The following is a 139,841-nucleotide window of genomic DNA, read 5'->3' on the forward strand; positions in this document are numbered from 1 at the left end:
CTCCGGGAAGGGAGTAGCCCTGGGCCCTCTCCCAGCCTCCGTCTCTCATTTCCCACTTGGACGGATCCTCGTGGTGGTCCTGAGGGGGAAGGCAGATGAAATGTGTGTGGTAAACTGTGAAGTGTCCTGGCGTATGAGGTTTCCCCCATGCAGTGGGTCATTTGGTGGCCTGATGGGAGCTTCTGCTTGGGCCTCTGAAGGCCCCAGCCAACCAGCTGGTGGAGGCCACCTCCTGTTACAGGGGCCCCAGGCCCAGGGGGTGATAAATGATCATTTCCTTCTTCTGGTTTACTTTTGGGGAAACTGAGGTTTAGAAAGGAGAGAATCACCTATGGACACAGGCAGAACCAGGTCGCTGCCGGACTCCCAGCCAGTGATGCCTGCTCTGTTTTCTCCACCCTCTTCCTGCCACCTGCCTCTCCCCCCGCCCCCCCACCCCACACCTGTGACTCCTGAGCAAAGGCATCTTGGCGCAGTATTTCTCTGAGCAGCTTGGAGCCCTCAGGACACTCACTCAGAATCTGCCCCTTCTCCTCAGAGGCCACCGGCACCTGGAAAGCCTCAGGAGGGCAAATCACTGAGGGGCTTCAGAGGGAGAGAAACCCAGTGCCTGCCTTGAGGAGCCTACATCATGTCCCTAACCACAACATACTCACTGCCAGTGTTCAGCTGTAAACAGTACGTGCTCGTTATGGGAAACTAGGAAAAGAGAAAAGCTGAAGAGTTCCTTTATAGATTTATCTAATATGTTACAGTATCAAGTATAGTTGACCCCTGAACAACTGGGAGGTGAGGGGTGTCGACTTCCCACATGGCCGAAAATTCTTGTCCCTCTGCACACTCAGATTCTGCAGAGTTGAACCTCGAACAACTTGAGATTGAACTACGCAGGTCAATTGAAAAAAAATTTGTGTATAGTGGACCCATGCAATTTAAACCCGTGTTGTTCATTGGTCAACTGTAATTCAAATCATCATCCCATGTGCGTTCCCCCCCACCCCAGGCCACTGAGGCAGCTACCCATGCTGTCGTCTGAGAACTGAGGAGGTACGGGGGACTGTCCACAGTCAGAAGTGTCTGGCCCAGTCCAGACCCGGGCTTACACCCTCACCTGCATCTATTGTTGGGGAAATATGATTAAAATAAGTCTGCCCACCCAGAAACCTGTCCACAAGGGTAGAAGAGAGAGAGGATGGTCTCACTACCGGATAAGCATGACCCCAGAATGTCATGCGTGTCACATCTGCTAGGGAATGGGAGATAGGAGAGCCCACCCTTTCGTTTAGCAGAGATGCAGCCCCTGACATATGTGTTATCAAAATAGACGTAGTTTACTCTGAGTCCACCTGGTAATGGGAGGGCCATCTGTGCCAGCTAATTGCCTTTATCTAAAGAAATAGAAACACTTCTGTCTCTGACAGGGTCCAGGCTTGCAGCTGGGAGCTGGGCACCTGCTTAGATAGTATCCTGTCCTCCACGGAAACTGGGAGGTAGGGGGCCTTTTTCTTAATGATCACATTCAACGAGGCGGCTCCCAGGTCCTCAGGAGAGACAGTCCTGGGTTATAAAACATATATGTTTTAATATTTATATTTATTTATATATTTTAAATTATATACATTTCAAAAGAGGCAGAGCAAGAATTTACAAGTTTTTTAGATTAAATAATCTAAGAAAGGAGAGGTGGTGGTTCTATTCCCTTTTTGCACCCAGTTAGTGAAATTGCCCCCCTATGTTGATGTGGACTTGCTCTTGCCCAGCCCATCAAGGTGTCCTGAAGGGGATTGGAGGGAACTGGCCAGCTTGCACCTGGAGCAGGGAGAAGCTGCACAGAGAAGCAGGCTGATGAGAGGTTAGTTCAAGTTCAGGAGCATTACATCTGTGAGGAACTGGCAGGGTGTCATCGAGTTCCAGAGGTGCTGGCTCCTTTTGACTGGGGAGTTGGGAGCCTGGAGCCACAGGCCACCAGAGCACTGATTGTCCCCTGGAGAAGCCCAAGCCGACCGAATCCTTTTGAAACATAGATTCCAGGACCCGCTTGATTAGGTTTCTGGTCAATTGCTTTCTGTGTCGTTGGTAAATTAGAGTCTTGGAACGGGAATACAATCCAGCTAATGTTCGCACAGAGCCTGGGCTGGATGTGCCTCTGCTCCTGCCGTGATTTTGGAGCAGCAAAAAAAAAAAAAAAATGAAGCTGGTGAGTTTCCATGCCTGGCTCAGCATCACGCCACTAGGACACAGAGGAGGCAGGACTTACCCTCACTTTTAACTACAAACCTTTGTCCTCTCCAGCCTGCTCCACTGCCCCCTTGCTTTTTCTTGACCTTCTCAACTTAAGATTTAAAATTTTTAAAAAGTCTAACGTGAGAGCCCCCCACCCCAGAAAGTTGAACTGAAGTGTCTGTCGAATAAGAACATCTGTGATGAGGAAGGAGAGTTGCTCTGACAATTAATGCAGGTCTCCTGTAAGCAGGTCAGGTGCAGGTGCAGATGTAAGAGAAATGGGGTTGGCCACAGTGCAGATATGATTGATGGCCATAAACACAGGCCCCAGGAGTCCAGGCCCACAGGTTGAGAGCCACTTAAGCCAGAACAGAGCTCTCAGTTTCTGGGGAAATTGAGGCCCTAAGAGGAGAAGGGACTTGCCCAAGGTCACTCAACGACTGCAGTTCTGGGCCCCAGTTATCCTGATGCTTGTGGGCCTGGAGTCCTTCACAACAAGGTCTCTCCCAAGCCCAGGCTTCCCTGCTTGGCTTGCTTGCATTGTTCTGTCTCCTTAGCAACCAAGAGGCATCTGTGGTGGGTTTTGTTTTCTTGAATATAATCAGGGCTCCTTGTCCTCTCACAGCAGGCAAAGGATAGCTCAGATCCTGCTTCACACCCTTGCGCATCCTGCAGGTGCCCCTAGAGCCTGACTCTAAGGCCAGGGTTGGGAAGGGACCCGAGGGCTCAGCCACAGCACCCCGTCACAGTGGGAAATTTCTGGCTCACTCCCATGATTTTACAATAAATCACTCCCATGATTTTAGAGAGTTTACAATGAAATGACAATTCAAACAGGCTTTGCTGGGCAGCTGTCCTTCCTGTTCTCTTGATTCAATGCTGCTAAAACTAGAGGGTTTATTTTGAGGTAAGACAGTGTGTGAGTGTCTTTGTGTCCCAGGGCTGCTGTGACAAAGAACTACAAACCAGGGGGCTTAAAACAACAGAAATTTATAATCTCACAGTTCTGGAGGCCAGTGTCTGAAATCAGTAGCACTAGGTCAGACTCCTGGTGTCTGCAGGGCTGCGCTCCCTCCGGAGGCTTTAGGGGAGGATTCTCCCTACCTCTATCATGACCTGGGGGCCCTAGGCATCCTTGGCTTGTGGCCACATCACTCCAGTCTCTGCCTTCATGGTCCCATGGCCGTCTCTGCTTCTGAGTGTGTCCCACCTCCCTCTTGTAAGGATCTGCAAGATGACACTGGGTCCACCCAGATGATTCAAGATAATTGCCCCATCGCAAGATTCTTAATTTAATCACATCTGCGATGACCCTTTCTCCAAGTAAGGTCACATTTATAGGTTCTGGGGCTGAAGACCTGACCTATTTTAGGGACTGTAGGTGGCCAACCATGGTGAGTATGAACCACTGGACTAAGTTCTTGGAAGTCATGAGGTTACAGGAAGGACAAGAAGTAGTGGCTCCTTAGCATGTGCTCAGGTGGCTAAGTGTGTCTCTTTGCTCTAATTTCCCACTTTAATGGAGGTTAGCTCAGGCTTTGAGTTGGATGGACCTGAATTGATGCCTTTGCTCTCTACTCACGAGCCCAGTGGCAAGTTCACTGAGCCATCCGAGCTTTACTGTCCATACCTGTAAGCAGGGCTGGAAGCAGAATGTCACCCAAGGTGCTCTTAAGTAGTACGCTAAATGCCTGATAGTGGCCTGGCCTCATGGGAAGATCCTAAAAACGGGGAGCTTTTAGTATAAAACAGTTTTTACTGAAACAATCATTGCCCTATCACTTTACTGAGACCAATAGTAAGAAAGAGTGGGGGAGACAGCGCTGGAAAGCCAGCGGATGCCCTGGAGCCCCCCTTCCCAGGGTGGGCCATCCCTCCCAGCTCTGCAAGCTGGGTCCTTCCAGATGGGACCCCGCTTCATGGAACCCTGACCAGACTGACTCCTTCCTCCCCAGATCTCCCTAAACAGGGTTGGCTCTCTGTTTAGCACATTTCATTCTCATACATTATCTTTTACTTGAAAGTTTATAAAGCTCTTTAATCTTGCACATTGTAGCTGGAATAATGTACACTTTTGTAGCTTTATTGAATAATGAATCTGTCACCTCCCAGAAGACCACTGAACTTGCCTTTTGTGGCAGGTTTGAAAGAGAAAGATAAAAGCATTTCACTTGCAATGCTGACAAAATGTGGCTTTAAGAAAAAGCATAGATGCCCTGGCCAGTGTGGCCAAGTTGGTTGGGCATCGTCCCAGGCACCAAGAGGTTGTCAGTTGGATTCCTGGTCTGGGCACATGCCTGGATTGTGGGTTCGATCCCTGGTGGGGGTTGTGCAGGAGGCAGCCAATCAGTGTTCAGCTCTCACATCGATGTTTCTCTCTCCCTCTCCCATCCCCTCTCTCTTAAAATCAATAAAAATATTTGAAAAAGAAAAAGCATAGAAGAAATAATGAGGACTCTGAGGAACATTAGCCTTTGAAGGCCTTGGCAAAGTATTTCCTTGTTGGTCCTCATCTGTGGTACAAGGTCCATAGGCACTTCACTGACTGTCTTCCCACTGTCCCCAGCCATTGTTAAGTGCCAGGCGTAACAATAATAAATGCAGGCTTTGTCTTTAAGGAACCTTTTGTTTGGTACAGGAGGTAAAACCTGCACACAAATCACAATAATTCATGAGATGAAGTTATAAGGCCCCTGGGTGAGTGTCCTGGGGCTGCCGTAACGAAGTACCTCACAGGTGGGTAGCTTAACATAACGGAAATCTATTCTCTTAGTGTTCTGGAGGCCAGAAGTCTGAGATCAACGGGTGGGCAGGGCCAGGCTCTCTGTAAGCTCCAGGGGAGGTTCCTTCTGCCTCTTTCAGTTTCTGTGGTTACCGACAATCATTGGTGTTCCTTGGCTTGTGCCTGCATGATTCCACTCTCTGCCTCTGTCATCACACGGAGTCCTCCCTGTGTGTGCCTGTGTCCTCTCCTCTTCTTATGACACCAGCGATTGGATCAGGGCCCACCCAAATCCAGTGTGATCTCATCTTAACCTGGTTATCTGCAAAGACGCTGTTTCCAAATAAGGCGTCCATGGGAAACAGACACAGGCAGGTGCTCAGGAAGAAAGAAAAAACATATGATGTGGCCGCTGCTCAGGAGACCCTTGCAGGGCTCAGACCCCCCAAGGGGCGTTTTGGGTCCCATCGGCCTGTGGCACCCCAGGCCTTGTCCCTCACATTCAGTGGTGTCCTGCTGTGGGCTTATTTGCTCTTTACATTGAGGTAATTTGTGCACAGTGAAACACACAATTACACCTCTACATAAGTTATAAACCTAAGACAGCACTTTCACTTTTATTTTGGTATTTGACTTTTAAAAAGTTTAAAGCCAGAAAGAGACATGTTGTTTTTTTCTCTTTTTGTTAATCCTCACCAGAGAACATTTTTCCATTGCTTTTCAGAGAGAGTGGAAGGGAGGGGGAGACGGGGAGAAAAACATCAATGTGAGAGAGACACATCAATTGGTTGCCTCCCACACACACTCCGACTAGGGCTGGGGATGGAGCCTGCAACCCACGTGCCCTTCACCGGGAATAAAACCCGAGATCCTTTGCTGCACTGGTTCTCTAACCACTGAGCAACGCTGGCCAGGGTGAGAAATGGTTTTTTATGTTCCCGTCTTCCTTTCATTATGTGGACCCCGGTTCCCACTCGTGTCATTTCCTTTCATCCTGAAGCACTTCTTTTAACCTGGCGACAAATTTGCTTGCTACTCTTGTTTATCTTGAAATGACTATTTTGCTCCTATTCTTGAAGGATATTTTTGCTGAATGTAGAATTCTGGGTTGACTGTTACTTCTTTTAGTTCTTTAAAATTTTTATTTTGTTGTCTTCTGGACTCCATTATTTTCTGATGATAACTCAGCTGTCATTCTCATTGTTTCCTGTATTTTAGTGTCTTTTTTCTCTGGGTGAGTGAATCTTACCCATTTATGATTTTGTGACATCCTGCATTGTCATTTGAAAGATATTGGCTCATTGAGTCATGCAGAGCTTCCAGAGTGACATCATTCATCTCACAACATAGAGACATTGACACTCATTATTGCCACTGATCTCACCTGAAGAGTCTTTAAGGAGCATCTGTTGAGCAGACAGTGGTGAATACAAGATTCCCCAAGTTCTAATTTTCACTTGAAAGCTCCAGTTTTTATCGTGGCAACAAATACTGTCACCTGTGTCCCTCTAAGGGACAGACTGTTTATTTTCTAGAAAGGGTCTACCCAATACACAAGTCTGAATATGCGCAGCCTTTTTATTATTCATTTTTCAAATCAGACAAAGATGTTCCGTGAAAATATCAGGGAGTTCAAATTGCAACTCAGTCCCCCAGGGCTGTCCTCAAAGGCAGCCAGCACACACTTCCCTGTCCTCACAGGTATTCAAAGACTGTGCTCACCCTGGCCGGGCGCTCAGTTGGTTGGAGCATGGTCCCGTACTCAAGGTTGTGGGTTTGATTCCGGTCACTACACATACAGGGGGCCACCGATCAATGTTTCTCTCACATCGGTATTTCTCTCTCTTTTTCTTCCTTCCTCTGTCTCAAAAAATAAAAAATAAAATAAAATCAATAAACATATCTTCGGGTAAGGATTAAAAAAAAGACTGTGGTCAACTGTGGAAATTTATTAGAATTAAAAATTTTAACATTTCATCAAGGACATTCTTAATCAACATGTGGGCAGAGGGGCACTGCCACATCTGGTACAGCTGCCTTATTTGTGCTAAGGTTCACTTGTCATACCCACTGTGGCTTCTGTGCCATTCGTGCAAAGAAGGCTCAAAACAGGATCTTGCAGACCCTCTGAAAGGATCTTAGGGCTGCCTAGGGTTCCTTGAAGCCCACTCTGAGAACTGCTGATATGAAAGCACATAGAGGGGTGTGTGTGTGTCCCCTTTTCCTTTCCACCCTGTCCTCCTTGGGCAGCTGGAGGTTAGCGAGGCCCCGTGGGTGTGGCACTGCTTTGGGGCGGCTGCAGCTCTAAGCCTCCAGCCGGGCTCTGGGTTCAAGCACAGAGCATCCTGGGGAGCTTCTCTCTGCTTCTCAGCGCCCCTCACCCCCGACCCCATCCATCTGCCTTGCGTCTGCGGGGCTGTTCCCTTTGAAATGACCAGGAATTGAGTTGGATGAGGGTTGGATGCAGCTCTAGTTACACCCCATTGACTTGGGTCTCCAAGGTCTGGAAGGTGAGCTCAGGCCACTCTCCTCAGGGGGTGCTAGGACTGAACTCTGTCCACCCAGGATTTGAGACATCTTTCTTCCAATTGCTCTCCCTCAGGGAGCCCGTAGGGGAGCGGATTGGGCCTGGCTTTCAGGTTCAGATATGCACGCCACCCATGGATGTGGGAAGTACACCTGGCTTCTTCTCATGCCCCGGAGCTGGCCAGCCAGCCTGCCAGGGTGCTGCTGGGCTTTGCATGGCTTGTCCATCTGGAGTCGTCTCTCCATCTCAAGGTCATCTGGTTAGCACCCTCAACTCCCCTGTGCCGTGTAAGAAAACAGATTCATACGTTCTGGGGCTTAGGACATGGTCAGCTTTGGGGCCGTCATTCCGCCAGTCACACCATCCCTTGAAGCTTTTTATATCCTTGCTACCTGTGTTTGAATCCACAGTTAGGTCTGTACCTTCGTGCACTTGCATTTTCCACTCAGCGTCATTAGGTCAGTGCGTGGTCAGGAACACACCCTAACACTGCAGGGGGATTCCCCTGGGGGGCATTAATGGGCGGAAACAAATTTGTGGCTCCTCAAACCAGCTTCTAGGAGAGGTGCTCCGTGGCTGGGAGGACTGTGGTTGTTTCCTTTGGAGTTTGTGTTCTGGGATGGGAAGGGCGGCAACACTCTATACACACAGGGTGTCTTTCCATGTTTGGGGCTGGTTACCCCTGGCTATTCTGGGCACTGGTGTCATCCAGGCTTAGCAGGGCCAGGGCTCAAAGGCTTTCTGTGTCATGGATGAAGGACAGAAAGCTATCAGGACGAGTGTCCAGGACACTGGGGTGGTCAACCACAGACTCTGTGAAGGGGAAACAGTGGTCTAGTCATCCCTGCCAGGTTGCAAGATCCAGTCCCCTTCCTACTTGTCCCTGCCCCAGCTGACAAGCATTCCTCAGCAGGGGAACCTCCTATCCCTCCATCTGTACTCGGTAGAAAGGTGCTAAGAGTCTGTGCTCCTGTTGTGTGGGTATTTCTCAAACTTGTTGGTGAAGAATCTGCTGGGAGCTGATTAAACGCAGGTTCTCAGGCCCGACCTGTTTCAGCCGCTAGGGGAGGTGCTGGAATGTGGACTCCTCACTAGTTCAGGGGATGCATATGCAGCCATGGGGAGAAGAGGGCTCTTGGGACCTGGGACCAACTGTATTCAGAGAACCTTTCTTCTAAGTTGTCCCTGTCGGTGAGGTGGCTGTTAGGCAAAGGGAGACAGGCCTGCTTTGCCAAGGCAGGAAGGACATGCAGGCAAACCCTGCTATTCTAAGCTATCACCATTGAGAGTCCTGGTGAGGGCAGGTCTCTGAGCCAGGCTGGGGCCCTGGCACAGAGGGGACCCCAGTTGCAGCCAGGGGGTGGCCATGTGCAGGGCAGTCTGGGCCAGGTGTGCACTTTGTTTCAGTGCTCCCAGCAGTCCTCATGGGGCGGGGGCTGTGGCAGCAAGTTGCATCCCCCTGAGCCGGCTGTCCCTTCCATTAAGAACAGTGACAGGACAGGCCTTACCTCGGGTGTGTGGAAGCAGTTTGATTACCACCAGGCACCTGCTGGGACTCTGCCTGGGAGCCCCCTGGCTTCTCTATGTTCCCTTCATCCAAGGCTGACCCCAGTCTGGGCCCCTCTTGCCCTGGCTGGTGATTTTTGCTGCTCCTTCCCTTTCTGTGGAAATTGACTCACTTCCAAGCTCTGTAAGGTCGTCCATCTCCATGTCCTCCTGAGGCCCCTTCCTGGGTGTGATGGGCCACCTTCCATCCCTCCTTGCCCCCTCCCATCCCCTCCTTCTGTGTCCTCAGGAGACAAAGGACCTGAAGGCTTGGCCAGTCTGCAGCGTGCTAGGAAAGCAGGCTTTGATCCTGGCTTGCTGGCCCACATAAATGAGTTGCTGCTGACCCCTGGTGCCAGGAATGTTCACCGGCAGCGATTCCTGGAGCTAGGCTGTCCCGGGGGCGTGTGGGTGAGCAGCGCTGTGGATGGCAATGATCTGGGTGTGGACTGGTCATTTAGTACCATCACAGGACTCTGGGACAGTGGCCGCAGCAGGTGGTGGTGGCAGCTTCTGGTGTAGGTGGTGGAGTTGCTGGGTGGGGGGCTTGAGGAGGCAGTGTCTGCTGATGGAGTCTGGTGTGGGAAACCCAGGGTCTCAGAAGGAAGGGGGCAGGAGGGTATTTAGCCCTACCCTGGGGGCGGGGCAGGGCGGGGGGGGGGGGGGCGGACGGTGAATAGTGAAGGGGCAAGGGACCCAGTTGTAGGGCCCTTAATGAGTTGTGTGGTGCTGCCCTAGAACATCCAAGCTGAGCCACCTCTCCAGGCCTGGGTGAGGGCAGTAGGCTACAGAGCCCAGGACTCCCCTGGTGACAAGGCCAGCAGTTCAGGTTGGCTCTGACTACTGAACTCTCTCAGAAGGGGCTGCACAACCATTGAGCACACCCCCACGTACATTTACAGGTATGGAAACAGGCTATTTTCTGTATGGCACTGTCTTCCATTCACATCTGCCCTCCTGTGGTCACTTTGTGTAGGGATGGGGGTGTGGCTCTTGAGGAGGGGTAAATATGCTGGACAATGGTCCCCCCCATCTGATGAGTCTGTGTTGCATTTCTTTCTCCTGTTGAGCATCTATTGCTTGTAAGAAGCCATATCCCTGATGTTCTCCAGCATCTTTTTAAAATTTTTATTTTAAAATTTATGCACAGTAAAATCCACTGCTAGGTTTAATTTTTTGAGAACAGTGTGAGGATATCAGAGGGTCTCCCTTCATTCGGTGATCTAGCTCAGAGACAGAGCTTCCTGAACTTTCCTTGCAAATTAATGCAGAACAATGCAAAGGAGGAGCAGGGCCAAGGGTCTGTGTGCCTCTTCCACCCCACCCCAGGAGGGCTGAGGCCAGGTTGATCTTTTAGAGGACAGGCCTCTATAAGAAAGACAGCTTGGCTCCCATGGGACACTCCCCCAACCCTTTCCTGGAGCCCAGGCCCCTAACGGTATGGGAATCCTGACTGTCCGGTGGCCCTGGCCAAGTGATCCTGTCTGGTCAAGCCCTGGTACTCAGGACCAGCTTGGAGCAAGCAGGAGGTGTGTGTTTGGTTCTTGCCTGCGGATGATGCCATGGAGACTGTTCTTGTCCAAACACAAGCTTGTTATGTTAGCCTGTCACTTCTGTGGGGCTGGGTGGGAGGGAAATTTGCCTTGGGCCTGGAGAGTGAGTCTGGGTGGGTGTTAGGAAGATGGAGAAAGGTCCAAGGTCAGAGTTTACATTTATCCACTGTAGGCTGCTGAGTGAAACTGTGTTTGCTACTTCAAGCAATGGTGTGTTTTCTAGCAGGGACACCAGGCTGGAGGGTGGCCCAGTTACCCTGTTGCCAAACGGCAAGGGCATGACTACACTCTACTGGGGTTGGCCTAATATCGTCCAGTCCAGCCATGGCACAAGCAACCCCCACCGAACCAGAACAGACTGAGGGTGGGGTACCCCTGTTCCTCACCCCCACTGCAGCTGCCACAGGTGCTGTGCTACACCTAGTTCAGGATTTGGTCCCCCTGATCCAGGGGTCATGGTGTCCTCTCCCCTGTCCACCTTCTTCTTTGGTGCCTATTGACTGCCCCTTCTCTCCCACCAGCGTTGGTAACAACAGGGCCTCATCCTCCCCAAGATGCCCATCCCTCGAACCTTGGTGGCCTGTGACCAGATGGGTGACATCCAGGTCCCTGGAACCAAGCGGGGTGGGAAGACTATCAGCTGGGTAGGATTAAGCCCTTTATTTTTGGTGTCTGGTGGCCAAAGCAGAGCTTCTGGTTGGATCCTGTGGGGAAGGGGATGGGGCAGCAGTGGGCCTAGAAGTTCCAGTTCTCCCTGTGCCCCAAGTGGGTACAGAACTGGCAGGGCAGCAATTCTGTGTGTGTGGTTGCATCAGACTGACCTGGAGCTCGGTCCAGCTCTCAGGACCACTAGCGTGTGACTCTGGCAGGGGGCCTGGTCACGCCAGACTGCAGAGGCCTGTGTGAATGCCGGGCGTGGTGTGGTGGGCCTCTGGGTGCTTGGTTCACAGAGTGCCTAAGGTGCTGGCCAGCGTGCGCCCCACCCTGCGGGGCCCTCTGCGCAGAGAACTAGGCTGCTTCATCACTCCACTCATCAAACTGAACTTCTTTATTAAGTGCCAAGGATCCAGGCGGGTGCTGCCACCTGCAGTCCCCTCTGCTGAGGCCTGTGCTTGGTGCGTTCCCCAGGAGCCAGAGGCTCCAACACCTGGGACCTGCGGGTGATTCCGTCTCTATGAGCGGCAGGCCCGCAGGCCCTGGCTCCCGGAGAGCAGCGGGCGTGTGAAGCGGTTTCCAGCTTGTAGTGTGGCCGCCGGTCACTTCACGTGCTCGGCGGCGTGCGAGGAACAGTAATACTTCTTGTGGGCGATGAAGGTGGACAGGCTGCTGAACTTGATGTTGCACAGGCGGCAGTACCTGTGGTTGCCGTTGGGCAGGGAGGCCGGCGTCCCCTTACTGGGGGTCTGGACGCCCTTGTCCGAGTGGGAAGGAGGCGTCGGCGGGGCTGAGGGCGGGCCGGGCCGGGGACTGTCGTCTGGAGGGCCGGTGGGTGGCTCCTGACCGTTCAGGCCATCGCGGGGGGCAGCGGGGGAGGGCGTCCGGGCCTCTGTGCCGGGGCCCGGGCCAGTCAGGGGCTTGCCCAGCAGCAGGCCGTGCGCCAGGCGCAAGTGCTCGACGAGGTCCCCGTGAACCAGGCCGTTCGGGGGGCAGTAGGGGCACACGACGGCGGGGTCCTCGGGGGCGCGCGGGCGCCGCGGCGCGGCGGGACACGAGAACTTCTTGTGCGCCAGGTAGGCCTCGAGGCTGTGGAAGCTCACGCGGCAGGCCGTGCACTCGTGGTAGTCGGCCAGCGCGGGCAGCACGGACGTGGGGCCGGGCACGGGAGCGGCGGCCGCCTGGCGCCGCGGCTTTTTGCTCAGGTCGATGGGGCCCTCCGCTGGGTCCGGCCCGTTTCCGCTTCCGGGCCGCGGCGAGGGCGAAGCGGAAGGCTCGGGAGCCGGGGCTGGCGCGGGCGGGGCGGGGCCTGGGGCTGCCGGGGCGGGGCTGGCCGCCTGCCGCTCGTAGAGCTTCCGGCGCCTGCGCGTGCGCATGGGCGGCAGCGCGGGTGCGGGGATGCCAGGGGTTCCCGGGGGCGCGGCGGGCGCGGGCCGTCGCGGTGGCGGGTCGTGGCGCGAGGCGCAGTAGTAGCGCTTGTGCACCATGTAGGTCTCATGGCGGCTGAAGCGGATGTTGCAGGCCTCGCACAGCGTCCGTCGGGGGTCGTCGTCCTCGTCCGCCCCGCTGCCTGGGCTCGGGCTGCCCTCACTGCCCCGGCCGCCGCCGCCGGTCTCTGCGTCGGGCGTGGTCGCGCCCCCTGCCGGGTCCTCGCGCGCCCCCGGGCCTGGCGACGAACTTGGCGTGTCGGGTTCAGCGGGCGGCGGGGCAGGGAGCGCGCGCACAGGGGTGGGGGGCGCCTTGGGCCTGCGGGCGGGGGCCACCTCGTCGGGCGCGCGGCGGCCAGAGCAGTAGAGGCGCTTGTGCACGTAGAAGTTGCTGACGTTGTTGAAGGTGATATCGCACTCAAAGCACGTAGCGCCTTTGGGGGCCCCCGCGAGTAGGCCGGCCGGCGCCCCCGCGCCCACCCCCACCTGCAGCCTGCTGTGCACCAGCTCGGACATCTTGGCCAGGATCTCTGAGGCTGGGGGCGCGGCGGGGAATTGTGGCAGGAAGAGCGCACCGGGGCCTGGGCTGGAGCCGGGTGTGGGGCTGGGCAGCTCAGCCTTGACCCGGGCGGGAGCGGAGCTGGATGGTGAGGGCGTCCTCGACGAAGGGGCTGGGGGCCCTGGCTCCGCCTCGGGCTCCTCGGCTGCCTCCACCTTGATGCTCCTGGGCGCTGCTGGGGGCTCGCTGCTGCCCCCGTTCTGGGGGGCCGTTCTGGCCTCTCCATTGGTGGCCTCGCCCAGGGCTTTCCTGTCCAGTCCTGGTGATGAGGTGGACCCCAGGCCCAGGTCGGAGGAGGCCAGGGGCCCGTGCAGGGCAGTGAGCTGCTGGAAGCCGGGTAGACTGTCTGCAGGGAGACCCCAAGGGCCACACTTCAGGGCTGGAGCAGGACCTGCCTGGGCCAGACCTGAGGAAGGGGCAGGGTGGGAAGGGAGAGCTGGGCTGGGCTGGGCAGAGGTGGTCGAGGGCCAAGACCGAATTGACCCTCTCATGTCTCATGGACTAGCCCCCTCCCAGCCCTCAGAGGGGGCCCCTGGGGCTCACCTGGGGGGAGCTTGGCCGAGGGGTGCCCAACCCCTGGCGAGTAGATCTCAGCCTTGGAGCCTGGCTGGCAGACCATGTGGTTGGTTACCAGGTGGCTGTAGAGGATGTCCCTTGTGGTGGAGATGAAGCCACAGCTGTGGCAGACACCTGCAGATGGTCTGTGGTGTCAGGGCCCTGGAGCCAGTGGGCTCCACAGACACCCCCTGACCCGCCTCCTGACCCCTTCCCAGCCTGCTTACCGCTCTGTGTGTCTGTGTGCACCTTGAGGTGCCGCTCGCAGTTGGCCTTGGTGGTGAAGGCCGACAGGCAGATGAGACACACGAAGGGGCGCTCGCCTGGAACACAGGGCCCAGTGAGGGGCCGTGACATGGGCTGTGTGTGGAGGGCTCTTCAAGCCTCCCAGGACCCCGGCCCGGGCCCAGCCCCGCGCTGACCATCCAGACAGCCACAGATGGGCCTCATGCCCTGGGAGCTGTGGGAGGCTGTGTGGTATGGTGGGAGGACCACACAGGCGCATCTGTCGCCTGGGCGCAGTGGGCACGCTATCAGCAAGCAGGCGGGGGTCCTGAGGGGGTGTGGAGCCTCACCGCTGTGGCTGCGCATGTGGATCTCCAGGGAGCTGGCACTGGGGCAGCTTTTGCGGCACTGAGGGAAGGGGCAGACACGCTCGTTGGGGTATGGCTCCTTGGGCTTCTCGTCAGCGGCGGCTGTGGCAGGGGAGCCGGCACTCTGGCGGCTGGCACAGTAGTACAGGAGGTGAGCTTGCAGGTTCCGCTCACTGCGGTACCAGATGCCACAGTCCTTGCAGGGGAAGACATCTTCTGTGGGGCAAGAGGTGGGTGAAGCCTGAGGGGACATTCCGGAAGCTACCCAGGGCCAGGCAGTGGACTCTGCAACGTGAGGGCTCTGCCCTGGCTGCCTCTGGCGTCTTCCTGCTTTAAGCAGTAGGTTTGTGACCTGGTCTTCCTCCTCCCATCACAGCTGCCCTTTCTTATCTGTCCTTTTATAACCCGGGGTGCCCTCTCTATGGGTTTCCAGGATGCCCTCCAGGCTGCCTTCCAACAGTGAGCCCCATAAGGAGATGCTGTGGCCTCATGGGGTGTTCATGGGAGGAGCATGAGCATGCTAGTGGACACCTGCAGGAGTGAGACGGGTCCAGGACGTGGTTGTGTCAGTTATTCAGTGGGGGTGACCATGTACAGGTGAGGAAGGTGGGCAAGCGTGTGCCGGTGCATTTGTGCTGGTAAGGGGGCTGTGAGGGATGGTGTGGACCCTGGTGCTTGTGGAGGATGAAACAGGTGTGTGCATGTGAACAGGTGTGTGAGTGGCCAGGCACACAGGGACCAGGTGCACGAATCCCCTGCACTCAGGCACCAGGATGAGAGTTGAACATGGCTCTGGGTGGCTTCTGGGGTAGGGGTGGGCAGGAGGTGAAGCCAGGAGCTGCAAGGAAGAAGAGCCCTTTCTGTCCCTGTGTTACCCCCCATACAGGTGGATGGTTCCACATCAGGTACTGACTGAATGGTCACAGTTGAATCCACCAAATTTACGACAAATAAGCTGCCTTTAATTTTTCAGTTTATAGGAGTTTGGATCGCAGGGCTGATTTTTCCAGCAGGTGAAGATTTTTCTGATGGCTGCTTCACCCGTTCTCTGGTTCTCAGTGTGTTTTTATAGCAGAATTTAAAGGAATGTTCTGTTTGTCTGCCCCTGCTCTGTGGCCAGCTGCCTCTTGGCTGAAGATGGTCAGGGGAGGGCTTGTTCTGCACCTTGATTTAGAGGAGGGATGAAGGGCCCTGGGGTTCCTTATCATCTGGTTTCTACTTCTGCAGGTTAGGATGTGTTTCTCAGCCTGGCTTCTCCGATGTCTGTCCTGGGTCCATAACTATTGCACAGGGGCTCCTCCTCCACCCAGGAGGCTGCCAGGTTTCCCATTTTCTCCACTTCTCTTCAGGAATTTAGTACCTGTCTGGGCGAGGTGGCCACCCTCGTGCCCCCTACTTGTAGTTTTTCTGGTTCTGTTCCCTTCCTACTGTGTTTACTCTGCTTTTCAAGTTCCCTTTTATTTGGGGGCTCAAGGCAGCTCTGTTCTGTATCAGCTGAGGCCTTGACCTGAAATGGGAACCTGAGGCCACCAATGTTTTTTAAAAAATGTATTTGCAAGGTCAATGCTGGGGACTGTGCTGCAGGCCTCAGAGTCAAGAGAGGGGTCAGAGCGTTGGAGGCCAGCTCAAGCCACAGCGACCCAGGACTGACCACAGGTGGGCTGACCAATGGTCAAGTCCTGGGTGGGCACAGCCCAAGTCACTTGCACAAACACCTCGAGCTGGTATTGCCATTATCCCCACTTAACAGGTGAGAAACTTCCCAGAGTGGTGGAGTCTCAAGAATTAAACTGGGGCCCTGGCCAGCTCTGTTGGTTAGAGCCATAAGCCAGTGTTGTGGGTTCAATCCCTGGTCAGGGCACATACAAAAATCAACCAATGAGTGCATAAATAAGTGGAACAATAAATCGATTCTCCCCCTTCCTCTCTCTTAAAATCAATAATTAAAAAAACAACAAAAACAATTGGACACAGCAGATACCACCTCCCTCGGCAGACGCCGCCCCCCCCCCCCCAACTCTAGTGTCCACAGGCCCTGTCTCTCCCTGGGAGTCTCATCCTGCCCCAGGGCTCCGCAGGGAGCTTGTGGAGCTCTGACTGTGCCCTGAGCCCCAGCACACGTTTCCCAGCCACCTAGAGGTCAGGGTACTCAGCAGAGCTCTCCTCACTGACTCTCCCGCCAGCAACGGTGCAGACCAACATCCACCGAGCCAGCCACACAGAAGTTCCTGGCCTCCTGATTGCTGCCGCCTCCTCACCCACCCAACTGTAGCTGGCTGGTCCCTGTGGGCTCCGGTGTCCCATCAGGCTATGCCTTAGCTGCATCCACTTGCATCAAATGACCTTTGACTTGCTCAAAAAGCTTCCTCTTACAATTTTGCAACCCCACAGTTACCACCCAGCAGCCAGGGTGATTTTAAAACCAGATTGGATCACACCCTTTGCTGTTTAAAGCCTCTAGGGCGGTCTCCTTGCTCTGAGAAGAAATCCCATTCTTGCCTAGAACCACCCTCAGATTTGACCAGTTTGCGCTTGCTGCACTGCCTGGCTCCAACCACAGTGACCACCTCCTGGGCCTTGGTGGGTGACCACTCAGCTGCTCTTTCCCGGTATGCAGGTCCAAACCTGACTGCTCTCATGTCTGAGCAACTTTCCCAGGCACCCAACAAAGTAGCCCTGCTACTGTCTGACCATGTCATTGCTTTCTTTCCTGGGACGTACCCTCCACTGCTGCCACCACCTCCAAGTAAGGTCACCTCTCTGGTGTATTGGTCCTTTCAGGCTTGGCCAGCGCCCTGCCTCGGCGATCCTGGTGCCTCCACTGCTTGGTTCAGTGTGGATATTAAACAAGTATTTGTGGAATGTGTGAATCCCACTTAACTCTCACAACAACTCTCGGAGGCTTAGTGTGTGCTGAGAAGGGGGCAGTACCAGTGTTTAGTGGGCAGGGCCAGGGGTGGCCCACATGCCAGCAGAGGCTGAGAAACAGAAACCTGCTGTGCTCCAAAGAGGGAGGCATGGGCTCAGGTTTGTGCTTGTTTACTGGATCTTTCCAGTGTATGACCCGGGCCCTGGGGACCCTGCTGCCTCTGTGCCCTAGCTAGTTGCACGCTGCTGCCCTGCCTCCCTGCAGCCTGCTCAGGGCTGCCCCATCACTATTCATGAGCCAACCTTGTTGCTCTCATGAGCTGGCTGCAGCCTGGAGCCCCTCCCGCTCCTGGAACCCCTCTTTCAAGTTCCCCGTGCGTGTCTCCTGCAGCACACTTCTTCCTCTGCTCCGATCCAGCGGTCACAGATCTTGTAGATCTTGAGCTCCTCAGTACCACCTGCAGCCCTGCGCCTGGGGACTGTGCTGGTCCTCACACTGCACCTGGGTGGCCCGAGGGTGGTACTCACTGTTGATGACTGCTGTGGCCAGGATGGATGCCATGCCGGCTTGCTGGGGCAGGAGCTGGATGTCAGTGTGTGAGGGAGCCAGGCATTCGGGCTCTGCAGGCTCCTTCTTCACAGGGTGGTTGGGGGTGCTGTGGGGCTCGGCTGCGAGGAGCACGCTCAGCAGTCCCCCTGCTGGCACTGGCTTGGTGAGCCTGCACCAGAGGGCTCCATCTGCAGGGGTAAGGGCACGGTGATGGGAGGACCAGCAGCTCCAGGCCCACCACAGCAGCTCTGCAAAGACTCCCCTCTTATCTTCTCGAGCACCTCATCTTAGAGACCAGAGTTTTGAAGCCCAGGATGGGGGATGGAGCCAAGGCCACAGTTAGAGAGTGACCAGGCCTGGTGCACAGCTGTGGCTGGTTGGTTTCCACAAGTCGTCCTGCATCTGTGGGGCAGCTGGGTGGTCCCTGAGGCCTACCCTAGCCCTCCTTGGGCTTTCTTGCCCTGAGCTGAACCCATTGAGTGAAATTGAGGGTTCCAGCAGAGCTTCTCTGTTTTCCAGGAGAGGGGTGGCATGGAGGACAGGTGGCAGAGTGCCTGGTAGCCACTGGGCCAGGCCCTGGACTGGCAAGCCTGCTCCATTCAACTCTGCTGGTGCACTGTTCTCAAGGTGGCCTGCAGGGGGCAGCCTTATCCAACAGGACCCTGGCGAGCTGCCCAATAATCCACCTCCAGTGTCCAGCACAAGGCTACTAGCTGCAAGGACCCTTGTCCTGCCTGGACAGACACAGGTGGCCAGAGCCCTGCTGACCAGGCTAGGAAGAAGGGTGGGCCAAGTAGTGCTAACTGACCCACGTCTTGGCTGGGTGTATAATCTCATGGCTGAGTACTCACTGCCAAGACCCAGCCCTCTCTAGCTGCTTTCTGGGACCTTAGAGTACCCCTTGGTGGGGAGGAGGGGCCAGGGTTCCCTCCCCGCTGTGGATGGGGAAACTGAGGTACAGAGGGTGAAGTGTTGGGACCAGGTGCATGGTTGACTGCAGGGCAGGATGGAAAGCCCAGGTCCCCAGATGCTGAGCCCAGCATCCGTTCTGTACCCCTGCCAGGCCCTGGCAGCCCCCAGGTGGGTAGGGGCTGGGCCGAGGAGCTGGTCATAGGACTGTTGCTTATCTCCAGTGGCCTTTGGCTCTGTCTGGAAATCAAATAAAAGCCACCCTCAGGATGGAGCTCTGCCTCCACTGGGTGTTCAGCCAAATGTGTTGTGTGCTCAGGACGTGGTGGTGAGGGTGACACCCCCCAGAACATTTTAGCAAAATGGGGAATGAGGTATGTTTCCTGTGGTCAGTAGGTGCACAGCCCTCCTGGCTGGTCACATGGCAAACAGCCCTCCTGTCTGTAGAAATCACGAAGATGTCTCCACATCCTCCCCTGGGGCCTGAGCCTCATCTGTAATGGGGGGGGGGGGGGGCAGGGTCCACACCACCTTGACCCTCACACACTGGAAGCCATGCCACACCTTCCTCAGGAATAAGACCACTCAGGGCAGCAGGGCTGTGGTGATGGAGATGGTAGCCCCTGCATCTGCCTGGCCTGGACTCTGAATTGAGAAGGTGAGGGGGGCAAGGACCCCCATCTTGTTCCCCCTCCTCACCCAGGCTCTGCCTCCAGGGACCCTCCCTCCAGAAGGTGCAGGGAGGCAGGAGTGGCCAAAATGCACAGGCAGGTCCGGTTGGCACCTGTTGCTGGGTCCCTGGCCTCCCTGGCCTGGGCTCTTCTGCTGCCCTGGAGGTTTCCCCGAGGCCCTGAGAGCGGTCCTGGCTTCCTGACCCTGCTCCCCCATTCCAGGGCAGACATCTGTGCGACCCCAGGTGGGCATTAATCGGGTGCTAGGGGTGTGTTGGCCAGTCCCTTGGCCCGGCCCAGAGCAGGCTGGTTTCCCTTTAAGAGCCGGCCCTGGGAGAGGACCTCCACCTTCCGGAAGGCAGAGAGGGAAGCGCCAGATACCAACCCTTCCTGTGGATCTCCACATTGGCCTCAGCCTCCGTCAGGGCCCGGGGCAGTGTCCTCAGCCAGCAGGCTTCGTCCTCCAGCAGCAGGGTCAGGGCCGGGCTCTGGGGGGCAGAAAGGAGGGGGTCAGCAAGGACAGAGAATGGGAAGAGCCCAGCTAGGGGTTCTCCACGGGGCACATGCGGGGAAGCCCAAGAGACCACCTGGTAGGATGGCTGGACAAGGCTGTGGGCCTGTTCCCTGTCAAATGCTGTGCTAGTGGCACCTTTCAGAGCTCAGGAGCTGGGTTCTCTTGGAAACTGAGGTCCAGAGAGATCAAGCAACATATCCAAGGTCACACAGCCAGCCAGTGACAGAGGGAATTCACACACAGACCTGTGTTCTCTCCTTACCACCCCCACCCCCACCTTAGCAGGCTGCTGGGTTTTCATGAAATCCACGGGGTGCATGGGGTTGCACCAGGCATAGGCTCCTCCCACATGGGCCCCAGGGCCTCGATGGGGAGAGGCAGAGATTGGTCCTGAGGAGATGGCAGGCCCCCAGGAAAGGGGCTTCCGTATCCTCCCAGACAGTGGGGCTCCCTACCCATTGCAGGGCAGGGTAGGCCCACTTTTGTTCAGACCATCCTGGGGCCAGAACATGGCAGACACTCAAAGAACACCTTCCTGGGCCCAGCCACTCACTGAGGTCCCCAAGTAGTACAATGTCCCTATGCTGAGCCTGGCTCAGTCCCTGGCCCCCTCCACATGGCTCCCGAGAACAGCCCCTTGCCCACCCAGCCTTGGGCCAGCCTGGAGAGCAGGCCGTGTCCTCCCGTCTCACAGGGAGGAAAGTGAGGCTTAAGGAAGGGGGAGGGGAGGGACAGGTCACGCCAGCCTCTTGCCCAGCAGTGTTCTCCCTCCCGGCAGGGTCTGCAAGCTGGCTTTTGCAGTATCCGGAAGGAAAGAGTTCTGGATTAGGCTCTCAAGGCTGCTGTCCGCGGGGCTTCGGAGGGGGTGGCCTGATTTCCGGAGCCCAGCTAAGCAGAGGAAACACGTGTCCCCTGTCCCAATGCAGCCTGTGCCTGGAAACGGCTGGCCGGGGATCGGCCGCCTGCAGCCCCACTCTGTGGCCCAGCTCTTGGTTACACATGGGGTTGGGGTGCAGACCCATGGCTGGCTGGTGGGCAGGGCAGAACCGTGGCCCTTTTTGCCTGAAGAAGTGGGGGTGAGCTCTAACCGGTTTGGCTCAGTGGATAGAGTGTCAGCCAGCGGACTGAAAGGTCCCAGGTTTGATTCCGGTCAAGGGCATGTACCTTGGTTGCGGCACATCCCCAGTAGGAGATGTGCAGGAGGCAGCTGATCGATGTTTCTCTCTCATCGATGTTTCAAATTCTCCCTCTCCCTTCCTCTCTGTAAAAAATCAATAGAATATATGTTTTAAAAAAAAAAGAAGTGGGTGTGACCGCTGCTGTCTCTTGGGCCTCAGCCCCAGCACTGGACCCCGGTTCTGGGATCCTCTTCCTGGAGGTCCCTAAGCTTAGCAACTGAGTCCCATATGGAAAGTTATGTCACACGTCAACATTTGGGCACTTTTTGTTTTATGCAAATAAATGCCTTTTACTTAGAAAGGTCTGAGCATCAGGACCTTTAAAGAATCAGTGTCACTTGCTGTCACCTGAAAATGCTACCACCTAAATGATGGGGTGCAGACCCATGGCAGTTGGTGGGGATGCTGCCATGGTTGGATGCCCAGGGCAGGACATGGTGTGTGGGATGTCCTCTGATGGATTCCAGACACCTCCACGCCAGGTCTGAGCCCACGCCACTCTCCTGGGCTTTGGCTGTGGGGACCACAGGGACTCCAGAGCTGGGCATTGGGATCCAGTCCAGGCTTGACCTTCCCACTGTGACCTTGGGCAGGGCATCGCCCCTTTGACTGCCTCTGCATCTTGTCCCCACCCTGTGGCAGACTCAGGGACCCTGTGAGATCAGGCCGGTGTGCCGGGCACTCCCGGTAAGAACTCCCAGCCAGGTCGGAGCACCCTGGTCATGGAACAGGTGAGCAGAGAACAGGTCAGGGAGAGCTCCACCTGTCCCAGTACCTCGAAGCCTGCCCTGGGTCTTGGCATCTCTCTGCAAATGGGTGATGCTCCTCCTGATCGGAACTGTGGCCTGAGTCTGCTTGCTCACTCTGGACCCATCCTTGCCCTGCCACCTGCCTGCAGAGCATGCCTCATTCATGACTCTGTGACTCAGTTTCCCCTACGGCCATGGTCGGCAAACTGCGGCTCTCGAGCCACATGCGGCTCTTTGGCCCCTTGAGTGTGGCTCTTCCTAGCCTTAGCAGTACCCTAATTAAGTTAATAACAATGTACCTACCTATATAGTTTAAGTTTAAAAAATGTGGCTCTCAAAAGAAATTTCAATCATTGTACTGTTGATATTTGGCTCTGTTGACTAATGAGTTTGCCCACCACGGCCCTAGGGCATTGGGAAGAAGCAATCTGTGTGAAGCCCTCCTTTGGAACAGTACCTGTCTGGTATGTGACCAGCACATGGCAAACAAGCCCCTACCACCAACACCCTTGCTTTTGCATTCCTTTTGGCCAATAGGACACACCAAGTAGGAGCTGTGCCTCTGGGGCCAGGAGCCTGGTGTCCACTGGGGCACCGGGCCAGCAATTGCTAAATGTCAACTTGGGGTGGGCATCTCCACCAACGAGCCTGCTTTCAGGCAGGCTGGTGGCAGGCAGCTCCCGCCTTTTGACACCTGGTGATTCTGACACTGCAGAGCAGGGGTGGGAGCTGGGTGCCAGCTAGGGGTCCCTGCTGGCTGGGACGGCTACTGGGGCTAGAGCAGGGGGTCAGGCCTAGGGCAAAGTAGAATGAATGGGGGGTGCTGGCACAGCGGTGGGTGAACCAGCAGCAAGGCAGAGGCTGGGTCTCCTTGAGTCTCTAATGAATATTAATGAGTAGAGGAGGGTGAAAAAAAATTAATCTGCCTGATCCTCTGATGGGTGCTGCGGTAACGATATGAAATCTAATTATTCGTCCCAATATTTCTAAACCCTCACACTGAGACTGACAGCCTCCCGGTCGGTTTAATGCTTATCACTCTCAGGAGCGCGTGTTCGCAGCATGATAAAAACCCCCGCGCTCAGCTTTGCTGACGCTGCAGAACCCCTAATTTTCCATGTACGTTCTAAGCTGACGGACGGACGGCAGTGGCGCCATGTCCCCGGCCAGCTTTGTGCCTTCTGCCCAGAGCAGCCCATCTCTGTGTCCCAGTGGGTACTGAGCACCTGCGCTTGGTGGCTGCCCTGGCTGGGCTGGGTGACAGCCCCTATCTGTGAGGGCAAGTGAGGAGGGAGGGAATGCAGGGGCCTAACGGGGGCTCTGTCCCAGACCCTACACCTGATTCCCAGGAGGAGATGGGTCAGGAGATCCAGAACTTTATGACTGACTTTCACCCCTACATTCCCTCAGCCCTTAACACCAAGGTGGGCTGGTCCCCCACTTAAATGGGGAAGGCTGGAAAAGGGTGGGGCACAACCACCTGAGTGGCACTTGGCTCCGAGGGGTGCAGGGACCCCTGGCTCTTGGAGAGTGTAGCATGGCCTTGCCCAACCTGCCCTTATCCCATCCCCCATCCAGCCCTGAGCCAGTCCCTAGCCCTGTGCCAGGCAACTGGACCCCCATGTCTGCTGGCTGCAGCCTGAAGGCCACCTCCCTGCCCCCAGGAGCACGCTGAGCCCCGGGTGAGGGGCAAATTTCAGTCCACTCCCCCTGTGGAGGGGCTGACATAACATGGGGCTGCCCCTTTATTTTCTTTCCTTTTTCCCTACTATATTCTCCCCAATTCGAGCAGCCTCGGAACAGAAGCCCTTTTCTCTGGTGATGAAGGCGCTGGGCAGAGACAGGCCTCCTTCCTAGCCTGCCTTGCCTTGTGGGCAGGGGGAGCAAGCTTGGAGGGGACTATTCACAACTTCCCCTGGCCCTCCAGCCAAAACTAACAGAGTCGTGTGTACCACCAGCTGTTTTTCCTCCATGGGTGCCCCAGGCTGGGTGCCCAGTGTGGGTCTAGCTCGCTCTCAGCCCCGTCAGGAGCCAGCGAGAAGCCCTGCCTGCCCTGCCTACAGCCCCACAGGGTTGCCCCTGTTCCTCCCTCCTGGCTCCAGGGCGGCCCCACCCAGCCCCAGGATAACGGGCGGCCACTTTAAATTCTCTGGGTGCATCTGAGAACACTCCTTGTTTCCCCAACAAAGAGGTCAGTGTCTGGATTCTGTGCCCACCGATAACCATCAGAAACCCTATCTCCGCCGCATCCGCTGTGACAACTTTATCTGAGGCTGTTCCCAAACCTCGCAGTGCTTCTCATGAAGCCGCATGGAGGGTGAGGTGGGGGCCCTGTTCTGGGGGAGGGTGGCCTGGCACAGGGAGCAGACAGCCCTGCAGAAGGTCAGCGGGGCCACTGGCCCTCCCCCAGGTTACCACAGGCAGGTTCCTGAGAGGGCAGAACTGGGGCAGGCCAGGGTGGGCTCTGACTGGGCCCCCCCAACTTCAGTCCTCAGTCCTTCAGCCCATTCTGAGAAGCCCCGCCCACGTCCCCAGCTCACCTTGCCAGAGGCAATGGCCTTTCAGTCCTCAGGCCCCTTTGTCTCCCCAGACCCTGTGAAGAACCCATTTCACAGGAGAGGAGACTAAGGCCCACAGAGGTTAATGGCGCCCAAGGCCATGGGAGGGGTGGTGGTGGTGGTGGTGGCTTCTGCACATAGGATTATAACCCAGTTATGCATGATCTCCATTGAATCACTGCAGCTTTTTCATTCATTCATTCATTCATTCGGCAAATAGTCCCGAATGAATGAGGGCATGCGTTGTGCCAGGTGCAGGGGCACCATGAACAGAACATGCAGTCCCTGATGTCTTGGCAGGATGCTGGAGTGGAAAGGCCAGCAAGAAAGAAGCTGTGGAGGCTGGAAGGGAAAGTGCTGGAGAAATAGGACAAGGCTGAGAAGGGCTGAGGCCTGGTGGGGCAGGAGCTGGGTATGGGCAGCTGTAGCCAGGACAGGGGGGTGAGGCCTGGAGGGGTGAGGAGGAGCACTGTGTGGGCATCAGTGGGAATGGGACTTGGAGGAGGCAGACGATAGGGGAGGGGACAATAGTCTTTCTGCTGTGGTGGGAGGGGTCCCGGGTCTTTGACACCAGCTGAGTCCTCCTCCTGGATCCCCTGCAGGCCAGTCTGGGTTGACTCTGTAGCTGGAGCCCCTTCTTGCCGACAGCACCTCCCAGACCCTGTGGCACTTTCCCAGCTCCCATAACTGCAGGTAGGGAAGCTGAGGCATGGAGAGGAAGGGTGCCAGGGACCTAGGAAAGCCAGCAGCAGGTCTCCTGTCTGGAGCTTGTCTCCAGGACACCTTACAATGCCCTCTTCCCTACCCTGGTGTTCCAGCCAAGCCCAGGCCTGAGCATCCCCTCGGGGCTGTCCTATGCAGAGCCAGGGGCCAACCTGGCTGGGCCCTCGCTCTGCTGACTGCTGGCTCTGTGAAGCCGGCTGGATGTGGCCCCCAAAGATATGTCCACCCAGAGCCCAAATGTGACCTTGTTTGGAAAAAGGGTCTTGGCAGATGTGATTAAATTAAGGAAAGCCAGGTGAAATCATCCTGGATTATCCACGTGGGTCTTAAATCCAATGACAGGGAGAGAAGAAGAGGCAGAGGTGGGACTGACACATCTCCAAGCCAAGGAACCCCAAGGACCACCAGCAGCCACCAGAAGCTGAGGAGAGGCCTGGAATGCATCCTTCCTCCGAGACCCCAGAAGAAACCAGCCCTGCCACCCCCTGGCCTCAGAACTAGGAGAGAATATAATTCTGCTTAAGACACCAGGTTGTGGCACTTTGTTCAGCAGCCACGGGAAACTCTTACATTCTGGGGTCCTCTCTGAACTCCCTCATGGCCAAGGTGAGTTAACAGTGCCAGGGTAAAGCTCTCGTCCAGGGCCTGACCATCATAGTCCTAGTGACCTGTTGGCACCCCGGGTCTGGCGAGGCTACCCTTCAGTAATGTGGGAAGGGGAAGGGAGCAGCAGAGCCACAGGGCATTTCCTGTGAGGTCCCCTGGGCTGCTGGGTATACTGAGCAGAGGACAATGGGCTGCGATGGCTGGAAGAGGTCCCTGGGAGCAACGGGAGCATGGACAGACCCACGGGCTGGCAAGTAAGGAGGCAGTGGTGGGGCTGGGACGTGGGCAGGCATAGCTGGCAGGCCAGCTCCGGTGCTGCCTTGCTGTGCCCAGATCTTAGTGGGTCGGAACCGCCTGCTGTCAGGGTGTGTCACAACATGTCCAGGTGGGAACATGGAGGCTGGACAGCTGCAGCCAGCAGCACCTGGCGCGTGGGGAAGAAGCCGCCCTGACGTGGAATGCTGGGAAACATTTCAGCAGGTGCACTAAGCAGGATGCAGGGCAGCTTGCAGTGCCTTCCCTCCTGGGTAAAGAACTCACAGCACCCCACACCCAGGTTGGGTGTCCCAGACGTCAGGGGAAAGCAGTGCAGTGATGGGCAGGGGGCATTCTTCCCTATTACAAACAAATGTAAATGGGAACCAAAGAGGGAGAGAGGGGCATCACCAGGAGTGTACCCAGGCACCCTGCCTCAGCACCACCCGCCCTTCCCCGAGGCTTCTGGCCAGAGCTTGCCCTGTCGTGAGGTTTGGCTCTGCCATGGCAGTGACCCCTGATGCCAGCCTTCGAGGCTTCCTGCATGGAAAGCTGCTCAGAGCCAAGGGCCCCAGCCCCACCTCCACCTCCATCTCCAGGTGAAGGACCAAGGAGGCCCACCCTCTACACTGATCCGGGGCAAAGACACCTGGGGCCACATGGTAGGTCAGGGCCCAGGGGGTCCCACTTCAACCTCTCAGGCAGGGTCTTTCCCCAGTGAACCTGTTGCCCTGCTTGGCCGCCATGGGGTCCCTCCCCGGTCTCACTGCTGTTGTGATGGTCTTATGGCTAAAGTGGGTGAGCCCTGGACACAGAGGGGCCAAGCAAGTGTGGACCAAGCTGGGGGTGAAAGTTTGTTCATTCATTTGCCCATTCATTCATTTATCCACCCATCCATCTATCTGTCATGCATTTATCTACCCATCCACCATCCACTCATCCACCCATCCATCCACCATCCATCCTGAACATTTCTCTTGTACTGACTGCAAATTTTAGAGCTGGCTGGGCCTCCAAGCCCTGGTTTTCAACAGTGGAAACTGCTGCTGGATCAGGGAAGGACCTGCCTGAGTTAACACAGCAGGTTGGTGCCAGAACCAACTCTTAATCCGCCGCCAGGCTCTGTGCCCTCGGTGTCCTTCCTAAAGCTCCCACTCCCAGAGTCCGGCCACCCTGTCCCCTCTCCAGCCTGCACCCCCAGCAGGAAAGGGCCAATACACCCCTTCGGCGCCCCTCCCCCTCCTCCCTCTTGAAAGAGTGAATACCGCCAGGCGGCTGATAGGATGATTTGGGGCAGGAGGTGCTTGGAGGAGAGAACTGGGACCCATCAGCTGAGCTCGATAAGGGGCCCACTGAAACGTTAGCAAAAATATTTAGACAATAAATGAAGTATCAGAAAGGCTCGCGTATCTTTAAGAAATCAATCATCTTGTACGTTGCGTCTGGACACTCGGCGCCAAGGCAGAGATAGCGCCTCCTGGGGAGATAAGGGTTAATCAGGGATTTAATTCTGCGGGAGATAAAGCTGCAGGGAAGAGCAGGCGAGGCTCCTTCCTCCCTGGGCTCCTCCGCAAGAGCCTCAAAGGTTGCTGGCTTCGCCCGGTGCTCGCACCCTCACTCCCCTCGGACATTATCTCTGCCTGGAGAGCGCTTCCAGCCTCGTGCCAAGTCTCCCCAGGCTGACCTGTGCCCCAGGCCCCAGGAGGACAAAACTTCCAGAGAGGAGCTGCAGGTGGGAGGGGAGGGCCGTGTCTCCGGACTCCTCAGCCCTGTCCTTATGGAGCCTGCAGGGGTCCCTGGGGTTGGGCAGACACTGGTTCCAATTCTCCCTCTGCTGTTTGATCTGGATAGCTTCGGCAAGTCACTTCACCTGTTTCCTCATCTGTAGAACAGGGGCAGCAGTCCTGCCTCACAGGGTGGGAGGGGGAGGAAAGGAGGTGTTGTGTGTAAGCATGGGCACACAGCACTGTGTGGGCAGAGAGTTTGGAACACACACCTGTCCACCTTGGAAGGGGCTGATAATCCCCAGGAGAGAGCACAGGAGATGGGTGCAGACTCCACTCAGAACATGCTGAGACCCCAAGCCCTCAGCCATCCTGCCTTAGTCCTGTCACTGCTCATAGGTATTCTTTACACTTTCAGAGTTCAGAGACCAGAGCCACAGAGCTCCCAGCCCACCTCCTCCTCCTTCCAACTATTAACTGCCTCCCAGCAGTCTAACCTCTGAAGAGTCAACTGCTGCTTGAATGCCTCCAGTGACAGGAAGCTCATTGCCTCCAGAGACTGCTCAAAACACCATAGGCCCCATCCCACTGTGGAGCCGAATCAGGCCCCTTCCACAAAGCCGAAATCCATCCTGGAGTTTCCGCCCTTTCCTCCTTGCTTGGGGCCAGAGAACAAGAGGATCATCCCTGCTGCAGGGCTGCTGGCTCTAGTGCCCTGAGGTAGGCACTTGTGGATCACTTCTCCTTTGCCCTGCCCAGCTATCCTGGTGCTTTTCTCATCTAGGGGGAGGGTGCTGCCCAGGCGGGGATTCTTAGTTAAAGAGGGAGATTAGCAAGAGCTGAAGAGGTGCTGTGACACTCAGGCACCACAGGTGCCCTCTCCTTGTCCTCAGAAGGACCCACAGGGACAAAACCAGAATGAATCTCTTGCTTCCTGCTGCAGTTGTCCCCAAGTGCCCAGAAGACCACTTGGCTTACCACCAGGAGGGCCCCTGCCCATAAAGTCCTGGGCAGGGGGTGAGGTCCCTGACTTCCTCCCAGCCACACGGCCACACACAGGGTCCAGCCCTACCACTTGGCTCCTTGTTGCTTCCTCCTCTTGAAAGCCCTTCTCCTTCTCTGCCTCACCACCTTCTACTCATCCATGAAGGGACCCTTAAAAACCCTTCCTTCAGGAAGCCCTCCCTGTATCACCCAAGGTTCCTTGGGGGCTCTGGTCTCTGAACTCTCCAGGAAGCCCTCCTGGCCCCAACACCCACATCTTCTGATGTATTTCACATGAAGTGGTGGGAGCTCCCGGACTGGCTCAGGGGGTCTAAGGGGCCTGTGCTCTGAGTGGGATGGTTCCCTGGCTGCTGCCCTGTGGCCAGAGGGTGGGCTAACCGTGGTTGGGGCTCCTTACCGGTTCTGCCTGCCTGGGGGATGAGGCTCTGCTCTGGATGCTCCCGTGGAATGGGCCCCAGGATAGGCCCTCAGCAAGGCTGCGTCGAGCCCGCACACACCTCTGCCCATCTTGCAGGACCTGCTCCAGCTCGTCTGTGGGGAGAGACATCAGAGGTGTGAGGAGCGCCAGCCATGGTGACCGCCCAGCCCTGCTGCCTGCCCAGGTCCAGCCTACCTCTGCGGCCTCAGCCCCCCAGAAGCAGTCAGGGGGCTGCAGGGCAGAGGAGGGAGTACTGCCCTGTGGGCTAGGCCTGAGTTACAGGGATGTTGGCTGGTGCCTGCTTCAGGGGCCCGGCCAGCCCCTGTGGCAAGACCTTTCCTGGAGACAATGGGCTGCAGAGAGAGGACAATGAGGGGTGCCTTCAGCTGGATTTGAGCAGGCAGGTGCATTGCTTGGGGTGTACGGCTGCTCTGTCAGGGACATGTGTGGCCTTGGAACTAGAGCCACTGTATCAGGAACATCTGTGACCCTCATGCAGCCCAGGGTGGCATGGGCAATGCACCCAGGATGCATGCATGGAGCCAAGCCACCCCTGCTGTCTACACCGGGATTGGGCACAGAGCAGAGGATGATGATGATGAGACCCACTGCCATCCCATCGCACTGTCCTCCCAGCCCCTTCCCATGGGCTGAATCCCCGAATCTGCACAGCTGGCTTGTGAGGGCAGCTGTGGAAATGCTGGGTCTTGGTTTCTTCATCTATAAGATGGGATCCCAATACTTCCTACCTCCTTGGGTGGTACGAGGATTGAATGAGTTAATCCACCTAGCATGTTTAGCACAGTGCCTGGTCGGGCATCGGAGGCACACAGCCAGGGCCTCAGCAAAGCCAGAATCTGCACCTGGGTGGTGCTGAGATCAGTTCCATTTACTCCCTGATGATGAGAGGTGACCCCAGAATGTGCTGCTCCCACACCATCGTGCACTCTCTGGAAAATCTGGACCCTGACTCTTGCTGAGGTCCTTGGCTAGCCATGGCCTCTCTCATGGCCTGTCTCCTAGCTGAGGCTGTAAGGCTCCCAGGGGCCTGAGGTTCCCTGTGCCATGAGAAGGGCCACCCTCTCTGGGCTCTGCCAGCTTGTGTGGTGTTGGCCATGACTCCATAGCATGGCTAGAGGAGTGGCATCCACTGTAGAGCCAGGATTCCATTACGTTTCCACAGACAGATGGACCTCAGCTGTGAGGCCCTACAGTGGTCATTAACACGGGGTGGGAACTTGGATTTGGACAGGGTCTACACTCAGGCTCCCAGGTTCAGCCCAGGCTTGCCACACGTTCCATATGCCCTGTGTGGTAGAATGAATGGTGGCCCCCAAGAGATATTTCCACCGGAACCTGTGATTGTGCCCTACTTAGAAAAAGGGTCTTTGTAGATATAATCAAGTTAGGATCTCAAGATGAGACTATTATGGATCATCCAATGGGCCCTAAATCAATGAAGAATCTATAATAATCAAAGCATAATATGCTACTTAGACTGGACGTCCTTCCAGACAAAGGCGGGGCTGCGAGGGTGGGACCCGGGTGCCTGCCAGTGGCTGGAGGGAAGGCTGGGTCCCCGGTGGCGGAGTGAAGCCGGTGCCGGCAGCTGGGGGAAGGAAGGTCTACTCTTGCATGAATTTTGTGCATCAGGTCTCTAGTGTTCTTATAAGAGACACAGGAAAAAGACACAGAAGAGAGACTCGAGGAAAAAGACAGTGTGAAGACAGGCAGAGATGGAGTGATGTGGCCAGGAGGAAGCTGCGCCTGGGCCCCAGGAGCTGGGAGAAGCAAGAAGGACCCTCTCCTGGAGCCTCTATAGCAGTGGTTCTCAACCTTCTGGCCCTTTAAATACAGTTCCTCATGTTGTGACCCCCAACCATAAAATTATTTTCGTTGCTACTTCATAACTGTAATTTTGCTACTGTTATGAATCGTAATGTAAATATCTGATATGCAGGATGGTCTTAGGCGACCCCTGTGAAAGGGTCGTTTGACCCCCAAAGGGGTCGCGACCCACAGGTTGAGAACCGCTGCTCTAGAGGGAGCGAGGCCCTGTTAACACGTGGATTTGGGATTTCTGGCTCCAGAACTGTGAGAGAATAAATTTCTGATGTTTTAAGCCACCAAGGTTGTACAAATTTATCAGCTGTACAAATTCTGCCCTGGGAGAATCACACCTGCATTTACCCCTGTCCCTGCCTCAGTGTCCTCATCGGACAAGGGGATGGTGGTGGCCATGCCCTCAGATGGCAGCCTCGCCTCCCTAGGCTGCACAACCTCTGCTCAGAAGGCCAGGCCACCTTAGGCCTCAGGTGCCATACAGGCTGCCTGGGTCCACGAAGGCCTCACGTGGCCTGGCCTGGTCCCCGAGCAAGCGCTGCTGTGGCGGCCCCACTTCCTGGAGCCCCGATTGGGCAGGCTGTGGCCTTAATGGGCCCGATTATCAGATAACTGCCGGCCTAATGGCAGAGATAACGTGTAAATATGCCAGGAGGCCTGGCTAAAACGTTCTAACTGGGTCCTTGTCTTCCCCAGGGCAGATAAGGTGGCAGGAGACCAGGGCGAGGCCGAGGAGGCCGGCGCCCCTTTATCTGCCCCGCAATGAGGGGGGGCAGTGGGTGGCTCTGTCACTTTGTGGCCTTCCCACAAGGGTCTGAGCCTTCTGCCAACCCACCTAGGATGCCTGGGTGGGTGAGTGAGGGAGAGATGGGGGAATGAAGAGGCGGTCTAGAGATGAGCTCACTGGGCACTCATTTGTCCATCCATGCGTTTGTCCGTAGGGAGCCAACCATGGGCTGAGTCTGTGCACTGCCCACTTAGGGCAGTGGGATCCAGAGAGAAGCATCCAGAATCCTAGTGCAATGGCTTACCCCTATCCTGACAACCAGATACGCAATAAGCCCCACAGGGGTTGGCCCACACTTGGACCTCTTAACAGGGTTGCCCACTTGCTCCTCTGGGCACTAGTTCTCCTGCTGGGGCCATAGACAGGACAGGCACAGTGGCCATGACTCCCTGTTTTCACATATTTTCTTTTCTGTGTGCAGAATGTTGGTAGGAGTCATTCCTGGCCTTGTTGGAACCCCATGAGGAGACAACACCTTCCAATCTGGGGCTGGTGCCCACCTTCCCGTGGGAGGAGGAATCAGAATTCAACTCAGTCTTCCCATGTGTGGGCCAAGACATGGGGACACGGAGTGGGAGGAAGGCAGCTGGCTCAGGTCACTCCCTGAGCAACAGAAAGAGTGGGGCAGCCCCAGACCTCCCAGTCTGCCCCTGCTTGTCCTACCTGTGGGGACCCATGATCCCTTTCTGGAGCCTTGGCTCTGGCTTGCCCCCCACCTGCCCACACAGGCACCCACAGGCAAACGGCCATGCTCCCTAATCGGAGCCCCACGGCTGGCGGGCCGAGTCTCCCAGATAAGAGCGGCTCTCCACGGCAGCGGTTCCATCTCCTGGGTATCATGCATTGCCAGAGAGGGCTGGCTCCTGATAAAGGCGGCTGTTCTGCAGGCCTGGGGACAGAACCCACCAGCCAGGGCTTGCTGGGGGCTGGTCAAGGCCTGGGAAAGGTGGAGAGGCCGGGGGACGAAGGGACTTGGGCTGGGGATTGGCAATGGTCATATGACAACCCACCTCCCTGGTCCAGGGGAAGCCATTTCAGGCGCCCCCCTGTGGGTGGATGCAGGGCCTTGGCAGGTGCCCGGCTTGGTGAGGGGAACATGGCTGGATTTAAGCCCCAGCTTACCCAGGACTCTTGTGCAGAGTACAGCCTGTGCAGCTGTCCATGGTGACCCTAGTGATGTTCATCACCTGTCTGATCAGATAACCTATTTCCAGCTTCCAGTTCCTGCCCAAACACTCCCATGGCAAACGGGGTCAAGCAAGTGTCAAAGCCCAGCTAGCACCTAGCAGAGACCCTTTCCCAACCAGAACTAAAATTGCATCAGAGAAGTGGGGGTGGGTAGGACCACTTACTCCTGGCAGACTGGGTATCTCATGAGGGCTCAGTTCAAGGCTGAGAATGAGTGGAAGCAGAAATTAGCGAGGGCGAGGGGCTCAGGGGTGGGGATGCGGAGCTAGGGGTGACAGCTGACAGGGAGAGTGACAGGCAGGAAGATGCAGTTATTTTTAAACAGCCTCGGTAAGAGCTGGAGGACCCAGACAGCGGTAGCCGTGCAGATGGCCAGTTCTCAACCGCACTGATAGGAAACCCAGGGCCCAGGGAGGCCCAGGAGCACCCAAGCCACACTGCGAGCTCAGGCTAAAGGGGGGGACGAACCCAGGTCTCTGGACTCATGGCTTAGTGCTTACTCAGTCACAGAACCCCAGGTGGGCACGTGGGACAAGGGCAAAGAAGGTACACAGTAAATAGGTGGGATTTGAATTAGATACCAGCCATGGTCATGGCGAGGCCTCAATACCCTTTTCTGGGCCGAAGCAGGGGATAGAGAAAACAGGATAGGGAGGCTGTTGGAGAGGAGGTGGGGGGTACAGTGGGCCAGCTCTGAGCTCTCCTGTCCAGTGGCTGACTTCCTGCTCTGTCCTCAGTTTTTTTCCATTTGCAGATGGCCTCCTCAGGGCGGTGGGGCAGGCCCTGCTGCCTGGGTGGCTCCCCCACCCCCATGGGGTCAGGCCATCACTATAGGCACAGCATCAGGACAAAGACTAATTTATTCTGGCAAACAACCCCACACATGTTATTTCCAGAACAAACATGCAGCACAGGATTCAATTTCACCCCCAAGCATCTGTGAGGAACCAGAAGAGAAAATTCAGTTTTTGCATATTTATATGATTTACACGTCTATTTAGGTCTCAAAACCCTCCAATGGCATCCCAAGGGGATAGTGAAGGGAGCAGGGCTGAGTGTTGCCACCCAGGCCAGGTGAGGACCCACTCTTGGGAGCCTGGTGGAGGGAGTGGCTGAGTGAGAGACTTGGGGCTGGAATCAACAGGCTGGGGCCAGGGCCTGCCTCTGCTCACCCCTTGCTGAGCCTCAGTTTACCTACTGGGTTGGTGGCTGTGTAAGTAGACGGCACTGCTTTCCTCCCCTGGGATCCCAGGCGCCCTGAGGCCCAGCCCAGGACTGCCGCTGAGTTGCTGCTCTCAGCCTTGCCCCCAGCTCTGCCCACCCTGGAGCCGGTGGTGACCTCCCTCAATACCGTGAACAACAAGCCAGTGAGAAGGTTCCACTCTTCCCACTTCATCCTGCCAAGGAGGCCCAGAGAACCTGAGCAACTCCCTCAGAGTTGCACAGCAGGTGCCCACCCAGACCAGCCTGAGCTCCTTTCTGTCAGAAGATCCAGGGCTCCAACTTGGAACTTCTGGCTCCAGAGCCCACTGTGCCCAGCCTCCCAGGCCTCAGTTTCCCTGAGCAAAGGCTTTGGCAGGCTGGTTTGCAGCTCTGACTTGGGGCGGCTCTGTAGGCTTGCTGGAGTGTCCACGAGCTTGGGGGCTGCTGCCTCGTGTACCTGCCGGCTGGCTCCTCCTTTATGCTAATGGCTGGTGGACTCCAGAGCACAGAGTCCAACCATTGGGCATTCTCTGCCCTGAATGGTGGGCTGTGGGATCAGCATGTGAGTGCTCACTTTGGGGTCACTGCCAGCACCCACTTATCTAATCAGCCCCATCACTCCCACCCGGCCTCGCCCTGTGTGGCTCCTGTGGGCCAGCTGGCCCTGGCTTTGCTGGGGAGTGGCCCTATCTCAGGGATCATGCTGTTTGCCTTTGATAAAAGTCATAGAAAAGAGAGAGAAAAAGGAGCAAGAGGGAGAGAGGGAGGGAGAGGGCCAGAGGGGGGAAATTCCAGGGTAAGCAGGCCCCCTGCCTTCCTTGGGGTTCTAAAAGTTTTCCTGGGTGTGGGCCCAGAGTGGGGCTGGCTTGGAGATTGTGTGGGCCCTGAAAGTGTATGTTTCCAACACATCCTGTACCAACATGGAAACCAGACCCAGACAGGGCAAGAGACTCTTTAAGGTCACACAGCAGATTATGGCTGTCTCCTCTGTTGGCTGGCACAAGCTCTCTGGCAATGTTATGTCCTGCAGACCTGTTCACTCACACACCTGCTCAGCACCTCCCACTACAGACACACCTCAATGCCCCCGCCCCCCATGATCTGGGACACTGGGGACTGTGTCCATTTTACTGAGGGTGATGTGACTTGTCCAAGGTCACCAGCTCTAAAATCCAGCCCCTTTTCTGTCCTCAATTCAACCCTCCTGGCCGGGAAAGCCATGAGCTGGATGGTAGTTGAAGCTCTAGAAGGACAGAAAGAAGGACAAAGAGTGGAGGCTGAGTGGCTCCTCCTCTAGCCCCATGTGGCCATCACCATCTAGTGTCTGTCTTCTCTGCAGCGTTAGCAATTGACCTTGGTTCTAGAACAGCGGTTCTCAACCTGTGGGTCGCGACCCCTTTGGGGGTCGAACGACTCTTTCACAGGGGTCGCCTAAGACCATCGGAAAACACATATATAATTACATATTGTTTACAGTAGCAAAATTACAGTTATGAAGTAGCAACGAAAATAATTTTATGGTTGGGGGTCACCACAACATGAGGAACTGTATTAAAGGGTCGCGGCATTAGGAAGGTTGAGAACCACTGTTCTAGAACCTGTGCTTGTATCCTGCTACTGCCATCTCCCAGCGGACAGGTCACGCCCCTCCCGGCACCGTTTCCTCTTGTGTGAGATGGGTATAAGAGCACCTTAATTGCAGGGTGAAATGACATAATGAATATGGTACATGAGTGACGGGGTCTGCACCGTCAGTGCTCGATGAGCATTCACAGAAGCGCGGCCTGCAAGCAGGCAGTGGGGTCCAGCTGGGCCAAGCTGCAGTCCCTGCATATTCTTGGCCAGGCTCTCTTCCCTTCTGCTCTGTGCCCACTGGGAGGGGAAGGTTTGTTCTGCATGGATGCTGTGGCCCTGCTCCTCCTGTATGACCTGGCTGGAAGGGGGCAAATCTGGGCCTGGGCAGAAATGGCAGGGGAAGGCTAATCCCCATCAGCTTCTTGGAATATCCCACCAGCTGGGCCTTATCCTGTTGGCCCCTGTTCTTGCTTCCCATTTAAAGATGGGGCAACAAGGCCCAGAGGAGGCGGAGCCTGGCTCAGGGTTCCCATGTGGAACTGGGAACAGGCTGAGACAGATCCTTGCCCTGGGGCATGAGGAGGGCTGTGGGGTGAGGTCACAGTGCACTATGGACGGCCAGCTGTTCCCAGGAGGCCCACCCTTGCTGCCAGTTCTCCCCTAGGCCTGCACATCTGCAGGAGCTATGCAGCATTTCCCATTTGGGCTGGTTTCTCCAGGCTTGGGGCAGTAGCAAGACTCCCAGCTGGGACTGCTGACAGGCTTGCTGCTAACCTTTTCATACCTTCCAGGGCACAAAAAAGGCTGTTATGCCCACCCAGCCTGGGCCTCAGGACCTGCAGACCCAGAGCTATAGGTCGACAGCCAGCCCACCTGAATGTCACATCAGGAAACAAAAAGGAGCAGAGCTTGATTCAGCCCTGGCTCTGTCACCAGTGGCCACAGCACCTATGGATAGATCCTGCCCCATCTGAAGACCTCCAGGTCCCATCTATGAATTATGGGGACACAGTGTTGAGAGGACATAGCTAAAAGAGCCTTTGGGGAAAAGCAGTGGGGTCTCTTTCTCCTGCTCTCTGCCAGCCCAAGGAAGTGAGGCTTGGGGAGGTTGAGGGATTGTCCAAGCTCATATGGCCAGCAAGTAGCACAGACAGTCAATCAAGCCCAGATCCTTCTGACCCCAAATACATGACCCTAACCCAGGCAGTGTGCCCTCATGCCAGTGAATCTGGCACATCACATGGCTGGCACCATGTAGGCCTGCAGCACACGCCCACCCCCATTTCACAGGTGGCAGCAACTGAGCTGAGAGGGGAGTAAACGATACTGATGCGCAGGCCGTGTGCACAGGCCACACCCCCAGTATTGAGGCTCTGTCCCAGGCTATCCCAGGACCCCAGCCCCATGGCAGCTGGCACGGCCAAGATGGAGGGAATAATCTGACATGTGTTGCTGCAGAGGGAGGCAATGGTGACGGGAGTGAGGAAGCTTTGGAAGCAAAGCCACCTGGAGCCTCAGTAGATCAGTGGCTCATGGCCCAGATGAGGGTTTCCATCCTGCCTCTGGCCTGGGCATCCCCACAGAGCTCCTCAGAGGGCCTGGACCACCACAGGAAGGCCAGGGTCTGGGAGATGGTGCCAGAGGAGCCGGGGACTGTGAGCTGAGGACGTGAATATAAACAGAGGCCCCTCCCCACAAAACAACAAAAACGGGGGCCTGTTGCCATCATTTAAAAATAAAAGCACATACAATCTAGGACCTCTGGCCTCATAGGGGATATAGGATGCCCTGGCAGAGCCAGGAGCCATTTGAGCTCAATGCCGGCTGTTGCCCCTCAGACAGTGACCGGCTCCCCTGAGATGATGCCTCAACCCCTACCCTTACCCCTATTCTGGCCACAGACCACAGGGCCACACTTCCATCAGATCATTTCTGTGCTATTTAACGCTATGGAGTGCCCAGCACTGGAGATGTGGATGAGACTATGACCAAGACCAATGCCCACTTCACTGATAGAGAACATTCCTGGGAACCGCCCAACTCCCCCGCACAGGGCCTCCTGGGTGTCCCCCACCTGGTCCCACCATCACCTGGGGAAGTCTCCTGCTTCTCTGCCCACTGTGGCCCCTGCTGGCCTTTGGGCATGGTTATGGGTGCCCAGCCTCTGCTAGCACCCAGCCACCCTAGTGCTCAGGCTAGTACAGTGTGCAGAGCCCGAGTCCTCCCTGGAGGGGGTTTCCCTCTCATCCCAGGTCAGAGCTTTTCAAAAGGCTTCAAGCCCAGAACCTTCCTTCTTAAGCAGTTTCCCACAGATCCTATGCTCACAGTAGCTGGTTGCAGGGGCAAGATGGACCCTGAGGCCTCATCTTGACCTTCTCCTGGGGGGACACACCTGCCAGGAGAACCACGGCATTCTGCCCAGGCCACTGCACCTGCCCGAGACTCTCTTTCCACGGGACCTGGGCTGAATGCCCGCCCACTGGGCAAAGCGTCATCTCTAGAATAGCCCTCTCTTGAACCGCCCTCTCCTGTCAAGCTCTGCACAGCGGCTGGACAAGGTGAGGTGGGTTGAGACGAGGCAGAGCCGGCAGGTGACGTTACTGGGAACTAACGGCAGAGGGGGCTGGCAGGACGACACTGGCCGGCTCAATGTGGGCCAGTGGGTGCAGGCACAGTGACTGGGGGAGGGGAGCGCTCCAGGGCCTCGGTGCCCAATTACCTTGTGCACGAGCAGGGGTGATGCCCTAGGTCACCAACCCCAGCACTGCAGAGTTGACCCTTATATTTTATTAACTCTGTCTCTCCACTAGAAAGCTAGCCCCTTGGGCTGGGGTTGCCAACAGCTCTGTCCTGATGGCCCCAATACTGCTGGGGACCTAGGGAGTGTCCATGTCTAGAGGACAGTGGAAGGAGGCGGAACTGGAGCTGGACCTTCCAGTCTAATCAACAAGCATAGGCCTGGGAGATGGGGCAGCTGGTCCTGCTGAGCATGAGAGGGGCCCCGTGCTGGCCTGTCCTCTGCTTCTGTTCTCATCTCCCAGCATTTCACCGCCTGACCCTGGGGAGGGCCTAGCTGCTCTGGGCTTCCTCAGAGGGATGGCCTCCGGCTGCCCACCCACAAAGAGGTGGTGGGGCAAGGAGGGGGACTGCTGAGACCGGAGTCCACCATGGAGCAGCCTGCCAGCCAGCCAGGTGAGGGACAAGCAGGGAGAGCAGCCTCAGGTGCTGGAGCCCCTGGCCCTGCCCCCACCCTGCCGCCAGCTGGTGCCTGTGAACTTCTCTTCCTATCACTGGAACATCACTGGGGATTATTGATTTTTTGATACAGAACAACAGCCCATCTTTATCGGGCTGAACCCTGGCCCCGGCTAATGGTGGAGCTGGGACCGCCTGGAAACAGCCAGAGAGCAGGGTGGGGCCCCATCGCTCACCTGGAACCTGTAGGGGCCCTTCACCACTATCAGGCCCAGAGACCTATCCTGGTGAGGGGGTGGCCCTAGGGAAAGGGGTGTCTGTGGGGCCGCGATTTGGCAAGGCCTTGGCTGTCATCTTGACTGGGCCCCAGGTGGGTAGGAAGGGCTGCAGGGGGGCCACACTCGGAAAGAAGTGCCCTTTCCGAGGCCCTGTCGGCAGCTCAGAGTCTTAGGGGAGGGTGTGGTGGGTAACTGCCCAGAGATCTGGCTCCTTGGAGTGGGATGTGTCTCAGATACTCTGCCCCCTCCAGGCACAGCCAAGAGGATCAGCCTGACTGGCAGGAGCAGCCATGGGGTAGGCAGCGGCCTGAGACTCCTTAGGGGCCGTGTGCCGGACCCAGGGCGCTGCCCTGCCTTCGCTGTTTTCCTTTCTGCTCCTCACTTTGGATGGAGCCTCCCCTCAGCCCCATGGAGCCTAAGAACCACAGCTTCCTGGGTGCCTCCAAGCTCCAGGACTCATGGCCTCTCCCGCCTCCTTAAAAACCTAACCGTCCTGGTCCTTGGGCCTCAGTCTTCTCACCGGCGAAGTGGGCAGAGGAAGCCCCTCTGGCCCCTGGCCCTGGTACTTGGTCTTAGGAGACCCTGAGGCCTGAGCACTGGGGTCGGGGTCCCTGGCTTTCCGGGCCCTGCCTCGTCCTGTAGGCAGGCTGGAAGCAGGATGTGTGATAAGGTAAAGAAAATACCTCCTGTGCAAATAGCTTATCTGGCCCCTATCAGCCTGGGCGTCCTGGCCCCTGGCCCCTGTTTTTCCAGAGGCCGACACCACAGAGAGGGCCCTTCCTTCTTTCCAGCCTCCGGCTCACCGCCTCTCAGCCCCCAGCCTGGCCAGTCCACTCTGCTCCCTGAGCTAGGCTGGCACATGGTCCTCACAGGACCCCCTGTCTCTTCCGTAAATGTGTAGGGGGTGGGGTGGGCGTGAGGGTGAGTGAGAGTCTGGGCAGAGGCTGGTGGTCACAAGGGTGAAGGGAAGGCCCGCTGCCACTGCTGAGCCCCTCGCCTTGTCCTGCCGGGGGTGGGGGTGGGGCAGCAGTGGGCACCGAGCCAACACACTGGAGAATATCATGACACGACCACTGCCTATGTAGGGTGAGCCCTGCAGGGACTACAAAGGCCCTTCCAGAAAAGGCAGCAGTCCCTGAGCACCAAGCACCTCCCATCTGCTCTGCCCACAAAGGAGGTGCTTACACATGGGGAGGGAGGCTGAGGTCTATAGGGAGGGCTCTGGCTTGCCCACACCCCACGGCTCTAACTGGGGCACTGGCCCCCTGCCCCAGGGTCCCCTAGGGACACCCCAGCACGAGGCCGAGTCCCGGGAATTGTTAAAGCCCCATCTTGTGAAAGCTGTGGTGTTTACTGCACTATGTAAAGCCAGCAGACACCTGCTTTCCTGGTACTGATCAACTCGGTCCTCAGACTCCCCCCCCCCCCCCCCCCCCCCTCCCAGTGCCATAGGGACTGGTATTATCCCCTGTATAGACCAGGAGACTGGGGATCAGAGAGGACCTGGCCATAGAGTGAGGCAGGTGACTGAGTTCACACCAAGGCCCCAGACCCTGTCCAATGCTATGTCCTTCTTCATGCCCTTGGCGGCGGGGGGGGGGGGGGGGGGGGGGGGGGGGCGGGGAGAACAATAGAACAATGACTAGCACAAGGCAGGGCTGGGGTAGAGAGGCAAGGAGGTTTGGAGTACAGAGAGCCTTGCCCTGTACACAGCAGGCACAAGTTGGTCCCCACCCCAGACATAGCTGAGCCTCTGCTCAGGAACTCTTGGGGCTCCCCACTGGGCCCATCCAGCTGAGCCCATAGCCAGGCTCCACCAGGGTTCCCTGTCTGGGGGCACGGTGCTTGCTCTCACCTCCACTCCTTACTCCTGCCAAGATGATTCCGTGTGCCCTCTGAGACCCAGCAAGGTCGTGGGGTGGGACAGGTAGAATTTCGGCAGGACCAGGAAAGGTCAGGGACCGGGGAAGGGGATGGGTGCTGTTGGGACTGCCCCATGTCAGCCCCAGATCTGCTTGTTGTCCTGCCTTGGCCTTCAGCACTGGGCACATCTGACCCACTGTGTGCATGTAGGGAAATGCACACACTGGCCAAGCAGTGGGGATGTCTGTGCAGGATTTGCTTCTTTTAGAATAATTTCTCCCCCTTCTTGTAGAAATTCTGCAGGCCAGCAACAAATAAATAAATAAATAAAATAAGCAGCTCGCTATCTTCAACATGGTGTGATGGCTATCCTCGCTACCCTATGCCTGTCCACACTGAGATTATTTTTCTGGGATAAATTCCTAGAAGCTGAACTGCTGAGTCAAGGCAAGACCATCACAGCACCGTGCAGGACCCGACCTGGGCACCCGGGTGTGTGAGTGCTTTTCTGGGAAGGGGGCAGGGCTCCAGAGTCCACTGCACCCAGCAGCTCCAGCAGCACAGGGAGTCTTGGTGACAGACAGGAACACTGAGGCTCAGCTGAAGGAACAACCCAGGAGGCCAAGGGGCACTGGGACAGCCCAGATGGGTGTCTGGGCCAAGCCCTTCCCAGGGCCCACTGCCGAGGGCGCTCAGGGGTCCTGTGAGGGATGGGGCTGAGGATGGTGGGACGCAGGAGTCTGTCTGGGGGGGCAAAGGCGGGTTTCGATAGGGAGGGGGGAGAGGGTGAGGCAGGCAGAGCCCCCTCCCCACCTCGACACATAATAAGCCCCGCAGATAGCATCGCGCCTCATTTCAGGCCCTGCTCGGCCCTTTCGGGCAGGATATGACCAGCCCTCGAGCCGATGGCGGCCCCTTTGTCCCATCTCCCGGGATTGATCTTATCTGCGACGTCCACCGCTGCCGTAATGGAAAAACACAGCGAGGAAATCAAAAGTTACGCACAGAGATAGAGGAGTAATAAATAAATAAATAAGGAGCCCCGCTCATCTGGCAGGGGGCGGGGCTCTCTGAGAACAAAGTGTTAAATCACACGGGGGAGGGCAAGTGGGCGGGCTGGCAGGCCTGTGGGGTCAGTGGGGGCCTGGTTCCCATCCTGGGTCTGAGAGAGACACTGCAGCTTGTCCAGCCTCAGTTTCCTTCTGTCAAGTGGGTGTGGTTAAAGAGCCCACTCCTGGGACTGAGGATGATCTCGTGACAAATGGTGCCTGGCACGAGGGCAGTGCTGCCTATGCCTGACAGCAGGTGGCCTCTGTCTCTCTCCTAGGCAATGAGAGCCAGCTGGTACAGGGGAGGGAACTGCCTGCTGGTGACCCTGACTCGCCCCCGCTGAGGCTACATGACTCCAGGGAGAGTCTGACACCATGTCCTGGGGACCACAGCCCCGGGACTGCACAGCCCTGGGCATGCTTGGAGAGAGCCACCACGTGCACATGCTGCCTTCCTGGCATCTCCAGACAGCCTGAACATCCTGTCCTCCCCCCGGAGGAGCAGCTAGAGGAGGGACCCAAAGGCCCCCAGTGAGACAGGTGACAGTTGGAAGCCAGGTCTGCCCTGGTGCCTTGTGGGAGTCATGCCAGCAAGGGGTAATGGGACAGTAACATTACTGGTGACAGGGACAGTGCTAGTGATAGTGAGAGTACCTATATGAGTACGTGTTAGTGACAGCAATAGTGCTAGCAACAGCAGCAGTCACCGTGACAGTACTAGTCCCAACAACAGTGACAGTGCTAGGAAGAGTGGCAGTGTGAGCACTGGTGCCAGGAGGAGGGACCGTGCCAGCACTAGCATTGGCACTGACAAAGGAACAGCAATAGTCGTGCCAGTAATGGCCATCCCTGCCATCCCTAGGGGTCCTCTGCGTGCATCTGGGGCCATTTGACCAGGAGGCTCAGAGAAGTGAGCACCATGCCCAGGCTGTGGTGGTCTGATTTTGGGCCCTGGAGGAGGGCAGGGAGGGAAACTTCTGGAAGAGGTAGCCAAGGCTCCAGAGGCTCCCCAGGGGTGGGGGCGGTGGGGGGGTGGGGGCAGGCGGACCCGCACCATAGTGATGCTTGGGAGGGGCAGGCCAGGCAAAGGCTGATGCTTAGACACACAGCTAACCGGCTGGGTGGGCTGGCTGAGGCAGGAAGCCGGCGGGAGGGCGGAGGAGGAAGCCGGGCTTGATTAGCACCCGCGGCCGAGATAGGCTGCCCTGGCCACAGATAGGCGCTCCCGGAAGGCCGGTGAGGTCAGCGGGCAGCATGGGCAGGCAGCCAGGCCTGGGCCCCCCTCAGACGCGGGGACAGCCCAGGACCTGGGCCATAGCTACCCTCTTCACTGAGTCCCTTGTTGCTCACTCACCCTCCACCCACACAGTGTCCGCACCCTCTGAGGAGGGGCCCTGGGAGTCCCTGAGAACCAGCTGGCGCTGGGTCAGGAGAGGGTGGGCTGGGGCCTCTCTCTGGGAGGTGGACTTCAGGCTCAGCTCTCTCAATCATCCAGTCCTGGCACTGGGGCAGCCGCCTAACCTCTCTGGGCTTCAGTTTCCACCTCTGAGGAAGTCCGGCATCTGACACCAAATTTTAGTCTCAGCTTTTTCATGGGTCTTCCATGTTCACCCTGAACTCCTACAGTCCTTTCCCCACATGGGAACCAGCCCAGCCATCAGCCCTTGCCCCCTCCTGCTCTGTCCTTGTCTCCCCCGCAGGTCCCCCTGCATGCAGGATCTCTGCACGCTGTGCTCTGTGGGGCAGTTTCCCTGGGATCCACTGAGCTCTCTGTGCAAACTTCTGAGCTCACCCCAGCCCCTAACCACCCTCTATTCCTGTCCGCATTCCCTGCTTGGCCTGCGCCCCTTGATGACTGCTCTCCGTGCTACTGGCTGCGGCTCTTAGAGGGCAGTGGCTGGTCTGTTTTGTTCATGCTACACCCCCAGTGTCTACAACAGGGGCTGACACACAGTAGGCACTCAATAAATAAAAGTAGTGAGTGAGAGAATGGGGATAAGCTCCTATGGAAGAGTTGGATGGGAGTCTCACCAAAGAGCTGCCCACTGATAGCCTGCCCCTCCCAGATGTTCTGACCACCCCCCAAATCTGTGACCCCAAGGCCCAGGTGCCTTTGTTGCGGGCAGAGGTTGGAGTCAGGACGGGCCAAGGAGCAGCTGCCTGGCAGGGCTGATGTGGGTGCCAGGTGGTCAGCTCCTCTGCATGAGGAACTGCTGAACACAGTGAGGGGACTACCCAGGGCTAAGGGGGGTCAACAGCCTGGACATAGGGGGAGCCATAGCCATCTCTGTGCTTCAGCACCCCAGTTAGGGGCCATGGGCTCATAGTCCCACCTCAGCCCTGTCCTGGGGGTTCCACCCACGGGGCCTTGCTCAGAGAGGTGGGCAGTTCTGAGTTTTGGTGGTGGACGCAGGCTAAGGGTTCAGGCCCTACCCTGGTTTGGGGACCGATGCTCTGGGGAGGGGTCATGGAAAGAGCTTGGGGTCTGGGGTGGTGCGCAGCCTAGGTATCCATCAGCCAGCCAGTCACCCTCAGCTTGTGTTGGCCAAAGCCTGTGACCTCTGAACTCCGTTTCCAAGACAACCATTACAGATAGGGCTCCCATGCTCTGAGCTCGCCTCCTCACCCCTGCACTCACTCCAGACCCAGTTGAGAGCACTCCTGCCTTAGGGCTTCTGCCTGCACTGTGCTCTCCACCTGGTATACTGTCCCCCGACAGCAGCTGGTTCCCCTCACTCTTCTGGTCTTTGCTCAAACATGGGGTCAGCAACACCTACTCTGGCTACCCAATTCAGAATGGCTCCCCTTCTTTCTTTTATTAATTGCTCCCCCTTGAACACATGACATTTTTACTTCCTTATTATTTAGTCTCTGTCTCCCTGTCAGCTCCCTGGGCACCTGGGCTCTGTCGGCACCGAGCATGAGCTTAGTACACAAGTGTTTGTTGAGTGAATAAACTACCGCCTTCCCTTCCCTTGCCCACTCCTGGGTTGAGATCCCATGCTGCTCCTGTTCGATGGACTCTGCTGGCACCTGCAGCGTGTCTGGCCCCCGTAGGTGCTCAGGAAACACCTGGGAAGAAAGGATGGCCGACTGCGGGGACACACAGACTGCTCCCCAGGATTTCGCTCCATCTCCCTGAGTCTCAATCTGCTCAGCTATGAAGTGGGAGGTCGGGGCTATGTAGAGCCCACTAGGTGATCCTAGGGAACATGTGACTCTGGGCACCTGGTGTGCACCCCCTTCCCTGGGATTTCCAGAAAGACCCAGCCGCTGGATCTGGTCTCTGGAGCTGACTCCAGCTTGACCCCTGACATCAGCCATCATCCCCCTCCACGGCCCTCCCCTATCTGTTAATCTAAGACAAATAGGCCTATCAGGCTGCAATGCCAGGCCCGGTGATAAAGCAAAATAGCTGAAATGATTTTTCCCACCCACACATGCCGAGCTGGCGGGAGGGGACTTGTGGCCGGGCAGTATCAGCCCATCTCCTGGGCTGTCCATCAGGACAGGCCGTCCTGCCTCAGCCGCCTGCCCGCCCACTGCCCGATAACAAACCTTGAGGTTTGCATAGAAACTCCAGGCAACAAGATTAGTCAGCCGAGCGCGGCCCAGATAGTCAGCCCTACGCCCTCGCTCACTCTCCAGGGTGAGGTTTCCCAGCTTCCAGCAGGACCCCTGGGTCCCTGCGGGTGGGGGAACCAGGCTCCAAACCCCCCTCCCCCCCAGCAGGAAATGGCTGACAGATGCCTCCTCCAGCCCCTCACAGCAGCCGCTTCCCAACCTATTCTCCATATGGCAGCTGAACAAACGGCCCACTTAAAACCCTGCAGCCCCCCATTTTATAGCCAAGAAAATGGAGGCGTCTCCCCACAGTCCATGGCATTGAGCCCATGCATGCCCCATCCTACCTCTCCCCACTCCCACTCTAGCCTCTAATGCCTGAGCCACACCCACACTTCAAACCTCAGGACCCGGGCATGCTAGCTCCTCACTTGAACACTCCAGCTCAGCCCAGGGGGTTCATTAGCCCCACTCCAATTTGTCCTTTAGGCCTTGGCCTGGGGGTTAGGGCTCTGACCACTTGGCTGTTCCCTCTGCCGACCTGCAGTGTTGTGGGAACATGGCCAGCCTACGCATCACTCTCTCCAGGGCTGGAGATGGAGCTGGGGACAAAGAAGGTGACACTGGTGTTTGGGCCATTGGATTTATTTTTTAAACAGTGGTCACCAGGAAAGAGCTCCAGGTCTTGAAAATTGATGGGTAAAGGTGACCTCACTCCTGGGGCCCTGATCACACAGCCAGGGATGGAGGGGTGGAGGCAGGGCACTGAAATAAAGCCTAGAGATACCTCCTAGCAAACAGGCACAGCCTCTCAGATGCCAGCTCCCTGCCCACTGTGAGCTGGATGACCTTGGCATGCCACTGCGTCCTGCCAGGCCTCAGTTTCCCTAACTGTAACGTGGTTCTCACCAGGTCCTGAGCACACATGCGGCCACGCCGTACTCCACATTCCTTCTCTTGGCCGGTGTGGGTCCTCGTCCCCCCTCCAAGCCCCTCTCTCTCGAAACTGGGCTGCCCCAGACAGGGGTTTTGAGGCCCAGGAAAGCCCATCTCAGTCTCAGCTCTAGGAAACCCCAGCCCACTCCCCCACCACACGCCCTGGCTTTTGGGGGAGCAGAACCAACCCACCCCTGGAGTCAGAGGTGACAGACTATGGCCCTGTGGGGACTGTTTGCTCCATGCGTGTCTCAGTTGCTGCCCAGTCTGGGGCTCAGGGCAGGTTGCTGCTCAGTGTTGATGAGTGAAAAGTGGTGGCAGGTGGTCCCCAGCTCTGTGCCCCCGTCCCTTCCGGCTCCAGCTCAACCACGTCCTACCCAGTGCCAGCCTGTGCCCTCGTGATAAAGCCAGGCTGTGGTCCAGCAATCAGTTTCGCACAGGAGGCTGCCCACTGCCCACAGGCCTCTCGCCTGTCAGTGGTCCTCTCACCTTGTATCCTGGTCCCCACCCTCCCAAGGCTCTGCCCAATTGGCTTTATTGGTAAACAGTGGTCACCAGGAAAGAACTCCAGGCCCTGAGACCTTATGGGGGAAAGGGACCCTGCTCCTAGGGCCCTGATCACACAGGCAGGCCACAGGCTGGGTGCCCTGACCACCGCCCCTGGCCACCACCTTCCTTCCTGCGCCTGTGAAGCCCAGGCTGTCCTCATGGTCACTTGATGTCCCCGGGCTGGTGGGGAGCCCTAGAGGCCTCCTGGGTTCCCCTCCTGCTCCCCAGTGAGTACAGCACCCTCGGTGATCAGCCCTGTGCTCAGCATCCAGGGCATCTGGTCACACTGCCTCCAAACAGGCGGCTGGAGAGCTAGACCGAGACTGTGCTCTTTGGAGTCCCCTCTGTGCTGGGCAGAGGGTGGGAGGGGAGGGAGGGTGGGAGGTCAGAGGAGTGAAGCTTTCTCTGGCCACCCCAGGGGGGGCAAGTCACCCTCCCTCTGCTGGCTGAGGGGCTACTTGGTGGGATGGGACCTTAGGGGACTACCAAGGGGAGGGGACCCCAAACACTACAGCCGCTCCCTTCATCAGTCTCCTCGTGATCTGCCAGGCAGGCCAAGGCCATGCTGACTGCCATTAGTCAGAAGCCTGGACAGAACCATGAGGTAGGTGTCAGGCCCAGGACCCCCACACAGATGGGACCCTCAGGACTCTCAGTCCTAATGGGGGTGCTTGTCTGTCTGACCTGCTTTTTCCCGATGTTAAGTGGAGAGGTGGAGGGGAACGAGGGTAGTGGGAGGTGTAGACACAGGACACAGAGCGGGAGTGGGACATGGGGTGGGTGGAGCCATCCCCCGAGGAGCAGAGAGCACTGGGCCAGCAGAGCAAAGGCAGTGGCAGCTGCCCTTCCGGACAGGATTTGGGGATTATAGATTATAGCTCATGGCCATTTGCATATCAGAATTTTAAACAGTCAGCCCCTCTAGCAAACAAGGTCATTTCAAAGATAAAACTCCTGAGCTCTCTCCCTTCCTGTTGCCTGCCCCCTTCCCTTTGAGCTGGGATGAAGGCTCAGCTCTCACCCCAACCTCCTCTCCTTTGGGGCCTGACCCTACCCACCTGGTCACTCCCCATTCCTCCTGCCCTCCTCAGGCCCTAGGGCCTCTTTGCTGGGCTTTGATGCTACCTCTGAGCCTTTGCATGGGCTGTGTCCTCGCCTGGCACCCTCCCCTCCCACGCTCTCAGCCCCCTCCCCTGTCGGGCCCTTCAGGGTCACACACTCCCCAGGACTGCTCATTTCCCCAACACAGTTCAAGCTGGTGCTGCTTGAGCCCCGTGAGGTGAACGTCTCTGGCACAGCCAGCATTCCTCCAGCGCACCTCTGCCCTGGCCCTCACGCACCCCTGGGGGCTCAGAGAGGAGGTGACATCCGATGTCACTGCAGAGCTGGACCTCAAACCCAGCCTGGGCCTGGGCTCTGACAGACAGCAGATCTGGCTCTGGTGCAGTGGGGGCGTCTTGGGTGAGGGGTGGGCAATGGCATCTGTGGGGCCAAGACGGAAACCACCCACAGGGGAGGGAAAGGGGCTTCTCCCTGCTCCACGGGTGCACAGCTTGGCTGGCCCCAGGAGTGGAGTTCGGGTTGGGCCAGACCGTGGCTTCTCCCTGTAGAACGGCCTATTCTCCCAGTCCCAGAGGAGCCCAGGCGGCTGGGGCAAGATGACAGCCCTCAGCGTGACGCCGAGGCGAGGTGCTCACCGCACCAGGCATGGCGCTCTCCTCACAGCTCCCTCAAGGGGCCGGCACTCTCCTCAGCTCTGTCGGACACACGAGGAAACTGAGTCCCAGAGGACAAGCGGCCTGCATGTGCGTGCATGCTCCCTGAAGACTGTGCTCACAGCAGTTTGGACCCAGGCCAGGCAGGCTGACTTGGGCCTGTGCTCCTGCTCACAGGACCGCTTGAGCGGCCCACTTGAAGCAGTAACACCTGGGAACCAAGCCACCAGCAGCTGACAGTTCAGACCTTCAAAAAATGAAAACAAACACCTGAACAGCTCCCCAGCCTGGCTTTGGCGCTCTGGAGTCACCGGGTCTCAGCCAGTGGTAGAAGGAAGCGAGGGTAATGCGGCCTGGAGACGACGGGGTGGGAGAGTAGAGATGGTCACCAGCGGGCCCCGGGCCCCGCACTCCAGTGCTTACAGAGCCCTTGCTCATCCAGGACCTCACTGTATATGCAGTGTGTGTGGAGGGCCTCCTGGGAGGAGAGGCCTCCCTTCTGCCCAGCGCCATGTGGGTGTCTCCTGGAGGTTCTTTTGGCCATCTGCTTGGGCCCTGACCACTGGAGGCAGGGCAACTGCGCTGCACCCACTGTGCAGCTGCAGAGAGGGACACTGAGGCCCGGCCTCTCTCTTGGACCGCTGCCGCCTGGGTCCTGACCAGCAGATGGCAGCCAGAAAGGTGAGAGAGGGCAGCCAGAATGGGCTGCAGCATGTATGCTGAACTCTGGGTCCTGTGAGGTGACTAGCTCCCACCCTCATGCAGGCCAGATGGGAAACTGAGGCTTGGGCCCAGGCACTGGCCCAAGGCCAGGCAGTGTACGGTGCACTGTGGTCCAAGCCGCCACCCCCATCCCAGAGGGGATAGATGGATGGTGCCCCCAAGCCTGCTTCATGAACTGCTGGTGAGGATGGGGGCTGTATTTTTCCTCACACATGGGGTTTGGAATAGACATGCCTGGTTCGATGAGCACCTCATCTCGGCTTCACGCTGAGGGCTGTTATGTTGCCCTGGCCGCCTGGGTTCCTCTGGGACTGGGAGAATAGGCAGGGATAAAAAAAAAAAAAAAACAAACAGGGAGAGAAAAGAGAGACAGAGAGGGAGATGCTCACACATGACAGGCAGAGGGGCTCAGAGGGACAGAGAACAAGACAGAGGGCCTTAAACTTGCAAAGAGTGCCAGGACTTGCAGATGAAGGTGGCCAGGCACTGGCTGCACCATACCCTGCAGGCGGTCAGTGCTGGGCAATGCCCTCGGGGACACCAACCCAGCTGGGCCCCGATGAAGCCCTGCCTCCCCATTGCTGGCACGGGTGGCCCCTGTGAGATAAGAGCCCACTGGGCCTCTCTGGCTTCCCTGGGCGGGCGATAAGTGTGGCCTGCTTGGGGTCTGATAGGGGGCAGCCACCGCGGCGGTTGGCCAGCGGCCACTTATCAGCCCATCGCTGCCTATTTCATATCTGTGGGAGCTGATAGGGCCCCCAAGGATGCAAATAGTGTAGGAAGCTCCTGGGTGTACCCCGGCCCTGGCCGGGGTCAGGTTCTGATCTCTAGGGGCTTATGCTTCTATGTGAAATGGATGATGATATTACCCTGCAGGGTGGACAGCATCGCGTGGGTGATCACGCAAGCTGGAGCTCACAAACCCGTAGCTGACTCTGGAGCCAGGTGGTGGGTCCACACCCAGCGCTGCCACTTCGCAGCTGGTGACCTTGGACAATCCCCTTGGTCACTCGGTGCTCCTCTGCTCCGGCGAAGACTTCCCTGACCCCCCCATCAAGGTGAGGCCCTCACCATGTACCTTCTTCCCACTGGTCGGTCATGAACCTCACTTGTATTATTACGCCCGAGTGTGTGCACACACACATTCTGTCACGTAACAGGTGTTCAATAAATACTTGCTGCATCGCGCATGTGCCTGGCATGAGTACAGTCTCCCATCCTTCCAGTCACCAGGGACCGCGCCCTGCCTCCTCCTCCCCAGCTCCCACTGACAGCCCTCCATGGCAAGTGGTCCCTGCGCCTGGAGATGCAGCCCTGCCAAGTCCTCCCACAGTCACCCCGTGTCCCTGAACCAAAGAACCACCGAGACAACCAACCGACATTCTTCCTTCTCTTCACGAATGAGTGGAACTGGGCGGGCGGGGGGTGGGGGGGTGGGGGGTGGGGGGGGCGGGGGGTAGCAGAAAGAACATATTTGGTGGGACCTCCAAAGTCAGAATTTCAGCTGCAAATTGGAGGGCGTGTGATTGGTGGCCCAAAACCACCCTCAAAGACATTCCCTGTGGTCCCGGACCAGGCAGTGTGCAGCTACCTCCCACCTCCCAGGTGCCCGCAGCCACCTCGGGGCAGGGTGGGGGCGGGCTACCCTGCACAGGCCTGAGCACCTGTACAGCTCTAAATCCCCAGCCCAGGTGGAAGGCACGCCCCCCCCCCCCCCCCCCCCCCCCCCCCCGGCCCCGGCTGTTTCTGCCTCCTGGGATGTCTTTCCCTGCCTTCATCGCCTGCTCCTCTTTCCCCTACTAGGAACCCACTTTGGTCTGCCACACCAGGCCTGGGATTCAGCTCTGAGCATCGGCACAGCTCAGTGCTGGCCTCCAGCGATACCACTGGCCCCACAGGCAGGCTGGACTTTGGAACAGGCCTGGGCCCAGTGGGTTGCCACCAACCTCTCTAGCCAGCAGACCAGGCCTGTCCCACGTGAGCTGCCAGAGTGCTCAGCTCCAGGGCTCCCAGAAGGCTGGGCCTGGGGCCATCCAATGCTGCTGGACATGACCACAGGTGTGGTTACCTGGCCCGCTCCACGAGCTGCTGGCCTCCTCCTCCAGACTCGTCTCTGGCTCCTGCCCCTCCGTCTCCTTGGAGCCTTCAGGGGATGTGGGGTGCGGTGTTGGCAGTGAGGGCGGGGGATTAGCTTCTGCAGAGAGGAAAACATTGTCAGGCCCCACCAAGCTCTGGGCACCAAGTTGCCTGACCTCTTGACCCATCCTTGGTGGCCAGGAAGGACACCAAGGCCCAGGTAAGCCTAAGGTCACCCACCCCTAGACTTGTTCTAATTGGGGAGGATCAGGCATCTCAATTTTTCCCCTTGGCCTTTAAAACCCCTCATTCCCTTCATTAATTGTAGCAATAATAATTGCTATTCCAGCTGCTGTTAATAATTAGAGTGCAGGATGCCCTGCTGGGCACGCCCAGGCCAGGGGCACACATGTGGGCTCCGCCTTCCCGGTCTCCTCCGCGGGCAGCTGGGGGCCTCTCCAGCAGGCCCTGCACCCAATTCTAGCCCAAAGGGCATATTTGCCTTCCCTGCTGGCCTGATAACCACCTCAGCCCCCAATCGATGAGCTCCCATAAAAGCCCCCCCTTGGTGACGTCACGCGCCCAGCAGGTTATTAATACCCGAGATAAGGGCCATGATTAACATCAAATAAATCAATCACACAGTATAAAAGTCCTATTATTTTTGGCTATAAATCAACGTGGCTGGCATTTGAGCTCCAGCCACTGAGAGGGAGCCGGGCTGGGCCCGCCCGAGAGGCAGATATTGCTCCTGCCGCCTTATCTCGCCCATCACCGAGTTATCACCACGGCCTGTGCCAGGTGCAACCCCGGCTGTTTTTTCCAGCTCCTTCCCCACCCCGCCCCGTGCAGCCCCAGCTCCCAGATCAGATAAGGGGCCCAGCACCCTAGGAAAGCCACCGGGTCAAAGTCCATAAGTAACCAGCCACTCGCCCTTTGGCAGAGGCCTCCCCATTAGTGCACGGCAGCTAATAGTAATCGTGATGGCGACAAGGGGCCCCTCACACACTCCCTCAGCCCCATCGGCCACCCCAAGGGGTTCACGCCCAGTTACAGATTCAGAAACTGAGGCTTAGGAAGGACAGGCACATGGGCTGGGGACCAGTGGGAGGGAAGGCTGGTGTTCCATCAGGCAATGTGAGATGATGATGATGGTGGCAGAGATAACAATAATGAACCAGAACTGGCACCAGAGGCCAGGCTCCCGATCCCTTCACATGGCCGCGCAGTCCCCAGTGAGCTGAGAATGATGGGAGCCCCAGCCCTGGGTTCAAGTCCCGCTGGCCCCGCCTCCTCTCACTGCATAGCCCTGGTGACTCCAATGGGCCTGCTAATGGGGAAAGGGATACAGGGGCCAGCAGGTCTCAGAGGACCAGGCTTGCTGGGCTCCTGAGTTTGTGGTGACCCCGATGCTCTGAGACTGGGAAATGCTGGGGGTAGGAGGGTCCGCAGTGAGAAGGAACCTCCCAGCCAGAGACAAAGGTCTGTCTGGGATATCTGTCCGCCTCCTGCCCCTCCTCAGCTTCTTGCTGCCCCCTCCTCCCCTGCAGAGCTCTCCTGCTGTCTACTCCACATCTCATTTCAATGTTGCCTCCCCTCCCCTCCCTCCATCTCTCCTTCACTCCAGTCATGCCCACCTATTTACCACCCTCCCAAATGGGCCAGTCTGTGGCTGTTTCCTCCACCAGGTGGCCTGGGGGTACCTCAGCCCCGGTGTGCATTCGTGGTATGAAATGGGAATGGGAGTAAAATCACCCCCACGGCCATGGTGGAGGATCCAGGGAGGCAGAGGAGAGGGAGCTGGGGCTCAGAGCAGATGGCCCAGGCAGAGCCCCGCTCCCTCGTCCTCCCACTACTAGCCTTCCAGTCTGTTTCTTCTAGAAAATAGGATGGGTGCTGACCTCCCCGCCCCCCCCCCGCCCCCCAGCACCTCTGCTCAGTGAGGCTCCTCCTCCTAGGGGTCTCGGGGATGTCTGGGGGTACAGCTATCCTGAGCCGGCCTCCTGGTGTCAGGTTAATTCACCCCTGGGTGGAGGGCTGCCTCTTCCAAAACTTGTTCTCAGCCTGAGAAATGCGTCCCACCCTCCACTGGGAAAACTGCCACCAGGAGGTCCCAAGAAGAGACTCCGGTGCCTGGGGTGGGGTGGAGAGCAGGTGGGGAGACAGGGGGAATCAATGTGAATCCAGACTTGGGGGTCAGACCCCTGATCAGGTGCGTAGGCTGTGAGACCCTGGGCCTCATTCCCTCATCTATGAAATAGGTCACCCCCAGTTCCCTCCAGCCCTGGGATCAAGCCGTTGGCTGGGAGCCACCCTGGCTTCTCCTCGCCCCATCAGGCACAGTTAGCCCACAGATACACCAAGTTCAATGCTACTGCACAGGTGTGGAAACCCAGGGGGGCTGGCTCCCATGAAGTCACAGGCCAGAATGTGAAAAGGTGTGGGGTGGCTCAGAGTGCCAGACCCCAGCCTGCCATACACATTGTCCAACTCACCTGGACTGGAAGGGCTCAGGGGCTTGGGCTCCTCCTTAGCCTCGGGCTCAGGTGCTGCAGCCTCCGGCTCTGGGAGGCCGATGTCTGCGGCCTGAGCCTCCTCTCCAGCCTCCATGTCTCCGAGGGAACCTGCAGACACAGCCCAAGGGAAATCGTGAGGCTCTGCTCCCTCATGGTATGCCCTGGCCACTCCATGGAGTCAGAGGCCATGAGGGGGCAGCTATCAGTGTGACCTGATGTGTGAACCTTAACCATATCAGCCCAACCCCTGCACCTAGGGGTCACTGGCCCTCCTGTTACACCTCACCTGCCCTACAGCCTCTACTGGCTCAGTGAACTGCTCTTGTCAGGACGATCGTCCCAGACTCCCACTCTGCTCCAAACCATGGTAGCAACTACGGGGAGTCTTGTGGTTTGGGGAGCTCTTGGAGGCTGCCTGGTCACTGTGGCCATTCCTCGTCCCACAGGTACGCTCTTGAGGGATTTGCAGAGCCCCACTGTGCGCCCACAGCTCCTGTGGGTAAACATCTCCTGGGCCTGGCATAGCTGTTCCCTCTGACCCAGACCCCTCCTCTAGGAAGCAGCCCACACCCAGGTTCCAGGTCTGGGAGCTTCTTGAGGGTGGGCCCCAGCACCCAGCACACAGGTCTCCGAGAAGCCGATTCCAGGAGTAAATAGCTGATGGGCACAGGTGAACACACGGGTGTCTGCAGTCACCCTCTGGAGGCTAGAGTGCCACAGGCCTAGGGCCCCCTAATTCCAATCCCCACCCTTCCCAGAGGCTCTTACAAGGGAGCCCCACGGAGCCCACATTACAGGTGAGAAGGCAGATGGGAGTCCAGGTGACCTGACCACAGCCCAGTCCTGGGAGGGTGTCAAAGCTGGACCCGCTAGTGCCCCTGAGTGCAGGCCAGGTTGGCAACCTCTGCTCCGGGGTCAGAGAGATGGTGCCGTACAGTGGGCAGAGAGAACAGTGGTGAACAGGTGCCCCTCCTCCTCCAGCTCATCAGATTGCCTAAGCCCCTTCTATCCCTGTCTCAGCCTGGGCCCCAGGACAGGTATCGGCGTGGGGCTGCCTCTGCCCCAAGTACAGCAGGTCCTTAAGTAACATGGATGAGATACTGTAGGAACCTAACTGCGGCTATATCACCTAGCCTAGGGCAAATTTGGTTCGTTACACCTCCAGTAACTTAGAGTCACAGAACCTCTAAATGACATTGAGGACTTACTGTACCTCCCCAAGCTCTTCCTCTGCAGCCACCTGTCCTGCCCCACCCACCAGTCACCAGGGAGACGACACTCACCATCCAGGTGTGGTGTGGGGGAGGATCCTGACTCAAACCCCAGCCACGGAATGGGGGGCAGGGAACGGGGGCTTTTGGGCCCAGGCCATTGAGCCTGAAGCATCCAGACCCTCTTGCTGCCGAGGAAAATGAGCAAGAAGAAAAGAGCAAGAAGCTGTGGTAGCATCTGCAAATTCACATGTCAGAGGTTCCTGATGGAGAAGGATGGGGCTTGTTTTGACAGGAATGGAAAGCACTAGAAGGGGACCTGAGCGGGGAAGAACGGAATGGCCACTTCTCAGGGGCCACCGAGCTCCCGTCCCCAGAGGCAGGCAAGCGGCAGTAGAGGGAGACTTGCTTGGGATTCACACCTCAGTGGCTGGTGGTTCCTGACCTTTTGTATGTCATAACCCCTCTGTGAATCCAATGAAATCCAGTGCTTTTTCCCCCAGAAAAACACAGAGAGGGACTAAAATATGTCCAGCTTTAGGGGCTTCTCACCGAATCACTGGTGTCCTCATTGGTGCCCTTTTTCTCCAGCTTTGCCAGGGTTTTCCAGGGGGTGAAAGAAGGTGGGTGGTTAGCTGATGGAGGGAGGCGGGGCCTGCTGATGCTTTAGGTGCCTGCCCATCCAGTCACACTGTGCAACCAGCCAGCGCCCCACACAGCCACAGGAACTGGCTCAAGGCAGCAGGACAGGGAGACCCACGAGGCTATGAGAGAATGTGGTGGCCGAGTTCCCAGGCTTACTTTCAAATCCTAGCAATTTACATGGACAGGGAGGTGCAAAGCTGGTTTTCTCTTTGCATTTCAGGGCCTCTCTCTGACCAAGGTGGGCGATGGCCGCTACAGTCGTGGAAACTTTGTTCCTGGGGGGGCAGGTGCCTTTCCTCATGTCCATGGACATCTGAGGGCAGACACTTCTAGAAAGCAGAAGTGCTGGGACCTCTGGATTCTGCGGGGACTTCCAGGCCGGCAGGGAGATAGTCAAACAATAGACAGGCCCCAAACCGCAACAACAGAAAATTATAAATGTGCTGTGAGGGGGGGATTCAAATGAGAAAGACAGATGCTACCAGCAGATCTCAGGGGTTGATGTTGGTGGAGGCTGACAGCTGAGGGCAAAGGAAGCGGCTTGTGCAAAGGCCCGGAATCCGGACAGGCCTCGATATGATATAGGAGGGAGGAGTGGGGAGTCGAGGCTAAGAGGAGAGTAGGGCCGACCTACAGGGGTGGGGGGTCGGGGGGCTGAGGGGAGGTAGATCCTAACCTGGAGGCACACAGAGGGTCCACACAGGGCTGCACGGTCATTTCCCTGCTGTAGCCCTCTGGCCTTAGCTCTAGCCTCCCTAGGACACCTCAGAGCTATAATTACTCAGACCACACAGAACCAGCCCCAGGCTAAGCCTCTGTGCTCTCGTCAATGCGCCCACACAAGCAGGCTGTGTTGGGCTGGGCACACCCCAGACCGGTCGGACTTGTGCCCCTGGGACAGGTGGGAGGCCTGACCCGCAGTAACCTCCCTCGGCACGCACCTTGGTAGGGAAGCACTGGATGCAGTGGAGGCCAGCCTCTGATCCCTCTCCCATGGAGTCGGCCCTGAGTGGGCACTGCCCATCACCGTGGTCAGCACACAGCCCTGAGGTCAGCCCATTTGCTGGCCTTTTTCTAGAAGCCCTGGTGCCTTCTGTAGCTCATTCAGAGCTGGAGGGGTTGCCTCAGAGCTGTGGCCCCTCCTGTTGAATGGGCCATGGGATTTCAAGGCCTCAGTTGCCTGTTCTGGAGAATGGGTAAGAAGCTACCTGCTTTCAGGGAATGCAGGGACCAGAGCATTGGGGTGGGGCTGACACTCCCTTCCTCATTCCTGTCAGGCCCCGGGATGTCCCCTACTCTTGGTGCCTCACCCAGGTGGGCCTCAGCCACCCAGGGAGGCCCTGAGCTCCTGTTGGGTCCATTTACCGGAGAACAAAGGCATCCGCTCTGCATCCGCTCTGCACAAAGGCGTGACAATGAGCGTGAAGAAAGAGGCAATTTATTCTAATGCTGCTAATTCAGTTCCAGCACAATTAACACAGCTCTGATAATGCAGGAGACAACTGCCAACCAGCAAATCGCTACAAGCCCACAACCAGGATGCAGCATGGCGAATCCCGCCCCACACTCGCCTGTGCGCACAGAGAGCATGCCACATTGTCCCTGCTTAAGCCCATGGCACCTGTTTCCACCTGGGTGCAGGAGGAAGGTTTCTCAGCTGGCAAGGGTGATTGTTGAGATGCTATGCTTCCCTGGGTGTCCTGGGCGAGGACAGAGCCTGCGGGGCCCCTGTGGGACCCTCTGCCCAGAGACCCTAACGGCTGAGCCAGCAGGAAGTGTCCTTGCTGTGACCTCAGACAAGGAACTCTAGCTTTCTGTGCTCAGTAATCACGCAGCTCCCACCTTACAGGATGAAGTGTGGTGACACCTGTATTTGAACTTAGCTCAGGGCTGGCACACAGTACATATGCCCCAGACATCAACTGTCATCATCACTACCTACTACCACCTACCTCCCAGCAGGGCCTAGGAAATGGTGGTGGTGGGGGGGAGGAATGCGCTATGATTAAGCACTACCCTGTGCTCAGCATTTTGTAAATGTCCTTTGTACCCCTCCAACCCCCTGTAGCCAGGGGTATAGCGATGATGGGGACCGTGTGTGGGGAGAGGAGGGTACACTTCTACCATACAGGGAGCAGTGGTGGGAGAGGACAGCGGGAGGGTGACAGGACCAGGTGGAGGGGGAGGCAGGGCCATTATGACAGTCATGATGGGCAAATGCACTTCCCAACACCTCCCAAGATGGAAACCTGAGTCACTCCCACTTTGCAGATGAGTAAACTGAGGTCCAGCAAGGTGAACTGACCTGCTCATGGGCCTGGGCGAGGAATCAGTGGTGGGGCAGGTGGGGAGGAGTCTTCTCCAATAAGCCACCCTTCCAGATACCAGCTCAGACCAAGGCCCTTCTCAGTGCAGGTGCGGCCTCATGCCGCTCCTTAACCTGCAAATGACCTAGAGCGAGGACGAGGCTGACCCCATTGCCTGGTGGGGTCCAGAGGCCGATGCCCAAGGCCGAGCACCTGTCTGGGGGGTGCATGTGGGTGATGACAGTGGTCACCGCCAGCCAGGGCAGCCCTGGACATGGCCCCCGCTGCCCGGAGACCCTCGGTTATCACGGTGAGCAGACGCCAGCCGCTGCAATCAGTCTCCTGCTCATTAAGCTGATGCCGAAATGGAATGAAAACATAATAGCTATTTGATTGGGGGTGAGATATTTTGCATATTGGCTCAGCACTGATAGTGGAATTTCATCAACTCCCTTTTTTCATGCTTTAAAACTGAATTACAGAGACAGGCTCTGTGCAGTGGGATGATCCCAACTCCTTCCAATTCCCGGAGCAGCAATGATTAACAAACTCCTGGCTTTGATAGCAAGGCAACTGGGGGGTCCTTCTGAATAACTGCCTTGAAGAAAGCAAGAGCTGGTAGCCGAGGAGGGAATAAAATCCCTCCGGACTTCAGCCCCCCATGTCGACCTTCCAGGTGGCTGAGGATGGAGGTGGCTTGAAGCAGTGGCTGGACCCCCCCCCGCCCCACCCGCAGACTGCACCTTGTTGAATGGGGGCAACTCTGACCATCCCCCGACCAGGCCATTGGAAACGTGAAAGAACCAGGGCAAAGGCCCAGTGAGCCCCCACCTGCACTGGATCTTCCCCGATGCCTGCCCATTGCATGGGCCATTTATGCCTCCCTGGGAATGTCCTCTATAGTCCAACTTACAGGGGAGGAACAGGTACCGGCATCTGCCCAGGCACCCCTTCCTGTGTTAGAGTGCGATTTTAAATGCAGGCTCACTGGCGTGGGGGACAGGTGGACACTGTAGGGTTATGGGCCCTGCTCCTCTCTCACCAATATCCTGGCCTGGCTGGAGAAATTCAGAGCTGGGAGAGGGTCACTAGGCAGACCCTGGGATCTGATGGCTCATTTTTAATCCTTGTTCTTTCATTCACTCACTCATCAATTCACTAGCTCAATTCTTCACTCACTTTTTCATCCACCCATCAATCCTTTCCTGAGTCTGCCAAGTGCCAGACCCCACAGGCATTGGAGACCCTGCAGCAACTAAGATGTACCCCCAAGAAAGGAACATGAAAAATGCAAGTGAGGCCTTTGCCACAAAGAAGAGGTGGAGGTGCCAGTCAGGGAAGGCTTCTTGGAGGAGGCAACAAATGAGTAGTGACCTAGAAGGAGACAAGGTTGCCTGCAAATGGGGCCAAGGAAAAGCATTCCAGGTAGAAGGAACAGCAGGACGTTGAGGCTGGTAACCTTGTGCAGGTCATGCCTCCCTGAGTCTGGTTTCCTCGCTGAAAGCCTGGAATGATAGTAACCTCCTGTCATGGGCTGGGGTCAGGGTTCAGGCAAGATGGTGCCAGTAGGTGCTGAGCACAGATTTGTGGTTATTATTACAACTCTTATTATTTCAGCTCTCCACGGAAGTGCCACCGGGCCCTCTAGAGGTGGGGATGGAGGTGACAGGGCTGGGGTGCTGAGGGGCTGGGGGCTGGGGAGGGCAGTGCAGGCAAAAGACTGGCAGAAGGCCTGGCCTCCTGTCTTGCTGGCTCTGGGCAGCCAGTGGGCAGGTGGGAGCTCAGTGCTGCCAGGAGAGAGACCCTGGCCTCTGGGTGGCACAGTGGCCAGATAAGGCCCTGATAACAGAGAGAAAATAGCAACAGATTCAGACTTTCCCACCACTGGGCCGCGGGCACCTCGGGCCATGGTGGGGACAGAGAGGCGGTGGGGACAGCCCTGCTCTCCCTGAGGGAGCCATACTCTAGGGAGCTCAGGGTGACAGGGACCCGGTCATTCTGGGGGCTCAGCAGACAGAGCTGGGCCTGAATCCTGACCTCTCATCAGGAGGCAGTGTGACCTCTGGTGACGCTCCCCTCCCCTGGGTCCTGGCCAGCATGACCTTCCCAGGGCCAGCATGCCTCTCTCCACACTATGGGGATGCTCACCTACCTCCCTGGCTGTGGTGCAGGGAGAGCAGGGGTGTACAATGACTGGCACCCAGGGCCCCACCCTCCAGGAGCTGGGACACAAGTGCACAGCCTTTGACAGTTTAGGAAGCTCTGCAAGAGCCCTCTTCAATATTGGCCTGTGGGGAAACTGGTTCCTCTCTACAGATGGGGAAACTGAGTCAGGGAGCCCTACACCAGCCCCCACCTGGCCTCATCGCGGGTCTTGGGCTATCTGCCCACGTAGACTCTTCTTCCCACACAGGAGGGCTTTAATCCAGCTAGTGTTCGACAGACAGGAAACCAAGGCACAGAGTGTAGGGGCAGCTGGTTGTTCTGGCCAAGCACCTGCCTGTCAGCTGCACCCTACAGCCTGCAAACTCCACTCACTGTCCACAGCCCGTATGACCAAGTGCCTCGTACTTATGCCCAGTTCTGACAAGCAGCTGAGTTGCTTTCCAGTCCAGGTGGACGGAGAGAAGCAGGTTAGAAGAGGAGAGTGCTGGGTAGGGACAAGGCAGGGTCAGGACCAAGCCTGGAGAAGCAGGAGGGAGCCCAGTATATGGGGCTTTGGTCAAGACATGATATCCCCAGAGCCCTTAGTGGGAGAGGCCCCAGACAGTCTAGGGGCTGATGAGGTCAGCTTGTGCTATCCAGGGGACAGGGGCATGCCCAGTAGGGCCTCTGATAAAAAAGGCTCACTTAATCAGAAGTTCTTCAACAGTTTCTTTAACATGAACAGAGGCAGGTTTCTGGACCATTGCCTCATTGGAGAGCACAGCAGCAGAGGGGTGGGGGCCCTCTTGAGGGGTACAGGCACCCACAGGAGGAGGCTGGAGCTCGGAGAGGGCCTCCTGGACACCCAGCCAGGCCCTGGCACTGACCAGCCCTCCTGGTGGGTTCTCTCATGCCCACTTCCCACCAGGAGGCTGAAGGCTGGCACCAATATCACATAGAGCCTGGTAATCTCAGTGGGTCCATCTCCTGCCCACCCCATTCCCCTAAATATGGCCTGAACTGCCTGCTTCTCTCCTCGCCACTGCCAGTGTGGGGTCTAGTCCATCAGCAGAGCAGGTGCCCCTTCTGGGCCCTAGCTCTTCCCTGCTCCACCTTCACCCCCAGAATGACAACCAAACCCCTTCCGCTGCCCTGGCTCTCCAGCCACAGCGCCCCGGCCCATGCTGTCCCTCCGCCAGGATACTCTCTTGCCCCGTCTCTGCCAGGTTAAGGCCTTCTTACCACTCAATTAACTCTTCCTCCCACAGTCTGTGTGTCCCTGGAGCCTCACATTTATTTGCAAGTCATTTGTGTAATTTTCATGAGAGTCGGGGGTGGGAGAGCTGGTCAGCTGATGATCCCTGCTGGCCCTGAAGTGCCCAGAGGGAGGATGAAGGGTGACCCACCTGCAACCACCTTCATGGAAGGCACTGCCACGGTTGCCCTAATGGGGTGTTCAAGGACTGCACCAATGGCCATGAGGATAAGGATGCTGTTGGCGACACAGAGGGTCCCAGTGGAGTGCAGAGGAGTCTCTGGAGCCTCAATAGGTACAAACTAGGAGGGGCACACAGGCCCCTGCTGTGGCCTGCCAGTGGCTCTCATCAACCCAGGATCAGTCCCAATGACAGCTAGGGTGACCACAAAGAGGATGTTGGCAAGATAATCTTGGCTTATTTGAGCAGGCAGCCTGTTCCTCTGAGAAGATCAAGCATCTGAACCTCTGCCTGTTCTGGGGACCTGGGGCAGACGCACTCCCTCACTGGCCCTGCCCCCCCCACCCCTATCTGGACTGCACGAGTGGGCCTGGGGCAGAGGAGACACAGGGACCGAGCAGCTTGATTCTCTACTTCTCCACCAAGGGTCAGCCAGGCGCTGATTGAATGCACCCTGTGACAGAGCACTCAGACTCTTCTTCCAGAGGCACAGATCGGGGTCCCTGGCCCTGTGCCTCCCAGGTCTTGGTGTGCCCATCACAGATGCTGTGTATGCCTGCCAGGCTGTATGCCTCATAGCTCAGCAGGCACCCAGGCCAAGCCTGGAGGTGCTGGTGACTGCGGCTGTCCCAGTAAGCCACGCTGGAGGAGGGTGGCTGTCACAACCAGCACACCCTGGGCCATCTGAGGGCAAAGAGATGCCCTCAGCATCAAGCACAAACTTGCAGTGCCTGGGGCGTGCCAAGCAGGGGCCCCATGTTCTCTCGGAACACAGAACCATGCTCTCATGGACAAGAGCCACTGGGACCTACTCCAGCTGCTAACAAATTAAAAAGATCTTATGGAGATATAATTCACAGACAATAAAGTGTTACTCAGCGTTTAACAGTGTGTTTATTAAAAGTTGGGAAGAACAGGCATATGTGCCCAAATAAAGCCCAGGCCCCCTGTGGCCCAGTCTCATGCAAAGACACTAGCACCTTTCCTTGTCACCTCTCCCACTGCCAGCCACCAGAGCCTCTCACTTGGCCCCAAACCCAGCCAGGTCCATGCCTTTGCCCTCCCTTCCCGCACTTGAATGTTCTTTGTCCCAGCTTCTCTCTCCTTTCTCCCAGGTCCCTTCTCCCCACACCCTCTCGATCACAGTCCTGGCAGCCAGGCTGGCTACCTACCTCACTGGAAGGGTGTGGAGGAGGCCTAGATGCCAAGGACAAAATAAACCTTCCTCTCAGCAGAAGGTGGGTGGATGACAGGTAAAGGCCAGCAATCATACTCATGTGGATGTCTTGTCCCTGTGTCCCCATTATGCCTGGGGGCTGCTGTAACCAAGGACGGCCCCCCAATGAGACCTACTGTCCACCTGTGTAGCTTTTGGGACAGGAGGACCTCCTCCCAGGCCTCAGGGCCCCCTTACCCTGTGGCCACCCTCTCCTCCTTAGGCCTCGACCTCCTGGCCAACTGTGGTCAGCTTCCCAGCTCCTTCTTCCCAGGGCTGTCAGCACAGATGCTAAGGTCACGCTCTTGTGGGTGGTTGTCTATGCCCATGTCCCCCACTGTACTCACCTGGAACCCTCCACACCTTGACCTGCCCTCCTCTGCTCAGCAGCCCCCATGGCTTCCCATCTCTTTCAGTGCCAGAGCCGAACCTCAGCCCATGCCAGTATCCCACCTCTGCAACAGCACCGGGTACATAGTAGGCCCTTAATGAATACTGGTGACTGTGATGGGTGTGGGGGAGGGAAACAGACTGCTCACAGATGGCCTGGCTCAGAGCCAGGTGTGGCTGGGAGCCTGCCGGGCTCCCACAGGAGAAGTCTGGGGTAGAGGAGTGAGGGGACTTGGGGAATGCTGTTTGGCCCTAGAGGGGAGCCTTGGGGTCTAAGCCCATGTGAGGATGGATGATGAGGGGCTGTGCCCGGATCTTGGGGTGTGCCACCTCCCCCTCCAACTCTCTGTTCCCTGAGGCCAGGGCTCAGACTCTACCAGCCACCCGCTGTGTGGCCAGGGCCAGCATGCCTCTCTCCGCTCTATGGGGATGCTCACCTACCTCCCTGGCTGTGGTGCAGGGAGAGCAGGGGGTGTACAATGACTGGCACCCAGGGCCCCACCCTCCAGGAGCTGGGACACAAGTGCACAGCCTTTGACAGTTTAGGAAGCTCTGCAAGAACCCTCTTCAATATTGGCCTGAGGGGAAACTGGTTCCTCTCTACAGATGGGGAAACTGAGTCAGAGAGCCCTACACCAGCCCCCACCTGGCCTCATTGTGGGTCTTGGGCTATCTGCCCACACAGACATTCAGGGCAAGGCAGAAACGCGCTGGGCCAGGTTCTGGGCATATGGCTCTGAGGGTAGGGAGCCTGCCCAGGCCTTGATTTACACACCTGGCAAATGGGTACTGACCTGGACCTTGTAGTGCTGTTATAAGGAGTGGATGGGAAAGGGCTTTGCAGGAGGCGAAGATTCCCCAGATGTGGGTTATTCCTAAGAGTATATAACTCCTTCTACCAGGGTCCTGAGAGCCTGCCACTTGCTAGGTCAACCTGAGCAAACAGGTTCAGACGGTGTGCGCGTGTGTGTGTGTGTGTGTGTGTGTGTGTGTCCATTAGGGTGGGGGTGGACACACTATGGCATCTCAGATACCATGAACAGCTAAGGCAGTATAGGATGGAAAATAGCAGGTGGGTGTGGAGTAAGAGATTCTTGTAGGAGGAGGCAATATTAAAGATGCGACTGTGAGTAGGGAAGACCACTCCAGACAGGGCACTGTCAATGCAAAGCTCCGGAAGTGGAAAGAGTTGGTGGGTTCTGGCTCTGCCGCTGAGGATGGTGGAGGTGGAGAAGCAGTGGGGTTAGAGCACTAGGCAGCTGGCTGGGGGTTTATTCTCAGCACCTGAGAAGCTAAGCAAAGATTTCAGGCTCTGGACTGAAGGGAGGCCAGCTGCTGTGGATGGCCACCACCTTCAGCCAGCCACCCAGGTAGCTGGGTGCCACCCCCTTGGCCTCGATCAGGACCCTATCTTGCCCCCAGCCTGCCCCCTCTCTAGGGCCAGGGCCAGCAGGCCGGTTCACCACCCCCCCTCACCTTCCACCCCTGTCCTCAGGGGCAAGGGCCGGGCGGGGCAAGGCAGAGAAAGGGGAGGCGGAGGAGGCGGGAAGAAAGAGCGGGGCCTGAGAAAGCCCAGCCTGGCTGATAGGGGAGAGATTGGTTTCAGCCAGAGCTGCGGCCCTGCCAAGTCCACATCCTATCGCGCGGCCTGCACTTACTCAACATTCATCTCCGCTCAGCTCAGAAACTTTATCAACGCTGGAGGTTGGCGCCATCTCTGGGCCTGGCCACTCCCCGCCCTCTGATGGGCCTGATAGCCACTGATAGATTACATGAGATTGTTTCACTCCGAGGACAGATTACTAATACTCCCAGGGGAGGGGGTGCAGACCACGTGGCCCGGGCTGGGTGGGGAGGGGCCAGGCCACTCGTGGGCCCTGGAGAACACACTTGGGGCCGTGTGGCAAAGACCCCCAGCATGTGACTGATGGGGAGGTAAAGGGGAGAGGACACGGCATGGGGTGAGAGTGGTGGTCAAGGCCATGGGGCATGGCAGAAGCAGCCAAGGCCACAGCATGGAGTGGCAAGCAGGAGGCAGCCTGGGGAGGAGACGGGGAAATAGTGCCGAGAGAATGAAGCACCACGGGCTCCAAAGAGATTCTCTCTCCCGATGGGCTGATAAGGCTGATAGATGGGAGCGGGGCTGCGGCTAATGGAGCCGTCGCCCGGTGGCCCCCACGTCAGATGGATGGAGGCAGACTGCTTCCTGGAAGGGGACAGGGCTCCAGAGTGACAGGGCCCTGCCATCTGGTAGGCGGGGCAGGACACCCCGAGGGGAACTGGCAGGTGCTGAGCCCTCCTCAGCTCCGGATTTCTCCTCTCACCTCTGGGGCCCCCGGCCCCCAGGCACTACTGCACTAGGTCCTGCACTATGTGAGAAGGGCCTGTCATCACCAGCTTACCGAAGATCTATGGCCCCAGGAGAAGTGGGAATTCTAGCCCATTCACCTCCTCTTCTAGGAGGTGGGGGCCTGCACCCACACCCCCAGGCTGTCCTGATGCTCTGGACACACACCCAAACCTGGAAGACTCTAGTGTCGAGGGAGGAAAGAAGAAGCTGATCCTTTCCCCGCCGTGGGTTTGGCCAGGTCTCAAGCAGCAAATCTACTCTGCTTGCACGGCACAGACGGGGAAACCCAGGCACCTTTCCGGTCCCGCGAGGAGCTGGAGACTCTGCAGGGCCTGAAACTGTACCTCTTGGCTCAGGATGGCCCACATCCCCATGGGGTCCAGAGCCACAGCATCCAGGAATCTGGGGTGGAAGACACCTGCCCTCAAATCCTGCAGGACAGGGCCCTTGTCCACACTGAGCCTGTTACAACGGAAAACTAGGGGCTAAAACATCAGCCTCAAATTCATACACAGAGCCCGGCTGGCACAGCTCAGTGGTTGAGCGTCGATCTATGAACCAGGAGGTCATGGTTCAATTCTCAGTCAGGGCACATGCCCAGGTTGTGGGCTCCATCCCCAGTGTGGGGTGTGCGGGAGGCAGCCAATCAATGATTCTCATCAATGGTGTTTCTATCTCCTCTCCCTCTTCTTTCTTCTCTTAAATCAGTAAAAAATATATATATTTAAAAATTCATACACTGAGAGTAGAATGGAGGCTGTGGGGGTTCGTGGGGTGGGGATGGGGGGACTTACTGTTCAATGGTGACAGTATTTGTTGGGATGATGGTAATTTTTTGAAAATAGATAGCGCCGATGGTTGCACAACCTTGTGAATGTATTTAATGCCACTGAATTGTATATTTAAAAGAATTATAATGATAAATTTTATGTATATTTTGCTACAATAAAAAAAAATCTGTCACCTAGTGCCAAGGAGCACACAGCAGGTGCTCCATTAAATGTCTAATCCTTTCCTCAGGGATTCAGAGACACAGATCCCTACCCAGGTGCATGCATAGCCCCCTACCCCACCACCTTGCTGCCTCAGACCATCTGCTGGATGTAGAGACTGAGGCCAGGGCTTGCTGGGGTCTGGTCCTGCATCCTTGGACGGGATGGGGATGCTGAGGGGTCATGGAGAGTCCAGAAGGCAGGCCAGACCAGTTGACCCATCCCATGAATGGCCCTGGGCAAAGTTCTGCTGCTGGTCACAGTTTGGCCCTGCTAGGCTCCTGATGAAGGGTCTAAGAGTTCCTTGGCATCCATCTCCAAGCCCTGCAGCCCAGGAATACCCAGTGAGACTGGATCAAGCCCCAGGCCTGCGCAAAGCAGTCCATACAGCCCCTAATGGGCTCCTCACCACCTTGCAGGGCCCCATCTGAGGCTCAGGGGTTTCAGTGACTGGCCCAAGGGGACTCAGCAAATGGAGGGCTGGGATTTGCAGCCAGGCCCTGTGGCTCCAAAACCGGCAACCTTGACCCCTCTAGGGTGAATGAGGCCACGGTGATGACAGTCACCTTTCGGCCTGGACATTACAGCTTTGAGCCAAACCCTCTGACTTGTCAAACATTGGCTTGCATCTGGATTCCCAGAGCCTACTGGGCCAGGACAGAGTAAGTGGAGAGGAAAAGTCTGGTACTTGAGAGGGAGGAGGAGGAAGAAAGAGAGGAGGAGGAAAGGGGGAGTCCCATGCACAGTTCCTCTATCCCAGCTCACATCCTGGGCCCCCAGGCCATGTGGCTGTCCTGTAGCCAGGGCTAGGCGGCATACCGAGGTGGTGCTGGCATTTGAACTGGGCCTTGACTGTGCTGGTCAATGCACAGCAGGGGCCTGGCACATCTCTCACCATGATATCGCATCCCCTGCTCAGAGCTTCGCCTGTGTTGTTCCCTCTGCCAGGAACATTCTTCCCCACACACCACCATCCCAATGTCTCTGCTTAAAGTCTGCTTACTGTGGCCACCTTGCCTTCCTTGACCACCAGTCCTCCAGCTACAGGGGATCCTCCATTGTTAGGGATTTTTTTCTTCTCTACCGCCCCACCAACCTTGGTCTCCATGAGGGCAGGGACTGAGGGAGGCCCCACCTGTGAAGGTCACCAGGGTCCCTGGTTCAGGGCCCCCCAGCCCCACAATAGATACTCGTTATAAGTTAGAGGTCAGCCTGTATGTCCCAGTTCCCAGGCAGCCAGCCCCTGAAGGAGTGAGTCCCAATCTTGCCTTGGGGACAGGGGCCTTGCTGCCCACTGTGTAAGGACCCCAGCTCCTGCACTTTAGGGCTCTGTCTATGACACGTTCTCTTGCAGGCATTAACTTTTTCTTCCAGTTTCCTTTTCCCCTTGGTTTTGCTTTATTCTCCTGGGAGGGGCCAGGATGGAAATAGATTTAGAAATCAGTTGAGGGATAACTTATCGAGCACCTACTGTATGCCTGGCACTGTCCTGGGGACGACAGAGATGCTGGCAGAATGGGGACTCCTCTGGGAGAGATTTCCAGGCAGGTGTTAGGAGACCCCTCCATGCACTGAGTCCCTGTGACCCCCCCCCCCCCCCCGGGAGGCACCATCACCCCATCTTATAGGGTAGGGACGGAGGCCCAGAGAGGTGAGGGGCTCGGCTGAGGTCATATAGTGGCAGTCTGGTACTGGCCCGACGGCCCCCTCCTTTTTCCTCCCCTTAGATCTCAGCCCAAACTCGTTCCCTTCTCACCTCTCTGCTATTTTCCACTTACGCATTTTTGAAAACACCCACGCCTGTGGCTGGTTTTTGGGTCACTGAGCCCTGCTGGTGCCATGGGAGCTGAGTGGGGGGGAGGGCCCTCTGGCTGGGCCTACCTGGGCCCAATCTTGCTGACAACATATCCCGTGGGGTGCAAAGTGACTTTGAACACAAGAATGCCCCAAACTTGCTTGAACACTTCCTACAGACATGGTTTCCTGTCATGTAAATTTCTGAAAATGGGAAATCTGGAAGACCCCAAGTTTCTAGAGTATGCCACAGCCACAGAAAGAGTAGGGAGCCCCCAGAGAACTTCCTTCTCCTTGTGTGGATGGGGAAACTGAGGCTCAGGAGCAACAGGGCTTGCTGGAGGACACAGAAACCACCCTGGGAGGCAGAGATCAGACCCTCAGATTTACAGAGCGGGGAGCAGGTCTGGCAAACGGGTTGGAACTGTCATTCATGAAGTTGGTGCGACAGAGAGCCTGGCAGAGCCAAGTTCTAGATAAAAATCATAGCTGGAGGAGGGCAGAGAGTCGGGGGACAGCATGCACATGGTCTGGAGGTGCCAGACACAGGGAGTAGAAGGGGAGGCTGGCCAGCCTTGAGCTGTCCCCACCCTGCTTTTGAACTTGGTGTTCCCATCTGGGAGTCAGAGTTGTCAGTGCTGATCTCAGGAACACACAAATCCTGGCCCCCAATTTCAGGCCGTGGGGGCCTGTGCTCTGAGGGTCAGCAGGAGGTCATCTAAGGCCAACCTGCCCATTCCTCTCTGCTCATGCAAATGGATAGCCTCAGCAGCAAGGTCTGGAGAGGCCGGCCCTTCCAAAGCCTGGGAAGAGGGGATTTCCACCAGGCCCAGGCGCCAAGGTCTGGGCTGGGACACTGGAGGCGGCCCCACCCCTCAGTGAACAGCCAATCCCTGTGCCACACTCATGCTTATTTGCATACCCTGCTTCCATTGGCTGCCAACATACAAGCTAGGACCTGGGTTCCCTGGCTGAGGGGGTGCCTGCAGGGAAGCTGTTGGGTAGGCAGGGTTGGGGGGCCAAGATAGGGTTGCTGGGCTCAGGGGACTGAACTCTGGAGGGGCCTTGGCTGGGAAATCAGGCAAGGGGTTCTGAGTGGGGGGAGGGCTGGGTTCTGGGGGCTCTGAGCTCTGGGAATGCCAGATTCTGGGGTGCCAGGTTGAGGGACCTGGGTTCTGAGGGGCTGGGCTCTGGGGGGAAGTTGAGGGGGATTGGGCTAGGATTTGGGGGTGCTGGGCTCTGGAAGTGCCAGACCAGGAAAGGGGAGCTGTGCTATGGAGATGATGGACTCTAGGGGATGTCAAGCTAGAGGGGGTACCAGGCTCTGGGATACCAGGCTGGGGGCCTGGGCCCTGAGGGGCTAGGCTGGGCTCTGGGGGAGACTATGTTGGGGAGCAAGTTCTGAGAGTGCCAGGGTCTGGGTGACTGGCCTGCCCCAGCCCCAAGTCTGGAACACAATGGGTCGCTTGCAGCCTGGGGAAGACTTTGGTTATAGTGCAGGCTCTTCCTTTTTCTCTAAGGTTCCCTTAAATCCTCATACTCTACCTACTCCCCTACCCCCAATTAGGAACTCAGAGGGGGAAAGATACTGACCCCAGGTCACACAGCCAGGGTGTAGCAGCACAGCTAGAGCTTTGTCTCTCCTTCCCCCCACCCCCCACCCCACCCCCTCCCCAAGGCTAGGTCCTTCCTTCCAAGGTAACTTCTTAATTTTAGCTGCCTGGTCTCAGGGAGGGCTATATTTGGGCTTCCTTTGCAAAATGATGATGATCATAGCTTTAAGAGAACCTGAACCCCCTAGCTTTCACCTTAGATCTAGTGGCACCACGTTCTTGGGACTCCACGAGCTGTGGGGCGGTGGGCTCCCGGGTGTGTGTGTATATGAGTGCGCTTGTGCTTTTGTTCTTGGCATTTTGGTGGGTGAGATAAGGGAAACAACAGAACTGCTCAGAGCAGCCGGCAGATAGATAACAGAGATAGGACTCCTCCACCACACAGGCCTATCACCCTTTTTATCGCAGTTCCCTTTTCTTTTTTTCTGTCTTGTTGGGGAGGGGGAGGGTGGGACATACCCCCACACCCAGCCCCCAAGTGTAGCAACCAAGGGGTGGGGCCTCCTTCTCAGGCTCCCTCCAGCTGTGTCCAACACACACAGCATCTTGGCCCAGAGTTCTCAGCTGGAAGGGGCAGGTGTCCTGGGGTGGTTGTCAATAGCAGTGGGCACATGGGTCCTTGCAGAGTGAAGACCATGGGTCCCTCTCATTAGCTCACTAAAGGACTCTCCTGAGGGGGGATGACTCCCCACTTCATGGAGGAGGGCAGGGAGGCTCAGAGAGGATACAGGACAAAAGTGGGTGGGGCTGGGATTTGAATCTGGGCCTTGAGACTGGGTGCTGAGCTCCTCCCTTGAGACATCCTTCGAGGCCAGGATGGGCACAACTGCATAGGAATGGGGAGCCCTCAGGGGAGTTGGCCACAGCAGGTGCCTGACTCTCAGCCCAAGGCCTGTAAGTATCTTCAGCCACATTTCACAGATGTAGAAACTGAGGCTCAGAACAGGGCAGTGCCTGTGAGCCACAGAGAGGAGGCAGGCTGGACCCCACACTCTCTCTGTGTTCCCTCCGGCTCTGGTAAAATGGAAGGTTCTCCAAGGAATGGACTCCCAGGCCCATAGGACAAATGTTCCAGAACCACCTGCATCACTGACAGGACCCTGGGCCTCTGCAAACCAGAGCTATTTGCCAAAAAGAGTCCAGGAAGAGTGCTGGTAGCATTGGTGGAGCATGTGTAGCAGGCAGACCCACACAGGGTGGGGCAATGGTAGATGTATAGTTGTTTATATGGAAAATAATAGTGATTAATAAATAATACAAAAAATAAACTCTGGTTCCCATATTCACAACTGTAAACCTACTTTTGCCCACTCTACTGTCCATGCCACTCAGAGAACCCCTGAGTTCCTGATGCTTAACCCATTTCTCTCCTTCTCATTCCTCAAAGGCAAGGTGGCCAGAACTGAGATCATGCCCATTGTTCTGCTGAGGAAACTAGGGTCCAGAAACATCAAGTCACTTGCCCAGACCACCTGCTCAGGGGGTAGGAATCAAACCCCAGGTACCCCACTCTACACTTGTCCCCCTCACCTGTACATGCATTAATTTTACTAAAAAATAGCTGATCTCCCTTAGAACACTGAAATAAATCAAACTCCCAAAGATAGAAAGAAACCAACTTTATCATAAAAGGAGCCAATTTTCTGGGGGCAGATGTAGAGGCGCCTATCACCTACTGCTCTTGGACACGGCTGTGTGGTTCAGAGCAGTAGCTCACCTTGACCAGGCCTCTAAGCCAGGGTCTTTATTGCTCCCTCCCACGCTGTGTGACCTTGGGTGAATTGTTCAACCTCTCTGAGTCTGAATCCTCCAAGGAGAAATGAGGCCAGAGTTGCCTTTCTCAGGGCTGCTGGGAGTACTCTTCAGGATAACCCAGGTCAAGTCCAGGCCTGGCAAACAGCCTAGTAAAGGAAGGTATTATCTAACAATGGCCACCATTAGGATTATTATAATTGGGGAGTTCCAGAGCCATCCACAAATGCCGCTGACTGTCCACTCAGGCTTCCTGCCTTTGGGCTCACAGAGAATCTCATTTTTGAAAGAGTTGCAGAAAGGGGGGGAAATGGCCAGTTGCCCTGTGCCTGCCGGGAGCCCCTGCAGTCCCTCTGGAGGGCTCTCTGCAGCGAGGGAGGTGGGCTCTGCCTGACCACTGGCCCAGCTGGCATGTCAAGGCTGCCAGGGCCCTGGTTTCCCCTCCCAAACAGCTGGGTGTCCCTCTGCAGGCGCCGCCCTCACCACAGCTGCCTCACCTGTCCCTCAGCAGGAGGATTAGCCACACGCCAGCCCTAATCGTTGCTAATCGCACCATCAGCGCAGGATCTCGGATCAGCTGAAGGATGCGGCTTTATCCAGACAGACTCGGAGATGGCACCTCAGTCCCATTTGGGTGCTGCTGTCACTCGTGGCAGCCGGGCAGGCCTCGAAAGGCAGGATGGCTGGGGACGAGGCAGGGAGACAAGTGGGAGGGAGCCCTTCCCTTCCCCAACTGGCAAATGGGGGGTTGCTTTGTCCCTCAACATTTATTGGGCACCTACTGTATAACCATGCCCTGCTCTAGGTGTCCAGGAGACACAGAGACCTGAACAAACAAAATTCCTGCCTCTGAGGACACTGCACCCTCTCCACAGCCTTTGTGCATTTGACAGATGAGGAAACTGAGGCACAGAGCTGTTCCCTAAGAGTTAGAGTCCAGGCAGGCAGGTCAACTCCTGGCTCAGGCTTGGCATCCTTCAGGAGGACCTGGGACCACCCAGCCCCACTGGGAATTTTGCTTGTTCAGGTCTCTGTGTCTCCTGGACACCTAAAACAGTGTCTGGTTATACAGTGGGTGCCCAATAATTCCCCCCAGAGGGGTTGCCCCTCAGGCCTGGGCACAATTCCCTCCAACGTGATTCCTCCTTCTGAGGGAGGCCTGCTCTGCCTTCCCAGCTGGCTCCTGGATGCTGACTTTGTACCAAAACCTGGGAGGTGCATGCTGGACGCTCCGAGGTGCACGGCCTGCCCAGGGGCCAGGAAAGGCTGGAGAGACAGCCAAGGGCTCCCCTCCAGGGCCCCCACCCTCCCCACCCTCCTTCCTACCTTCTTTTTCAAAAACATAATTTATCTGTGTATTATCAAGAAATCCAGACACTTTAATCAGTGAGCTATGAAGTCAGAATTTCCATTCTTATCTGCGGGAGGAGTGGAAATGGAGGAGATAGGCGCAGGAGCGGATCGCTGGTGGGGAATGTTAATGGGTGGAGAGGCTGGGCTATTGGCCACGGAGAGGCTGTATCTCCCCCATTATCAAGGTGGTATCTCGCCAACCATCTCAGCGCAGTAATGGGGCCAGTTCAACTTTCCGAGTTATCACAGGAGCTGAAACCTGCGCCTGCCAGAGGCCCGGACCAGGAGACAGTTCGGGGCAGACTGGGCTCCGGCTGGCAAAGCCGGGAGGGAGAGGGGGACCACTGGCCTTGCTGTGGCCCCCGAGGACCTGGGTGCCAGCTGACCCTCAAGGCCACGAGATGAGTATAGGGCTTCTCCCTCTGCTCTCTGGGAAAATGTTTGGTTTTGGTGGAGCCAGGTATGGGTATATCGAATAGGAGGGGAAACTGAGACAGGAGGCCTCAAGTTCCCAGTGGGCTGGGTTGTCCCAGGCCTTCCTGAGCTGTGCCAGGCCCATGAAGTGGAAAGCTGGACGGTGGTGTGGGGGCACAACAGGTGGGGTTGTGATGTGAACATTCTGTTCTCCTACCCTTGAGACCTGCAGGATCCCCTGTCCCTGGCCGGGGACCTTTTTCTAGCCCCAAGCCCTGGCAGCAGAAAATATCAGTAGGATGGGGACACTCCAGTGGGCTCTGCCCAGAAAAGGGAAGGGACTCACCAAAGGTCATACAGCCAGTGAGGAATTGCATGGTGACCAGAGCTGGATGCTGCCTGGAACCACAAGAAGGCCTTAGTTTCTGAACTTGAACTTGGACATGGCCAGGCCCAGCAAGGAGCACAGAGCTTTACCCTGGAAAGCACCACTATGGTCATCTTCTCCCTCCCTCCCCCAGGAACTTGTTGCAGTGTTAGGTCTGACCTTCAAACTCTCTAAACCTCAGTTTCCCTTTTGTGCACTGGGCTAATCAATGAGCCTCCCTTGAAGGTTACTGGTGGAAGGCTGTGAGCTCACAGCTAAAGTCCTCAAGCACAGAGTAAAGGCTTAAGAAATGCTCAGTTAATGCTTGCTGCAGTGACAAATGACCAATAAGCCTGGGGTGATCGAGAATGAACTTGGGGTTCTAGAAAAGCTGAGAGTGGATGGGGGAGGCCATGAGAGGCCCTATGGCTGCGCATAGCTCTGCCTTGGATTTCTCTCCTTATTGAGGGGCTAAGTGCCTATTGCTAGAGCAGCCCAAAGACCAGCTGAGAGGCAGCCCCTCAATTCCTCCCTGGGAGCTGGGAATCCAGCAATGTCCAGGATGGACTCACCATTGCCTGCAAGGTCCTATTTCTACTGGGGGGCCTTCTGGAAGCTCTTCCCCCAAACCCTACTGCAGGAAGCAGCCAAGACCACCTGGCCCTGGGGCCCCTCCCCCTCCTACTCTCTGGGTCTGACTCGCAGGGTGGGGGCTTGATGGAGAAAAGGGAAATTGAGGCAGAAGATTGTGACGGGCAGATTGGGAAAGCTAGAGGGCTTGAAGACATCACGAGGAACCAAAAGGAAGCAGCCCAAAGGAGCCTGGAGAGGGGAGAGGTACCTCTCTGTCCTCTTCATTTTAATTTTGTAAAACAATAAAAATGACACACCAGTTCTGGCCCAGGCTATACCTCCTACGTCAAGTCTCATCTGTTTCACTGAGATGCCCAAAGAGGTCTGTTTCATTTTGTAGGGGGAAACTAAGGCTCACAGAGGCTCAATGACTTGCACAAGGCCCAGGTACTTTCAGAGCTCAGCCCGGTGTCCCCATCTTGCAGAAGTGGAGACAGGCTCTGGAAGGCAAAGTAACTGCTTCATACCCACAGAGTCCAAGAGCCTCGACCCCAGGATTCTACCTGTCTGTGGCAGTAATACCCATGTTCAGAGATCCCCTTGTGGTCTACCCTCCTGGCCAGGAAGCAACACACCTGCCAGTTCTTGGGGGACTGGAACGTAGGCACCCGGCCTGGGAGCCGGGGCAGGGCTCACACAGACTACTCCATCCATCCCATCTCCATATCACTTATGTGCTGTGTCACTCAGGTGCAGCCACCCACACTCTCTGATCCTTCATTTCTTTGTGTGCAAAATAGGTTGGGAACCCTAATCTGAGTGTGTTTCGGGAGAACCACAACAGAGGATGCCTGCAAAGTGCTTAGCAGGTAGGTGATTTCAGACACTGGCTGACTGGGTCTTTGTCCCCATTCCAGCTACTGGACTGAAGGAACCAGGAGCATCTGCGGTGGGCTCTGATCAGGCCTGGGCTCATGGAAACTGCACACCAGCACCCCACCACCTTTTTATAGGTGGGGAAAACAAAATTCTGAGAGTCCACAGCCTTTTAGCCCAGGGAGGGCAGAATGGAGGGACAGGAGGCCAAGGGGAGGGCCTGCTTATCTGCCTTACCAGGCTCTGGCCCAAGGTCAGCTACCACATTCCTGTCCGAGCGGGGCCACTGCCTTCTCCCAAACATGGTGCTGTGAAGAAGGGGAAGGAGTGGTGGGGGGGCTGGAGAGGCCTCAGGAGGATACAGAACACTGGGGGAGATGGCCTGGAGGGCTGAGCAGGCACTGCCCAGATAGACCTCTGCCCACCTCTATATCACAGACCCAGACAGGTTACAGTCTCCCAGGGCCTCAGTTTTCTCACCTGTAAAATGAGTCAACTAATGATGATAAATATAACAGCAGGTAAGATCCCTGTGCAGGAAAGGACTGAGAGGGCTTGAGTATGGGGCCGACCCAGCCCAGGGTGTGGTATAGTCAGGGCACCCTTGCCCACAAGTCCTTCCATTTTCAAAAATAAACACCCAAAGGAGAGGAAGGCAGAAGTTAGGGCCCTTGGGGTATCTGGCAAAATATGAGTAATATAGCCAGCAGCTCTCAGGGCCCCAGTGTCCACCCAGGACACAACCCCAGGTCAGCACCTTACAGTTTGCACCTGGGATTTCAGGGACCCCTCATGAAGGCCCCAGGAGGAATCCGCTCTTATTAAGCTCCTCCTTCAAAAGTAGAAACTGAGACATGAGAGAAGCCACTTGCCCCAGGGTCACAATGAGGCCAGGACTCAAGGCTGAGCAGTGGCCTCCCACTCTGGAGGTGAGGGCTGGCCTGCAGCCCACAGCCCTTAGAGGGTGGCCCGGGCCTGGAACTCAGAGCCTTGGCTCCCTGGTGTGGAAGATGGAGGTGAGGATGGAATCCAGGGGCCCCCAAGAAAAGAGTCTCTGTCCTTAGCCCACCTGGCGGTCCCAAGGAGCAACATGCTACTCAGCAGCACAGCTTAGGTCCCTACCCAATCTGGGACCTCAGGTGTGTTCCAACGGTTGCTACTGTGGCCCAGCCGTTTTGAGCTCTCAGCATACAGAGCCCCTGGAGCAGGCACGGTGTGACACACATTCTACACATGAAAGAACAAGGGCTGAGGATGAAGGAGACACTCACCAACATGCTCAGCCAGGAAGCTGTGTGTTGAGATGAAAGGCTGGGACTCAGGCCTCCTTCAGAACTTGACCATCTCCCTTTTTCCTTCTTGCCCCAAGTCAGGACTCAAGTCCTGAACTCGTGTGGCCTCATGTCCTCATCTGAAAACTAGGGCATTGAACTGGGAGGTGCCCATTGAACCAATGGGCAAACTGAAACAGAGAGGGAGCACCACACTGATGCTGCCTGGTACCCTGACAGCAACCACTAAGTCTGCCTTCCTGCAGAGATCCCCCACTCCTCTGTGCCCCGCTCTCCCAGGCCCACTGCTTTTCTCCTGGCCCAGGCAATGGCTGGCTGGGAACGCTTGGTAAGCCCACCTCCCTCTTTAGGCCTCTAGTTCCCACTTCATCTGTGAAATGTGCACAGGGACACAGGAGACTCACTTGGTTGGCTGGCCCTGTGGCCTTTCAACTCTGGGATGGCTTGGCCTAGGCCCATCCACAGTCCAGGTAGGGAGGCGAGGAGGGTCACTGACCACTCACCAGTACAGCCCCTCCTCTTCCCTTCTCCTCTAACAAAGAAAAGACCCTAGCCCAGAGAGGGCAAGCAATGTGCCAAGATTGCACAGCTTGGGCACTCACTTGGCAAGTCGTGGGGGAATGAGCCAGCCAGGAAGAGGGATGGCTGGTCACCAGGGGCTGGCACAGTGAGCTCTGTGGGCCATAGGGCCAGAGAGTGGGCCGGAGATCTCCCCAGGGAGGGCCCTGTAGGTGTTTTACTTTCTGGGAGTTTGGGAAAGGGATTTCTCCATCTCACATAAGCTGGAAACTACAGATTTGACCTGAATGACCACAGAGATACTGTGGAGGAGGAGGAGGAGGAGGATGGTTCATAGCAGTTGTTTCTGATAATGTGTATTTTTCTTTGAACCTCACAGTGGTGCTCAGGGGCCAGCAATGCCATGACCCCATTTTGTAGATGGGGAAAAGGGGGCTCGCATGGGCTGGGCGTTGCCCCTAGCCCCATGGCCACTAAGTGGCACAGCTGGGATCCCAGCCATGTCCATTTCATGTCATGTATCCATTAGATCATTTATCTGACAGAGTTCTGGAAGGCCCTCTTTGTGGGGACAGGACGGACCCAGTCCCTGCTCCCAGGGAGTGAGTGATCAAACAGACTAATGAGGTCTCTGCAGGAAGGGTGGGGTATGGAGGTGAGGAATGATCTGCCTGTGAGGGGCTCTGAGTGGAGACCTGAGCAGCTGTGCAAAGGCACTGAGGCTAGAAGGGAACAAAGGAAGAGAGAGAGAGAGAGAGAGAGAGAGAGAGAGAGAGAGAGATCCTCAGAGTTTCTGGTTGTGAATAGCCCTGGTGCGGGACTCAGCCCTGATGGGAGCTGCCGCAAGTGCAGGCTCTCCTCTTCTCATAGGGCCACATGCCGTGCAGCTTGAAGGAAGCTGATCTCTTACCAGTGGGGCCACCTGCCCCCTCTGCCACAGCCAAGGACACTGCAGCCCACAGAGGGCCAGGAGATATGGAGGATGACTCCCTCTGCAGCTAGAATCCCCTTTCCCCAGGCCACTCCTGCCTGAATGGGGAATAGCAGACTAGGTCCAGAGAACACACATGTGGCTGTGGCCTCAGTTTCCCCCTCTGTGAAATGGGGACAGTAGCCAAGGACAGCTCCAGGAAGATCCAGCGGTATAGTGGCTGAGTGGACAGGAGCCCAGCCAGGTGCCCGAGTGTGGCTTGGCCATCCTATGTGAGGGCCCAGGCCTGGGTCTATGGGGTAGGTGATACCAATCGGCGAGGCAACAGCTGCCTCCAGGAGGAGGCCTGTCGATGGCAGATAGGCTGGCCGGGAGTATTATTCACGAGCCCGTCAAGCCCCAGGAACGTCTGGTTGGCATAGAAACAGGAGATAAGGGGTACAATTAATGGCATCGCATTCCCTCCTCCTTTCTTCCCCAACTGACCCATTTAAATTGCTGGCGGTGCTGGTGCCATGCTGGGCTCCCGGTGACCTCCGGGGAGGGGCTGGCTGGGCGGCCAGGACTCGGCCAGGCTCAGGCCCCCGGGTAGGGCTGGGTGAAGTCTCCCCGGGGACCACTCCTGCACAGGAATGTCTCAGGAAGGAGGCCATGGGAGATGCAGCAAGGGCAGGGCTGGGAAAGACCCCAGAGTGTCACTGCTCCCAGGGGCCCATTCTACAGGTGTGGAGACTGAGGCCCTGAGAAGCCCAGAGACAGGTAGAGAAGAGAGAAAACTTCAAGAAAGCATCGTGATGTTCAGACATGCTGGTTCAGAGTGAGGGGCCAAGCTGCCTGTATTTCAATTCTCGCTCTGTCACTTTCTTGGGTGAGAAACTTGACCTCTTTGTGCTTCAGTTTCTTTAGATACAAATGGCAATACGAATAGGACCTGCTTTAAGTTAATATGTAGTGTGGCACAGAGTAAACTCTGGATTAGCTATTATTCATGTTATTATTATTATCAAATGAGCTATGTTCCCTGAGGCCCAAGAATAAAGGAAAACCAGGAGCAGTCCAGAGCTGGGTGAAGTCCCACCATCAGGAGTGAAAGGCTGAGTTCTCAAGTGCACAAGAGCCCTGTTCAAGTCCAGGTTCAGGGGCAGGCACTGTGAGCAAATCCTTCCGGGTCTCTAAATCCTCTGTCCCCTTTGCTCACGATAGCTCAATCCTCATGCCCCCAGGGTGCTCGGGAGGGGGCCAAAGCCAGCTGAAGGCTGAACTTAGGTGCCTGCCAACCTCTGGGCAGCAGGCACAGTCACACCTGTTTTTCAGAGGCTGTGGAAGGTAAGGTAACCTGCCAACGATGGCTCACGTCGGGGGCAGCGAGGTTGCCCCAGATCCTTCTTTTCCAGCTTCTCTGCCACCATAGTGGGATGATGGACATTTCAAGGTGGCCCCTGGGAGCCAGGCAGACTCCAGGTGCCTCCCACACATGCAAAGAAAGTGTGCAGGGCTCTGTGCAGATAATTGCGCTCACATTCATAAAAACTCACACAGAGACCACCTCATTTCTTTTTGGGGCCTAACCCAGGCTCTCCTGGAACTGGCCTTCGCCAGAAGGCATAGCCACGGGTGGGCGTCAGGCTGCTTCGGAGAGCAGGCGGGTGACTTCGAAGCTCGGAGTAAATTAGTCATCCTGAGGCCACCAATAATTTGTTTACTCAAACTCTGAGAATGTGTGAAAAACACCATCATCTGAGATGGAGCTGGAGTAGCTGTTGGGGCTGGGACTGGTGGGGGCTGTCCGGCCAGGCAAAGCCCAGCCTCTTGTGGAAGTCTCTTCCTTGGCTGACTTTGGTTTCCACCTGGTATCTGGATCCATGGCCCCCAAAGGGCTTTCCCACTATAAAGGGACTCAGTGGCCCCTGGACAGCCCATCTGACCTGGGGGTTCATGCCTATTCCCATTTTTTTCAGAAAGGGAAACTGAGGCCCAGCCCCACCCTCCTGGCCTCATTCATTCTTGCCTCCTCACACAGGCCATCCCTCCCCTAGAATCTCATGACTCTCGGTCCTTTATTCCCCTCAACAGCCAGGAATCATCATCCCATTTTTCAGAGTTGGAAAGTGAGGACTGTCCCTTGTCCCTGGGGCAACCCATGGCTAGCCTCTTCCTAACCCCCATTCCAGAAAGTGTCCCTGACTACCCATCTGTTCTCTACCCCTTACCTTGTCTTGACTTTCCACACTGCTTCCAGTCTCACCCCTTCCCATTTCCCCAATGTGGTGTGACCCACTGCTTGCATACAGCAAGTGCTCAATAAAGACATTCTGAGTGAATCAAGACAGATGTACACATGTACACAGACCTTCTCTCCTAATTTGGGGGACATGCTAAAAAAGAAACCAGCACACCGGGTCCCCCAAAACTCAGCCTGGGCAATAGAAACCACCTTGGTTGTGTGTGTGTGTGTGTGTGTGTGTGTGTGTGTTTTCAAGTAAACTCCAAGCAGGTTACGCCTCACACTTGCCAGAAACGACACCAACCCCAACATGATTCAAGAGGAAAAACACCCTATCTCCTGCTGGAGGTGCCAACCCCACCTCTGGCTGTCTCACACCATCTAATAGAAATCAGGGGCGGGGTATCCTCCCCTGCCTTCCCCCTCCTGGCCAGCACAGTCACTTTCCTTTCATTTTGACGGACTGTACCACCCGCAGGGGGGAGAATCAACTTCTTGGCAATTAAGTGTGTTTGGGATGAAAACTCGCCCAGACAGACCAACCCTGGCGAGGACGCAGGCCCACTGCCCCTGCCCCTGCCCACGTCCAAGGCCCCCACTCGCCCAGGCGAGACACCCCCTCTCTGTTGTTGCCTTGAACCAGCGGGGCCTGGTGGCCATAGATAAGGACTCTTATCGTTCTTGGCGATCACCATCCGGCCGACCGGCCCCGGCGTTTATCGGAGCTCACATCGACCCGGGCGGGAGGAAAGCTCAGCGGGGTGGGGGAACCAGGGGTCCCGGGCCTCGCTCTGCCTGGCGCTACCCGCCAGCGCAGCCGGGCCTATCGTGTCAGCCATCTGGCCGGCCAAGGCCGCGCTCCCGCCTCGCCCTCCCCCGCTCCCACGTTTGAAGTTAATAAATGGAAGCGCCTATCGCCGCCGCCATCGGTTACTCGCCTTATCAGCGCGGCACATCTATCTCTGCGCGGAACAAAAGGCACACAGAGGCGCGGGCAGCTGCGCCCTGGCTTTGGTGGGGGACGGCAGCCCCACGAGCTCAGCCTACCCGCGGCCTGGTTGCAGGTGAGGCCAGTGTGGCGGGCGCACAGCTGCGAGGGCCGCACGCACAGCCGCGGGCAGAGGGCAGGCGGGCGGGCGCCGCCGCTTGGTGACAATCAGCGCTCGCATCTTAACGCGCCAAGATCTGCCACGGGGAGGAGGCTCCCGGGGCCGCGGGCTGCAGGGAGAGTGCCCGGCCCCGCCTCCCAGGCCCGGCCCCCACCTCTGCCTGGGTCTAGGGAGCATCGAGGGTGGGCAGCGGGGGCTCGCCCTTGTGCGAGCTGCAGTCCCCGTCCTTAAAGCGCACTGCCCGGCCGACCCAGCTGGCCAGGGCGCTCGCCCCGCTCTAGGCCTTATCGGCACTGGCGATCGGTTCCCAACCTGCGATCTCCCTGCCCGCGCTATCTGCATTTCTCATCACGCTGAAACACATACACATACGCACACACGAGAACAGACTGATCAGTAGCGCACAGGGGAGGAGGGGAAAAAGAAACCAGAGAACGCACGCAGATCGGGACCTGTGGGTGGTTTTAATACTTGAGTTGACTTGATAGAAGGCGACTTTCTGAAAATAGGTCCCACTTGCACATTCAGGGAGTCGGATTATGGGAATCCGGATTCCTCCTTGCGTCCCCCCCTTCCCCGAACCTCGGGAGTAGACACTCCCCCAGGAGTTCGCATAGTCGGCTCTGGTAGCAGTGGTCAGGCGAACAGAAGTGGCAGTGCCCACTGCCTGGGGCTGGGCAGCGGGCTGGCCCCGACTACCTGACCGTCTGTCCCGCCTGGGAGATGCGACCCCCGGAGGAAGTGCCGCGCCTCAGCCCTGGACGCCGCAGCTCCAAGTTATTATTGGCGTGGGGCGGGGAGCCGCGCTTCCTGTGCACTAGCTCTGTTGCTCCTCCCGCAGCCGCGTGGCCCCCGAGAGTGCGGGCGCTCTGACCGCTGGGGCATCGGCAGCGTGAACTCAGTGGCCACCTAGACCCCCGGGGAGTGGCCCGCAGGCCGGATGGGAGAGAAACTTGGACGCGCACAGGGGCGACCCTGGCCCAGGGGGAGCCTCTTCTTTGACTTGGAGGGGTGGTGGGTGTTTCCGCAGGCATCCGAGCGCACCTTCTGCTGCCGGTGCGGCCTTGACCGGGCCGGACCTCCAAGAGGCTGTTTCCAGGCATGGAAGGCTGGAGTTTGATACCAGGGCTACAGGACACAGGGGTCTGAGTAGCTGCACGCCCCCGCCCCACCCCCGCAAGCCACGTGGCTCTTTGACCAGCGGGAGTGGTAGTGGGCGCCTGCGGGTCTCCGCCACTTGACCATGCATTTCCACGCGGCCTCGGGTGTCCCCTCTTCCTCCCAGGTCTCTCCTTCTCCCTCTAGATACAAAGCCTGGGAGAGTCAACCGCGTGAGATAAGATCACAATTTCAGCCCGTCCCGACAGAGCGATCTTATCAGGATGGGACTTGCAGAATGGAATATTTTAAACTTTATCTGAGCCCAGATCGGGGCCGCCTTATCGCTGCACCATCTCGGGGATGTGGGGGAGGGGTCTGCCACGAGGTGGGCGCGCCCCCAGCCACTTGGATCCTGGCTGTTTTGGCGGACACCCCTCCCGGCCGGACCCCCGGTGCCGAGGCGAGACGCGGGGGCCCAGCCCGCCGCGGAGATTAGATTACCGCGCGCTTGGCACAGAGCGCGGGGGGCGCGGCGCGGGGTGAAGGTCGCCGGCGGAGCAGGCAGAGCAGGGCGGACGGGGGGCGGACGGGGGATGGCGGGGGTCGGGGATGGCGGGCGGGCGGGCAAAGTTTGACTCACGCTTAATCTGCCGGGGATTGCTCTGTTTCCTTCTGGACATGTCTCCGGCGCCGCGTGCCCTCCCGGCGGCCGCCTCTAGCCCCTGGCGGGCGGCGGCGGGCGGCGGGGGCGCAGCGGAGCCACGGGACGGCTCATGCCCTCGGCCCCCGCGCTCCACAGCCGCCCCGGCCCGCGCCCCCAGCCCGCCGAGGCTGGCTCGGAGCCGCTGCGGAAACCGGAGGCTCGGCCCCGGCGCTGCAAGCGCGCGGACCGCCGGGGCGGCGGGCGGCGGGCTGCTGCCGGTCCTCGGCTCCCGCGCAGACGCCGCCGCCGCCGCCGCCGCTCAGCTTTTCTCAATGGAACCTGCGGGCAGCACACAGCGAACCGGGAGGCCAGGACCCGGGCGCTCGGGGAGGGCGGGCCGGGAGGGGCGGGACCTGCTGGTCACTGGCGCCGCGCCTCCGGCCCCGCCCCCAGCGCCGAGGGCCCGCCCAGGCCTGCACAGAGTTGGCCCCGCCCCTCCCTCAGCGCCGCGGCCCCGCCCAGACGCTCCGGCCCCGCCCACAGGCCCCCGCCCACAACGCTGTGTAGACCTCTGGCCTCGACTCCTCCTTCGGCCTGAAGCTTTGTCCTCAGGCGTCTCTGGGACTCGGCGACCTATTCCGTCTCGCCGCGCAGCGGCACTGCAACTGGCGTGCTCCGGGCCTCTCTGGACCCTCCGCTCAGCACTAGCCCTGCCCCAAAGCCTGACTGCACCAAGTTTGGCCCCTAGACGCTAAGGCCCCGCCCCGCCCCCGCCCAGCGTCTGGCTCCGCCCCGGCCTCCAATAGCCCCGCCCCCTACTCTGTAACTCCGCCCTCAGGCCCTCCGTTCTGCGCGCTCCCAAGCCTGTGGGAAGCTCAATGCCCTGACACCTCACATTTGTCTTGCGTCCGATTTGAGGTGTGGAGCCGGCTCTGGCTGGTGGGGGCTTTCCCCCGAGTCTCCGGTGGAGGCGATATCCCCAGGGTCCGCCACCCCAGTGGCCGAGACCCCCAAATGGAAAGCTGGGACCTCGGGTCCTCCTCCCTCGGACTGAGATCTGGCAGGAAATCTTGGAGGTTGTGGAAGCTAGGGGCCTGTCCCTGCCCCTCTCCCAGCAGTCGCGGGTGTCACCCCTCCGGAGCCTCTCCTCTGCGGGGTGTCCTGCTGGAGGCCCAGGAAGCCGGCCCCTCAGCCGGTTGAGCGGATCCCCACGCCCCGCCTGGGCAGTCGGAAAGGAGCGAGGGTCCCAGGGTCCGTACTGTCTGTTCCAATCCTGGAAATAGAGATGACTCTTTTGTCTTTTGGGATATGTTTATGGGATCCCAGAGGCCCCCATTTCCAGTGAGCCTTGCTCAAGGTCACACAGCATTAGGGTTGCCCAACAGGAGCACAATTGTATTCTTTTTTTTTAATGTTCTCGCCCTGAATTAGTGCCTGCCCCCTGTCCCCCATATTCACAAGAAATAGGGAGTTAGTAGGGCCCCAGAGCTACCAGGAAGACCTTTTCTAAAGAGCGCCACCCATCTAGTGGCAGATAATCATCACCACTGTCACATGCAGAGGCTGGCTGAATGCTGAGGCCCCTGCCAGTGAGACCCCCACACCATTCTGACTCCTGTTACCTTTGCCCCCACTCCATGGATAAGGAGAAGGGTTATCCCTGGAGCCTGGGCACTCTCCCCTGCCCTGTCACTACTCTCAGGGGGTCTCTGGGCAGTATAGAGTGGCAGGCAGGGCAGGAGGCTGAGGTCCACCCTGGGACCACCCACTGACACTGGACAGACAGAAACACTAAGGCTAGGAGGCCGAGAGACTTGCCCAGGGTCACACAGCTTCCTACCCAGAGCCAGTGGGTATTGCCTTCCTACAGCTGACTGGTGCTGTACCCCCTCATTGAGGAGCTCAGGGTCCATGGCAGACTGGTTTGCTCAGCCCAAGGCTCCCATAGTGTTTGTCAACTGAATGAGGCACCCCACCTACCTGTGCTTCCCTTTGGGCTTTACTGCCTTCTCAAAGATGGGGATTTGGGAGTCAGAGGGATTCCTGGAGGAGATGGCCATGGGTTGTGTCTGGGGCTCCATGCACACCCAGGTTGGTGCTGCTGAAATGGCTGGAGATCCTTTAAGAAGGATCTTGAGGGTCAGCAGGAGAAAGAGCCATGATCCATTAGTGATATGTGTCTTGGGTGCAGTATGAGAAGATAGGCATCACTTTGGCCACTTCTTTGCCCATAAACTGTGGCCCCAAGAGGAGAAACACATCCAAATCACCCAGAGACTTAGGAGCAGAGGCAGGTGAGAAACAGAACCTGCTGACCAGGACTAGCTACATCATTTTTGAGGCCCTGTGCAAAATGAAATGTGGGGCCCCCTTGTTCAAAAATTAAGAATTTCAGGGCAGCAACAGCAGCGTGTTAAACCAAGTGCAGGACCTTCCCAAGGCCTGCAGGCCCCATGTACCTGCACAGGTCACAGGCCCATGAAGTGCCATAACAGCCCAGGCCCAGGTGAGAGCTGCTTCTGGAGCACTTTCCTTCTATGCTTGTTCTCTCCACCTGCCATGCGGGGGCTGTCTTTACCCCATTACACAGGGGAGGAAACTGCCTTGCTGGTGATCAGTGGTGATGCCATAGGACCTTGAACACACTACTATGCCCTCAGAGGAGGTCTGTTGACAATGGAGCTAAATTGAGGAAAGAAGAGCAACAAGTGCTGTTGAAAAGAAGGCCTTGGTGAGTCCAGAGTGGGAGCAATTGCCTCTGCCTGGGGAAGTCAGGGAAGGCTGTCTGTAGGAGGAGCAGGGTGCAGGGCTGCTGAAGGTGTCTCACCTGGCCACCTCCATCCCCATGGGCTGCCCATTGTGAACCCTAATTTCCACCTGTCCCTGTGTGACTGTGAGGAGTGCTGGGATTCACATCCAAAAGTCATTAGTGGAGTAAACAGAATTGCATTCAGTCTCAATGAGGGGCTGTCAACGCTTGCTGTGGAGTTGGGAGGGGCTTTGCATGGAGTTGGGCTGCCTTGACCAAGGCCTGGCTGTTCCCCTGCTCACTGGATTCCAAGGCTAATAGCAGGCTCCCTGGAGGCCTCCCAGGAGGTTCCAAGGGTATTTGGTCCCAGGAAAGGTTCCTGAGCATGGCTCTGTCCTAGACGCCCACTCTAGGAGGTGATGTCATGATCCATCACCAGCATTTTCTAAGCCCTTCCTTTGGGCTGGTTCATATTCTTTCACGAAGTCTTTGTGCAACCCTCTGCTGGTTACAGCCATTAGAGTCCCCAGGCAGAAAGTGGCAGAGCTGGGCCTGGGACACAGTGCTCAGGCTCTTGTGGCAGTGACGAAGGCACTAAGGCTCAGAGTGGTCCTTTAGCTCAGAAGTGGCAGTTTCCTGTAACCCCAGGCAGGTTAACTCCAGAGCCCATACTCTTAACCCTGGCTTGGGAGAGTGAAAAACTGTCTTTGCCTTTTTAGAGGGCATGACCTGAGCAAGTCCTTCACCAATCCAGTCCTTGGTTTCCTCACCCAGGGTGGCCCCTGACCTCTCAGGGCTCCTCTTGATGCCATTGTGGTTCTGGGCTCATATCTGGTCTAGCTCTGCCCTCTGATCTGTGGGCATGCTCTGTGCTGCCCTGCCCGAGGAGGGTGGCCCATGGCTGGGCAGTTGCTATGGGTGGGGGAAGGAGCTAATTGTGGCATCTCCTGCAGGCCAGGCCTTGCACTGATTGTTGGGCTATGACCAAGGAAGCCACAGAATGTTTTATAAACTTAAGATGGACATCTACACTAATAAAAGACAAAGATGCTAATTGACTGTACCTTTGCTATGCCCTAAGCCATGCCCACCAGCCAATCAGAGCGACTATATGCAAATTAACCCAACCAAGATGGCAGCTGGCAGCCACTGAGCTGGAGCAAGCAGGAGGCTTGGCTACCCGGGCGATGGAGGAAGCCAAGCTTCCCGCCTGCCCTGAGCCGGCTGTGGCCTCTGCTCATGGCAACAAAGTTTCAATTATAGAAGACAAATAAATCCTAGATACCTGCTTCCAGCCAGCCTCCACTGGGAGCTTGGGTGGCCAGGGGTTGTGGCCAGCCTGCAAACAGTCATCAGCCCCTCACCCAGGATGGTCACACCCTCATGGGGTGAGGGTTCCCGCTGGGAGGCTTGGCCAGCCAGCAAACAGCCATCAGCCCCTCACCCAAACTGGCCAGGCACCCCAGTGGGGACCCCCACCCTGAAGGGGCTGTGGCCAGCCTGAAAACGGCCCTCAGCCCCTCACCCAGACTGGCCAGGCACCCCAGCAGGACCCCCACACTGAAGGGGCTGTGGCCAGCCTGCAAACAGCCATCAGTCCCTCACCAGGCTGGCCAGGCACCCCAGTGGGGATCCCCACCCTGAAGGGGCTGTGGCCAGCCTGCAAACAGCCATCAGCCACTCACCCAGGCTGGCCACACCCTCATGGGGTGAGGGTCCCCGCTGGGGGGCTTGGCCAGCCTGCAAACTGCCATCAGCCACTCACCCAGACTGGCCAGGCACCCCAGTGGGGACCCCCCCCACCCTGAAGGGGGTGTGGCCAGCCTGAAAACGGCCCTCAGCCCCTCACCCAGGCTGGCCAGGCACCCCAGGGGGAACCCCCACCCTGAAGGGGCTGTGGCCAGCCTGCAAACAGCCATCAGCCCCTCACCCAGGCTGGCCAGGCACTCCTTTATAATAAAAGGGTAATATGCAAATTGACCCTAACAGCAGAACGACTGGGAATGACTGGTCACTATGACACACACTGACCACCAAGGGGCAGATGCTCAATGCAGGAGCTGCCCCCTGGTGGTCATTGTGCTTCCATAGGGGGAGCTCTGCTCAGCCACAAGCCAGGCTGCCGGCTGCCGGTACAGTGGTGGTGGTGGGAGCCTCTCCCGCCTCCTCAGCAGCGCTAAGGATGTCCGACTGTAGCTTAGGCCTGCTCCCCGCTGGCAAGTGGACATCCCCCAAGGGCTCCCAGGCTGCCAGAGGGATGTCTGACTGCCAGCTTAGGCCCAATAACCCAGGGAGCGGGCCTAAGCCAGCAGGTGGTCATCCCCCGAGGGGTCCCAGACTGCGAGAGGGCACAGGCCAGGCTGAGGAACCCCCCCCCCCCCCCAGTGCACAAATTTTCGTGTACCGGGCCTCTAGTTGAAGAATAAAGAGGATGCTCAAAAAAGAGTGATGGGAGAAGAGCATTCTCAGCTGAGAGAAGAGTAGGTGCAAAGGCAGGGAGGGCTCAAATGAATCAGGCTGCAGCAGACTATGGCACAGAGCAGGTCCCAAGGCCAGGCTAGATGAAGGGACACCAGGCCCACGAAGAGCCCTCCCTCTTTCTGCTTCACTGTCCCTCCACTGTTTGTGACTTCACCTCTTTATAGCTCCAAAATGCCCCCTGGCACATCGCCACCACCCCATTGTGCTCCAAGCCTCCCTCAGTCACCACCCTAACCACTGTCCCCACCCCACTGGTCCCCCACAGCCACTCCTGACCCCACTGCTGGTGATAACCTCTGCCATGGTTTGCCCTGCTCTTACCCTCTTTTCTGAACCTCCTAGTACTAACGTCCAAGTGTCCTGCTGGCTGGGTCTTTGCGAAAGCTGGTCCTACTGCCACATGTACCCTTCTCTCCCACTGCCTGGCACTTCCCTTCCTCAGGGAAACCCCTGACTGCTCCCAGACAAGACTCGGCCTTTCCTCTCAGCTCCAGCTTGTGGGGACCAGAGGCCTCTTCCGCAGCACTCAGTGCTCTGTCATCTTACACTAGCAGCCATGAGAGTAATGTCATGGAGGGTTCCTTGGTGCCGGGCCCTGTGCTGAGCACTAATACAGATCAATGCACTGTCTGCTTATAATGGCTCTTTGAAAGACTGTTAGAATTTCCATTTGCCAGACGAGTAAACTGAGGCTCAGAGAAGTGAAGTCACTTGCCCAGGGCCACACAGCAGGTAAGTGGATTCTCCCTAGGAAATCCACACCCTCTGCTCCAGAATGAACACTGGTTGCTGCGTTGGAGGGAAAGGGGACCGTCTGTCCCAGGCCTTGCTCCCCCCTTCTCCCCGCCTCTGAGCTGCAGGTCAGCCCAAGGCCGCTGGGTTGCTGCATCAGGTGCCCATCCTGACATTCATCAACACTGGCTCTGTGAAGGGTTTAATTAACTTCCGGTTTCAATGGGGGGATAATGAGTTTTAAGAACCATGTGACTCTGTAAGGAGGTCAAAAGGCAGCAAGGATGTCAAAATAAATTAAGTTAGGAATCAGGAGGCTGCCTGCAAAAGGGGTAGAGAAGGAGTTGGCCTGTTGTCTGGGCGCCCCCAGGCTGGTGGGAGCAGGTGGGGGGTTGCTGCCTTGGCTGCCCCCATTGTGGGTGGGTGGCTCTGGCTTGGAGACTGGGCTCAGGCAGTTCTGCCTGCAGTTGTGGATTCCATCTGAGGGACAGTAGAGAGAGTCGTCCTGGGAGTACGCCAGATAAGCCCTTTCTCCTGGGCATGGTGGTCCTCTATAAAGCTAGCATCTCTAACAAGCCACCCCCTCTGATATCCTTGGACACAAAGGCTGTTGCCTGGAGACCGTCCTAGGTCCTTGGGTGTTAGCTAGAGCCATGGTTTCATGCAGCTGCCCAAGTGTGGCCCATTGACCCCATGAGGCAAGGCGGTACCGGGAGCAAGTGTTATCTGGAAGGAAGTATTATCTGGACATTTCCCAACTCTGAGAGCTGGGGTTACGTGGTTATATCACCAGATAGGAAATGCACACTTACCCACAGGAAGACTTCCTTTCTTTCTTTCTCCTTCTTTCCCCCTTCTCCCCTGGCCGCCCCCTCCCTTCTCCCCTCTCCCCTCTCCCCTCTCCTGTCCTGTTCTCTCCTCTCCTCCCCTCCTCTGCTCCCACCCCTTGGCTCTGCTTCCTTCCTTTCTCCCTTGTCCCTTCCTCATTTCTTCCCACCTACAAACATGTACCGAGCTCCTACTCTAGTCACTAAAGGTAAAACCATGAACACACACAAGAGTCTAGCAGCAGGAGGCCAAGAGCCACAATTGAGGACTGGGCCCTGGGGCACACCAGAAGGTTGAACATGCTATATAGCAGGGTGGGGGTCTGCAGGGGCACTGGGGGTGCAGTTGCCACCTTAAACAGGAGAGGCTACAGATAGGAGGTGTCATTTGAGTACAGACCTGAAGGAAGAGCCAGGTGCATGCTGGGGGAAGCGGAGGGCAGAGGAGTGAGACCCACCAGTCTAGCCACAACACTTAAGCCTAAAAGAGAGTCTCCAAGGGTTTTTGGCAATTGTGCCAATTTAATGAGTGGGTAAACTGAGGTGCGGATGGTGATGAGCCTAAGGTCTGCTGTCTCCCAGCCTAGAGCCTGGCCTGTGACTGAACACACCTGTCTCCTTCCTAGGCCCCAGGCATGGTTCTGGGGGTCTCGGCAGGGCAGGCAAAGGTGCAGTTTGTTTAGGTCCAGCTAAACCTTGGCCCTTGGGAGGCCCAGTCCTGTCTCCTCTCTGCCTGGGGGCTCTGGGGAGGAGGCCTGTGGCCTTGAGCTGCAGCCTACAAGGCCATACCAGCCAGTCAGTGAGGTAGACAGTGTCCTGTGGGAAAGAGGCCATGGCCTTGGGCGCCCAGGCCCAGAGTGGGCGGAAAAGAGAGATGGCCCCGAGGGGCTCAGCGTGGCTGCTTGGGGCCACCATTCTCACAGCAGCAGGACCTCGGGCCTTGCGGTCAGGCTTCTGCAAGAATTGTGCGGCCCACCCACTGGACCGGCATAGAAACGGGAGTCATGTGGTCTCAGGGCAGGATTTTCAGACCCCACGTGCAGCACATTCATGGGTGACATAGGAAGGACAAATGAGTCTCCAAGTCCTATCCCCTCATTGGGGGCTCTTCAAGGAGTCCTGACAATGGCCACACCGGAGTGCCAAGGATTCGCCCCTTCCCTGGTGGATGTCTGCTTCTCTGAGGCCAGCCCTGTGGGATCCTTCCCACTGGATTCTTCCCACTGTGTGCACATGGTCATATATACACTTTCCCAGGACACTGGACTCTCTATGGCCTTTGTGGCCCCAGAAGCTGAGGTAAGCCCACTGTAAGTAACATTCTGTAGTCAGTTCTCCGGGCGGATGTGCCTCGCAAAGCTCCCCCTTTATGGTGTCTCGGGGGATGGAGGCTGGCCTGTCACTCCACCACCAGCTGCTCTCCCTCTGGCTGCCTTGACCACCCACGTCCAGGCAACCCCTGCTCTTTCTCTCTCCCAGCCTCTCCCCTCCACCTGCACCTCATCACTTGCTCACAAGCACCATCTTCTCTCCTGCTTGTCTCTGAGCTGGTGGGGTAGAGAGGTTATTGGGGTCAGGCTTTGGGACCTATTGGAGGATGCAGTTGAACAATGCAGACATTCATGTTACTTTCTACTAGCACACCCCCTGCCTACCCCTGCCTGCCTCAGGGCAGCCCCTGGAGGAATCCTGCAGACTTCCTAGATGGTGAACCAGGGCAGAAGCAGCAGCACTGCCTGAGGACATTCAGGGGTGAGGGGGGGTGGGGGTCGCTATGCCGTTTTCTCAGCTGCAGGATGGCCAGGCACTTCTTCAGGTCCTCAGGGAGCAGTGGCCCTGCTCCTGCCCAAACCCTCGCCCATCCTCATCCAGCCCACTCCATGGCTCAAACAGCCACTTTAGGATGCCTGCCTGGGGGCCTCTCAAGGGCCAGGTCCTCCTAGACGTACCCACCATCACTCATGTCTCAGTGTGTCTGGGCAAGTCCCATGTATGCTGATGTGGGGCTGCATGCCATGCCGGCTTGTGTAAGGCTATGGAGGGGTGCACACATATGTGCAGTAAGCTTGAACCTGTTGGTCAGGTGGAAGGCGGGTGGGGCTACGGTGTGCGTCTGTGGTGTTTGCATGTGAAAGCCGTGGGTGACTCTAGGCCTAGAGTCCAGCTGCAAGTGGCCTAGGTGCCCAGCCTAGCTGGACAAATGCTGCCACCTGCTGGTCAGTTGTGCATGTGCACGCTGGGGGGCTCTGGCTGCAGGAGGGGGTTACGGCCCGCCACAGGAGCCCGGTGCCTTGTTCACACCAGTCCCTGAGCAGACTGGAGCCATGATGGGTTCCCAAATATTGTGGGAGCCAGCCCCCCAAGGGCATGTGACATCACAGAGTGCTCACCCACCCCAGAGCATCTGACTGAAATTTGGTCAGAGCCTGGAATGTCCACCATGTTCCCAGTGATACAGATGCTGCTGGCCCCAGGCCTTGCCAGAGGTATGGTGGGCTAAATGGGGGCACCCAGGAATGCGAGCACCCAGTCTTGCAAACCCGCTGGGCCTCATGGGTCTCCATGTTGAGTCCCCAGACAGCCTTTCTCAAACGTGGCTCAAACTCACATACCCCAACACCACCTGTCTCCGTTGTGCAGCAGTCGGGGCTCTTCCCATTCCTGATCGCCCATCCTGTGAGCAGCCCTGCCACAGAGACCCCTCAAAGAGACCAAAGCCCCTACTCCTGACGGGATCTGTTTGGAAATCTCTGAGAGTGGGAGCTGCCTCTGGCCCATTTCCCGGTGCAGAACAGGTGCATAAACGGGAGGCGGATGTCCAGGCCCCTCACTGACTCCCTCATGGCTGCCCACCTGGGGCTGGGGGCACATCAATGGGAGGGGCTAAGACTTAGGGAGAGGACCTGGGAAGGGCATTCCTGGTGGAGGGAACTGCACAGGCAAGGGCCTGGTGGGATGAAGGTGAGCCGGGCAGGCAGGGGAGTGTTGCTGGGGCAGGGGTCTGTGGGCCTGGACAGAAGTGATGAGGCCCCAGTTACCATTTCACAGGTGGGATCCCTCTTCCTGTGGAGAGGGCTTGGCGAGGCTCTTCTCCTCTACCCAGCACGTGTTATTGGGGACCTGCTCTGAGCGATACCCCTCATGCTGGGCCCAGGTGTTTGTCAAGGGCAGGACCAGATGGGTGCCTGACTCTAGACAGCCTCGCTTGCCCTCCAGGCACATGTCCCAGACACTGGAGTCTTTGAGGGGGTCTTCAGGTCTGAGTGAGCCCCGTGGGTCTGAGCCTGCGATGGGGGAGGGTCTCCTGGTTTTACCCCTCTTGCTGCCTCTGCTGCCTTCCCGTGTCCCCTAAACTGAGCTGAGTTAATGATTTCCTGACTTTCTTGCTCTGAAAGCTTCAGAAACAAAGTGAGGCTGCCCTATGGCATTATCTGCACGTGTTACCAATCCTGGAGGGGCTGGTGGGACCGCTCTGCTGCTCGGGGGAGGCTCTACAGGGCCAGGTAGCCCTGGTTTCAGGACAAAAGTGGCAGCCGAAGCTGACACTCCATGAGTCAGGTTCTGGGCCCAGGTGGGCAGGCAGGGTGGGGCTGGCTGGAGGACCGACGCCACACAGCAGAGGCTTTCTGTGAAAATAGTGGGAATATATTTGACAGGATGAGTTTGCTGTGATTCGCATAGCACAGCCTCAGAGTTCCCCATGTTTTATTTATCAGCACTAGAGAGGCATTCTGAGGGGCACACAACACCTTCTAGAAAGGAGATTTGGGCCTGGTTTGGTCTCTTTCAAAATACCAAAATAAAAACTTTTGACATGCACATTGTACCCAAGGTAAAAATGAGAAAACAGAAGGAAACAAACGGGACCTCAGACACCAAGAACAGAAGGAAGTCCCTCCCACACTCCTACTCCCTTCGAAGACACGATTCTGTGAAAAGGACGTGCATACCGAGCCCTGGGTCACATCAGTGCATGAGATGCCAGCAGCGCCACACCCGGCCCTGAGTGTCCCAGCCAGCTTCTCTGTCTGCAACCCTGGGGCTGGAGCCTGCTGACCGGGGAGCCAGTGAAAGACTTCTTGGGGCGGCTGGTGCCTGTGGGCCTTCCATGCAGCCCCCTTCTCACCTCTCCAGCCTGTCTCCCTTCCCAACCCACCCAGGTAAAACAAATCAAGGAAGCCTGTATTCACATTACAACATGAAAATAGCACCAGAAACTTCAGAGCTAAATTGCTGATACTTGCCAGCCAAGAGCTCTGTGTAGGAGGAAAGCTCTAGAAAGGCAACCACAGAGGCTGGGGTGTGTGTGGGGGATGGGCAGGAAGAACGGGTGAGAGCTGGCTGTTGAGCAGCTTCCTCCCAGTCCACATGGGAACCTGGGCCTCAGGGGTCAAGGTGCACTGGAAACCAGCGCTTCTGTCTGTGGTGTGGATAGTGGCCATCACGACCATGTGCTTGAGGGGCCAGGCAGCTCACAGGTCGCTAGGTGGAGAGGCCCCCATTTGATTTGTAAGGCCACTTTGGAATTGCAGCAACAGCAGCAAGACCAAGAGGGGTCCTGCTGTGATCTGACCGTGGTTGCCTCAACTTACTTCCCTAATAGGTGACACGGAGGGGAGGACCCTGTCCAAACCTTCAAAGGAGGGGGCGCATGGGATGCAAGGTGTGAGCTGCTCTTCAAGTTCTTGGTACTGAGAAAACAGCTGCGTGGTCTCAAAGAGCCTGCTGCTGGCCAGCTCCTCACCCTCACCTTCTAGGTGGAAGGGTATTGCTGTCCATCAACACCAGGCCCTACTCCAAACATTAGAGTCTCAGCTCTAACACTGGAGTCTGAGCACTTGCATGGTAAGTCAGGTGGATTAAGATGTGGCCACCAGTCAAACTATCTGAGTATTGAAGCTTGCCAGTGTAGACAGGAGTCCCTTATTCACTGGGTTCATCCCCCAGCCCTTCTCCCATGCACTCTCTCACTCCTGTAAGTTACTCAGAGGAGTCCTTTTTAAGAGGGATCTTGAAGCTGGTTAGTCTCTGTCCGAAGAGCTGGCTGAGGAGGTCATTCTGGGATTCAGCAGTCCAGCAGGCTCGGGGATTGACATGTTCAGCACCGCGGACAGCTCTGCCCCTCTTGGGGGTCCTCTGTAGGGGTCTCGCCTGCGGAAAGGCTTTGCCTAGTCCATCTCTGCTGCGTCTGAAGTCCCGGTGTGTGTGGCTGGGCTCCCCCCTCTGCTGCTCTGAGGGCTGAGGCAGTGTAATGCTGCTCTGGCTACCGGGCCTGGGCTTGGCAGGGAGCACACGGCTGGGAGTAGCCTGCTTCCGGGGAGCCCGGCGGGGTTTGTCAGGGACTGCAGGGGCCCTTCCCAAGCTCCCCACACTTTCACTCTTGCTTGGCCCCAGGGTCCGGCCCTTTCTCTTCTTCTCTTTGCCCTCCCTATCCTCCCTGGGGACCAGGATCCCTTGGGGCCCCTGGTCACCAGCTTCCCTTGGGGCCTTGGAATAGCCCTTGGCTGGGGCTCGAGTGGGGGGCTTGTCTGGGGCGGGGCTCTGGGCTGGGCAGTTGGGCTTGGAGGGGGTAGTGGCTGTTTCGCTCTGGAGCTGCCCACTGGCTGGCTGAGGCTGGCTGCCACCTGCTGTCTTGGTGCTGTGCTGTGGGCCTCCATTGCCCTGGGAGCTGGGGCCTGGCTTGGCTTTGAGGGCAGTGGGCTTCTGCCTGTCCTCAGTGCCACGGGCTGGCTCTCCAGGCTTTGGGCTGGCCACGGCCTTCTTCGATTGCACCGGGAACTTGGGTGCTTTGCTGGGGATAGACAGAGTTGGCCTGTCCTTTGATGAACTCTGACAGCCCCCATGCTTGGTGGCAGTCCCCTTATGGGAGGGGACTCCCTTGTCCCCCTCAGACACCATGTGGCATGTGGACACCTGCTTCTCCTTCCGGAGCATGGAGGGGGCTTCTGGGTGATGGTCAGGGGCACATTTGCCAGGGGCACTCGGCGTCCTGCCTTTCCCTGAGAATAGGCTCTCTGAGGCTTGGCCTCTGGCCCCTGGCTGGGGTAGAAATCCCTCCAGAGGGAGAGCCTGCTGGAGAAGAGGCCCAGGGCTGCCTGGGGAAGCCCCATCTGGGGGGCTCTCCAGGGCTTGGTCTGGCTTGTGGCCATCTTTGCCATCAGCTGAGGCTGCTGGGAAAGGAGACAGAGATGGGAGAATGAACTCTTGGGAGTCAGAGGGCAGCTTGTTGCCCCTGGCCAGGTGGCCTTCAAGATCCATGGGCCTCTCTGGGGTTCTGGGCTGACCCTGGGTGCCACCAGGAGCCGCCTCTAGGCAGGGCTGGAGCAGGGCTGGCATGGATGCCTCGCTCAGAGTGGGGCTGCTGCCCAGAGACAGAGACCTGTCCACGACGGGCCCGGGGGCGCTGCTGGGCGTGGCCACTCTGCGCCGTTTACTAGGTAGTGAGCCCTCCCGGGCCTGTGTCTTCTGCCCAGAGGCGCCTGGCCTCCGCACCCCGCGGAATGTGAAGGGCTGCTGCCCCCTCCTCAGGTGTTTGTCCATGTGTCGGTCAAACTGCTCCTTCTTGGCGAACGTGTAGTTGCAAGAGCTGCAGATGAAGGACCGCTTGCTGATGTGGGTGACGTTGGCACAGAGCTCACAGTCATACAGTGGGGTGTGTTGCAGCTCCAGCTCCTCCCTCACCTCGTGCTCCCTGGCGAGGTGAGCACGCAGCTCGCAGGGCTCAGGGTAGACCCTAGGGCACTGGGGGCACAGGAAGACACGCTGCGGGCTGTGCACCGCAAGGTGGCGCTGCAGCTTGAAAGGCTTGGGGAACCGCTTGCCGCAGTGGTGGCAGTCTCGGGAGGGGTCCTTGCAGTCCTGATGCACTGGGACGGTGTGGGGTGGGGGCTCTCGGTTGGGGCAGGGGGCAGGGGACAGGCTGGGGCATGTCTTGGTGGAGCCAGGGAGAGTGGCAGAACTGCTGGGCAGAGCTGGGTTTGCACAGGTTGATGGACTGCTTTTGGCTAAGGTGCTGCCTGGCATCAAAGTGCCATCCTGGTTTGAGTTTTTGGTACGAGCCTTGGGTTTTGGCTTCTCCCTCTCTGCAGGGCCCCCATCTGCCTGGCCAACTGAGCACTTGCCCCTGTGGGGTTTGGAAGCCTGCCCCATCATGCTGCTCAGGAAGTGTGTGACAGTGCTGTCCTCCCAGCGTCCAGATGGGTCTCCCAGGGACCTCCGTACCGGCCCCTTTCGGGCAAATCGTAGGGCATGTTCACGCAGGTGCTCGTTGTACATCCAGACATCGGCCACCTCCCGCAGGCACATGCCGCAGGCCCACAGCCCCGCCCGGCCCTGCACATGCTTTTCCTGCAGGTGCTCCCTCAGCAGCTCTCGAGAGCCAAACCTGCGCTCCACACACATGTAGCAGGTGGGGGGCGGTGAGGGGCTGTGGGCCAGCTTATGGAGGTCCAGCTCTCCCAGGCCATGAAAACGCTGGAAGCACACCCTGCACTTGTAGGGTGTCCTCTTGGCCCTGGCATTCCGGTCTCTGACTGGGGCCCTTTTGGCCTTGGCCACCTCCTCTGGCCTTTTGCTCCGTGACCCCTGGGAGTTTACTGTGGCCTTGAAGTCTAAGAAGCTCATGTTGGAGAGAGCCACAGGGTCTTCGCAGGGTCCCAGAAAGCATATATCTTGCATCTCAAATCTGGTGCTGAGCCTCTCAAGAGCCACGGCATTCCCCGGGAGCCCGCAGTTGTAGTGTTCTTGCTCCAGGTTGGGGGGCTCAGGGCTCATGTCCTCAAGAGAAGAGGCGGTCTCATCAGCGGGGGCCTGCACCTCCAGGCCTCGCCAAGCCGCTGGGACCATGTGCAGCTCAGGGATGTTCTCCGACGGGTGGTCCTTGGCACTGCAGGAGGGTTCCTGCTCGGCACAGTCCGCCTCTGGGTCAGGCTCCAGGGCCCATAGGCTGGGTCCTGGGGCCCAGGGGTCAATACCAGGCATCTTGCTGCTGAGGAAGCCCTCCAGGAGGAAGGACTCAGGCAGGCCCATGGCCTCGTCACTCCATGGATCCTCGAGGGACAGGCAGAGGGAGCCTGAGTCACTGAGATCTGTGGGCATGTGGGCAGAGGGCAGAGTTTCACTGCCCTGGAACTCCCAGGGCTCTGGCAATGGCGGAGGCTTTGGCTTTTTACAGCGCTTCCCATAGACTCGGGGGTTCTTCTTCCGAGTTAAGTGGTTGCCCAGAGGGAAGAGCTGGGAAAAGGAGGCTTCGTCATCAAACAAGCTCAGAGGGTCCCTGATACTTTCATGCTCCTGGACCCTGTCTTCTGGATTGTACAGGGGGCCCTGGAGGCAACTGCTGATGGTGTCACCTGCTTTAGAACCACAAGTCTCTGGGGGGCTTGAGGGTCCCCAGGGGGGCTTGTGCCCTTCCCAGACACCTTGCCCTGACCCACTCTCGGCTGCACTGCTGTGCCCTGCAGGTGTACCCCCAGCTGCCCTTGACAGTTCTCTGCAGACACCCGATGTCCTGGTCTCTCTGGGTCCCCAGGACTCCCTTGCCAAGGCTGCCTTCGGCTCCCTTGTCTCTTCTGCAGGAGGCACCCCCTCCATTCTCCCTGGAGGTGCCACCCACTTCCCAGGTGACTTCTGTGTGGACGTCTCCTCCAGTTCTGTGGCCAGGAGGAGAGGCAGCTGTGTGACCTCCGTCTCCTGCTCTGCCTCCTGTGCGAGGCAGTGGCTCAGAGGGGGTGGGTAATTGACAGTTGCAGTTGATGGATTCCAGTGACTTCTATCTGAAATCACATCAGGAGAGACTGGAGGACCGCTCTCCTCCCGGAACCTTCTTGCTCTTGGCTTTCTCGATTTCTTATTTGATTTCCCCTCTGACTCGCGGGGGATGCCCATGGGCGCTCTACCCCGCCTCTTGCCTCCTCTTCTCTCAGCCTGTTTGGGACAGGGCTCGTCCCTCTGCAGCAAGTCCCATTTCCTGGGCTCTGCAGGCCTTGAGCCCACTTCTTGCTTGACCAGGCCTGGGGGGTGTGGTTCCCAGCTGCGGGGACAGACTGGTGTTCTCACAATGCTGACCTCCCCCCTGAGCCCCTTGGACATCTTGGGACTGGGGGCATCCTCAGGAGCCCAGGAGGCCTGGAGCGGAGGTGACCCAGCAGTGTGGCTGGGGCTGCTCAGCCTGTGCCTCGGTTTCTCCTTCCCGGGTGCCCTGCGGCCTTTTTTCCCAGGGGGGCGGCTCATCTGGGCTGCAGGCTCCCCAGATTGGGGAGCATCCAGGGCTGGGGGGCTTGGCTGGGAGGTGACCCCCTGTAGCCTGTGCTTCCTGGCTCTGTGGCGGCTTAGGCCTGGTCCGGATCGGAAGGTGGCCGAGCAGACCTCGCAGGTCACAGGCTGCCCTCTGGGGTCTCGGTTCTTCCAGCAGCTGCTCTCAGTAGACATGGGGGTGTTTTTAAAGTCACAAGGCTTCTGTTTGGGGTCCTGGGGACCTAGAGGGTCCCCCTGGGGCACCTGCTGGGGGACATTTCTGAGGCTCTGTGGGGAGTTGGGCCTGGAGTTGCTGGCTGTGCTGCTCAGAGACGTGGCTCTGTCCTGCTGGAGCTCTTCACAAGGGCAGGTGACTGTCGCGCCTCTGGTGCCAGCTGCTGAGGCCTTTGAAATGCCAGGGTGCCCACTCCCAGGTATCTTAAGGTCCTCCTCACCCTGGGTGCTGGCTTTGGCCTCACCTTCCCGGCAGGCACGAGGCTCTGGCCCTGCTGTCGTCTGGGAGGGAGCATCAGCGGGCACAGTGGTGATGCTCTGGCCTTCCCTGTGTCCTGGGTGTTCTGAGGAGGGGCCCTCGGGCATCCTGCCTGGGCTGCTGTGGGGCAGTGCTCCCCTGCAGTGGGGGTCTGGCCACTCAGCCCTGGGGCCTCTAACTGCTCCCATGCCATCTGTGGCAGGAATGCCGGGTAGGGCTGCTGCCTGGACGGTCACTCTTGGGGACATGGCCCTCGATGGGGGAGAAGGGACATCATAGGCAGGAGATCCCCTCAGCCTCTCTTTTCTAGAACCCTCTAGGGATCTTGGCATGTAGCCTTCAGGGTGGTCCCCCACATGGGTGGAAATGAAGGCATTGATGAGACCGGGCTGGCCCGTGGAAGTGTCTTCCAGTGGGCTCCGTTCCCCTAGGAGAGAGTGGCAAACCAGGCTTTCCTTGAGGCCACAAGAGCTTGTCCTCAAAGATGAGGAGGTCGCCAGGGACCCTCCAGCCCTAGCATCTGTGGGAGCTGGGGTGCAGTCAGCCCTTTTTAGAGCTGTACAAGCAGAGGAATAGGCTGGCAGGTGCTTCATGCTGGTAGGGTCCCCGAGGGATGGCGACACTGGGAGCAGCCCCCTCAGCTCACCTGAAGGCACTGTGGGAGGGTCTTCCTGGAGCAGGTACTCAAGGCTGCCGGGAACAGGGGTGGCTGCAGAAATGGGCAAGGGGGCACAGCTGGCCAGGTCTCTCATGGGGAGCTCTGCGCTCTCCCCAGTGAGTAGCAGGTGTTTCTTAAGGCCTGGACTGGCCGCCTCTGGAGTCCAGTCCTCAGGCCCATTTTGGTCATGGGTTGCTGTCAAGGCCGGGACTAAAGATTCCACATCAGAGGAGGAGGGGCTAGGAGTGGACTGTGTCTCATTTTGAAGGTCCAAGTTCGGTCTGCTTCCCCGGACCTGACCCCCTAGCTGGTCTGCAGCCCCAGTGGGGCTGGCCAGTGTAGTTTCAGGATCAGCATTAACTGTGGTGAGGTTGTCTGGGCTCCCCTGGCTCCCCCAGTTATCTGGTTGCAGCTGGCTGGCTTCACCTGGGCCTTTGAGCTTCTCAGCCTGGCCGGGTGAGCCCAGATGGCCACCTGCCTCTGGCCTCAGCTGACATCCGGCCATTTCAGAGATAGCTGTCATCTGCACACCGCCATCTGAACCCTTACCAGGGCCATGGGCCACATTCCCACATTCTATGATGTCCCCTTCCACATCTGAGGGGTTGCTCTGTTGAGAGCTCTGGGTGTTGGCAAGCTGGGGCCCCTGTAAGCTCTGGTCATCATCTTCATTCTCAGCTGCTCCGGCCACCAGGAGCTGGAGTTGACATAGGGGGCTTTCGGCTGGGTCCTGGGGCCTCCTGCCAGGACTGATGTTGGGCATGCAGCCAGGACTTGGGGAGGCCCCTGCTGGTACAACCTTCTTGTTAACCTCAGAGGCAGGGCTCCCTGCTGCAGGGTGGAGGGGACCTGTTTCTTCTGCCCCGTCTGCACTGCTTAGAGAATGTCCCTTGAGGGCCTCACGGTGACTGGTACCAGAAGGTGGACTGGCACCCAGATGCAGAACTGCAGCACCCTGAAATGCCAAGTCAGGTGCCAGATGGGCAACAGGACTGCTGAGCCCCTCCAGCTCAGGGGCATCTTGGCCAGGCCCCTGCGCCTTGCAGGATCCCCCTCTTTGAGTGCAGGGAAGGAGCAGCAGGACGTCTTCGTTGTGATGGATTCCGGTGGCCTTGTTATTTTTAAGAAACAAAGGCTCATGGTTTGGGCTGCACTTCACTAACTTCCCTCTGTCCGAGGGGGGTTTGAGTGGCTCTCTGGGGTCTGGGAGACAGGCTTCTGGGCAGCCCGTGCAGCCCTCTTCCGCCTCAGGGAGCCCTCTTCTGGAGACTCTGGTGTTCTGCACTGGCTGGAAACTGAGGCTAGCCCCAGCGGGGCTGAAAGAAGTCCCAGCAACCTGGTCTTTGTGGGAGGCAGAGGGAGGGGCTGCTTCTCCCAGGTGAAATGAGGGCCACGCCTCCTGGGGGCTCCCTAGGGTTCCCTCTGTGGTGGCCACGGCTGTTTCTGCCCCTTCCTGGTGTGGACTCAATTCCCCAAGATCAGTGAGGTCAGCTGTGGAGAATGAGTCCTTTTGGGGTGAAGCCGCCTGATGGGTGGGCAGTGGGGTGCCTGTGCCCGAGTGCATTCTGCCCGTGTGCTGAGCTCCACGCAGCTCTCCCGGGGCCTCCTGCACACCTTTACTTTGCAGCTGACTTTCTAATTCGGTAACCAATCGTTTGATCTCTAGTTCATCCTCAGGCAGGTTGCTCATAAAAGTGATGCTACATTCGCTAACCTTGCACGGCAAAGGCGGAGGGGTGGCGGCTGTTGTCCTTTCACGAGAACACTTCTTACTGAACACCTTTGCCCCTGAGAGGTCAGGAGAATGGTCCAGATGGCTGGAGAGCACTGGGGAAACTTCCTCCAGCAGAGACCAGCCCTTCTCAGGCAGAAATGAGGGGTAGGGTGGGTCCAGCTGGGGTTTCCTTGGGGGTGGATCAATGCATGTAGGCGGTGACTGTGCGTCCCTGTTTCCGGACAGGCTGCTGTAGATCGGTGAGTCGAACTCGTCCATGGGCAGCCCCGAGAGGAGGGGCGTGGACTCCAAGGTCAGCAGTGATTCGGCTTTACCTGGGTCCGTGTCCACTGAGTAGGGTGGATTCCTGGGGGGTTTTGGCTTGAGGGAGGTGGGGTCCACACCCTCCTGGCACAGGTGCCTGCTACTGGCTACAGGAGTGTCTGGAGCCAAGGGCTTGGAGTACAAGTCTTTGGGGAAACAGCCAGCCAGATCTTTGGGTCCAAGGAGCAATTTTCTGGGGGGGCTGCTGTAGGGCTGGGGCTCCATTTTGGCAGCTGGAACCAGGGAGTCTCTGTTAAATAGAGCAGAGTCACACCCAAGATCAGGAGTCTTTAAAAACAGGGTGCTGGGCTTGGGGTCGGCAGCAGTGGTGTCAGTGATGGGGACCAGCAATTCTCCTGGCAGGCAGGCAGGGGGGTCCTCTTTGTCATGAGAGATGGGGGGTTCTGTGCACAGGGGGACACCCAGCAGACTGCCTGCACCTGGCAGTGCTGAGCTCCTGTGGGGCACCGTGGTGTCCTCCCTGCCTGGCTGTGGTTGCTCAGGGGCTGGGGGACAGAGACTTCCTTCCACACAGGTGGACGGAGGAGGGTCCGAAACATCTCTGAGAAGCTTTGTGGTATCAGGAGGAACATCTTCTTGAGGGAAGTCCAGCGATGGATGGTTTTCTTCTGGGGTCTTGGTGCTGGTGGGAATCTGCAGGAGACACTTGGGGTCTCTCTCCTTAGGGCTGCCCACGGTCTCAGGGCTTTGCAGTGGGCCCTGGCCCTCAGGGCTCTCACTGGGGCCTGGGCAAAGCCTGCCTGGCTTTGTGGTTTCCGGCCTCACGACCTTCCTGGATTTCTGCTGCTTTCGCTCTTCTCTAGGACCCAGGGCTAAGTCCATTTCCTTCCTCTTCTCACCTCGGCGCCACCGCCGGCTGCTGTGTCGAGGCCGGCCTCTGAGGCGGGAGCCCTGTGGCTGCAAGTTGTCCTCTTCCTCGGACTCTGAAGCATAGTCATATTCCTGGAGCCTGCCCTCCAGGGTGCTGGGTGCGGGCCTCTCGGTGGCCAGGGAGAAGCAACTGCCCTGGCCTTGCTGTGCCTGCTGCTTGTGCAGCTGATTCTTCTGCTGCACAATCTTGTGGATGAGCTCCTTGCTCCAGGTGCCACCCCAGGCCTTCCTCCTCCTGGAATCCTTCCGCAGGGACAGTCGGAGGCGCTTAGAGCTCCTCGTCTCCACCGGGAGGAGCCTTCCACAAGGATCTGTGTGGCTCTTGAGGGCTTGGGTCCTGAGGTCCCGGGGGCGGTGTGGGGCTGGCTCAGCCCTTTTGCCCTTCCTCCTGGGCCTCAGACAGGAGGCTCTGGTGCCCCTGCCCGACCTCTTGGCAGTGCTGGCTGTGTCCAGTTCTCCCTGGGAAAACTTAAACTGCTTCCCTCTCCTCTGCTGGCTGGACAGGCTGGTCCTATTTGCCTCCGCAAGTACTGGGCACAGGGATCGAGTTTTGGGCCGGCTGCAGGCTGTGTAGCCCCCGTCCCCAGGGCGGGGGGCCTGGGGCTCCATGGTTGGGAGCGGGGGATGGGATTTGTTCTCTGGCATGGCCCCACCCACCCTGGTCTTGGGGGGCAGCCCGGCACTGGTACCTCTGGGGCCAGAAGGTTCTTCATCAGCGAAGACGTCGATGAAACTGCTGTCGATCTCGGGGTTGTCTGACTGATATTCCAGGCCGTTGAGTGCCTCGGTGATGAGGCTGTCCAGCTTGGCATCATCCTCCAGGTCCAGGTCCGCAGCAGAGAGTGGGAAAGGGGCAGTGGTCAGGTTGGGCAAGAAAGTTGTCCTCAGGGGGTCATCTTTGCCATCCACCCGGAGGTCTCCCCCTAGCAGGAAGGGGACCGTCCTAGTGTGGCTGAGAAGGCTTGGGTTCCCGGGGTCCGGTGCTTTGGGGGCAGCCAGCACAGAGGGGGCAGCGGAAGGCCTGGGGATCTCTGAGGGCTGCTGGTGGCTGTCCTTGGTCCTGGCCAGGAGCAGGCTGCAAAACTGCCGGTGCTCCAGGAAGGTGGCCAGGCTGCTGTAGTTTCGGTCGCACTGCTTGCAAGTGAGCAGCACATCCAGCTGGTCCAGGCTGGCGCTGCTGAGGGGGAAGTGATGGGCAGAGTAGGGGGGCGGCTCCGGGGGGAAGCCCTCCAGCCCCCCACTGCCCACCTCAGAGACCGCACTGGGGAATGGGACCTCCTCCAGGCATTTGAAAGTACCCTCAGCCCCCAGCACCTCTGTGGGGAAAGGGAAGGTCTTGACTGGCTCTGGCTGGTAGTGGATGGGGAGGGCATGTGAGGGGTCAGGGGATGGGAAGGGGCTGCTGTTCTCCTGGGGGTGGTTGTGGGGGTGGAAGAAGGAAGAGGGCCCTAGTGGGCCGGGGAGCTGGCTCTCCTCCGAACTGGGGTTGGCTGGGCTGCTGGACAGCGGTGACAGTGATGAGCAGGTGCTGCTGCCGGCTGTGTTGGTGGCGGGTGAGGGCAGTGGGGACTCACTGGGAGAGGCTCCCACAAGCCTGGGTGGGGGCAGGCTGGGGGTCCCTTGGGGTGAGACCTGGGGCTGGGCCACCCCAAAGAACAGGGGCTGGGCTCCAGGGTCCTGCAGCCCATTGTAGGTGAACAGCCCTGGGGAGCTGCTGCTGTGCTGGCCGGGGCTGTTTCTCAGCACCAGCTTCTCCCCAGGTCCAGGTGTCTTGCTGGCAGCACCCAGGGCTACCTGGCGGCCCCCCTGCCACTCAGGGGTCCCTGGGGGAAAAGGCAGCCGGCTCAGCATCTCCACTTGATGGGGGCTGGGCCTGGTGGCGGGGAGCACCCGGGGCCAGGGCAGCGGGGGGCTCTGGGGGAGGCCAAGTCGCTGGCCAGAGCTGGGCTGGCCTTCAAAGAACACACTCCTGGTGGTGGCTGGGGGGCCCAGGGGAGGCGTGGGGTAAGGGGCTCTGGTAGGATCCCACAGCTGGGGCAGCCTGGTGGGCGGGGGCCCAGGGTTGGCCAGCTCTGTGTCCAGAGAATTAGGACTGGTGCCCACCCCACTGGCTCCTGGGCTTCCATAAGCCTGCCCTGGAAAGTGCCTCTGGGGCAAAGAGTTTGGGGGTCCCCTGGGGCTCCCCAGTCCATTGTGGGCTGAAGGCGGTCTCTCAGGGAGGGCTGTGGTCAGGCTCTTGTGCAAACTGTCTGGGAAGGTGACCGTGCTCTCTGAGAAGGGGCTGGGGACCGGGCGAGCAGCACCAGTTGTGGGGAGAGCACGGCCGAGGTCACTGGTGGGGTCAAGGCGCCCCGGCTGGCTGGAGAAGCAGGATGGGGGTGGGGGAGCAGGCTGTGTGGGCAGAGGGTAGGCCACGCCTGTGCCCACTGCCTCCTCCTGCCATTCTCCCCGAGGCTGGTGGAAGGCAAACACCAGGGCCCTCTCAGAGTACTCAGGCCCTGCCGTGTCCTCGGGGAAGGGCTTTGGGCCAGCCCCAGGCAGTGCTGGGAAGGGGATCTGGAAGGAGGCCACCCTGGGGCTGCCAGCTTTGGGAAAGGGCTCCGGTTCTGTGGGAAGGACCCTGAAACTAGCACCTGGGAAGTTGTTTTCAGCAGCGGGAAGCCAGGCATCGGCCCCACTGGCCTGGAATTCTGAGTAGGAGGCTGGCCTGCAGGGACTGGTGTCACTGCTCTGGGGGGCCCTAAGGGGCGGGGGCCCTGGGGTGGCACTCGGTGAGGTATAATTGGTGGAGGTAAAGCTGGAGGGTGTCTCCTGGAAGCACCTATGGAAGCTGAGCTCTTCTGGAGCAGGAGGGGCCTCTGCTTCTGGGGGCCGGGGGCCCTCACGCTGTGAGCCCTCAGGGGTCTCATCCAGGGCGGGCCTGGCCCTTGAGCCCGAAATGCTCAGAGTGCAGAGCTGCTGGGGGCTGTTGTCTGCCCTGCCTGTGTGCCCTGTGGGAGCCTGTGTGTGGCTCCTCCCTAGTGGGGCCCGGGGGCTACCACCCTTCCTGGGGGGGCTGCTTAGGGGCTGGGTTCTCTGGAGGGTGGCCTTGGGCTCCACCTCCCTAGCCTGCCCAGGCTGGGTATCAGGGGGCTCCATGGCCTGGGTTCCGCTGCCGGGCTCCCTCATGGCCTTGGTGGTCCTGCTGGCCAGGGCACTGTCCTCGCCGGGGGGCTGGGGAGCTGTGCCACTGGCCATGCCACCGGTTGTCTGGCAGGATTGCAGGCCTCTGGTCATGGTTGGGGGCGGTGCTCCGCGGGGCTGCTCTCCAGGCATGACCCCTCCGTCTGGTTGCTAGGATGTGGTGGTCCACAGAGGTCCGTGGGGAGAGGGCTGGGTGGCCATCCTTGCCCCTTGGGGGTCCCTGGAGAAACCTGCTCTCATGGTCCTGGGTGGAGCCTGAAAGGAAAAGACAGAAGTGAGGAGGGAGCTGTGTGTGACAGGGCTGGGAGCAGAAGCAGCTGGCATCAAAGCCCCCAGCTTTAGAGGAAGGGGCTCAGCTCCATTGCCACTTTGATAGACAAGAGGAGAAAAGCTTTCCTGCCAGACTGAGCAAGGGGTTGAGGGTGGGGGGAGAAGGAGAGGGGGAAAAAGGGGGGTGCTCAGAAGACCCCTGGCCACCTCAGAGCAGTCCTGTGTGGCTCTAGCCAGCCTGTGAGTGAAAGGCCCCAGACCTACGGAGGCCCCATGGCAGGGATAAAGAGCACCTGGTGGCCATCTGTGTGACCTGAGCTACAGCCCAGGTGGGGTCAGGGGACAACCCAGGCGGGACAGAGGGGACACCTCCACCTGCTGAGAGGAGGGGCCTCACATCAGAAGCAGAGTTGGGAAATAAGGGGTGAAGCTATGCACACCTGAGTCTGGCCTGAGGCTCACACCTGGGCCTGTGATGGCCTTACAGCTATTGCACACAGGATAGCCTCAAGCCACCCGCCCTGGGGACCCACTGGTCAGCCCCTTGGGTGGGGTCTGCATCTGTATTTCTAGGCAGCGCCAGGCACTGCTGGTGCTTCCTCCCTGTGTGTGGAGACCTCCCCAGGGATCATAGCCTGACTTGGGGCACAAGCATCCCTGTCTCTCCTGGGTGGGGATGGTTCCAGTACTGTCCCTCTTCCCCCCTGGCCAGCCCCTCGGACCCTCCCCCATCCCAGCAGCGTGCGTGCCCCTCCCCTCCTAAGCAGAGGTCTTCTGGGCCCCACTGCCTGGGGCCAGCCCTTCCATCCCCTTTCCATCTCAAGACTGGAGACCTTGGAGCAAGTGCTTGTGGGTGAAGTTTGTTGAATGAATGAACGATAGCAGTAACCTCAGCATGAGCTCCTTCTGAGCATTTGGCTGGGGGCCAGGGAGCTGAGCGCTTTCCATCAGTCACTTGTCCTGTCCTCACGGTGGCTTAGAGCTACGGGGAGGTGAGTACCTCACACATGGCCTCACAGCTAGTGGAAGGCACTGGGGGTCCCCAGGAAGGGCCTCCTCCAGCCATGCCACACATGGTCTGGACACCAGATTGGGGCCAGGCTGTGCCCGGTGTGGAGACAGCAGCAGCCTGGCCCCTCATAAGCCCCTGCACGAGAGAGGGCAGAGCCTATGAGATGCCATCCTCCCGGCTGGACTTTGAACTGCCCAGTGCAAGTCCTGGCTCAGCCACTGACCTGCTGTGTGACCTGGGACTAGTCCTTCAGCATCCCTGAGCCTGGAAAATGGGGATCCCAGGAGAGCCCCCTGGTGGGGCTGTTGTGAAATAACATGGGTCACTGTGTCCAAACTGTCTATCAGGTCCCTTGTGGACCATCTGCTGTGTGTGTGGTTTTCTGACTATTCCTGTTTCTGCCTGAGCCTGGGGCCCCCAAACTAGGGAGCCTGCAGTTTATTCTCTGCCTCATCCCCACTGCATGGAGTCTGGCGCACAGTAGGCACTGACGATTGAGGAAAGGTCGGTTTCCACACCCTTGAATAGGGATGGCAACGGTGCCACTCTCATTGGATCGTTCTAAGGTTCAACATTCTTGTGACCTGCCATGGCCTGGCAAGCTGGGGCACTCCCTTCCTGTGCCTCCCAGCCTCAGTGTCCCCATCTGTGCACGGGTGGTGGCATTGCTTCTCCTGGGGCACTGCTGGCAGCCAGATGGGAGCCTGGTCTGTCAGCCCTCCAAGCTGCAGCGACACCTGGGCCATCATGAGTGGGCTTTTAAAGAGGAGCAGAAGTCTCTGACCCCATGGCCCCACCTGCCCTCAGGGACACCTGCAGTCTCCAGGTAGCTCCGAGCTCTGGTCAGAAAGCTCCCCATGGGGGCTGGAGGCAGTACATCACATGACTAAGATCCGGCTGTCCCCATGGAAGGGTTGTTTCAATCCGCCCGGCTACCGGCAGGCTTGGCCACATGGCTCCATTCAATCTAGCTGTGAGCCGCAGTGACTCATGCTACTTCTGAGCAGAGACTTTTAGAGCAGAGATCTGGAAACCTGCCTTGCTGCCTTTTCAAGGACTGAGGTCACAAGCTGTGGCCAGGCGGTAGGCTGGCCGCCTGGTCACTGGTGGGGCACTGTCCATCTCTGGGCTCCTGTTCCCATCAGCCAGGGGTGGGGGGGTCAGACCAGGCTATCCCCAAGGGTCCTTTTGTTTTCAGCAACCAGAACCGGCTTTTCTTGGCGGGAAGGCCAGTCACTGGGGCTGACCCCTCGTTCATGCATTCACACTCACAAGAGCGCTTCTGGACATCTGCCCCAGGCCCAGCGCTCAGGGGCAGATAAACTGCAGCTTTAGGGCTCAGAGCTCCTATGGGGCTCACAGAGGCTGGGTGTGGGGGGCAGGGAGTGGCATTTATTGAGTACCTACTGCATGCTAGGTGGAACTTAACTTGGGGTCTAGGGACATGAGAGGAGGGTTCTCCTGCCTGGCTGGAATCAGAGGAGACTTCCTAGAGGAGGCGGCATCAGTTTTGGCCACGTGGATGGAGAGGGCATTCGGGGGTGGGAACTGTGAGCATGGCAGGTGCAGGGCTGCTTGGGAACACTGGGAGAAAGAGCTCTGTGCTGAGGAAGGAACTGTGTGGAGCTGGGCCAGTTTCTGAAGGACACTGAGGCCTTTACAGGGTGGGCAAGTGGGACCCAAGTGAGCGGGTATCAGGCTGCAGCCTGTGGCTTGGGCATGGTGGCCTGCCTTCCCATGTACTCTGATCCGGCCAGGGAGTCTCCTGGGGGGCCCCCTTTGCCACCGGCTGCAGGTACACGCCACAGGGAAAGCTCTTTAACCTCATGCAGGGCTGTGATCCAGCAAAAGTTGGGCCATGAGCTGGCTCTGAACCAGCAGGAGGGGCTCTGGCCTGTGGGACCTCCCCTCTTGAACTTCTCTGACAGCCTAAGGGGGCAGGATCCAGGCCGACTTCCAGGCCTCCAGTTGCATAGGCAGTGAAGTCCACGGAGTCAGGCGTGCAGAGGTGCCGGGGCCTCTGACCTCCGAGGGCCTCTGGCCTTGCAGGGCCTCCTTCACCTGCCCCTGAACAGGCTGCTGCTGGGACACGGGTACACGGGACGGGGAGAGCCTGGGACTCCCACAGCTTCCAGAGCCTTTTAGGGGGTGGCAGGTGAGGCCAGAGTATCGTTAGACACTGAGCCCCACAGGTCCAGGCTCCAGGCAGCCTCTGAGAGGGTAGGTGGGCGGGTTCCTGCTTCTGATTCCCCGACAGTGCCGGCTGCACACGCCAGGCACCTCTCCCAGCCTCCATCAGCCTCGGCTTTTCCGTCTGTAACCTGGGAACAACACTGGAACCGATCTCAAAGGCAGTGGCAAGGGAGAAATCAGTGAATAACCTCTTTCTAAAGCATTTAGCAGAGAGTGTGGTGCGGACCAACGCACTGCCCCTGCTAGTCCTGTAACTGTTGAGTCTTGTCACTCCTCTGGGCCCCGATTCGCTCACCAGCACAAAGGCCACGCGGTGAGGAGACTACAGGAAGGAGGCTGTGGGAAGGGCTGAGTGGGGTCTGAAAACAGGAAGAAGTTGCTAATTTGTTGGTTTGAAACAGCTGTGCTCCAGCCCGCCCTCGGGAAAGGAGGGGTCTGAGCTGAGGAGGCCTGACTTGCTGGCCCCTGGAGAGCTTAGCTGACAGGAGCTGCTGCCGCCCTGAACAGTCTCACCCCAGCTCAGCGCTGCGGTTAGAAGCCACGAGGCGGCTCCTGACAGCTGGCTCGGGGAGAAGGTCTCTTAGGGAGGCAGCTGGCAGCCCCAATTACCGCCTGAGCCGGGAGACGGAAGGAGACGGGCCGGTGGGGCGGGTGGGGAGCCTGGGCCGAGGGCATCTCCGGCCGGGCGGAGACTGCCAGCCTCCGGGCCAGCTGTCCTCTGCCACATACCTGGGGAGTGGGGCCCTCAGCTGGGTCGCCGCACAGCTTCCTGAGGAATGAGGACTTCTTGGCTGCAAGGAAAATGGAAACTGTGTCAGAATCCATGTGGTGCTTGGCTGGGGGCCAAGAGACCCGGGAGAAGTCGGGAGCGGCTCCCAGGTGAGGCCCCCGCCCCCACGCCACGGACAGCCAGGGCCTTAGGGTGCCAGGAAACTGTCAGGAGAGATGGTGAGCTCAGGAGGCCAGTAGGCAGCTCAGCCTGGCCCTGCAGGGTTAGGGGTCAGCTGGCTGCCTTAGCCCCAGGTTTGTTGACTATTTTACATTTCTTTTCGTTAAGTTCTTATGGCTCCCAAACTTGAGACAGTGTTCAAAGGTCTGCAGTGAGAAGTCTCACGCTGTGCCCTGGCCTGTCGGCCCTCTCCCCCGGCCTGCTGTGTAAGCACCCGGGAACTTCTTGGGTTTCCTTCCAGTTTCTAGGTATAAATATCAGCAAGTCCCATTCCCCCCTTTCTTCACCAAAAGATAGCCTACTGCACTCACTATTCCACTTTATTTGCATTTAACAACACATCTTGGAGATAATTCCACAGCACGCCACAGATCCCTGTCTGTCTGTCTCTCCACCTACAGAATATTCTGCAGAATGATGGACAGCTGTTTACGTATCCAGACCCCTCCAGATGGGCACTGGGTTGTCCTGTATTGGGCCTTACAAACAGCAGAGCAATGAATCTGCATGCCAGTGAGACCCACAGGGTAAATGCTAAGAAGAGATGGTGGGGTCGAAGGGCAAGTGCATTTGTAATTTGTCAAATTAATCCCTGGAGTGATTTTAAAATTCGGCCACAATTTTTTTGATCTTTCTTCCTTGAAAAGGTGGGGTCCAATTCCCTCTTCTCAAATGTGGGCTGACCTGGTGATTTGCTGGTAATCGACAAAATAAGGTGGAAGTGAGGGTGTTGGACTTTAGAAATTAGGTCATAAAGGGCACTGTGGCGTCTGCCTTGCTCTCTGTCTAGTCACTCACTCAGGGACCCATGTTGTGAGGACACACAAGCAGCCCTGTGGAGAGTCCACATGGGGAGGAACTGAGGCCTCCTGCCTACAGCTGTATGTGGCCACCTCAGAAGCGGCTCTTCCAGCCCTAGTTGAGCCTTCAAGTGAGACAACAGCCCCTGCTGACATTCCACCTCCAACTTCTTGGGAGGCCTGGAGCCAGACCGCCCCGCTGAGATGTGCCCAAATCCCTGATCCACAGAAACTGTAGGTAATAATGGTGTTGTTTCAAGCTGCTATTTGTTACACAGCAACAGACAACTAACACATTAGTGCAACCCTGTGGGTTGCACTGACTTGCATTCCTCCTGATAAAGCAGAGAACCCTTGGGCTTTAATGTGAGTCCTGGCACCACAGTGTACCTTTTCCCCAGCAGAGGTGGTCAGGCCGAGGCCTGGAAAGGGAGGAGGACCACGGGATGCCACTGGCGACTCAGTGGAAGAGCTTTCATTCATTCATTCACACTCACAGACCTGCATGTTTGTGTAAGATGCTGCACTAGGCATGGGTGTATAGTGGCGAGTGCCTGATTCACGGCCTCTGTGTCATGGAGCTTACAGGAAAAGTCAACAGATAACTACAGATGAGGAAACCGAGGCTCAGAGAGGTGGTGTACTTGTCCAAGTCACACAGCGCATAGTGAAGCTCACAGGGAGGTGAAGCAGGCCTGCCCGGGACGATGCCTGCCCATGCCAGACAGAGTGGCTCTATACCTCAGTCCTGCCTTCTGCTTCTGGGGTACCCTGCCTCCACATGCTGAGCCTGTGGGCAGAGCTCAGCCACCCCATCATTCTCTCTCCTCAGCCCCAAGACAGTGGGCCTGATGTTCTGCCTACAGCACCCAGGCCTCTTAAAGCCAGTTGCCCCTTCAGGGGTCTGAGGACCAGACGTTGGTGCTCAGACCGTGGGGCAGGTAGAGGGCAGCGTGTGCCCTAGGTCTCGGGTTCCCACCCCTGCCCAGGCTCTTGGCAAAGCCCCTTAGTGTGCGTTGGTGTGGGTTTCAGTAGCCTGGGCCCCTTTGAAGTCAGGAGATCCAATCCCCCAGATCCGGGCTGCCCCAGGGAACCCCAGCAGTGCAGGCATCTCCTTTCCCTCAGAAACACGACCTGGCTCCTATCCTAACAGGCCTGGTCCCAGAGCTCCAGGTAACTCAAGACCACAGTGGTGTTGGCTGGCTCCAGTGCGGTTGTTGGCGGCAGCTCCTGGTGAGGGTAGTCCTGCTGCAGGCCTGGTCCCTGCCGTCCCTGTGTCCCCACCCCCTGACCCCCCAGCCCCTTGAACAGAGGCCTCTGCTCCTGACCCTCTCCCCTCACCTCCTCTTCAACCTGCCTTGTTTGGACTGTAGCATCTCTGTCCTAGAAGTGGGCTCCTCTCTCCTTCTTCCCCATCTCTACTGGGCACGTCCCAGACCTTCCTTTTGAGTCCACTTCGGGCCTCTGCCTAAGCATAAGCAGTTCCCCTGCCTAGGACGCCAGCCTTCTTTCCGGTCTTCCGATTCTCACCCACTTCCAGGGAGCCCTGCTAGTTTAGCTGTGCTGGGCTCAAATCCCGGCTCCGGCTCTTCCAGGCTGTGGGGCCAGGGCTGGTCTGAGTCTCTCTGAGCAGTTTCCTCACCAGTAAAATGGGGATCATCACAGTCCTGACCTCAGAGGATTGTCAAGGAAGATGAAAAGGGACAACACACCGAAACTGTTCACTCAGCAGATGTTTGCTCTGAATGTGGTCACTGCTCTTCCGAGAAGCCTTCCCTGCTGTGTGTTGAGTCCACCTGAGAGGTATTTGCTCAGGAGGCACTGCTATAGCCAGCAGTTATCAGTGATCTCATAAGCTCTCAGGCAAGGACTGTCCTCCCGTATCCTAGAGGCCTGGGGCAGCTCTGCACCCAGGATGCTACTGTCCAGTCAGAGCTCCATGTGCAACCCTGAGCGTCCTGGCCTCAGTTTCCCTATCTATAAATGAGAGGTTGAACCCCAGAACTCCTCAGGCCCATCCTGGCTCTGACTTTCATGACCGGTGTCGTGGCTTCTCATGGCCCCCAGCCAGCACCCAAGCTTTTTATTTTTTTATTGAATATATATTTTTTAAATTTGATTTTAAATTATTATTAATATTATTATTTTAAATCCTCACCTGAGGGTATTTTTCCCCATTGCTTTTCAGAGAGAGTGGAAGGGAAGGAGGGAATGAGAGAGAGAGGAGAGAGAGAGAGAGAGAGAGAGAGAGAGAGAAGAGAAGAGAAGAGAAGAGAAGAAGACACATCGATTGGCTGCTTCCCGCATGCGCCGGGGATCGAACCTGCAACCCAGGTATGTGCCCTTGACTCCTTGACCAGGAATCAAACCTGTGACCCTACGGTGAGTGGGCTGATGCTCTAACCATTGAGAATACTGGCTGGGCTTTAATTTGATTTGAGAGAGAGAAAGAAAAACATTAATTTGTTGTTCTACTTATGTATGCATCCACTGGTTGATTCTTGTATGTACCTTGACTGAGGATTGAACCTGCAACCTTGGCGTATTGAGATGACTCACTAACCATCTGAGCTACCTGGCCAGGGCCCTGCACCCAAGCTTCATTCCTTGCCCTGTGACCTCCTCGGTCTCCCTGCTGTCCACCTGTCCATACGTGGAGTGGGTGTAAATTCCCTACGTCTCTCATCAGGGCTGGCCTGTACCTTCTTAAAGGCCAGGGCCTCCCAATTCCTGCCCTGCCTGAGAGCTAGATGGTGGCCGCTCCCCCAGCATAGTGGGGGAAGCCACATCTGCTCCTTTGTCCCTGCATCCTGGCTGTCAGGGCTGAATGTCTGTGTCCCCAAATCTTGCACTGAAGCCCTAACTCCCGGGGCAGTGGTATTTGGAGGTGGAGCTTTTGGAGGAGCTTAGGGTCACATGAGGTTGTGAGGATGGGCTAGTGTCCTGGGCAGCCCCTTCCGGCTCTGGGCCTGCTCCCCTCTTAGAGGAGGTGCCTGGGCAAGGACCACACAAGCCCTTCAGTGCCCATTGTGGCTCATCCCGGCCTGCAGGCCTCAGTGCCCACACTGGCTTTCACTGGTCCAGCAGCGTGCTAAGTGCTGGCACAGGACAAGCACAGAGAGGGAAGCCAGCGGGTCAGGGGGGCACAGGGAGGTGGCGACAGACTGTAGGTTCAGATGCTGTTTGCTTTTCTTCATTTCCACCCTTCCCCACAGAGCAGCACCAGGAGACAGTGTGGGGTAAGGACAATGACGGCGACAGTGTCCACACACCTGTCATGCTCTGTGCTCATTTCTCACTTGGTCTCTATGGCTGCCTCACAAGGTTGCTGCTCTCCAAATTTATAGACAGGAAACTGAAGCACGGAGAAGGGGGGAATCTCTCACCAGGTTGTGCAGCCCCAGAGAGGTGCAGTTGTGCCCAGCGCAGGTGTGCCTCGAGTTAGAGCAGAAAATGCAGCTGTAGATTGTAAATGGGGCAAAGATAGTGAGTGGGGATGTGCAAGAGGGCAATGGGCACAGGTTTCTGTGAGGAGGTGACCCTCGGCCATGCATGGCTGGGCCTTGGGTAAGGGGCTCTCAAACACAGGTCAGGGGTGGGACTCCTGCCTGGGAAGCTGGGGTGGGAGCATGTGGTGTGGTGAGGGATGCTGTGGATATGCATGAGGTTCATGTCCACACCCAACCCCAAGGCCCTACTCCCCTTCCTAGATACCAAACAGGAGGCAAGACAAGCACCACTGGGCAGAATGGGCTGGGAAGGGCAGCAGGGCTCCAGCTTGACGTAGGTGTAGCTGGGGAAACCGAGGCTCAGAGCAGACACGGGCCTGTCCAGGGCACATGGCCAGTGGACCCTGCCACCCCCAACACATGGCGAGTGGACCCTGCTCCTGGGCCTCTAGGAGGCCCCTGTCTAGCTTGGGTATAGTCTGGCCCCTCTTATTATTGATCCCTGCTGTGTTTCCAGCTGCCCACCCTCGTGAGCTGCCTTAGCTGCCTTCCTGGGCACTAACCTGGCCACCTGGCCTCCCCGAGCCTGCGCATAACTGGCCTGAGGCTTGGCCTGGCCCCTCTGGCCACCAGCCTGATCCCAGGGGGTGTTGTGGGCAAACCCAGGTACCCTGCATGCCAGCTCTGCTGGGTAGGGGCCTCTGTTTTCAGGTTATCCGAGATGAACATGGCTGGGAGAAGGGAGAAGAGCACAGTTGCACCCACTGCCCTATGACAACATCTTGCCACTCTCTTGGTGCCTGCACCCACCCCAGCCCCTTCCCCAGGTGGCTAAGCAGCCAGACGTGCTCCAAGCCCCGGGGCAGCCGAGCACAGTGGAGGGACCCAGAACAGCTCCGGGGGTTCCCAGTTAGCTGTCCTTGTTCTAAGGGGCTGCGGTGCGGCTCATTCTGACATTTACTTCACAAATATCCTCCTTTCCTTTTCCTTCAAACACTGCCACTTTGCTTAAAAACTATCTGTTACCCAAGCACACAGATAAACCTCTGCAGGTAAAATTATATCTGAGATATGGCCTGAGGGTACGTTTAAGAATACGGTGCAAATTATCAGCTGCATTTATCTTAATTACCTTGGGGGAAAGTGGAGGCTGGCTTTGGAAGGGGCTGGGGAAGCGGGTGTTTGTCCCACCTTATCGGGTGCATATTTGAGATCCTTTAACAGAAGGGAGATAAGAGGAGCACGTCGGGAGAAAATGATGTCTTCGAAAATGACAGGGAGGCGCTGGGGGTGGTGGCGGCGGCAGGGATGTGTGTTTAAAGACAGGACCTGGTGCCCACCGAGGACTGGCGCTGCACCGACCACGCTCTCCGTTCTTTTGTTCCTCAAGGACCAGTATCTGGGGGTGCATGACAACACTGCTGACAGTAGCTCTTCACTCCAGGAGGCAGCTGGCGCCTCCTCCAGGGCCTGATGGCCAGCTGGAGCCCTGTCCAAGCTCCTCCTAGATTCTAGGACCTCTAGAATAAGCCGAAAACCTGCCGGGACAATTCACACCTTCATTCTGGATACGACTGAAGAGCAGGACCTCATTCTGAGTGTGGTCGTGGGAGCTCTGGACTTTCAAGTAGGACCTGGCAGGTCCGACTGATGTTTTACAGGATCGTGCTGGAGGGGGTTGCAGAATGGTTTGGGGGCGGGGGCCTACAGGAGGAGACAGAGCTGGCTGCCCACATCCTGCTCTGCCCAAGAAGCGTCTCCCTGAGCCTCAGTTCCTGGACAGCAGCGGCCTCGTCTGGTGCATCTCGATGGCCCGTGTGCATCTGGAAAGTGCTTGCTGGCCCAGCTGGCCACCCGGCATCAGGAGGCCGCCAGAAATCCAAGGCAGGGTTCCCAGCCTGGTCACCAGTCCAACCAGGGTCCGTGTTGACACCTGCACTGACTGGCACTGTCTAGAACCCTGGACACCAGCTGTCTAGGGTAGGAGAGACCTGGCTCTCCAGGGGCACCTGGTGCTGTCACCTGCAAGACAGGGATGACCATACTGTCCCATATGGGCTGAGCAGGGAAGGGCCAAGGAGGGAGATCGGAGACTTGAAAGAGGGGTGGAGTCCTATGTGAGGTCAAGATGTTGGGGACCCAACAACAGCCCTCAGTGCTGTGTGTGTGTGTGTGTGTGGGGGGGGGGGACCCTGTGCCTTTGTCCCCAGCTCCTGCTTCAGGCACCTACACACCTGAGAGGCCTACATGTTACACTGCCTGGATCCTCCTGCCCTCTGCCCTCTCTTCCTACCACCCTCCCTGGCACCTACTTGACCTCTGTCACCCTCATGTCACTGCACGCCAGGCACGCTCCTGCCTTAGGTCCTTGCATCCATCATTCCCTTCTCAGGAGGTGCCCCTTTCCCTTCTCCTCTGGTCTGGCACCAACGCCACCTCCTCCAGGAAACCCTCCTCAACACTGAGCTAGCATATCCCCTGCCCAAGGCCACTCTCTGCCCCTCCAAGGCTTGTTTGTCAGTCTCTCATGGAATGTCCTGCTCCTGCTGCACTACCCTCCCTCTCACCACAGGCAGCACCTGGGCCATGCTGGCTCAGGCCCCACTCCCCACTCCCTCCTGCCCGGGGTCTGGCACAGGCCGGGGGTACCCAGGTCTGCCTGGTCCTGCTGCTAACCTCCCTGGGTGCATGAGGAAAGCTCTGCAGTCCTCAGTTTCCCCATCTTTGAAGTGGTGGTGCCCCCACCCACCTCAACACAGCGTCACAGAACAGGGTGAGACACATATGGGGGAATCTGGGGCCCAGCCCTCATGGAGGGAGGCTGCCTGGAGCTGCCATTCCTGGGGCTCCCAGAGGTCTTCTCCTTAGACCTGGGGCTCCAGTTCAGAGGGGGCAAACAGGGGTGGTGTGCAGGACAAAGGCCAGATCCTCCTCTCAGCACACACATGTACACACACATGCACACAGCACGGACACGCATGCACGCACCCTCACCAAGGCTGTGGAGGGGACACACATTCTGCCTCTGGACCTCATACTAATAAAAGGGTAATATGCTAATTAGACTGGGAGACCTTCCGGGAGACCTTCCGGATGTCCTTCTGGACAAAGCCATGGTGGTGGGGCCAAGGGAGAGGCGGTTAGGGGCGATTAGGCCAGGAGGCGAGGGCAGTTGGGGGTGATCAGGCCAGTGGCGGGGGGCAGGTGGGGGTGAGCAGGCTGGCAGGGGGGGCAGTTGGGGGCAATCAGGCCGGCAAGGGGGGGCAGTTGGGGGTGAGAAGGCCAGCAGGCAGAGTGGTTAGGAGTGATCAAGCAGGCAAGCAGGTGAGTGGTTAGGAGCCAGTGGTCCCGGATTGCGAGAGAGATGTCCGACTGCCCGTTTAGGCCTGATCCCTGTGTGGGACTGGGCCTAAACTGGCAGTCGGACATCCCCCGAGGGGTCCCAGATTGGAGAAGGTGCAAGCCAGGCTGAGGGACAAACCCCCCTCCCCCGCCGCATGAATTTCGTGCACCAGGCCACTAGTTTCTAAATAAAGCCTCCTTGATGCTCCATGTACACAAGCCAGCAGGCAGGAGGGGCTGCCTGAAGGAGGTGGACATGGGGATTTGGAGTCAGTGCCCTCAGCTTCTCTGTCTCTCTGCTGTTGCACCCAAGTCCAGAAATGTCTAATGGCAAGGCCAACACTCAGTTTTGGGAACACGTCTCATACCCTGAATGTTAACACTGTGCCAAGCTCAGCCCAGCACACTCTGGCTGCCCCCCTGACCTATTCCTTGGAGAGTCCTTCTCCCCTGCAGAGAGGAACAAGGGACTGTTTGGGGCCCTCCTGCTGGGCTCTGGCTGCAGGGATCCTACTGGGACTCAATGGCCCCAGGAAGCTCCCAACCAAGCCTGGGTGAACAGCAAGTGTCGATTGTCCAGGGCAGGCCGGTCAGGGTATGGGGGGCAGAAGGGGTGTTGGGACACACAGCAGTGCCCACTCCAGCAGGACTCAGGGGCTCCATGGAACCCACTTTGAAAACCAAAGTAGGCAGGGCATTTTCTTCAGATTTGCCGGGCAAACAACTCTGCCTTGGGTTCTAGAGCAAAGATCTCTGGGGACACGTAGCTCAGTGTGCTCACTTCACAGATGGGAACAGTGGCTCCAAGAAGGTGCTAGCTCACCCAGAAGCCAGCTTGGGCTCCTGGTGCCTCCAGCTCTGAGCTCCTGGCAGAGGCAGCACCTAGTGATGCTCGAAGCAGCCACTAGCAACAGCTGGAGGGCTGGGTGAGAGCCCAGCTCTTGGCCTCCCAGAGAAGGGAGCGGAGACACCACACTTAATGCGAGTAGCTGTTCTGGGAGACTGCAGCACCCAGGACTGACCTTGCTCAGGAGCTGCCATCCTTGTCACCAAGGACACAGTGGATGACAGGAAGATGTCAGAGGGACCAGGAGGAGAAAGCCGGAGGGTTGGAGGTGGCCAGCCTTGATCTGGTGCCCTGGGCCCCCAGAGTGGACCCTGCCCCCAATAAGGCTGCTTTGGGCTCTGCCCAGAGCAGCTGGTCCATCTGGAAGCCTTAGCCCTCAGTCCTCCATAATGAACCCCACCCCCACCCAGAGGGCCCCAAGAGAGGGTGCAGAAAGCTCATCACCCCAGCCTCACCTGGGCCTTGTCTCTGGGCTCTGGGTCTCTCTGGGCAAAGCCCTGGAGGGCGGAGGATGTTCAAGGGTTCATGTGATTCTGATTTTGTGGGAAAGATCGTCACTATCCCTTCCCCCAAACAACCATTAACACGCGATGGCTCGTTATAAAAATCAGTTATTTTCCATTACTGTAACTGTTCAACATGAAGCCCCAAGCGCTTTGTCACGATCTCCAGGGCTCATCTGAAGCGGCTCTCACAGCGTGCCTCTTGCTCCCACCACCCTCGGATGAGTCAGTGGTTTCCAGACTCTTGCTGCCCAGGGCAGGCCATGGACCAGCATCTGGAGGCAGAGTCTGGGGTTTACCCAGACCCTCTAGGTCTGAAATCCTGGGCTGGGGCCCAGAGCATGCCTTGGAATCCTCCCTGCTGTCACCCGCCACCCCGTGACCCTGATGTATGACAGAGTGAGAAGCACTGGTCTGCACGGAGGTTGGATCCAGGTGAGAGAAGGGGGAGGCAGGGAGACTGCAGAGTGGAGCTGCAGGACCTGGGACATATGGGGCCTCCCTGCATGCTCTGCGGGCCTCCCTGGGGCCGGGTGGCTGGGCCAGGTGTGGTTCTGGCTACTCCAGGCCTTGGGATAAGTCACCTTAGGCCACTCTTCTTATCATCTAGCCATGGGGATGGGGTGGCATCAGACCCATTTTACAGGTGAGAAAACTGAGGTTGTGGGAGGGTAGATGTATTGGGTGGTGGCTGCAGGACAACGTCTGCACCCCTCAGACCCCAGAGAAGAAGGCTGTCTGCTCTGGCTTCTGGAAACAGAGCCCATCTCGCCCCTTGCAAGGCCTCTGAATGAGAAACAGGATCAGAGTAGAGGTCACTCAAGGCTTCCTTCCTGTGCTTGGCAGGGAAGGTGGGTTTTAATGAGCTGTCTCTCCCGAGTGACAAGATTAATGAGCTTCCTTAGAGGCCCAGTTAATTATTCTCTCGTCAGGTTCAGAATCCTATCAGCCTCATTTTTCAATTAAAAGTGATTTTAATTTCACTTCCCAAGGATGAGAGGATTAGGAACATGCTGGTTGGCAGGCAGCTGGGTAGGGGAGAGGGGTCCTCGACACTCAGGGCTCTTGTATGGAGGAAATGAGTGCTGAATCCTGCCAGGGTGGCCTCTGGGCCAGGCTGTGTCCACCTTGCCCACATTTGTCCCTAGTTCCTCATGCACACACAGTAGGTGCTCCTGTGTGGCGGTGACAGTCCCCATTGCTTGGGTGAAGCCTGTGGACAGTGGGAGCTGTGAGGGCGTTAGATCTGAGAGGCCCCGTGGGTGGGGGTGAGAAGGTTAGGTGGGGCAGCCCAGACACAGGTGGGGGTTTCTGGCTCTGGGGATAAGACCCTTCAATATTCCAGGGGACTTGCAGGATCCAGGCCCTACAGACAGGGGTGCGACAAACTGCAGGGAGCTGGTCTGAGGGGCCTGCAGCTTTGCCCTTCCCACAGGGAGCCCCCATCCCTGACACTGAGGGGTCCTGGGACACCTCCACCCATAGCCTCCAGATGGGTTTCACCAACTTCAGGCCACCATCACCCCATTTTACAGATGGGAACGCTGAGGCCAAGGCCACAAAACCAGAGGCAGCCCAGGACCAAGCTGCCACCTGCATAAAGCTGTCCCTGCCTCTGCAGGACACTCTCCTCGACTGGCCTCCGAGCCCGGGCAGTGAGCCCCTCTCCCCCAGGCCCTGCCATCACAGCACCCACCAGTTCTGTGCAGAAGGGGAAGCTGAGGCCTGGTGGGGCGGACACAGTCATGTGCTGTGGCGCAGGGTCTCAGGCATTGACGGGCGCCTCTTCTCTCAGGACAGAGCAGGGGGGGCCCCACACCACCCAGTGCCTCTCCTTTCATGAAAAGTCAGCAAACACACGATGCTGGAAAACAAAGGGGCTGCCAGGACTCACAGCCGCGACAGCCCTTCCTGAAAGCCGCTCCTGTCTGGGCCTTCACTGTACCTGCCATTTACTTGCTCAGCTCTGCCAGCTGCCCGGTGCATCACGGGAGGGACAGCCCTCCTGCTGGGCTTCGGGGCGCGCGCGGGGGGAAGGGTGTCGGGGGGGGGGGGGAGGACATTGTCAAAGCTAAAGATGGCTTTTTGGGGTGGGGGTGCAGGAAAGGAAGGAGGAGAACTGGGTGGGTCTGTGCTGTTCAGAGATGGGACCCTGTCTCTTGTCTCACCCTCCTCTGTCTGCATGAGCGTCACCTGCCACCTGTCCTTCCAGGCCTCCAGCACCCCATCCCTCTCCTGGCTGGACTCAGCCCCTGGGCCGCACCCTCTCACACCCACCATGTTTGACTATTTATCCCCAGGACCAAGCTTCCGGTCAGTTTTATGTGCCTCCATGTCCCCAGTGCCAGGGACCGAGCGGGGCGTGGGGGAGCGACACTGTGGTGTCCACCTGGCCACCCATCTGTGCCTCTGACAAGGGTGCAGGGCTGCACGGGCTGCACGAGCTGCACCGCGGCCCATGCCCACTTGCCTGACGGGCAGCTGCTCTAAGCTCCGCCAACTGTGGCCGCCAGGAAATCCAGCACAGTGGCAGGCTCTCTGATTTTTCAGGAAAAGCCAGAAATCCAGGTTTTAAAGTGAAATCTCCTTATTTTTAAGCTTCGGCAACAAATTTACATACAACAAAATAAGTACTGTGTGAGGCCAGATTGAGCCTATGGTTGGTCTTGTGTGACCTTTCCCACCCACCGAGGCTCTCCGGTCACTCATTCATTCACTCATACAGTCATTGAATTTCGACAAAGCGAGGGTGTGCCAGCTCCCTGCCAGGTGCTGGGACATGACTATAGACGGCGCAAACACAGACCCCACCGCAAGGACTGACGTCCCAGAAGGCCCAGTTCAGGGCGATCAGGACGTGAACACGTCTGCTGACCCTGTGCTCTGGAAAGTTCTCAGGATTTTCAGAACCCCAACTGGAGGGGGAAAGGTCCTTCACTGGCAAAGGACCTCCTGGGCTAGCAGAGCGCAGAGAGGGTGGGCCATGTCCTTAGGTCACATAGAGAGCTGCAGAGGGCAAGCTCGGGGAGGCTGGCGCCTTGTGGAGACTGTGCAGACAGGGGCTGAGGTGAGCCATGTGGGTGTGATACGGGGAGCCTGGCTGGCTTCTGTGGAGGGTGGGGTGTGCTGAATCCCCCTCAAGGGCTTTTGTGGAGGGTGGGGTGTGCCAGGTCCCCCAGCTGGGCATCTCCCTGGCCTAAGGCTGAACTGGGCTCCACCAGAGAAGGAGCAGAGCTGGAAGGGAGGTAGGAGTCCAAGGTGTGCCTGGCACAGGGCTGCTGTCTCCCCAGGCCTCCCAAGCACTGAGACTCTCCTCCCAGGTGCCCTGTCACCCTGACTTCCCACAACAAGCATTCAGACCTTGCCCCTTTCCTGACCCACTGCCAAGTGCTCCCCCTGCTAAGAAACTAGCCCCTCCTGGGGGAGGGGTGCCTGGTGGCAGGGCCTTGGTAAGTCCCCAGGACACTGGAAGGTGGAGGGGGTCTGAGACCCTGGATGATACTATGGCCCCATCTAGCTGTGTGACAAAAAGGGGACCTTCGGGTGTGGGGGTGCTCTTCCACACTCTACTGGTAAGAGAAAGGAGCTCTGAGAGGTTGAGACACTTGCCCAGGAACACACAGCCAATAGGCCACAGGCTCTGAGAAATCTGGGCTGGCCTCTGTCCTGCTACAACTCTGGTGCCCTCTCTGGCTGGGCCAGGCCACCAACATCTTTGACCAGATGAATGCAACGCCCTGTCTCGGCTTTCCTGGTGGCTCACACATCTTGTTCTCCCCATAGCAGCAGAGGGATCTTTCCAAACACAAGCGAGGCTCTATCTCCAGTGTAAAGGCCTCTGTGCTATTGGAATCAAGTCTCACCCTGGCCTACAAGCCCTTGCACCACCGGGGCCCTGCTTCCTGAGCCTTCTAGAAAGCACCAAGTTGCCTGGCTGGCATGGCTCAGTGGTTGAATGTTGACCCACGAACCAGAAGGTCACAGTTTGATCCCCTGTCAGGGCTCATGCCTGGGTTGTGAGCTCGATCCCCAGTAGGGGGCGTGCAGGAGGCAGCCGATGGATGATTCTCTCTCACTGATGTTTCTATCTCCCTGTCTCTCATTTCCTCTCTGAAATCAATAAAAACATTTAAAAAAAGGGTTAGAAAACACCAAGCTCACTCATGCCTCAGGGCCTTTGCACTGACTATTCCCTCTGCCTGAAATGTTTTTCCTAGACCTTCCCATGTCAGGCTATGTCTGGTCTAGACGCCTTAGCTCAGATGTTGCCTCTTTGGAGCTTTAACAGGAGTGATTCACTCTCAAATCTGTTTCATTGTTTGTGGGTCCTCCGCCCTCTGAATTTGTCTTTGCCGAGGCAGCACAGAGGACAGGAGACAGGGGGCATTGTGAGTTGAATTGTGTCCCCCCAAAAGATATGTTCAAATCCTAACCCCCAGAACCTGTGGCTGTGCCCTTGTTTGGAAAGAGGGTCATTGCAGATGTAATCAAGTAAAGATGAGGTCATCCTAGGTTAACGTGGCCTTAATCCAATTAGAGTGTCCTTACAAGATGCAGACCAGGGAGAGGCCACTCAATAACAGAGGCAGACGCGGCCACAAGTCCAGGGATGTCTGGAGCCCCCAGGAGCCGAAGAGGCTCCTGCTCTAGAGCTCCCGGAGAGAGCATGGCCTTGATCTATTGTCTCCTTCTCCATGAATGGTCCACTCTCTGGCAACTTGCTCAGACCCAAATGCTTGGAGTCAGGCCTGCCTCTGCCGTCTCTGCCCCCACATCCAATCCAATCCATTAGCATTCCGGTTGGCTCCACCTTCAACCGAACCCAGAATCAACTTCCTCCGGCACCTGCACCTTCTAGACAACTGTCATCACCTCCTCCCTGCATTTCCGTCACCACCCTGTTCGCCACCATCATGAAGGAATGCATCCTACCAGTTCATGGCTGGCTGCGGGGTGTACCCCGGGGCCCTGACATTATCTCTGCTTTGCATGAGGGGAAACTGAGTCATGGCAAGGCCAGGGATTTCCTTTCCCAGCTTGATGACCTGAGCCTAGGTTACCCTGGGGGAATTTTCCGGGCAGGAGCCTTCAACTTCAGCCATACTCTGGGGGTTTGGGGTCTCTGGCTGCATGATCCACTCTGATTCTCGAAGACCCACCTCAGCCCCCTGTCTGCCTGCAGAGGGGCCCACTGCAGAGGGGCTGGCTGGGAGCAGGGGCTGCCTGGCCCCTATGGTGTGCAGGCTGAATAACGCCAATATTCATCCCAGACAAGCCCTGGCTCTGTTGGTTTCAGAGGGTGGTGTTGGCTGAGACCCCATAGAGAGCCCCTCCCTCCCTGGCCCTCTGGGTGTTTTTCTTTCATCAGTTGGAGAAAAAGTAGGAAGAAAGGAAGAAAGCGGGATATTTTGCCAGGGACTAAGAAAGGCATTGTGATCATGTTTATCTTGATGGCGTGTGGGGTGCTGGGCACAGGGAGTCTCCTTCTCTGGCCTTTAAGGTAGAAGTGGAGAGAGATGAGCTAGCCTTGAGTCAGCACAGGTCTGCAGGGAACAGGGGTGCAAGCGGGTGGGGCTCGAAGCCCATGTGAGCCAATCACTGGGAACCAGAAGTGGGCCTGAAAGAGACAGAGGAGAGAGAAGATTCCAGAGGGCAAATGAAGAAATCACCACTAGTGCTGTGCATACAGTCAGTGCTCAGCAAGTGTTTGCTGGTTGGAAAAGTCATTCTGAGCCCTGTGGAGTCTGTTGACACTAACTTCTTATGACAGCCATCCCCTCACACTGGCCCAATGGTGACAGTCCCTCCCTTTCATTCTCCAATCTCTAATTCCCCTCCTCCCAACTTTGTTTCTTTAAAATGTATACTCTGTCTGCTCCAAAAAATGGCTCAACGTGGCTTATTAGGGAAAATGATGCCTACACCACAAGGCGGTTAAGACAGAAACTGAAAGCCAAAAACCTCACATGAGGTCCAAATTGAGCTCTGAGCTTCCTGGCCATCAAGGCAAAAAGGGAAGTGAAAGGGTTAAAGAGAATAAAATGGGGCAGAGAAAACTTATTGTGCTTAGCAGATATCTTGCAGAAAGCTTGCAGTCTTGAGATCGGCATAGCTTAGATAACCACTAGACATCTGGTGACGGGAGGAACGAAGGACTGCACGCTTACATTAGCAGAACAGCTTGCAGCCAGCAGAAGTTCATAAAAACTTGCCTCTCCCTTCAGTCTCTACTGCTTCCTTTGTCGGACTCGGCCCACCTGCACCAGGTGCCTGAAATAAAAGTTCTTTTGATACGTTATGGCCTCATGTCATAGGTGTGCGACCTGGCGCACTCCGAACCTTTCAGGAAGGATGTACAGCAGACTCATCTCTCCCATTATCTGACCAACGTGGAGCACAAATGAGCCAAACAGTTTTCTGGAATTCTTCCAACCAATCCCTACCTCACAGCATTGTGGCAGGATGAAAAGACATGCCAGGTGTCACATGCCTGGTGCACGGTAAACGCTCAATGGCTGTGACTTCCCACCCCTTGTGCTATAGGTGAGGTAACAGAGACCCAGAAAGGTAACGGCTGCAGAGGTCGTCACACAGCGAGTGAGTGTAGGAGAGTGGGTGCTGGAAAGGGGCCAGGCTCATCCTTCACTTTCCCCGTCAGGGAGGGAGGCCTGGCCGGTGCTGCCTGTCTGACCTCGTGCCCAGGAAAGGACCCTGAGCTGCCATGAACCTGAGAGAGGCGATGCAGCCCCACGTCACTCAGCCCAGGTCCTTTCCCAAACCAAGTGGGGCAGCCCTGGAGGCCATGGGCATGGAGACCTGCCGCATGTGTCCTGCCATCCCAGACTGCTGGTGGCTGCTCATCCTGCTGGGGGGAAGCACTAGCAGCTGGTGATTGTGGAGTCAGATGGGGAGGAATGTGGTGGGGCACATTCTTCTGCAGACAGGTGACTCTGGGGGTGACTCTGACCTAGGTTGACCCTATGACATGGGATGACCTTGACCTGGGGATGACCCTGACCTGGGGAATGATGACCTGGGGTGACCCTACTCCAGAGCTGAGTCTATGGGATGCCACAGCCTGCATCTCCTCAAGGTGTGGTCACTGCATGGATCAGGTGGGAGTGGAGACAGAGCTAAGATGAGGCCCAAGGCAGCTCTGTGCCAGCCACTTGCGCCTGGCCCGCCCAAGCCGATCCACCCGCTCAGCGAAGGCCACCGGAGCTCGGGCTCCCTGGCTCAGCTGTGGTCCCGCTGGTGTCTCAGAGGCTGGAGAGCAAATGTGAAATGCTGCCCAGCGGGCTAGTCTGGGGCGCTGGGGAGGGGAGGGGCGGACTGACAGATGCCACCTTCTCATGCTACAGGCACATCCTGTTGGTCTTTTTGTTTCTAATATAACGCGTTTATGCTAATTTTTAATTAAGGAAAAGATTGTAGGAAAGAAAAGAAAAGCAACTTGGCAACCCGAAACACACCGACAGGACTTGTTTGGTCACCATGGGACGGCCCCCAGCTACTGCAGAGCTGTTAGGGAGAGTGAGGGGCCACCTGTGTCACCGTAACAGAGCATTCCAGATAGCCAGTGGGAGGGGCTCTGCAGAAAAGCAGACAGCCATCTATGCACACACGAAGAGGGCCCTGAGGTTTTCCAAGGAGGCCTGGAAGGGGGGACGCTGGCCTTCGTACTTTTTAAATGTCCCTGCCCGTTTCTGCCATAGAGCAGGAATTGCTTTTACAAGGAAAAGAGTGAGAGACCCGACCTTGCTCTCCCCTGGTGAGCACCAGGACTGGTGCCGGCCTGCAGGGAGCCCGCTCTGTGGGAGGGCGGGCAGGGACCGCACGCTGGAAAGCTCCGCAGGCAGCTATAGGTAGGTAAACTGAGACCAGGAAGAGAAAGGACCACTCTGGGGCCAGAGCCAGCGACCTGCCAAGCCCCCAGGTGATAGGCCCCCCCCCCCCCTGCATCACACCCACACTTCTGCCCTCCTGCCCTATTCTTAGACTCAGCTCTGGGACCCAGTGGAGCGGCGGTTTCCCGACTGGTCCCGTCCCGTGGGCTCCGGTTGCTCCTGTGTCCTCAGGCAAGGTGTCCCTGGCCCTGCCACCATCCAGCTCTTAACATCTCAGCTGGTCTTGATTCATTTCCTTCAAAGTGTCCCCAGACAGCTCAGCGCCCTGTGCTCACCTGCTGCCAGACACTTTGACGTATGTGGTTTTTTTGGGGGGTGGGCAGGTGGGAAAAGGCAGACACCATCTTGAGTTACTAAACTGCACGTTTTTCTGCTTCTGGGTCAAGAGCTGCAGGGCCGAGAGCATTTTTGGCCTGGGGGACACGTGGCCTCACTGTGGCAGCTGGGAAAGGCTGGTCTTGACTCCCTGGAGACTCCAAACCTTGTCTGCATTTCCTGGGGGCTTATGTGTAGCAAAGCCTTGTTCGTGTCACCTCACTGGGGACCGGCACCCACCTCTCTCAGCCTCTCCCAGCCACAGTCCCCTCGAGGCCCCGAGGTGCAGATGCAAATGCCCAAAGGGGCTGGGTGACAGCACACTGAGGCAGGGGAACAGGGGATGGGCAATGGGGGGTGCTGGGGGCGGAGCCCAACAGGAGATTCATGCCGCATCCAAGGGGGCAGCAGCTGCCCGGCCCCACCCAACTGTTTCCCGGGGCCGGGACGGCCCACTGAGGATGCTCCTCTTGGATTTCTAACAGAAGCTTGGATATTCTTGTGGATTCTATGGTTTTAGAAACAGCTGTGGCCAACCAAACCCATGTGTTGGGTGGGATATGACCCCAGGGGCTAACAGTTTGCAATCCCCATCCTGCATGTGGCTGCACCCCGGGGCTCAGGGCTTGCAAAACCTTGCTCTGCTCCCTTCTCACCCCTGGACCATCCTTGCAGCTGCAAATGTTCCCTCTGTGGGAAAATCTGTTTCTTGCCTGCCCAGCACCCATCCTCCAGTCTCTGGCACTAGCACCTGGAGTTTCCTCTGGGGAACCACCCTCCTCTGCCCTCTGTCCAGCTGGTCTGGCACGGCTGACCCTCCCTGTTCTATTAGACGAGATTCCGAAGCCACTGTTTGAGTACCTGGATCCAGCTGCACCTGAAGCCTGCCCTACATATCCCAGTTATGGGAGCCAATAGAGTCTCACTTTTGCTCACCCTGTTTTGAGTTGAGTTCTGTTCCCCGGTGGCGGAAAAGCATCTTGACCAAATACAACCTTACATGGGCTCACAGGTGACCCCGTTGGGCATTGACTTCTTGGGTTGGCCTCTGGCTGCCCTGAGGGGCCCGGCAGACCCTATGACCTTCTCGTTACCTTTCTCCTCACATAGCCCCCCGAATTGCCTCTTTCCCAGGGTGTGTCCTTCCTGAGGCGCCCCTCTCCCTGCCCTGCCAGCTCAGAAGGATGAGCCCCCTGAGAGCATATTCATTCACGCACTAGCATGTGCTGTGTGCCTGTTCTGGGCGTCGAAGCCACTATCCTCCACCAGAGATTTCCAAACTGTCCTCAGGCCTCCTGGTCTCTCCGTGAGACCTGGCACAGACAGTGTCCACACTTCAGGAGACCCACAGCTTCTGGGGTGCGTCCCTTCCTCACCCCGCTAAGAGAGCCTAATGGAATGTGGCTGCAAAAGCACATGGCGGTGGATGACCTCAAATTCATTCTCGTTTCCATTAAAAAGACAAACAACCCATTCACACTGGTAACTCATTAGGACATCACTTTCGATCGCAGGTTTATCTGAAGGTCCGACTGCCTTTCCGGAAGTCTTTACAGGCTAAATAATGTGGCATCTGGGATTTGCTTTAAAGAACACAGCAAGAGTAAGCAGGAGGCAGGAACGGATGGAGGCGGATTACCAGGTGTTAGTAACCCTGAGAGATGGGCATGAGTTTGGGTGCCTTTCTCCCTACTTTTGCGTATGTTTATAAAAGTTTTCCATAAAAACATAAGAACCGTTATCCTATAAAACAACTACCACCACAAAAATACCAGCTGCTTTCCTCAGTATCCCAGAATTGCAAGGGAGCTTTGGGATGTTAGACGGCACATGAAGTCCATCCGCACGATCAGTTCTGGAAGGAAACATGTCTGGAGGGTCCCTCAGTGTGGCCCCAAGAGGTGTGGTCAGTGGGGGGCCCCTTCTTGGCCTCTAGGCAGATCACAGAATGTGTTGTCCAAAATGAACACTTCTGAGAGTAAAATAATTCAAGTTATACATTTATAAAAATTGCAAAATAGAAAGGATCCCTGACCAAGGAGATAAAAGCAAGAAGAGATTCCCACCGTAAGAAAGTGGGATGAATCCACAGGGGCCTGCCCCTTGCTCTGGGAGAGGGCTGGGGGTGCCCCCCACCACCCACACCTGACCCAACCCACTCTCCCTGGGACTCCCCTTAGCAGCTCACAGGCTCCTCATTCCATCCCCCTTCCTCCTCCCTCCTAAGGGTCTGGACCTCGTAAAAGTTGAAAGCGGACTGATCTATGTATTCGAACATACTTGAACTCTGACACGTGAGGCTGGGTGTTGCGTTTATGTTTTTATCTTCCTAGGGAAAGCTGGCCTTTTAATGGGGTCTTTCTGTTCCCTCAGGGTGGGTCAGGCAAGGGAATCAGCAGACCTGGGAAAGCTTAACTGGCCATGTGCCCTGGGCTAGCCCCCTGCCACCCAGTCCCGGTTTCTCCTCACAAAGCTGCCGGAATTGTCTCCCACCAGGAAAACACAGGGGGAAATGAATGGGAGGCGAGCTTGGACAGAGAGGCCCAGGGACAGGAGAATGGTGCCTGGGGTTGGCAGGAGGGACCTGCCCCATCTCTGTTACCGCCCCCCTCCCCCGGTTCTGGCAAAGCCAGCCAGCACCCCCTGAGGGCTCAGAGCAGTGGTTCTCAACCTTCCTAATGCTGCGACCCTTTAATACAGTTCCTCATGTGGTGGTGACCCCCAACCATAAAATTATTTTCGTTGCTACTTCATAACTGTAATTTTGCTACTGTTATGAATCGTAATGTAAATATCTGATATGCAGGATGTATTTTCATTATTACAGATTGAACATAATTAAAGCATAGTGATTAATCACAAAAACAATAAGTAATTATATATGTGTTTTCTGATGGTCTTAGGCGACCCCTGTGAAAGGGTCGTTCGACCCCCAAAGGGGTCGGGGCCCACAGGTTGATGACCCACAGGTTGAGAACCGCTGGACTCAGAGAAAGCAAATAATAGTGGTGGTCTGGGGCACAGGTGTGAGGAATCAGAGCTGTGACTAGGGGCGAGGGCAAGTTCCTATTCAGAGAGGGGAAACCAGGGTGCCTTTGGGATTCGAAATGTCTGTCTGGGATGTGACGTGCCCAGCATCCTAGACTGTCTTCTTGACACCGCCCACCCCCACTCCCCAAACTGTGCTCCTGTGCGACCATCATCCTGCTGCAATGCAGTGTCCTTTATGGCACTAGGAGTCCTCTTCCACCTGTTCACCTGGGTGAATCGCCTCCTGTGCTGGATGAGAAGCTCCTGGAGGACAGGGCCTCATTCGACAGGTTCACCCTTGTGCCTACTGCTTGGCATAACGCTTGGCAAACTTAGTAATTCATCCACTCATCATCTACCATCCACCCATCCATCCATTCACTATCCATTCATCCATCCTCCCATCTATTCATCCATCATCTAATCTTGCATCCATCCATTCATCCATCCATCTACTATTCATTATCCATCCATCCATCCCTCTATCCATCCACCTGTCTCCAGGACTAGAATTCAGGCCCTGGGGCCCTGAGTGCTATACTCTAGCCCCTGGCTTACTGCCTCTGCAACACCCTAGACCAGTGGTTCTCAACCTGTGGGTCGCGACCCCTTTGACGGTCGAATGACCCTTTCACAGGGGTCGCCTAAGACCATCCTGCATATCAGATATTTACATTACAATTCATAACGGTAGCAACATTACAGTTATGAAGTAGCAACGAAATTAATTGTATGGTTGGGTCACAACATGAGGAAATCTATTTAAAGGACCAGAAGGTTGAGAACCACTGGTCTAGACTAAGCAACTGCCCCACCATATGACCACGCCCTACATGACGAGCTGAATGGCACGGGTGCCACAGCTCTATCACTGACAGCTCTATTCCAAGGCTGAGAGAGGGGACGAGCCCCCTACTTCCTCTGGGCTCAGTGCTGGTCAGTTCTGGGGTCCTGTGTGGGGAGGGGCCTTATGAGTTATCTGGGGTTTGGGTCTTCCCTTCTGCCTGAGTCTATGAAGGGTCCTAGAGCCTCATGGGCCAAAGAGCTGGCAAGGGGTTGGGGTGGGAGAGCCAGCTATGACTCCGGCCATGACTGTTCTTCCCCCTGGATGGATGAGCCTCCATCCCCAGAGGAAGACACTGGCCTACTGTCTTGAGCCCCTTCTCTGGGTCGGCTCAGTCCAGGCTCAGTAACCGTCATGCTTGGGTCCTTGAAGATACCTGCCCTGAGAGCAGGGCCAGCTCTGCCTGTCCACTGAGATGCCAAGAAGCACAGATGAAGCTTGGTGTGGTCCCAGCTCACTCAGTCTCTGACTAGGGCCCCTGCACTGCAGCCACCAGCTGACCCACAGCCGAGCAGCCCTGAGTTCTCCCAGGGCTGCTGCTGTTTTCACAGCCAAGAGAGGGACTGATCTGGAGAGGCTGGTCCTGGGCCCCAGGAGGCCCCCAGGCTGGGAGGTTCTGGAAAGCAGGCAGAAGCAAAGTGCTTCCGGGAGCCCCAGCCACAGTGCAACAGGGCTCCTTCCCGCCTCAGCGGCCTCCTGGGAGCAGCAGAAGCCGCCCTGGAAGGCTGAGCGTGGGCCCCGCTGCCAGCAGGTGGGCCTGGTGCCCCAGCTGGAATACGGTGCTGCCACCCTGCTGGTGATTGTGTCGCAGAGCTTTGGACCGGCCAGACCTGGAGGAAGGTGGGTGCCAGTCTGAGTTTCTGAGGCAGATGTGCTCAGCTACCTTGCTGGGTAGGGTCACATGCTGAAGTTCAAAGGTCATGCAATGGGCTGGGCAGAAATGGGACTTGGGTGTGCTGACCCCAGAGGTCAGGCTCTTCCACTGGCATCCAGGTCCCATTCCATCACTAGGGCCAATGGCTGCGTGCTCCCCAGTGGCGGCCATGAGGGCAGGTGTGATGATAAGCAGCTCGGTTTTCCTTCACCCCTACACACCGCCTCCACCACCAGGGCCGATTCCCATGCTAATTCGTGAGGCTGGCACAATAGTGAATTCCCATCTCCTCACTGAGGAGCTGAGGTCCAGAAAGACATGGAGACTTGCCTAGGGTCACACAGCCAGGGCCCAGAGTGCTTGTGTCACCCTGAGGCCAACAGGGGCCTGGAGTATGGCCCCCACCTCCTGGGTGCGCAGTGCTCCTGCTGCCCTGTGGGCACACACAGCCTGGCCCTCCTTCTTAGGGGGTCCCAGGCAAAGCAGAGCTGGGGAGAAGACACCTAGGAGAAAGGACTGCCTGGCTGGGGTGCTCTCAAAATGACCCAGCTGCTTCTGCCCAAACCTCATAAGCAAAACGAGCTGGGACCAGCCGGCCACCCCCGAGTGGCCCAGGCTGGAGGGGAGAAAGCCATGCTGCCCACCTTAGAATCATGAAAAACGATGGAACGCCATTGTCTGAATCCTCCATTCTGGGGCTGTTTGGCACATGGGAATAGATAGCTGTAGTGTCAATGTCTCTTGACTTTAGTTTTCGTATCTGTTAAATGGGGATAAAATAGAGTTTCCAGGATCTTGGGGGGTTAAACAAGACAGTGCAGGTCAAGCTTAGCACAGTGGAGCTGACAAATGGCTGTTGTAACTTTGTCCTCCTCTGCCCCTGGACCTATGAGAATGGCTGTTCTCTGCGGGGAAGCAACCTGGACCCCATCTGTCTGGTCACAAGTCCCATCCCAGATGCTTCAGCTGCTGCAAATGACCCAAATTCAAGTTCATCCCCAAAGCTGACATCTCCCTCTGTGCTGGTCACCCGACTTCTCCCAGGAGCCACTGTGTCTTTGCATTTGCGTCCTGAGCAGAGGGACCAGAGATGAGAAGTGGGGTGGGGAGGACCCAGCTCCCCACGCTGGTCCCTGTGAGGAGCTGGACATCGCAGAGGCCCTTCAGACTACACAGCTGGGAGGCAGGGATCAAAGGCCCCATCCCAGGAAGGAGAGGTGTCACTCCCTCCAGCATTTTCCTCATCTGCTGATAGGACGTGCTTTCTGAGGCTTTTGTTTTGTTTTCGCTGACCCGGCTTTGCCCAGTGGGCTGACTGAGCCTTTCCCTGCCAGGCTGCCGGGAGCGATGCCATCTCTTACTCGAGACTCTGGGCAGGGAGAGAGGTGCCTCTGCCCTGCACTTGAGGGTCCGGGTGCCCTAACACCAGGGGCCTGTGCCCGAGGGAGGCTGGGGAGGTAGGATCAAGCTCCTGGCTTGACTGTCACTCCCAGACTTACAGATGCCAGCAGGTCAGGGATGCAAAGGGTCTGAGGTCATCGTAGGCTGGGGGTTTCCAACTTGTATAGTCACTGAAACTTGACTCAAATGTCCAAAAGAAACCTTACACAGGAGATTCTCTCTATGTATCATCCTACCTACCTACCTAACATCTCTTCTATGCCCCCCTCTCTTACACACACACACACACACACACACACACACACACAATGCCTATATAAATATTTGGATTCATATTTATATGTTGGGGTAAAGATTACTAACATAGGACAATATACCACCTTGCCGCACCCCCCCCCTCCCCAACCCTCTGGGAATCCTGAAATTTGCCAGCCCACTCGCCCTTCTTCTTCCCCCTATCTTTCCAAATAGCTGGGAGGGGCCCCAGAGAATGGAAGAGAGGGAAGGAAGGGTATGTCCAGGCCATGAGACCTGGGTGGGGCTGATCTCACCTCCAGGTCCCAGGGTTGGGCACATGACCCAGACCTTGCTGAACCCAGGCCATGGAGTCTGGGTGGGCAGTGGGCATGGATCTACCAATGAGAGGCTTCCCTGGGAACTTTTGCTGGGCTGGTGGGTGGGACAGAGGCCTATGCTATGGGTCCCTCTTTGCCACCTTTCAGGAGGGTCTCCTGAGAGACAGGCCAACTCCTGAGGTGTTGCCTGGGAACCTGGATCCACCTCTACCGGAAACCTGCTAGTGCATGGACTTTGCAGTCCCACAGGCCAATAAATACCCTTTTGTGTTGCAGGAAGTCTGTTATCATCACTTGCACTCAGGCGACCCAAAGCACAAGAATACATAAAAGACAGTCCGACGGCCGAGCTAAAAGTGGGGTGACCAGGAAAAAGGACACAAAGCTGAGATGTAAGAACTGGAAATGAGCGAATGGACTGTGGGTAACCCTGTGGACAACTCTGCCCTGTTCAGCCCCAACCCAACGTTAAGCCTCTAGTAAGAGTGAGCGCATGGGGGGAGGTGTCTGGGCTGCAGTGAGATGACCAGTGTGAGTGGAGCCTCTGGAGTTCTCCTGGGATGACCCAGGGTCGTGACCTTCCAGGAGATGTGTCTGAGGGGAGGCAGTCTGAATGCAGTGAGTGCTCTTGGGGCCACACTGCAGGGCTGACACATGACCACCTCCTGGCACTGGGGCACTGTGTGTGGACTACAGCTGTCACTGGCCTGGGGGTGACCTACAAGAGTGAAGGAAATAGACTTCAGATTCCCACACATGGGCCCAGTCCCTTCTTCTTGATGGGTGTGCGACCTCAGAGCCTCAGCAGGAAGTATGCTATGAATGCATTATCCACCCCGAGGGGTGCTGTGGGATGGGGACCAACTGGACTTAGTACCCCGGAACGGCACCCAATCCCAGTAAGTTAAAGACACAATTTGTACATGATATATAAAGTGTGTACAATTATATATAACAATAGATAGACCAATATATATGTCTACAATAACATGTGTACATGCATTTCACCCATGTATAGCCACCTCCCTCCAGTGCTTCCTAACTGGCTGTTCATGGTCATAAGAGAAACCCTCTCCTTGACACAACTTCCTGAGGCCCTGCCTACAGTTCGCCCCCAGGCAGGGGGGTCCCAGGGCTGATTCACTCCCAGGACCCGAGCCAGGCTAAGGCTGCTAGGGCTAAGGCATTATCCAGGGGAGCAGGGAGGAAATGGATGAGAGGGGGTGCAGGGCAGGTCGAGAGGTACAGGTGCCCTGGAGTGGGCATGGGTGCCTGTGGGGACCACCAGGACAGAGACCACGTGGAAACCACAGCGCTGGGAGTCCCTGAGCCCCCGTTCCCGCAGGTACCGCATCTGTCTCGCTGAGCACCTGCACATTGCCTGGCCCCCGGGGCCAAGAAATGACCAGGCACAGTGGGTGTCAGGAGCTCACGGGCCAGTGGAGGCGATGCCAGTGAACTGACATAGTGATGCCCAGAAGCTGGGACCTGAGTGCAGCCCCATCCCCGCACCCCGAGGCTGCCCTGAGTGCCTGAAGAATGTGCAATGTTTCATTGGTAATTTTTCGACAACGTGTTAAGATGAAAGCGTTTTGGTTATGCTGGTTAATTAAACATATCATGGACGTTTGTATCGCCTGTTTCTTTTCCCCGTGCAGCCACTGGACAGTCTGACATGACCCCCGTGGCTGGCGTCCCACGTCTCCTGACGATGCTGGTGGAGGCGGGGAGCCATTTCTTTGTGAGGCCACTGCTGATCTACACTTTGGGGCCTGACGATCTTTCCTGAAGGCACACGCTTGAGACGCCTGGTTGCAGAAGGCAAGTGAAGTAGCGTCCACTACTGTCGGAACGATATCAGCCACAGACACTAGGCCTGGCCTGCGGCAGACAAAGCACTTTCAGGCTGATGGCTGATCACACAGGTAGGTCCTCATTCCCAGCCAGGGAGGCAGGACTCGCGATGCTTAGGGCCAGGTGGGGAGACTGAGGCTCGAAGAGGTGAGGCTCTAGAATGAAGCCCCACAGCTGCCTGGGTGACTCGCACCTGAGCCTTCCTCATGCCAGACATGATGAAGTCTCCTGTGCAGGCGGGGCTCAGCTCACACACGCCTTGGTCAAAGTCCAGCTTTGATCTTTAACTCAACAGGCTCTGGGCAATATGGCACAGAGGCCTCAGGCCTGGGTGCGCAGACCCAGGCACCTACAGCCCAGCAGCAGGCAGGCCCCTCCGGTGGCCTCTGAGACTTTAATTATTCCTCAGGCACCAGCCCGGCATAAATACAGCCTAGACATCCAAGAAAAGCACGCTGCCGGTATGGGAAGCCTTTCCCAGAGCTAAATGCAGCCTGGGCGCTAGGCATGTCGGCAAGCACGCTCAGATAACAATCGGATTCGGCAGGCCCTGAGCTGACCTTGGAGTGGGCACGCTCCCACTCACCGGGAGGGACTGCCACCGCCAGGCTCAAGGGCCTCCGGCTGCCTTTCTTCCGCTGGGAGGGCCCTCAGGCGGGAGGGAGCAGGAATGCTTGTGGGCTGCTCAGCGTTTAGAATATATTTATAGACAGGGCACGGCTGCCAGGCGAGTGGTACCCTCGAGGTCAGCTTCCTGCCAGGCCCTGTGGCCAGATGTTTACTGAGATTGCAGAGACCAACCCACCCACGCAGGCCCAGATTTATTCCACAACATGCTTGGAGACTGCTCCGAGCTGGGGCCTGGCTAGGACCTGGGATTTCAGAAAGGAGATGGCAGTCTCGACCCTCACCAAGTTCCAGCACTCCAGGGACCACCGTGCACAGGGTAGATTTCAGAAGGAGCAATGCAGGGGAGGGAACTCACATTGCCTTACTTAGAGGAAAGGCAGGGCAATGTGGCAGGGCAATGTTGGAGGTGGGTTTTGAAGGATGGATAGGAGTTTTCCAAATATCCCAAGAAAAGAAAAATAGCATGTGCAATGGTATGGTGGTGATCAAGGAAATGGTACATTTCTGGACAGCTCCTGTCCAGTGTGCCCAGAACACGGCATCTAGGGATAAAAAGGTAAGGGCTTAAGAGAGTCTGAAATTTCACTGTGGGCAAGGTCACCAGGGAGCTAGTTAAGATGCAGATCTCAGGCCCTTCCCAGTGGTTCTGATTCAGCAGACCTAGGGGAGGAGGAGAGACTTCTGTCTCCCGGACCCCAGTTTGAGAAACCAAGGCTTAGAGAAGGAAGAGCAGTCTGAACAGGTGTCCTGGAGGCCGAGGGGGGCTTGGACGGGAGGGGGCTATGCTACGGGTCATGTCAGGGATTCCACAGCTGAAGAGCACTTACAGCCCAATGGTGCACGTCAGCCACGTGCAAGCATGGCCACTGAGTGCTTGCAGGTGGCTGGTCAGAACGGAGACGCGCACTGGGTGTAATGCGTACACGGGACCTCAAGAACCTAAACCAGTGGTCGGCACACTCATTAGTCAACAGAGCCAAATATCAACAGTACAACGATTGAAATTTCTTTTGAGAGCCAAATTTTTAAAACTTAAACTATATAGGTAGGTACATTGTTATTAACTTTATTAGGGTACTCCTAAGGCTTAAGAAGAGCCACACTCAAGGGGTCAAAGAGCTGCATGTGGCTCGAGAGCCGCAGTTTGCCGACCACTGACCTAAACCATCTCATTGATTTTATATTGATTACATATTGGAATGATATTTTGGATATGGTGTGTTAAAATTAATTTCATCTGTTTCTTTTTATGTTTTTAAATGTAGTTACAAGAACACTTAAAATTACCTTTGTACCTTGCAATTGTGGCTTGCATTTTATTTTATATACTAGAGGCCCAATGCATGAAATTCGTGCAAGAGTAGGCCTTCGCAGCCGTGGAGGCTGCCTCGATCCTTTGCAGCTGGGGCAGCTGCCTTGATCCCTCGCAGCCACAGTGGCTGCCTCAATCCCGCGGCTGCAGCCCTGGCTTCGTCTGGAAGGTTGTCCAGAAGGATGTCCGGTCTAATTAGCATATTACGTTTTTATTATTATAGATTATATTCCTGTACATACTCATAAACACAATGACATACTCACACATATATATACTCACATGTGTGCATGTGCATGCACACAGGAACACACAAACACTCACATGCATGCATTCACACACATGTGGGTGCACACCATTATGTACACACAAGCATACAATATATACATGCATGTGCTCAGACATGCACATACATGTCCACATACATACATGCATGCAGCACGCTCACATACTCACACACTTCCCTGCTCTGGTGATTGCACACTGCCACTTGCTGGGACAAGAGAAGGCTTTGGTTTCTGGGTTTCTAGATCCTGAAGACACCCCCTCATAGCACAGGCTGCCAGCAATAGCTCCGGCTCTTTAAAGGGATTCTTGCAGGCTGGGAGGTGGGCCTGGTGAGCACCCACTCACTGCCTGACCTGCCTCTCGGCCATACCTAGACCTTGGGCTCTTGACGATAGTTCCTTCTTTCTGTGTCTCAGTTTCCTCACCTGTAAAATGACAGCAGCCGCTCCACCCCCTGGGCTAGGGGAGATACAGCACTCACAGTAGCTCCACCTGCCAAACGCTCATCCTCCCACCATGGTACAGACCATGGTTGCGTGGGGAGTCGAGACTATCTCAAGGGGTGGGGACCCTCCAGGTCTGCCAGGAACCCCACTAGGGCATCATCTTCCCCTCAGCTGCTCTCCTTTGGGTCCCTGGGGCGAAGGGGGCTGCAGTAAGAACCAGGTGGGCTTGAATCAAGACTCTGACTCTCAGAGCTGTATGCCCGAGGCGGGCTGCTCCACCGCGCCCTTTCTCCCAAAGGAGGGGGCTGGGCCCAGGC

General features: G+C 57.3%; 2 protein-coding genes across 4 annotated transcripts; both read right to left on the reverse strand.

Moving 5' to 3' along the window:
• Nucleotides 1-11,603: 11,603 nt before the first annotated feature.
• ZFPM1 (zinc finger protein, FOG family member 1) lies at nt 11,604-83,792 on the reverse strand. Of its 3 annotated transcripts, none has more exons than XM_070397728.1 (10): nt 83,395-83,792; nt 54,125-54,253; nt 51,622-51,747; nt 29,066-29,199; nt 19,742-19,844; nt 17,755-17,964; nt 14,341-14,571; nt 13,993-14,088; nt 13,754-13,900; nt 11,604-13,616 (listed from the first exon to the last, which is right to left on the reverse strand). In XM_070397728.1, the coding sequence occupies exons 1-10, from the start codon at nt 83,432-83,434 to the stop codon at nt 11,827-11,829; spliced, it is 3,006 nt and encodes a 1,001-aa protein (XP_070253829.1). In that variant the 5' UTR covers nt 83,435-83,792; the 3' UTR covers nt 11,604-11,826. The 3 variants fall into 3 exon arrangements, with proteins under 3 accessions (XP_070253829.1, XP_070253828.1, XP_070253830.1); XM_070397727.1 differs by having other exon boundaries at nt 14,341-14,574; nt 83,395-83,790; XM_070397729.1 differs by having other exon boundaries at nt 11,604-13,556; nt 14,341-14,574; nt 83,395-83,789.
• An 11,368-nt stretch (nt 83,793-95,160) lies between these two features.
• Nucleotides 95,161-106,815, reverse strand: ZNF469 (zinc finger protein 469). Its single transcript, XM_070398589.1, has one exon. The coding sequence runs from the start codon at nt 106,813-106,815 to the stop codon at nt 95,167-95,169; it is 11,649 nt and encodes a 3,882-aa protein (XP_070254690.1). The 3' UTR covers nt 95,161-95,166.
• Between the last annotated feature and the right edge of the window lie 33,026 nt (nt 106,816-139,841).

This window comes from Myotis yumanensis, unplaced genomic scaffold (assembly GCF_028538775.1).
Source record: "Myotis yumanensis isolate MYYU_CA2020_CCGP unplaced genomic scaffold, mMyoYum1.0.hap1 SCAF_18, whole genome shotgun sequence".
NCBI lineage: Eukaryota > Metazoa > Chordata > Mammalia > Chiroptera > Vespertilionidae > Myotis > Myotis yumanensis.

Coding starts and splice junctions, on each gene's coding strand:
- ZFPM1 (XM_070397727.1), bottom strand. CDS start 83,434: ATGTCCAGAAGGAAACAGAGCAATCCCCGGCAGATTAAGC. Junction 54,254..83,394: donor CAATCCCCGGCAGATTAAGC/GTGAGTCAAACT, acceptor CTGTGTCTGCAG/GTTCCCTCGGAGACATGGAG. Junction 19,845..29,065: donor CCCCCAGGCAGGCAGAACCG/GTAAGGAGCCCC, acceptor TCTGCCCCCCAG/AGCCCGGCCCTGACCCTGCT.
- ZNF469 (XM_070398589.1), bottom strand. CDS start 106,815: ATGCCTGGAGAGCAGCCCCGCGGAGCACCGCCCCCAACCATGACCAGA.